This window comes from Ovis aries, chromosome 24 (assembly GCF_016772045.2).
Source record: "Ovis aries strain OAR_USU_Benz2616 breed Rambouillet chromosome 24, ARS-UI_Ramb_v3.0, whole genome shotgun sequence".
NCBI classification, from domain to species: domain Eukaryota; kingdom Metazoa; phylum Chordata; class Mammalia; order Artiodactyla; family Bovidae; genus Ovis; species Ovis aries.
Window position 1 is genome coordinate 33,244,580 of NC_056077.1, and position 103,454 is coordinate 33,348,033.

Sequence of the window (103,454 nt, forward strand, 5' to 3'; positions counted from 1 at the left end):
TCACTAACACAGGCGGCGGAAGGCTTGCTCCTTAGATGGTTCCTGGGCTCCACATGAGCAAGGCAGGGTGACCCCAGACATTTTTAAACAAGCCTGTGGTGCTGAAACTAGGGCCCATCTGAGCACTGCAGGTAAGGCCATTTGCTAAGGCGGTCACCTTGCCAGGAGAGGCTGTACCGAGAGACCCCCGACTGTGGGTAAGCAGAGTCAACGGGTGTGTGAAAACCTCCAGGAGACACAGTGAGTTAATAAAACAGCTTCTTCCACCTCCATGCTCTTCTGCTCACAGACACAGCTTCAACTGAGAGTCAACATTTCTTAAAGGAACCTGTAAGCTGTTCAGAGGCAGGATGGAACCAGATGGCATCTTAATACCTAAGTCAGCAGGAGGAGGATGCCACAGATTCTGAGCTGTGGTCCACAATGCAGAGACTCATACATTTTTAGCTGTAAGAAACTTAAAAAATCCCCAAACATACGTGTATGCATAGATACAGGATTTTCATACTGGAGATATATATACTTATACTGCGTAGGAAAGTCCATCTCCTTCCAAGTCTGTGCGCCCAGAAAATTTCTGTTGAAGGGTTATGTGTACAAGTGTAATCCCTTTGAAAAAGCAGCCTCTGGATGACTATGAATTCCCGGTGATGGGCATGGGAAGTGTGGGTGGTGGCAGCCAGATGGGGCACACCGGAAAGTAACCCCAGGGGTCTACTGGAGCAGCTGACTCCCCCGGGTGGCCGGCTGCTAAGTTTGTCAACAAATCGGTTTGGCTTTCCTTGAGGTCACACGGGTAAGGGTCACGGAGAGGCAGAAGGTGATGTGGAGAGACAGAAAGGACCTGGAGCCAGAGTTTTATGTGGGAGGGGCTCATGGACAGGCTCCATCCTGGGAGGGATTGACCTCAAACATCGCATGCCGTTGGCAGGTCACGAACAGACAGGTGGGGGCTCCAGCCCCAGCTCAGACCAGAGACACACCGGTCTCAGACTCACCCCCGGCAGGGGTGTCCTGATGAGGCACGGACCCACTGGACAGCGGCGACATGACCTCACCTCACAATCCACCTACCGCCGAGCCGCCCCAGGTTTCCCAACAGTCATGAAAACACCTTAGAAAGAAATGAATTAGTGTGTGAAAGGCATGGATGGATTTTATTTATTACCCTATATCTACAATTTAATTTGAGGTAAAATATAAGCAACACATAAAAATGCCTATTTCTGCTACCATGTAATATAATTCTCCATTGTGAATATTGTGATAAAGCTAATGAAAACTCTATGCCATCACATACTCTAGCTTTTCGTATAGCTGGTATTTTACATCTCTTACTGTTGGTGAAATCTCAACACACGTAAGATTCTCCTACAAATGGCGCAGAATGTCAGAGGGTGCCTGGTCAACTGACTGACCCCTCACTGCCCACACTGGGCCTCAGTGTCACCGGTTCAACCGCAGAGTAATGAAGGCAACGAAACCCCCCCCTCCCTAAGTTCTGAGCCGAGCTGGGGTGGTGTTCCAAAGAATTCCACACCACGACTGGGCTCATGGCAGTGAGGCTCTAGTGTCGTTCAGCTCGCCCCAACACTCATACCTGACCTCAAACTTCTGGTACGCCATGCATTTTATTTGGATGAAAAGTAAATGTGGATGGAAGAGGTTCTCTGTGTTCCATCTATAAGCTACACGCGGAGATTACCGACCTCTTACTGGCTGTTAGCTGATCCTGATGGTTGTGTTTTAATGATGATAAAAAACATATGAACCATGATAGAGAGCTTAGGAAAAGGTTTAGTCAAATATACAGATACTAACTGTTCACTCAGTCATTAAGGAGAGCCGTGAACAAAAGGATCATTTAAATGATTTTCTCCAATAGAAAAACTAAAGAGCTGAACTATATCACAGGGGTTTTCTTCACTGCCGAAGCTGAGATGTTCCAGTAGGAGATATCTTCACTTGATTGAAAAACAAACACCATCGCTGAAGGCTCTGCTGAATATGTAAAAAATCTGATGAGCTCCACCCCTGTTATTTTCCCTGTCGTTTTTTCCAGCACTGCTGTAAAATCCTTATAATACATTCCCAAGGAAACCAGCCATTCCAAATCTACAGTCACTCTGCTCTTTAATTCAATTCACAGAACTGCTGAAAAAGTAGACATTTCTATCTAAAAGTAGAAAAAAAGGTTTGTATAGAAGGTATTTCTGTTATACAAGTATATTACACAGCCTGGGGCAGTAACAGGTCCGAAAAGCTCTTCTCACCCACTGATACTTTAAGCTAAAACAGGAGAGAAAACAGACAAGTGAGAAAACAGGTTAATCTGATTATAGGAATTTATGATTTTCACTAATATCACAACTTAATTACCACATCAGTCCACGGACTGGAGGTACATGGCCCATTCCATGATCAAAGAAGTCTCCATATAAAAAAAAACAGAGGGTCAGCTACAGGTGAGAGATAACTGTACCCTCTAACTATCATGAAAACAGTCAATGCTGGGGCTGAGTGAGGTTCAGCTCGACATGAACACCAAGTCTCACTGACTGATGGTCTAGGAACGCCCCTCCTGGAAAGGTTTAAGGTGTTTGGAATGACTGGATCAGGCCAAATCATACCAGGATACACAATGGTTGTGCAGCTCAGCCAGACTCTGCAAATACTGTTATAGGGATTAGGGGAGAGTCAGCCTGGTGACATTGACTCGCAGTGCATCCAATGGCAAGGACAAGAATTAACCTACAGATCAGAAACAAAACACTTTGGAGGCCAAGTGCTTTAACATCTTTGCCTGATAGACATGCATTGATCCAAGGAAACTCTCCATGCTTGAGCCCGCTAGCTCAGACCACCCAGTACGCTTACACTTGGTCCTCACGTGCCCCGAAGGTGGGCCCACCGTTTATGGCTGAAGCAGGGAAAACACTTCAGCTTACTGATATGCAGGGAGGCTCTCCCAGACACTACATGGTGTCCTGGACAGAGAAGCTGATTTACCCTGGGAAGGAAGAGTTCTACCACGTAGGGTCTGGTTCTTGCTTGATTTGGGAGTTTCCATCAGTCTCCTTTATTTCTATCAAGAAAAACAAAAGGGAACCGATTAACTGCACTATGAATACAGATTTACTTGATTATACAGCTACTCATACCAAACTGTTCATTACAACTTGACAGGATACTAAAACCAGTAGCAACTAGAGACTCTTCTCCAGCAGTCAAGTTCTGAATTTTGTTACTTAGATTTTCAAGGTCACAAACGCCTTATTAATTATGCATGTAAAGGACCCACACTAGCTGAATCTAGGTTACAAAGCATTCATTCAACAATTTCAGAATTCATTAAGGGTCATTTGGGGAAAATGGAAGAAAAGAACCTGAAAGTCATCTCTAAATACAATGCTTCTGGGCATAAACTACAAACCCACTTGACCCAGAAACCAAGGAACAAAACCACCACGTGTTTCCAGGTGAAGAGCTTCTAAACTACAATTAATTCTTTGTCTTTGGCACTTCAATTTTTGACAACCAGGCTACCCTTTTTACCTTCAGTTGCAGGAACCTCCAATTGGGTTGGCTCAGCTGATTCTGAAGAGAAACACACGAAGATTTTATTAATACACTAATCAAAAGTCGCCTTCAGTTATGTAAAAAGCCTAGAGGGAGGAAGCTCTCTAGACATACACAAAGCCCCCATCTAGGATGAAACAATAGCTACAAATTTGGGGAATTAAAAGCAGGGTTACTCAACTGGACTGTTAAAAATCTGCTTTCCTGAAAACCTGCTATCTTACACAATCAATAACAATCTTAACACAGGTCCAGCAGGAAAGTAGGAGGTTCTTTATGTCTTTTCCCCCTTCCTTCTGCAGGATCCCTTTTAATGAAAGTCTTTCATTACTTTCAGTGAATCACACAGCAGGCCTAAACAAACACTTGCTTCCAAGGAATTTCGAGCCAAAAGTCTGGCTTACAGCAACCATTAGAAATGAAGGGCATAAGGCACCAAGTTAAGACAACCTTCTCATCACACAACCACACTCAACGCCACTGGTCTCAGGTTCCTGAGCTTGAGCTTGAGCTTGACATGGGGAGGTGGAGCCAACGGCATGCGGTCCAGTTCTCAGTGATGACCTATGTGCGACCCACACAGGCTTTCAGACAAAGGAGTCAAAGAAACCAAATCTGCGTGTGCTCGAGTGTGTGCATACACGTGGACATGTGTGCTGTGGAATTAACTTTCCTTAGAGTTGGGTACACATTAGCACGTGAGGCCACACCATTGATGTGATCCGGTCTACTGCGTCAGCAGGAATATTTCCATGTTTCACCCTGCTTAATTTACCTTGGATCACTGGGCCTTCTGACTCATTCTGATCAACCAACTCTGAAAAGAAAGCAGATTCATTTAAGTAATAATGACACACTGCTACATTTGAAAAGCATTTTTGCACATTCTCTAACCTGATGCTCCAACTCTGCTATAAGAGACACTATTCTCCTTATGAGAAGGAAGGAACAAAGATTAGAAGTTGGGGTAGGTCCCATCCAAGTAACTAACTCACGGTAATTAACATAAAATTCTGTAAATTATTACCACACAAGGAAAAGAACAAAACTGAACACTTTACACATACGGGAGAGGGGCAAGGAGTCATAAAACACAATGTCTTTTGAAATTAAAAGTTACATAAGAGAGATGAATTGTAATCAAAAAAGTTTTCCAAAAAACAAGACAAAACAAAAACCCCACACCGTATCATGGGGTTGGACGTTTAAAGATCTCTGGTGTTAATTAAAGCTGAACGCCGAAGATAACTGAAAAATCTATGAAGCGAGATTTCTTTCATTCGTTACTGACACCCCCAGACACTGACACACTTGGCCAAGATGGAGGGAATAATAAAAACAGAATCTATTGAGAAAGAACTAGTGGCTTGGGGGGACAAGCAAACAAATACATTTTAGGATAAAATGAGACTCAAAACTGGGAAGCAGAAGAGACAAGACCAAATCCGTGACGCTAAAGGCAAGGCAGACAAAGAGCATCGACCGCGTGAAGCCCACGGGGCAGCGGGACAGGCCCAACAGCCGCGTGGCTCTCAGCTCAGGCGGGGAACCGACAACTCACAGGGCTCAGCTGCGCAGCGGTCACTGAAAACTCCTGAACACTTTCCCAGCAAATACAGAACAGAATGCTCAATATAGATGGATGTTAAAGAGCCGAGACGATACCAGCTGGAAAAATGACTAAAATGCTAATGGTGTATCAATTAAGGATAACTGTCACTTTGGAAAATTTTTAACAAGAAAGGTAATAGAAGAACATAAAACATATTAGCATACTTGTTTCACACCAAAAACACACACACAAAAAACCTGTTTAAAATGACAGGAATATCAGGGAACTGGAAAAACACTTACACTTGTTTGTGCAAGATTATCTGAGAGCCCAGTGACTGCCAGACACAATGCCTCAATATTAACAGAAGCCGCCAAATTACGTTAGAAGACTTGCCTTTTCTAGCCCGGTAATCAGAAAATAATAGTGACGGTAGTAACGGTGAAAACAGGAATAGATATAGATTGTGCTTACTGAACACATACTGTAGATCAGGAGTCAACAAGCCTCATCACAAAGAGGCAATGAGTAAATATTTTAGGCTTTGCAGGCTGCTCTGCTGTGATTTCTTGCTGTAATTTCTTAAGTCAGACATAAGCACATGGGCCCAGCAGTGCTGTATTAGAACTTCATATTCACACAGTAAGGAGCTTGCTAGGCACTGTGTTAGAGGCTTGACATACAATGTGTCATTTAAAATGCTCTAAAACGGCCAAAATGGGTGCAAGTATCATTTCTATTTGATTATACAAGTAAGTAAACCGATTTTAAAAAGCGAAGCAACTTGCCCAGTATCACATCCACAAAGTGACCCGTGGTGCTTTATACTGAGGGCTAAAACGACGACTCTGAATGATTACTGCTGGATTACGTCTCTAACTGTACACGCAGACCTGCATAAACCCACCCATCCCCTTTTCTCACATCCCAGAGAAGAAAAAAAAAAAAAAAGACATCCAGAAATACTCACGGTTATTAATCACAAGTCCTGGAAATGGTCTGAAGAGAGAACAGATGGTACAAGTGTATTTTTTACTCTACAAGAATTTACATGTATATTTTTACTCAACTAACATTTAGCCCATGTTACTTATGTGCTAGAAACACAAAAGCTGTGCACTATCATTTAATCTTCTACTTTGAAACCTACAGACAGGCAAGTAACCATTAAAAAACGCTACACCAAAGATAGTGGGGGGAAAATAGGAACAAAGTAAGGGAAATAGATGGAGTAATTTTAGTAAAATGAGAAAAGGCTTTGGGAGAGTACTGTATTGGCTATTTCTGAGTGTCGGTCCTAAGCAGACAGTGGGAATTGGACAATGAATGGGTATATCTAACCACAGCTAAGCTCTGGGGAGGAGGAAGAGTGAAGGGGAAGGAGGGGAAGGACGACCAGGCAGAGGAGCATGGAGACGTATTCATGACCACATGTGAATGAAACAACCAGTGGGAACTTGCTGTATGACTCAGGGAGCTCAGGGGCTCTGGGACAACCTAGAGGGGTGGGATGGGGGGTGCACGTGGGAGGGGACACATGTATACCTATGGCAGATCCATGCTGATGTATGGCAGAAACCAACCCCATACTGTAAAGCAACTATCCTTCAATTAAAAATGAATACACTGAAAAAAAAAACAACCACGACTATGTTTTCCACACACACACACACATACAAATAAATAAATAATAGGAAATTAGAGTAATTTTAGTGAAATGAGAAGAAGCTTTGGGAGGATAAGACATTAACTATTTCTGAGTGTTGGTCCTAAGCTGACAGCGGGAACCTGAAGTTTGGGGGAGGTGGAAGAGAAGCGGGAAGGGCCCTGGGAATTTCTACTTGGGTGATGGCAAAGGGGACGTGTGTGGCACTTACTGTGACAAGCACATATCCACAAATGGAATCTGCACAGTGCTGTGAGTGTGCAGGTGTGGCAACCATTCCTACTCTGTGGATAAGCAGCTCACACGCTTAAAGGGAACAACTACCATCTCACTGGACAGACAAGGAAACAGAAGTGGCTTAGCATTGGATCCTTGGTCTGACCTGAAGCCCAGGAAGATGCCTCACAGGCAAGGGCTGGCAACATTTTCCTGTACAGGGCCAGACATAAATATTTCCAGAGCACAGTGTCTCTGTTCCAGCTACTTAATTTTATCACTGCATTATGAAGGCAGCCACAGACAATATGTAAACAAGCAGGAGTGACTGGGTTTTAACAATACATAAAAATAATAACACGTGGCGGGCTGGAGCTGGTCCACAGGTCACGGTGTGCTAACAACACCTTGCCTTAAAACCAGAGAATGAAGAGTCAGCACAGGCACAAAAGAGCCTCACTGTAACTGAAGGACTGTATTAGTTCATTTCATCGCACAGTAAACTTACTACAGAGGATCGCATTTTGGACGATGACTCGGCCTCAGTCATCTGCAGGTTCATTCCTATGACCAAGCAAGTCACTCTCACGTACCTAATGACTGTGAATTTAATGAACTCAGCAGAATCTAAGATCCTTCTCATGGAGCTGATTTCCAGATAGCTGGGGGCTTTGAATGACACTCCGGGGGGCATGCCATCAACCACCACACAGCCAGGGTTAATTGTGATTTTCCTGTAGGGAACCTTCACGGGGAAACCCATCCCAATGGCTTCACCTATAGTGAGACAAATGGCATAAAAGCAGAGTCCACCTTAGTGAGGGTTTACAGAAGCACAGATGACAACTACCTGAGCATAATTCAGTTTTAAGATCTAACTGAGTCCTGGCTTATTGCAAGCTGTATTAGGCAAATGCCTGCATCCATGCTCAGTCATGTCTGACTCTTTGCAACCCTACGGACTATAGGAGTCACCAGGCTCCTCTGTTCATGGGATTTCCCAGGCAAGAATATTGAAGTGGGCGGCCATTTCCACCTCCAGGGGATCTTCCCAACCCGGAAATGGAATCTGCGTCTCCTGATTGGCAGGCAGATGCTGAGACACCTGGAAAGCCATGCACAAATGCAAAGCTTACCAAATTTCCGACTGAAGAGGTCATTAACTTGCTCTCTTAGCTGTCGAGCTTTTTCAACCTTTGATAGTCTTTCATTATCATCGTCTGAAAAGGTTAAGAGAAAGCTGTAACTTAACAATGCCATTTTAAGACCAGACACATTTTTAGGTGCTCTATGTAATGTTATGTTATGGGAATGTTTTTTAAAAAAGCAATCAAGATTGAAATGATTTAACCAAACAATTTAATAACAGCGCTAAACTGAAAATGCAACAACATCATTCCAGTTATAAAGAGTTTTGTTTGCCGTTTCATAAAATTTTTTTAAACACACTAGGCATCTGGGTAGCATACAGGTTTTAGCTCATGTTGAATCTAGTAATTGCCAAGCACTGTTTATAGAGATAAACTGACATGGTGATGTATTTGGTCAATAATTTCTGCAGGGGCTAGGGGAACAACAAGCAATGTGCAGCATATTCAATCTCCATGAAGCCCGACCAAGCTGTAATTGAGGCAGAGAGACCATACCTGGAATTGTCACCTGAATGATGTTAAGGTCTTCAACACCTGACGCAGTAGTATTAACACTGGGTGATGAATTGATTTTTCCTGAAAACGGAAACCTCAGATTAAAGCACGCACAAAACGTACTTAAATCTTCCCTAACGCTTACAATACAGACTATAAAAGACCATATTTTAAGCCAGCTTTGTTCCTCATGACATGTTTTCTTGTTCTGTGACACTGGGCTTCCTGAAAGATGTTTTTCATTTTTTGTCTTCCTCATGCTGCTTTGAAGAGCATCAGACATGTAGAGATCTTTAAGTTACTAAAAAACTTAAAAACCATAAACTAGACACAACCCCAATTTTGAATGTACTTTCCAGGTTTTATTTCAACAGCTACTCTTGCAATAATGTTTAAAACTGCTGCTGCAAAGTAAGTCTCTGACAAAGTGTTTTCTGTAGCAAAATGCTTACTAGGAGGGCTCTTAGATGAGGAGGTGCTTTCCTTAATTGCAGTCTCAAACATTTCTGGCCTAAAAACAAGAGAAAAAGCATGTGTGTTAGTATTCCATAGTAAAACACTAAAAATTAAACAAGTAAGACACTGAAAAAGCTAGTAACTTTATATACATACACATTCTTAGCAGGAACAGAAATAACATGGATATCTAAAGGAACACACACAAAAAGACTAGCTGTCATTGTGATTTTAACATCCACCAAGCCCTATTTAGTTTAAATAGCTTCTTCCTATGGTTTCAGTATATCCTGGAAAGAGGCAATGCTAGACTTGAGAAGGAAACACAAGAGCCCCGCATGCAAGCAGCATGGAAATATAAAGACAGGCTGTGAAAAGTCAAGCACCAAGAGTCCAAGAGTCTGTCTCTCTTGGGTCTTCCCTGGAGGGACTGGTTAAGACTTCAATAACAGGCTTCCAATAAAGGAATGTAGGTTTGATCCCTGGGTAAGGAACTAAGATCCCACATGCCTCAGGGCAAGGCCAAAAAGTAAAAATTAAACAGTCTGTCTCTCTGAGGAAGCAGAGGCAGGGTCTTAGCCTCTAGAGACCTGGCTGAAAGTACAGAGGGTGGCCATTAATAAATAAATAAATCCTAAAATTCCTTTCAACTAATTTTGAACAATTCCTGGACACTGACACATATTTTATTAACTCCAGTTACTTTCATCTGCTTCAGCTGTGCTGGCATAATTCACAGATCCCAAGCAAACAGAAGAGAGATTTAAACTATTCTGTAAATTGGAGAAATAAAAAAGCTTTAGAACACTGAACCTCCACTTAAGGTTCCAGCCGTATCAACCAGTAAAAATATAGACTATAAGGAGATTTCGCAAAATCAAGTTGTCATCCCTCTGGTAAGTCTCAGCCCTCCTTCCCTCTTTTGACCACTTACAAAAATTTTTAAATATATATAAAAGTATAGCTCAAAGAGCTTCTGACTCTAGGGCCCCAAAGCTGAATCCACATGCCGTCTCCCAGAGTCAAACTGTACCAACTCAGGGGGCAAGCTCGTTTCATCTTATTTCCTTACTTTTTAATTATGAACTTAATTTTGGCTTTGTTTCTGAGTATCTTCTCCAGCCTTGGAATGCCAAAAGTAGACGGTCGTCGGAATGGCACACCCTCGGGTAAGCCTTCCACATAAAAGTCTTCTGGGAAAGACTCAAATAACGCAAACGGCACTTTCACAGCTTGTTTAAGGCCAAGAGCTTCACCTAAAAAAAAACAAAACACACTTATCGTTTCTCATATACATAATTTTTTGAAAAATTAAACCTTAAAAAAAAAAAGCATTCAAACTACATTTTGCAACTACTAAAACTATTCTTTAAAAGAATCACATGAATTTTAATTTTAGAAAAATGTCTTCAATTTCTTGAAGAAATGTGGGAAAAACAATCAAATTCATGCCTGCAAAGCCCACAAACATCTGATGATAAGTTAAATGTTGAACATTTTTACACTGATCACATTTTTCTGTTTTATAAAAAAGCTATCTCATATTTTAATAACAATAATACTTCAAAATAAACTTACCACATTTTTCATTGAAAAGATTTTCAACTTTCTGTTTTAGGTCTGTGATTTTGGCATTCCAGGCCTCTGCATGAAAAAGAAAAAAACGCAGAAAGGTTAGGAACTTCTTCATCTTTTATTGTGCATCTTTACTCAGCGCAAAATAAAAAAATACATAGGTTTTTAACACAGTCATGTCTTGGTAACTATTCTAATCCTGATGCATTATTTAACTGTTCTATTATATTACTGGGGTTCCCTGGTGGCTCAGATGGTAAAGAGTCTGTCTGCAATGCTGGAGACCCGGAAAGGTCCATGGACGGAGGAGCCTGATGGGCTACAGCCCATGGGGCCACAAACAGTCAGACGCAACTGAACAACTAACTTAGTATATTACTAATATGTCAGCTACAAATTAACGAAATAAACAAAGACCAAAATACCGCCCCCCCAACAATTATAGTATCTACTCTGCAGACACAGCTCTACCCTTTAGACGATCTGTATTTATCATCTTAAAAATCACCCTATGGAACCAGAAATAACGTTATCCCCATCTACAGCCAAGGAAACGGAGGCACAGAGAGGTTAAGCAGCTTGCTCAAGGTCATGGAATCATAAGTACTAGTGCCAGATTTGAACTCAATCTGGCTCTGTAGTCTTCGCATTTAAAAAACAGTGCAGCTACTAAAATACAGTATTTTACTAATTCCTTTTATTTGAAGTAATGAAATAAAGAAAAATGAAGTATATATTTACCAAAGGAAAACTCTCTCCCTCGAGGCTTGAAGGGAACATTAGAACCATTCGTCTGGGTAGGGGTTCGAACGGCTGAGGTTTGAGGATTGCTGTTATTAGGGCCTAAAGAAGAATAAAAAACAAAAACAAAAAACATAGTCAGCACACACAATCAAGCACCTGCTAGTGACTTCTGTACAACCTGCTCTTGAAGGCCAACCTGCGCTGGGAAAGTTGAGTCCAGTGAGGACATAAGCAGTCTGCAAAGGAAAAGGCCACTGCTGTGAGTTCTACAGACCTCTGTCCGTTTTTCTACTTCCATCCCTACAACGAGGCATTCCCCCCACCCCGAACGTATCTAGCTTTCTGGCTGGTATGAGGAACTTTCAGTTCACTTCATGACTCATCACAGCCTTTTGAAGACACTGCTCACTTATGTTTGCCTTTAGGTTTTTCTGTTAGCCTCTGAACATAAACACAACTTTAGATACAAGTCTATCATCTACACTGTGAAGCTCTCCTTTGGATTCTCTAGCTATTTGTGACATATCTTTTCTTTGAATTCTAAGAAAAACACAGAAACAATGCTATGGGTTCTGAGTTGTCTCCCACTAAAAGCCTGACTATGGCCTCAGAATTCAATAAAATATGAAGACTCAACATTCTAATCTTTAATTACTTCAAGCTAATGAATAAAACCAAAGCTTTTTTAAATGGCATAGTGATAAAAGCAAGGTATTTCTGGAGAAGCTTGATCTCTCCACCCCATCACCCTGAAGGCAGGTCAAAAGAGCTTTTCATTAACCCACCACTGTCCTTGTACATGAATACTCAGAGTGGCATTACTCATAAATAGCCAAAAAGCAGTACAACCCAGATGTCCATCAGGTGACGAATAAATAAACAAAATGCGGTACACATCCACACAATGGAATATTGCTCAGCAATAAAAAGGAACAGACACGCATCAGGATGGATATTATCTAAAAGCAGAAAATAACAAGTAGTGGCGAGGCTGAGGAGAAATTTCCTCTACTTGAAACTGTTGATTAAAAACATTAGAACTCTAGACTTACCACAGGTTAGCTTTCCACACCTGAAACAAGTTTTGTGAAGGCCCGTTTCCCTAAAAATGTCAACACTAGAGTGAAGAGGCAACAGCTGTAATCAGTGAACTGGACTGTGGACAGAAACGGGCCGCAGAGCAATCTCACCTTCCACAGTGACCTCAATTTCAGGAACTTTCGAATTACTCCCGGGGCTTCGTGGCCTTTTCGGGGACTGCAAAGCTGTAAAGTAAGCATATACCATTTCTTTTGGATATTGTAAAAAATCCATAAGGAAGTGCTCTATAAAAGCAGAGTACTGAAATTGAGTTTGGCTCTTTTCACAGAAACCTGAAGAGTTAAACTGATGGTGTAATACTCCACATGAGTCTCAACAAAGCTGTGGACACATGAATGAAAGATGACTGCAATATGAAACTGCCAATGAAATGTTTACTTTGGGGGGGGACAGGCATTAAATATCTTAAAAAGCTCAAAAACAAATCAAAAGCCACCCCCCACACAAATTTCTGCCACACCAAAGTGTCATAAAGGTATACATAATCTCTTACCTTTAGTGTTAATTTTACTAGCCATTCCAGGAGGCAAGTAGGAAATAACTAGTTCAGGTCTAGAGAGAAAACCAAGAAATGTTACAGTGGCCAGTATAATATCGGTCTTCATAGCTAGTAAAACTTGTGATGACCAATTTTTTAATGAAGGTGACCACAAAATAACTCTGTAAGGCAAAAATAATCTCTATCATTGTGCACACAAAAAAATTCACTTTTCCTTCCCACAGCTAGCTGCTAAAAGATTTTAGGAAGAGTAAATGACTTCTTTCATGATAGCTCAGCTGGTAAAGAATATGCCTGTAATGCAGGAGACCCCAGTGTGATTCCTGGGTTGGGAAGATCCCCTAGAGGAGGGAAAGGCTACTCACTCCAGTGTTCTGGCCTGGAGAATTCCATGGACTGTACAGTCCATGGTGTGGCAAAGGGTCGGACACGACTGAGCAACGTTCACTTTCATGAAAATGAATACTAACAGGTTTAGTTTCTTCAGCTCCTGAAATTCTGGAGACATATAAACGAGAAACTTGACTGTTGAAATTCAGTTGCCCATAAGATTAACCAGGAATAAAAGAGCACATTAAAAATCAGCACTTTCTTTCTTTCTTCAAGTATCTATGGATAAGATTCTTACAGCATCATAGCATCTCTCAGCAAATGTCAGGACCACCACTGTGGGGCAAGTACAGCTCTCCTTGTACATATGAAGAAAATCAAGGGGGGAAAAAAATCAGTTCAGTTCAGTTCAATTCAGTCGCTCAGTCATGTCTGACTCTTTGCGACCCCATGAATCGCAGCACGCCAGGCCTCCCTGTCCATCACCAACTCCGGAGTTCACTCAGATTCACATCCATCGAGTCAGTGATGCCGCCCAACAATCTCATCCTCGGTTCTCCCCTTCTCCTCCTGCCCCCAATCCCTCCCAGCATCAGAGTCTTTTCCAATGAGTCAACTCTTCGCATGAGGTGGCCAAAGTACTGGAGCTTCAGCTTCAGCATCATTCCTTCCAAAGAAATCCCAGGGCTGATCTCCTTCAGAATGCACTGGTTGGATCTCCTTGCAGCCCAAGGGACTCTCAAGAGTCTTCTCCAACACCACAGTTCAAACGCATTAATTCTTCGGCGCTCAGCCTTCTTCACAGCCCAACTCTCACATCCTTACATGACTACTGGAAAAACGATAGCCTTGACTAGACAGACCTTAGTCGGCAAAGTAATGTCTCTGCTTTTGAATATGCTATCTAGGTTGATCACAGCTTTCCTTCCAAGGAGTAAGCGTCTTTTTATTTCATGGCTGGAGTCACCATCTGCAGTGATTTTGGAGCCCCCAAAAATAAAGTCTGACACTGTTTCCCCAACTATTTCCCATGAAGTGATGGGACTGGATGCCATGATCTTCATTTTCTGAATGTTGAGCTTTAAGCCAACTTTTTCACTCTCCTCTTTCACTTTCATCAAGAGGCTTTTAGTTCCTCTTCACTTTCTGCCATAAGGGTGGTGTCATCTGCATATCTGAGGTTATTAAAAAAAAATCAAGTGCAGGCTAAAGAACAGCCGCAACAGGCAAGGTGAGGTCCCAGGCTCATGCTGCACTTTCTATCATGGACCTCAAAAGCTTAGCCATAACCTGAAGTTAGAGAAGATTTTCATCAGAAATACAACTTAATTGCCTAAATTCCAGAAAGGATTGCAATGGCCAAGAGAACTTACTTTTTAACAACAAACTTGATTTTATTACTTCCACGGACAATCCTTTCCAGTCTTGGAATTCCAAACCAGGTAGGGCTTCGAAAGGGAATTCCTTCTGGCAAGCCTTCTACATAAAGGAACTCGGGGTTTGATTCAAACACCGGGTATGGTACTTTTACCGCCTCTGTGAGTCCAAGAGCTTGAGCTGAAAGTGCAAGAGAACATAACTTAGGAAAGGTAAAATTTTATAGACAATCTTTACTTTTGTCTGACAGCAGTCTCTCTTTATGATTTTATTATACGCATTTTTTTAAACTGTGATACAATGAACATATAACAGTATGTTAGTTTCAAGTGCATGGCCTAATGCCTTGCTATTTGCATATATTCTCAAGTGATCAGCACAGTAAGTGTAGCTGACATCTGTGCATGCTCAAACACATTGGGCCAAAGTTCCCAACAATCCAGCAATTTCCACTTAACATTGTAGGCATCTTACTTAGTACATTGGGGAAAACTGAAGAACAAGCCTAAAAAAACAAAAGGAACCTTTTAACACTTCAAAGGACAGGACCATTAACTATCCCCACAGGACAATCAAAACTGTCTCTGTGCTCTGGGAGGAAATGAACTACAGCCATATGGCAAGTACCTAGCCCTTGAACCCAGCATCTTGTTTAAAAGATAAGAGGGAATTCTTTGGTGGTCCAGAGGCTTTCGCTGCTGAGGGCCTGGGTTTGACCCCTGGTCAAGGAACTAAGATCCCACATGCCGAAGGTAAGCGGTGCACAAGAAGATGCACCTGAGCAGACTGGTCAAGTGTACTGAAGGTTCCTGATCCAGGACACAAACGTTAACACCAGATATTAAGACAATGATGGCAATGTCCTGGGAATACTGGGATCACTCTACTCCTTCCTTCCTTCTCCACGAGACATACCCAATCAACTGAAACACTTGCTGAGCCTTGTCAGAATCCTCAAGACAGCATTCCAGGAAACCATTGTCAACAAATCTACGTTGAAACAGATGATCAAACCCATGTGTCACATGGTGTCAGCCAGGTTACAGGTACAGACAGTGGGTCTGAGGTCCCTCCCAAGACCTCCCACACTCTCCCGCTCTGATACACGAGAAATCGGGAGTCCAGGGGACAGAAGGTTAACTCGCTAGGTTTAAGCAGCCAATGTCAGAGCAGAAAGAAAGTCAAACCCAGTTTCTGAGACCTTCCCTCTTTAGGTCCTGAACTGCTAAAATGTTCATTCAGAACACTGCCTTTCCTTAACATTTTAAAACTAAGACTATGTTTTACTTACCAAATTTCAAATTAAAAATCTCTTCCACTTGCTTCCGTAGCTTGGTAATTCTGACATTCCAATCTTCTTTGACTAGAAAGCAAAAATCAATCTAATTAACCATGTCCCTTATGGGTGCTGACACAAAATCAGATTGGATGCTCTTCTTTCCAGTGATGCCATTTTTTAAAACCTGAGATATAATCAGCATATTACACTGTAACAGTTTCAGGTGTATAGCCAGGGACACTCTTCATACAACTTCTCTTAAGAGCAAAAGCTTCTGTTCATAAGGAAAAGAATGATTTCCTGCACTTGTCAAGAAGTTCAGGAAGATAGAGTTTCAACTTAAGTGCACAATGTAGATAAAGAAGAACCTGTTCAGAAGCATTTAGAATGAATAGTTTTTAAACACTCCTCCTTGGAGGTACATCGAAGAACCCTCTCAGGAGTAGGAGGACCACCTGTATAAGGACCCAGGCCTCCAGTACCAGGCTCAACTAGAGGAGCTTCAATTGTATTCGCTTTTCTAAACTGGCATTCCTTGTTTTATTGAACACATGTATGCCTACAGATTTACACAAAGGAAAACTTCACTCATCACAGCAAGAAATGAATGATAAAGTGATTAGGGAGGTGTCACTGAGCACTATTTACACCTGATTTCCTTACCCTTTATTTGTAAGACAACCATATCCCTTTAAATACAACATAAAAATAAAGAAAAAATAAGCTATTAGAAAAGACAGGTAGGGTTATCACTTGGACAGACTATCGGGGCTTGTTTGGTGGAGGTGAGGATGCAGAGGATAGAGGTGATCTTGGGGACCGTGGAGGATGCTTGGAGGTGTTGGATGAGGGAGGAGGGTGAGACAGAGTTAATTTAGAGAAAAGGGCAGAGAGTGCACGAGTCGTCCCAGGAGCAGAAGTCAGCCCTGTCTGTGGGTGAGGCGGCAGGAAACGTTGGAGAAGTTCTAAAAATACTGCTCAAGGTTGGGAGCCTCAGAAACTCCTTCTTTTCCTTTACTTTTACCAAGAAAGTACTTTAAAACCTTTTCTTTAAAACAAAACCTAGCATCTCAAGGGTTTAATACGGTAACTCAGCCATTCAACTAGACAAAGTCAGTCTGGTATAAAGCAAGTAAGAATACTACTATACCAGTCAGCAGAGCCTGCCTTCTCCAAGGTCAAGGGCATCTGACAACTCGTCGCTCCCCTTCTGCCTCACCCTGCACTTCCTTCTCTGGTATTTCTATGCTAATACAAACAGATCTCTGCACCATTCCACACAGGAACCAACTGCCTTCTCTCTCTTCCCCTGCAAGGCTCATTTACCTGGCTAGGTCCACAGCTTTCTCGCACGAGACCTCTCCCTTTTCCCAGACTGAGAACCAAGTGCCTGGCCACGTGTTTCAGCATGCAACTGTTACCTAAGAGTCAGGCAGGTGTCTCTGACGGCAACGACTAACACAATGCTTCTGGCAGGTACTCAAGGACTGGAATTAGCCTGGCAGGACTAACACCCAGGGCACGGGCAGACCAAATACCACTTTGTAGGAATGAAGAAGGACAAGCTTTGATTCTTTCCAAGGTCTACGAATGGCCAAAGGCCAAGTTCTGTTAATGACTGGGAGAATGGAGTGTCTTCAGATACAAGGCCTGTAACTGTCTGTGCCAGAAAACAGCAGATCAAGTGCTGCTAAAACTGTTACTGAATCCTCAGAGTAACGTCTATGCTGCCTACAGACTGTTCCAGTGATACATGTTTAACACCCTCAGTTCACAGTCACTATGAGAAATGCTCCTAATAAAATCAGGCATCACAATAATCACAAGCTTGAACTTGAGGTCTGTCTTCAGAAATGAAGACACACACATAGAGTTCCATCACATTCAGACTAACGCATACCACAGCTCTACCTTTGGGAATATTTTTGCTTGCATTACATTGCTTAGTAAAGTCTCTGTCACATCCAGTCTCCAATCTGTCACCGATATCTTGTTTCTTTGCCTAAGTCAAATGCATTCTGAAGAGCTTGCTGGACTGAGGAAGCTGCATTCAACCCAAGAAATTAAGCATCACCTCTTCTCCCCGGCAGAATTCTGGGCACAGGATGGCCTGTTTCCCAGTATAGTTTTTTTCCAAATACTTCTCATGCTATGATGAACACAAAAAGATTATACCATCTGTTTAACATACTGATGACTTTCACCAATTGCACCCAGGTACCTAAAACTCAAGAATCAGTACTCCAGTACAGACAAATAACCCACTTCGGACAGCAGTTCACCTTAGCATTTACGAGAATGATTAACTGCAAAAACAAAAGCAAGAAAAAGAAGGAATGGGAAAAGATTTAACAACAAAAACTCAGAAGAACCCATTATTGGTTCTTAGCAACATAAGTTCCTAAGGTTGCAAAACCTACAGAACCTAATATGCAGACCTACACGTTATGGTCATTTTATCTGACATTATGGAATGGAAAAGAAAAACATCAGAAAGAAAGAAAGGCACAGTTATACACCTCAGATAAAGAAAACAAAACCATTCTGATAACTGAGACAGAGACTTTTAAAGCTCTTTTCTGTCGGGCAGGATGTCAGCACAGCTGCTGCAATCCCAGTATCTGTCATTTTAAAACCAAGGTCCTCGTGAAAAGATGAAGGTCTAAATCTCGTGGTCTGGCCCATTAGGCACGTGTGGGCAGTTGTGCGCTTGAAATGTGGCCACCTGAACTGGGATGTGCTGGAGTATACAATATACACCAGAGACTGAAACAAAGGATGTAAATGAGTGAAATGAAAAGCGTAAACCAATGTACCATGTACAAACTCTGCATGACATACAGGGCTTGCATTTGTGACGCGTTCTATTTCTACTGAACACCATGGGTCTAAATTCAAGCTCAAGTTTGTCCCAAACTGCTAGGTTCATCTTGATAAAACAAGGAGTGCCTGTGTTGATCTTTCATGAAACATTTTTTTTGAGTGGAAGGGAGAAAAGAACAATCCTATGGCATTAAAAGTTTAATGAAAGCTTAGAAACTATTTGATTTACAAGCTTTTAAAAAGGATCTCACAACTTTCTTACCTGGTGTATTCGTTCTGGGCTGAGTAACTTCAGTAGTGCTGTGCGTCAGAAGCTCTGGTCTGTAAAAATACAGTTGGTATCAGGATGAGAGCATGTGAGACCGCCTTTACTTCACATATGGTTCACTCTACCTTCATTTGCAGTGAATAAAATATCATCTTGGTGACTTTAGATTATTTTGAAAATAGCAATTTATAAAGATTCAGGTGGGACCACCTCTACGTCCTCAAAGGCATTTTAGGCTAACTTGCGGCGAAACAGCTGTGTTTGGCCCCATCCCAGGTCAACCTCGGGCTTCTGCCCTTCAGATGGGCTAGACAACACCACAGGGAGGTGCATCTGGTGTTGTCACCCTGAGGCTTGTCCCAACAAACAGATCCACAAACGCGCAACCCCAGTCAGCAAGCAAAGTCTACCTCAAGGACAGTTCTTTTGTATTAAATGGGCCTTCCACTCCCATACTCTGCCCTCAAATTACCCATTCTGCTACCTTCCCAACTCAAGCCAGACCGACCCTTTTAAGAGCCAGTTCAAATTGTTTTAAGAGGAATCAGTGTCAAAACCTCTTCAACCCTTCACTGACTGTATAGGACACAAAGCTAGGCTTCCTCCCCAAGGCCATCTCAGTGTATCAAGCCCTCAAGGGCATCACTCCCTCCCACACAGACTGTATGGTTATCTGAATATGCAAGGCCACCTGACACCTCCCTGCCCTGACCTACTTAGGCTATTTCCTTCATTTGAACCCCCTTTCTTGCATCCTCTGGGCACAAATGAACCCTCTGCATGCTGCCCTGGCCCTCTTTCCCAAAGCTGGCGCTTTTCGGTATCGATCGATGAAACAAGCCTCCCAAGGACGGAGTTTCTGTTGGACCCAATTTGGTATATCTGGTACCTGGTACTACAGAGACACCTGCTTGAAAACCGAATCTAAATGTAATACCTCAGTTTTAAATACGGGGAGCAAAGTCCAACTGGGAGGGGGGAAAGCCCATTTATATGAAATTAACTTTTCTTAAAGACAACATTAAACATGTTTCTGTAAATTATAATCCTACCTTTTGATAACAAATTTAATTCGATTGCCCACTTGAATAATTTTTTCCAGCCTTGGGATCCCATACCACGAGGGACTTCTAAAAGGAATGTTTTCTGGCAGTCCTTCCACGTAGAGGTCGTTAGGGTGTGCTTCAAATTTCTGGTAAGGTACAGCCTTAGCTTCGGTGCTCCCTAAGGCTTCAGCTTTATGAAAGAAAAGCAATTCAGAAGACTGGAGACTAAATTTTCATTGAAATTATATTTTTTTAAAAAATCCATAATAAAGGACAGGTCAACTTTTTGAAAAGCATCTTTAAAATAACCTTAACGATCACTGAGTACAAAAACAGGAACATGGGAATGTCTCTTACTATTCTGTTTCTGAATAGGCGCAGCACTGAAACTTTAAAATGTAAAAATGTAATTACTAATTCAACTTTAAAGCCACATCCAAACAGAGGTGTAACAAGGAAGAATCAATTCACAAACTACCGGCACTTACAGGTGCCCCTCGCATTCTGTGTGTCACATTCAAACCTTTCATAGTCTGGCGGGTGGAAACAGGAGTGCCTTCCCGAAGCATCTGCACTTCTCTGACTCTCACTCTGACCTTCCTCTCAAACCCAAACGCCTTCTGCCTTAACTCCTTCCTTTCATCAGTACCAAACCGGAACGGCTCTACTATATTGTAGGGTCCCGACAGTCTAAGTAAGGAGCGTGTATTTGTGTTCTTGTTTGTTTTTTTTTAAATATTTGTTCATTTATTTGGCTGCACCAGGTCTTAGCTGCGGCATGTGGGATCTCGTTCCCTGACCAGGGATCAAATTTGGGACCCCGGCATTGGGAGCTGAGAGTCTTAACCACTGGACCAGCAGGGAAGTCCTGGGAGTGTGTATTTGAAAACCCAAATACAATGTAATTTAGAGCAGAGCTGTTTAAAGAAATATTACCTCTGAAAACATGGTAAAGGCTTTCACACTCACATCTGGGAGTAATATTTATTATAGTTACTCTGCTAAATATAACAATAAAGGACACAAACTTAATTCTAAAACAACTTCCTATAAAATAAAAAAGAACCAAATTGTTGGAGCTAAGAAACAGCACAAGTTACAGAAAGGGGGAAGGTCAAGCGCTTTAGCATTCATCTCATCATGAACAAAGTCTCCTCTGTATTTAGTAACCTTTCTGTCCCCCTAGTCATTCTGCTTAATTTTGCTTAATTTTTTCCTGAACACTGAACACTTTCTAGCATACTACATTACTCACTTGTTGCTTTGCTATGCATACCACCCTAATCTATAAACGAATCCTTGGGGAGGGGGGAAGCATTCACGGTCTTCTGTGGGGCTGAGTTCTCAGCACCAGACACACAGGGGTTCATAGGTGCCGATCTGCAGTGTAACTTTCAGGACTTGGGTTCGATATGATGGACAGTCTTAAGTTTTCCTCTTTCCTTGCCAGGAGCCTTGAAGAAAGCACCAATTCCGCTGGTGTCTCTCTCTCTCTGAAGTTGAAGTACAGGCCAGGAGCAGAATTTTATTGTTTGTAATTTAACAATATATAAAGTCTTATCTATTTTTAAAATTTTTAATTGGAGGATAACTGCTTTACAATGTTGCGTTGGTTTCTGCCCTACAGCAACTCAACTCAGCCTTCAGTATAAATATATCCACTCCCTCTGAAACCTCCTTCCTCCCCCGCCATCTCACACAAACTCTTTATCTATTTTCTTAGCTCTGTATTTCCTACTGGCCCATTTTTCTTTCTGTGACTATACTACCACACGCACAGCTTTCTTCTTCCATGAGGGAAAAGTCAGCTTACTAGCAAGCACCAATGCTCTACTAGGATTGGCTGTTTCTTACAGACCAGGTTCGATTTCTAGAACTAAACGTCCTAGAGGCTAAAGTTTAAGGCCGTTCATGTAGATGCCCATTATCTATGCCAACTAGTTATGAATTAGGACAATACCATGGTGGCATCTCTAATGATAACGTTCACAATCTTCTTTCGCTAAACGGCTCGGAAATATAGTGATTTTTAAAGCGTAGATTCTTCACTGTTCCTAAGCTGATTTCTGACCAGATGCACACAGAGGTAAATCTTCATTAAGCTACCCAAATATTCATGTTGGGCAATCACGGATATGAGGGGGAAAGACTTAAATTCTGACTTTTCCTCAAGGTATTAAGAGTCTCAGGGAGCTAAACCATGTAAGTAAAACTGAAGTACACGGATTCTGAAAACAGCAAACAATTAAATGGACTAAGTTTGTAGTTGCCACTGGAACTACTCCTAAAAGCTGGTTTCCTGAGTCTATAGAAGCCAGAGCCATAAGCCACTCTCGGAAACCAGGGGAGGAGCAAGAATCTGCACCCAGGAGACTTCAACTTTTTGTGTAAAACTCACATGGTTTCTTTCACAAAACTGAGAAAAGCCCCGTGTCCTCGTGATTCTCTGTGGCACTCCTGGGCTTCCTTTGATCTTTGCAGTGTTATAATTCAGTGAGGCCCCAAGTATACTATATGACTGAAAGGCTCAGTAATTTCTCAGTAGTTTTTAATGACACTGGTCCATTCACTATCTGTTGGTCATCTGCTCAGGCACCAAGCACTGTTCTAGGAACAGCCGAGACACACAGGATGTGGGCTGTTGTACAAACTGTATTATAGTGGAAGGAAAAAGGCAGCCATTAGTCCTTTAAAAAAAATTTAAGCATGATGACATAGGGTGTGCTTCGTGGTTTATGTCAGATGAGCAGCCGGTGAAGACCGCTCCAAAGAAGACACATGTACACCGAGATCAAGGGCAGGCACCACACCTCTGCGGGAAGAGCATTCCAGAAACAAGAGTGCTGACAGTGCAGCGGTCCGAGGAGGGCACGGCCTGACAAAAGCAAAGAACAAGCAGGTGGTCCTTACAGCTGCCACCGAGTGAGCGAGCAGGAAGGCAGGCCGGCCGGGATCAGGGGCTGCGGGACTCACTCGCAGCACAGAGGGAGGCCCCGGAGCACAAACAGTGACAAGCTCCACTGTAAGTTTTCAGTGAGACTGAAAGCTGGCTGCTTTGGGAACGGCTTTGACTACAGGGAGACAGCAGTGACAAGAGAAAGACACCGATCTGCACTATGTTGCCCATGTCGAGTCAGCAGGAGGCCTTGTGGAAATGAAGAAACCAAGCGTGACTGCAGGGGGATTGGCCTGGACGCCCGGGGGAGGGTGGTGGCTCTGGGAGGACAGGAAAGGGACGGGCTGCAGGGGGAGTCAAGGACTCGCCTCGGGATGCGTGGAGCTGGAAGAGCTGCCAACCAGCCATTCAGGGCTAGAAACCTGAACGTGAAAGTCACTATTCAATACGGACGATACACCATTTTTAAGGTAGACAGAGTGAGACCAACTGCGGAGAAAGCACAGCCAGAGGGCTGAGGACTGAGCTGTGGAGTAGCATCCAACGTGAAAAGACTGAACTTAAGGCGCAGGCTGAGGAGAGAACGAAGAGGACAGCCAGTGAGACAGAAAGAAATGCAGTGCCAGTAACGTTTCAAACTTTCCATAAGAATAGTTGAAAACGCTTAAGTAAGAAAGTGACAAAAGCTGTCATGATGATAAACCAAAGCTGAGTACTGTAACTGTTTGGAGATACGAAGCCCAGCAAGCACTGCAGACACCGCCTGCCTCCAGGACAGGGCGCCTCCGGCAGCCAAACACACTCCACTGGGCCACACTGCTACAAGGACTCCCTGTCTGCGAGCCGCTCAGTGCAGAAAAGCCTGTCCGTAGTATCAGTAACCTAGTCAAGAGGACACGGGGGTTCATCACAATGTTCTCTCCCGCTCCGCACAGGTTTAAAACTTTTCACAATATATGTTCAAAAAGCAAACAGTAAAAGCTGGAGATGGGCTATCCACGGTATCTACTTTCTTAAAAAGCAAAATTTGGAAAAATTATTCTGTTAATACTTTAGCTAGGGAGGAAATTAGACTTACCAAATTTTTTACAGAAAAGCTGATCTACCATCTTTCGTAACTTAGTGATTCTGGCATACCACTCTTCCTTGACTGTAAGAGTAACATACACAAATGCTTTAGTTTGACGACAGTAATAAAATTACTAAATATCATGAAATAGATTATTAAGTAGGCAGTATTGTTTTCCTGTTCTAAAATTACCTCTAAGATTTCATAATGTGTTTATTAAAACAGTGCTGACACTGAATGAAAAGTGTAAAAACTCACTAAACAATGACAAAATGAAAGTGTATAATTTAATAGTACTATTGCACAGGTACCATAACATGTCGTCATTAAAGCCAGGAGAGAGAGTCCATTTCACTAAAGAACAGCTAGCAGGCAGTTTCTGTTACAGTACGTTTGGGGCTATGATAATGCGGGCAATCCTTTTATTATACCAACTGTAAGTGATAAAATTTTCATTTTATGTCCCCACCCAATGTCCTCCACTACAGAGCAAAAGCAACTAGGAGAACAAATCATGACTATATTTCCTTCAAAACACATTTAACCAACAAGTGATGATGCTCGTGGCTTTCTGTGCTAAGTCTTTAAGTTGTGGGTATCAAAATGGATGATCATTCAACTGATTAATCTCGACTAGCATAATAAACTGTTCAACACATTATGCCAGAGAAATTTCTCATCTCAATGGAGAACAGAGGATCGTCCTTTTATAGTCTACCCAGAAATGTGATGTTTACATTTATTTATAATGAGTTATTAAGAAGAAAAGGAGATTATTATTCTCGAGAATCTAGAACAATATTCCTTGTATATCATGTTCTGATTTAACATACAATTTGACATTAGACTGGAGACCTACCTCCTGAAGCTGGTTTATCAAGCTGTAAGTCTTCACGTGTTGAATTCAAAAGTTCATGCCTGAAAGGTGAGAAAAATTACTAAATATTTACCCCATCAATATTCAGCAAAAGTAGTAACTACTAGCACTTATATAATAATTCAGTTTTCAAGGCCAGATTTCAAAAGATAGCCTGGACTCCTGAGCATAATTAAATCCTAAGATATTTAAGACAACTTGGTAACTGCAAGTTGTTTCATAGTGGTCTTCATGGAACATATGTGCTCAAACACACACACACACACACATACACAGTTAACTTGGCAAATCAAAGGTATTTTACAAAAGCAGAACACCAAAAGAATCAAACTACAAAATTTTAAATGAGATTCTTCAATTTCAGTTTAAATTCAAAATAACCTTACTTTAACTTATCTATAATCTAGCTATAAAAATCCTAAATAAACTTCAAAACTAACTGAACTAAATGTATTTCAGGATACACATGCTTTAAAAATTTTCCAAATACATAAATACTCCAAAGAATTTGCACAATCTGACTTATGTATCAGTATTTTATTGTAATATCCTCAAGTAACAGAGCAGGGGAAGGAGAGTGGGATCACAGAGAAGCATGACAATTATTAACTGTAATCTCAGAAATGCTGGAAACTAATACAGGATTAAGGTAATGGAGGAGCTGTGAAATAAAACATTTGCTGAAGTATAGAATCACCCCTCTCAATAAACAAATAGTATATGTGTATCAAGACTAACCACATTTAACATCTGGGGAAAGGGTTACTAAGTATTTTCCAAACGTGGAAGATGGCTTCCAATAAATGAGGATATCAAAAGGACTTGAACAGAACATGCAAGGCATAAGTATCTTGTGACGAACTTGCACAAAGATTTAAATACCAAATATATAGTTTTATATGCTTTAATATTAGCAACAAGCAAAATCTACACACTGATCTGCATATTTTCCTTAGTTATTAAAGAAACTTGAAGCTTCTAACAAATTAAAAACCAAGCACTGTAAGAAAATGACAGTATAAGAGTTCTGAAAACTATGTGAATTGAATCGCCAGTCTATGTCTGACGCAGGATGCAGCATGCTTGGGGCTGGTGCATGGGGATGACCCAGAAAGATGTTATGGGGAGGGAGGTGGGAGGGGGGTTCATGTTTGGGAATGCATGTAAGAATTAAAGATTTTAAAATTAAAAAAAAAAAAAAAAAAGAGTTCTGAAAACTATATGCTTCTTAATATCTCAATGTGTGTGTGTGGGGGGGGGGGTGCGGGGGCAAGGTTGTTTACGATTCCTGCCTAGGACTAGTGTCAGGGTTTTACAACAAGCCCTTTTTGTTTACCATTCAGTTTCATGAGAGACTATGAAATATTTACTTCCTCCTTCTCATTGCCATAATCCCTCATCTGTTTAAAAAAAGGAAAAAAAAGGCGTGGGCAATCAGGTAAACTGCTGGGCTATACTGGACATATCGTGCTGGACTGCCATTATTATCATCCTTTAGAGCTTGTTCCCCATGCCCAGAAGCCTCAAATTTTAATAAGCACTGGAATCACTGGGGGCCCGCATCACAGACAGGCTGGATGCAGTAGGTCTGGGCAGGATCTGCGATTCAGTGTCTCTCATAGCTTGTGGGTGATGCTGATGCTGCTAGTCTGCGTGGCTGCCTACTGCGTGGTCCCGTGTAAGCAGAGTCACACTCGACAACACTTGACTGATCATGGGAAAATGGAGGCCAAAATCTTTAAACTATCATTTGTTTGAAAGCAGAGTATCTGTTAGTAACAAGCTTCTCTGTAGAAGATAGCTCACCTATTAACTAAGGGGTCTCTTGGGTCTTTTTCATCCTTCGTTAAACTCTGTTGTTCCCTTATTTAAAACCAATGCAGAAGGAAGTCTGCTTGGTTATACTCATTGGTTAAGGTGTTTGTTAATGTTTCCACTTTCTCAACCAGAATAAAGAAAATCAACATTTCTGCAAATGACTATCCTGCTGCTGTTACTGACCTTACTATTTATAGCCCTAAGTCAGGAAAAAATTAAATCAGTTATAATATGTACATAACTCAAAGACATCCATATTAGGACTTAACAATCAAAGTCATGTATAAGTGAACCTCCTCCCACCCCCGCTGAAAAGTGAGGACTACAAAATAAATCCATCGTGGTGTTCTCGTTCCCAGGCCTGCGCCTGACTGAGGAATGAGCATTTGACACAAACTGAACTAAGGAGAAGTCGGGTTTTCCTGCTCTCAGAGAAACACAGGCAGCTGGTGCCTCCCCTCAGTAGAGGTGTCTGGCTGTGATTCCTGGACCTGCTACATCCAGACTCAGAACTAGTCTAAGGAAGCTATCAGTGTACGGAAGGAAGAATCTGGAGAGAAGCAGAAGCAGAGCCTCACTGTTCTAATCTTCCTATCTCCCAGCTCGGTGAGATAAGACGCTTACTGACAATATCAGTCCAACCTGAAGGAGGGTTTCTGTTATTTACTGCTGGAGACATCCCAACTGCTACCCAACCTCTTTTATGCTGGAATCTCTGATTTCATACATGTTTGTCTGGCTATAGAACTGAAGGTTCAACTCATTTTCACATAGAACTTGGAAAGAATGACTGAACAGTTATATCTGTTACCTCTCAAACAAAGGATATGACATCAGTATAATTTTCACTCCTTACTGTGACATGGTTTTGTTCTCTGGAACCTAGTACTTTCTGGCTTTATCCTTAGGGCACTGAAACTTCATGCAATGTGACTAGGCATATATCTTTGTTTTCTTCTCATTTATCCTGCTCCACACATTTTTTTAGGCCTGGAAAATAAATGCTATGTGTTTTTGACACTGTCCTTCTCTTTTCACGTTAAGTTGGATGTCACATGCGTTTGAGCAAACTCCAGATGGATAGTGGACAGGGAAACCTGGTGAGCTGTAGACCACGGGGTCACAAAAAGTCGGACACGACTTACTGACGCGACAACAAGCAGATGTCACTGGATAAGGACTCACTAGTCTTCCTCATGTCTCATGCACATAATCGTCTTTATGATTTATAATACTAACAAATCTTAGTGCAGCATTTATATTTAATAATTTCCAAAGACAATTCGTCTCCAGGGGCTCCCATTTACAAATGCATCTAATACTCGCTTCATGTAGCTAAGAGAAAGCTTCCATACATCTACATTTGCTGAATATAGTGGTAAGTGTTCTGATAGTTTTTTAAATCTTTTATTGTAATCTTAATAAAATTTTAGTTGGTAGAAAATATGGAAATGTGTTATGTGGTTGCCATTTTTTAATGGAAGCAGATACACTTCCAAATGCTACACATACTTAAAAAAAAAAACACCTTCTTGCTACAACCCTTATGTCAGTACTAAAGAACTTATAGCATTCAGCTACTTTCTTTCTTTTCATTCTTCTATTGTTTATTTCTACAACCTACTTTATTTCCACATATGTTTTTTTTAAATTCAGACCTAAAAAATAAGACAGTCATACTTCAGTATTTTTTTTAGTATACTTAGCAAAAAACTGGAAAAGAAAATACTGGTTGTATGCCAGTCAGGTTTGGACAGGGGTTCATATTCCAAAAGCCAACTATGTCAAAACTTACACAGACACACTGAAAAGCAGAAAATAAAACAACAACTTACTTTAAATATAGCCCCTAGTGGCTAGTGGGCTTCCCTGGTGGCTCAGACGGTAAAAGCATCTGCCTACAATGCGGGAGACCTGGGTTCGATCCCTGGGATGGGAAGAGCCGCTCGAGAAGGAAATGGCAACCCATTCCAGTATTCTTGCCTGGAAAATCTCATGGACGGAGGAGCCTGGCAGGCTACAGTCCATGGGGTCGCAAAGAGTTGGACACGACTGAGCGACTTCACTTCACTTCAGTGGCTAGTGAATATTTGTCAACAATATAAAAAGATGCAATAACCAAGGTCAAAGAAAAAGTTTGAGAGTCTTACTTCTTAATCACAAAACGAATCCTTTCCTTTGCAAGTAATATCCTCTCAAGGCGAGGGATTCCATAAGTAGATGGCCTTCTAAAGGGGATTCCTTCCGGAAGTCCTTCTACATAAAGATCTTCCACGTGGGACTGGAAAAGAGGGTACGGGATCGTCACAGGACCTTTGGCTTTTATAGCTTGAGCTTTAAGGGTAAAAAGAGAAAGGAAAAAATTATGAAATGACAAGGATTCAGCACAGATAGCAGAAAAGACTAATAATCGAATACACAGATATTACTCGGTAATTTTTATAACTATTTTAAAATTTCATTTATTATCAAGGCATCAAAAGAAAAACAGCACAAAAGAACTGAAAGGAAAAGAATACCAAAGATATCAGTACTTTACTTAACCCCAACTGCAAGGATATATTAACAATGTATTATCTTGAAATACTAGAGGCAGACCTTCCTTTGAAATTTTAACCACAAATGAATCCAGAAAAATATACTAGTAAATATCAGCTAGTACAAACAGCATATAATGAAGAAGTAATATTTTTAAAATATGCTTTTGTAAAAAGGATTTTTTAGTAAAATAACTGAAGAAGAACATTTCTCCGAAATGCAGAAATTCTAAGATTTGTGTATCCAAGAGCAAAATAATACAACAGGTGCAAAAAGCCAAAAGGATGGGAAGTGTTACAAATCAAAGATAATGAACAGACATTGATACCTTTATTAAACTACAAAGAGTCAGTTTGTCTAAATAATAATGGACATGTAAATGCAATTGGGTGTTACATAGTACATACAAGGTTCTTAGTGTGACAATGGAACTCAGATTAGGAGAACACCTTCCTCTCACTGAACTCAGCACTTTTCAGTGAGAAGTTCTGAGAGGTGACATGACACGATGGCTTGGACACCAGAGCTTTAAAATGCTTTGCATCAAAGTCTACAACAAATATATATAAACAAACTCTCAAATATGCAAGCTAAAAGTTAAAAGGAAATATTAGTTGACAATTAAATAAAGGAAACGCTTGTAAAGCTTTGCTCTAACCTAGAAACAAAACTTCTAAGATTTGGATAGACACCATCCACGGCCTTCTCAGGGACAGATTAAAAAAGGAAGGCACAACACTGGCAGAATGGGACTTGCTCCTGTCAGATGAACAGTCCAATGTTAATAAAAGCTCGAGAACAAAATATCACAAGAATTATTGAGTTTAAGACTTACCATACTTTCTTTCAAACAATTCTTCAACTTGTTTACGTAGATCAGTAATTCGAGCATTCCATTTCTCTGAAAATTTACAGAACAAGTTAAAACTCAATAATAAATCTCTGCTTGGGGCACTAAGATGCTTTTAACATGGCCCAACATCTCAAGACTTATTTTCTATATAATATATTCTAATTTGGAACAAACTGTCCATATAATTTTACTGCTTTCCTAAGAACAGTTTTTTTTTTTAATGGTACTTAGAATTAGTCCAATAAAGATTGGAGTTAGGGGTGTTTAAAGTTTATTTTCAAAATCCTTCTTACTGAGTACTTTTAAAAAAAAAAAATCATAAATTCTGTAAAGCAGGTGGGCAGAAAAGACCCATACGATTAAACACTACAAAGTGAGGCAAAAATGAGAGTCTCCAAGGCTGTACAGGAAACCTCCCAACACGTGTCAGAGTTGTATGGAAATAAGAGTTTATGCATAGCTGTAACTCATAATAGCGTGCTAAAAAACACATGCAAACTCAGCATGGGTGTGGCGCACTGCATGCGCGCTCAGCCGTGTCTGACTCTTCGTGACCCCATGGACTATAGCCCACCAGGCGCCTCTGTCCATAGAATTGTCCACAAAAGAATACTGGAGTGGGTAGCCATTTCCTTCTCCAGGAGATCTTCCCGACCCAGGGATTGAATCCATATCACTGGCATTTCCTGCATTGGCAGGTGGATTCTTTACCACTAGCGCCACCTAGGAAGCCCAGTAATTATGACTAAAGACTAAAGACAAGTTAAAATATATTAAAGCGCTTTTTTAAAAAATGTATACAGGTAATTGTTCTATCTATTCAAAATAAGGATCACAAACCCAATTTGCCACTAATATTTCACTTAGTCCCTTCAAATGGATACATTGTCTCCACTGGGATTTGATTAGATTAGAAGCTAGTAGTTACACTTATACCAAAATTCTATCTGGGGCTTCCCTGGTGGCCCATTCGTTGAGAATCCACCTGCCAACGCAGGGGATGTGGCTTTGATCCCTGATCCAGAAACTAAGATCCCATATGCTGCAGGGCAACTGACCCCGTGAGCCACAACTACTGAAGCCCACCAGACCCCTAGAGCCTGTGCAAGGTAACAAGAGAAGCCCATGCATTGCAACCAAGTCCCACCACAGCCAAAAGAAAACCAATCTTTAAAAAAATTATATCTGAAATTAAAAAGTGATCTAAATCTCAGACAGATAACTGAATTACTAAGTCAGTAACAGTGACTGTTAAGCCTGCCCATTCTTTTTCTTTTTTGGTGGCTGTACCATGGCTTGTGGGCTCTTAGTTCCCCGACCCAGGACTATAAACCTGGGCCCAGGCAGTGAAAGTGGTCCTAACTACTGGATCACCAGTGACTTTCCCTAACCTTCCCAGTTCTAATTAACAACGGGAGACACCACACTGAACCGGGACCTTACCGAAGTTGAACTCCCGCACTTTCCGTTTGCCGGCATTCGCAGGTTCTGTGACGGGTGGCTGGGGAGGCTCACTGCTCTTTGGTCTCTTGGCAGGTGGAGGATAGTCATCATCTTGAAAAAGAAAACCATCATCACTGGAGGGACAGGCAAAAGGAATGACAGCCACTGCCTGTAAAGGTCTCAACGTCGGAAAGACGTGGGGGATTGAAGTACGACTGGAACGTCAGTGGTTCATTTCTGTACTGCCATTTCAGCATCACTTTTCCCAGTCACATTTCCAGCTTTCCTACCCTTCTGGGAGCTGATCAAGTGAATCATCCTCATTTTCCTTTGTCTTCTTTTTTCAATTTGCTTGAAATTAGTTTGAATTAAGTCATTAGAAATTTCCTTTTCACCTAACTCCTCTCAGAGGGCTGTCAAGAATTATACTGTATTTTAAGTCTTGCATAAAAAAGGTTTCAATGGAGACAGCTAAGGAAACCATACAAATATGTAAGAAAGGGGGAAGAATATGTAGCTTGAATGGAAAAATATTTAAACTTACACAATATTCAAGCACATAAAGCAGGCTAAATAACTAACTGTACAGATAACTTTCAATAAACAAAACTAAAAGAAATAAGATTACATTATTTGTGAAACAAGCATTGTTGATTCATCTGATACAATACCTATGTATGGCGATCATATACTTAAGCACAGAATATAGACCACCCAAGAAACCTGTAGTAAGATTTCTTTGTAGCTGTGACTACAACTCAACTCTGCTATGATGCTTCAGTATATCTGGTGCTAGAATTAAGGACATTGGATCAAGTAAGAAAAGCTGTCACTGTCATATTCTTCTGATCCCTGGAAAATATCGTTGGCACATGACTAAGATTTCTATTCAAACACCATCTGTAAATTATTGAAAATATCATTTTAAGAAATCTACACTTAAAATAAACATGGAATGAAGAAGATAATAATTATTGAGTTAAAGGAAACAGCAGTAACAAAGAGATACCATAAGATACAATAAATTACCCTTTTCAGGATAATTTTCATTCTAATTTTATTGCTAAACAAACAGGATCACAGAATGTTACACGACTTAACTATGTTATGAGATCATGGATATAATTCTTTAAGCTATTAAAGAATAACTAATAACTAATAGATAAGCTCTCAAAGAATAACATGAAATCCAAATTTAGCCTCATACGCCATGTTGCCTTGCACAGCAATGGGTGACTTTTATATACTCTGCATATTAATCAAGGGAATCTATGAATAAGCCTAAAATACTTAAATGTCATTCCTCTCATAGCATCAGAGGACAGGGCACACTGATTCTCCTGTTCCCTGACTGTGGGTTCCTCCTTTATAGGCTAATAGGGACTGGTGCCACAAACCCTGTGGATACCAAAATCCACGGATTCTGACGTCACTATAAAATTAGCATATTATTCACACATAACCTATGCACATCCTCCCTTATACTTCATATCATCTCTACATTACTTATAATACCTAAGACAATGTAAGTGCTGGACAGACAGCTCCCTGGCACCTGGCTAATTCAAATTTTGTTTTTTAGAACTTGCTAAAAAAATTGTTCCCGAATACTCTTCATCCATAGTTGGTTAAAGCTTGGAGATATGGAGGGCCAACTAAAACGTCAACAGATTTCTAAAAACCTGAAATCATTTACTGACCATTCAAACCAACAGGAGAAAAAAGTATTGTGTCACTGGGGCCAGATAAAGTCATATTAGGACTTATTTACATGCTGGTAAATCTGGAAAAGGAAATGGCAACCCACTCCAGTATTCTTTCCTGAAAAATCCCAAGGATGGAGGACCTGTAAGGCTACAGTCCATGGGGTCACAAAGAGCTGGACACAACTGAGCAACTAAGCACAGCACAGGCGCTGGTAAATGTAAACGCACTACTCTAACGGGCACTGTTTCAGACAAAAGCTATCCCATAAACAACGTACGACACTATAAAAACTCTCAAGTGCTAAATTCCACTGTAGAAAAGCAAATTCAGAAAAAAAAAATCTGTAGTAAAGAACAATTTTAAAATGACAAACTACCAGTAAAACAAAAACTTGACTATGAAGAATCCTGGGCTCATAAGTTAGTATAAGGATTAAAACTAGTCAAAAGATTCCATAATAGGTTTGAAACTAATTATTTAATGCCCCAAGTAGATGTATTTTGGAAAACATATTAGGTATCTCTAATGTTTGGCTTCTGAAAACAGACAGACAAAATCCTTCTTTTCCAAGTTCCAAACAGATTTTTAGAAGCCAAAGAATATTTTTAGGCTAGTCTGCGAAGGATAAAGTGAAATATACTTATCTGACCTATGGATACTATTCAAGCATTTTAACTGTATTCAGTGTATTCCTTTATGAACATTAAGCAATGATAGTTAAAACAAAACAATTTTCCTTACAGGCTAATATAGCCTAAATATTTCTATAAATTGTAATTTAAAATGATTATTAATTAGATAAAATAAAAACTGATAGAGTATAAAATAAATGAAGAAACTGTAGCTTATGATGGTAACAAAATTCATCCAACTGTAATCTGAGAAGTTTGAAACTGAGGTGAAGGGGAAAGGGCAAGAGAGCTTTGCTTTTCTTTAGTGTCCAACAACCACATTTCTTCAATCAGATTAACTTACTTTAAAACAAAAGGATTTAACGGTATAAATATATTTTATAAAAATAACCTCCTTGACCATAACTAGAAAAAAGACACATCTAGGAGAGTGCTTTTTAACAAGTTAGCAAATGATTTAACAAAGACTGTAAAACATTAAAAAGCGTTTATCTCTCGAGACAATAATGAAGTCAATCTATTAAATGTGAACAGGTGAAGTTATTTGTGATAATAAAATACCACAACATAAATTCTATTAAAAGACTAACCCATTTCATATACTCACTATGTAATTATAAAGTGTTTTAATTTATATGAAATATGGAATTACGTCAAGAAGAGCTATGAACTCAAACACACCTATTTTTTTTCTCCACTACTGCAGCAAAACACTCTGATTCTGGGAAAGCATGAGGAAACGTTACTCTTGACCTCACAATTCATTTCACAGAGGATTAAAATTATTTCTTTGTCGCAGAAATCTGTCTGCCTCTAACAATCAGTTTAGCAGGGAGCACTGTTTTCTAATTATCATGGCGCTTCCACATTATAAACAATCACATTTGTATTTAAAAAAAAAAAAAAAAAAACCCACGCATCTCTGGATGCTTCAGATTTAAGCCCAAACTAAAAATGTTTATATCTTCAAAACTAGAAGCTTATAAAATGAATTTCAAGGTATTTTAGCATGCAAAAGCTGCAGATGAGTGAAGACTATGCTATGCCGCAGCGCTAAAAACAAGCCTCCCACCCCATGAAGAAAGGGCAGGGATAGTCCCCAAGTCAAAATTTCTATCGAGAAAAACCTGGTTTTCCTTTTTGCAACATACTACTTACAGATATGCCCATAAATAACACAGAAATCAGAGCTCAAATGTGTTACTGAATTTATCTAATTATTGATGAATGCATTAACATACAAGAACTTTTTTTATACTTATTTTTTCAACAAGATCAAATTGGTCATTTTATCAAATAATCTGACACCTATTCAAACTCAAAGAAATGAAAGAACTCAGGTACTCTCTCCCCTGAAATTACTTGGAGCTATTAATTACCCTCCACGTTTCAAATTAATAAATGGCATTTTTCACCCACGGATCCAGGTCCTAACGCCTCAAAAAGTCCAATTTTTATATAATAATTAGATGTCAACTAAGTGATTTGTTAGCAACTGTAAAATTAAAAACAAAATATTCAAATGATAACATACTCAATTATATAGATTCTACAAACTCTCTAGTAACATTTATAAGAATAATTAAATAACAACCAATCAAAACAATTGCTCTATCTTCAGAAACACCCAGAATTCAATCACTCCTTGTTGCCACTGTCACCAGGCAATTCTAAAGCATCTCCCTGAGTAACTGTAACCGCTTTGCTTCCGTTATCACCTGCTCTCTCAGTCTTTACAGCGGCCCTGTTTCTTCAAAAAGAAAGGATTTACTACTTCCTTGTTCGACACCCTCCAATGGACTTTCCTATCTTGTTCATTCCAAAATCTTTAACACTTATTCCAGCCTTCAGTACATACAAGGGGTCTGATATTTGTGGACTGATAAATGAACGTTTGAATAGCACAATCCTGAAAATTATGTGCGACAGTCAAATTTTTCTAAATTTCACAAAAAAAGAAGGATACCATCAGAGGATGAAATCCACTACTGAAACCCTAAAACAGTGTTATCCAAAGAGTAGTCCATGTGTATATATATGAGGTGTTATGAACTGCATTCCTATGTGTAAATATTTATGTAATTAATTTATTTCCTGAAGAAAACCTTAAATTTCAAGGAGTTTTACTTAAGACATGAAATTTTAAAAATTGTAAAAAAAAGACATGAAACCCTTTCAATCTATTTAAAAGCAATCTGAAGACAAATAATAATAATCAGGGGGTTATGCCTCAGCCAAATAAACACATGTGAACGGCTCAAGTTGGGGAAAAATGTTTGAAAGCGAACTGCATATAAGGTAACTCTTTTAAAGCAAAATACTTTCCATTTTAAGCTCATTCATGACAGCCAGACTTCAGATAATTCTGGGGCAAGATTTTCTCTGCCCTTATCAAACACATGCCTAAGCCAAAGTCCTGACAACAGTCTGATTTTACCCAAAAATGAAGTCATGGTGTTTATGAAATCAAGGCAGGCATAGCCACATAACTCTAAGGGCCGTTTCCCAAACCGAGGTCACAGAGGTTCCACATGTGCACCACTGACTTCAATAACACATGGATCACCAAAAAGGGAAGGGAAGCCTAGCACGCTGCAGTTCATGGGGTTGCGAAGAGTCAGACTAACTGAGACTGAACAACAACAAATGAAGAGCAGATCTCCGCTCAGGGGACTGTTTCTTGCAGGATAACATGTCTGCATCAGTCTCAATCAGACCCTTCATAACACAGTCACATAATGGCAAATAAAGATACCAAGGTTAATGTGGAAAATCTTACAAAGCTCACTTGAAGACTAAGTTTCTTTTTTCTTTTCTATAAACTTTTTGGAAAATGCAGGAATATACAATAGGAGAAAACGAAAGTCACCACCATGCAAGCAGGATTATCTTATTTCTTTTCAAGTACAAGGATTTTCCTAAAGAAAACTAACACAGTCCTCTAGGCACACTTCTCCTTTTAAAGATGCCTTATTCGGGAAAGGAGGCTCCTACCCCCCACCCCACTACTAAGCGTATTACATACACTAGAGGTCTTTTTTCAGATCTCTTATATGTTTTAAAAGTTACCATTTCAATGTATATTTTTCTAATATTAGAATGTATCGAAATTTAACTTTCTAACCATGGATATTTTTCTAGTTTCTACCATCTATACTCATCTTTCTAGAAAAAAAAATACAATGTACTTATCAAAAAGATGTGGATGTGAGTTCTCATTTGACCTTCCTTGTTAGTATCACAGACTTAAAATTTATCTTCCATAATATACGGATAACAATTTATTAACAATTTAATTAGAGTTGGTATATAGCTTGTTTGTGAGCATATATCCCATGGAAAATGTTACTAGGAAAAGTAATTACTTTACACAGACCTGGTATTTCTCTGGTCTTCTGAACATAAAGCAGCAGCCTCAATAGCAATATTCTACTATTGGAAAATATGGATGATAAATCAACATTTTGGTACTATGTCTTAGTTTAAAAGAAATGGGATTTATCATTCCCTTCAAAGAATGAAAACTGAAAAGACTGACACACGTTTCAGGTTTGTAAGCTATTGATTTCTTAATTATTTTGATATCCCTTTAAAGGTTTACACTATGGAAAGCAAGTGTTTATTTTCTAAGCAATTCTAATATAGCCTTTATGGGTTTCAAGGTTTAAGATAAATCAGTGTGGTTCCTAGTCCTATTTTAAAGGTTTATGCTAATAATTTTTTATGCTAAAAATTTTATAAAATATTTATTTGCCTGCGCCAGATCTTAGTTGCAGCATGTCGGATCTAGTTCCCTGACCTGGGATTGAACTCGGGTCTACTGCATTGAGAGTGCTCAGTCTTAGCCACTGGACCAACAGGGGAGTCCCTATGCTAATAATTTTAATCATCATCTGCTTTTCTTATCTCTACAGGAAGGGAAAGGTTCTGAGTATTTATAATATCTAGATTTTAACTTATAATTTTAATTTATAATATCTAGATATTATATAATCTAGATTTTCTTCTCACAGTTGAGCTTCTAATTTAAAGTCAATTATTAAGGACTTCCCTGGCGGTCCAGGGGTTAAAACTTCACACTTCCTCTGCAGCAGTGGGGAGGAGGGCGCTGATTCAATCCCTGGTCAGGGAACTAAGATCCTACAAACTGCCTGGTGTGGCCAATGAATAAACGAATGAATGACTAAATGAATAAATTAAATTATTAAATGCTAGACTAGAAACAATTCAAAACAATTTTAGGTTAGTAAAATTATGCTAATGATAAAATGTGTATATTAAATTAACTGAGATGTCAACATGCAAAGTAGGAGAAAATTTCTGATACTGGGCGAAAGCTACCAATCAGCTTATATGAAGACAAACATTTTCAGTAGTCTGAAATAGCCAAACACCATAAATAACCAGTGGACACCAGGAAAAGACAGGTTATTATAAACAAAGAAGAAAAGGAGAGACAGAGATGGCAAACCAAGACAGGTTACGAAGCAGCTAAAAAAAAATAGTGAAGTACCAAGATGTAAAGTTATGAGAAAAACACTATGGGAAATGTGATATATGTGTATTTCACTTGCTCATTATAAAGCTGTACACTGAAAACACCTATTAATTTTTGCCAAACTAAATGTATGTGTACATATCTAACTTATTTTTAGATGTCACAATAAAGTGACATCCACCACTGAGTAGAGAGACACTGGAGCAGGGCGGGGGTTAAGATTTTTGCTTTAGAAAAGAATTACTTTGAGGAGAAAAAAAAACTCATAGGAGTCATGTGAGATAACTTAAAAGGAAAAAAATCAATACACTTAATAATTATGAAATATAAGGCATGCTCCTGTTATTAATTAGCTGAATCTTTAAATAATGCAGGACACACTGGCTCATCTGAATTCATGTGCTATCTCTGAAGAAGAAACTCGGTCTGAAGCAACTTGATATAGATTAGTTTAGAATATTTTTATAGCTGCTGCTTCAAAAGTTTTGAAGGACACATTATATGTTAGCATTTTAAGGGGAAAACTTGCTTTAGAAATTGAACTATCAATACTTTCTCCTCCACTTCACTAAGGCTGACAACCGGGGTCCCAGTACTAAGTAAGGCTCCTATGCCACAGCTCAGTAATAGGTTATAAATCAATTTCTGTGTGCACCCGGTCTGGTCATAGTTTTCTCTTTTTAAAAATTCTCTGTTTCCCAATGGTAGAAAGTACCAGTATATAGCCTGGTCCACCACTCATCTTCACAGCTGACTTTTGCTGTCTAAAACTCCCAAAGCATTGGGTATGCTGTGGGATGTGGTTACTTTAGTCACACATACACATATATGCTTCCATTTTTTTTTTTCCCACAAGTTTCCTTTAAAAAAATGAATGAAATGCATACTTGGCAATGTGAATGTGACAAATAATTCTTATGACCAGAAGTACACTTTTGGAATCAAGGCTTTTAGGTAACTAACCTTCAATAGTCACCTCAACTTCGGGGTCCTCACTTGTTTCTGAAGGGACATGTTGAGTAGAATCTTGAAAAAAATAAAATTCTAAAATGACATTCATTATAAAGCACTTTCTATTATGTTCCAACATTTTACGGATTTGATATTCCAAAAGCAGCCTACCATAAAATTTTACTGTCATTTGAATTCACCTCATACTTGTTAAATGAAAATCTCTGACCCTTTTAAACAGGGAGAAGAGAAAACAGAAAGTAGAGAAACTCTGGAAAACTATTAGACAATACCAAGTTACCTGCATTAAAGGACTCAAACTTTTTAGAGGAGTAAGATTATAATGAAGTTAAAATTATTTTCCTGCTGTAACTAGAAGGTGCTAGGATATAAACAAAGGCTTTATTATGTAAAAAAAAAAAAAAAGCTATTTCTCCTCTTCTTTCAGAAATACCAGGAGTGGCTTATATTGTTAAATAAAACCACGTTTTTGCGGTGGGAACCTTCATATCAAAACAGTGACTACTATAACAAATACAGACAGGAGGACTGTATCACCTGACTAACTTTGCATGTAACGTACTTTATAAAATTAAATATTTGTGTTACTACATAAAACAAATGTACATCAGAATGTTAGTGTTGGAAGCTCAGCTAGAGAGTATCTTTATCAACTCTCCTTTCATTTTGCAAAGGTTGAGAGATTAATTGATTTGCCAAAGATTATGTTCACTTGTTAGTAGAAGAATAAAGACTAGAACCTAACTTCAACTCTATTAACACTGCAATATGACAATAAAAATTTCCTCAAAAATAAAGTGATTCAAAGCCTAATATCTAAATCACATTGCCCAGTGAACACCAGTATGATTCATCTTGTAATCAGGTTATTTCCTTGTTGTAAATACTGCCTATCTAAAACAGGATTTTGTTACAGAGGAAATATCTAATTACCTCCACACAGTAAAAGAAAGCAAACCAAAAAAAAAATTCACCAACACCATCATCTATTAAAAAAATTCAACAAGAAATTTAAAATATTATTTTAAATGAGTATCTCAGTATTTCTGTAAGAAATGTATTCCACTGAAGTGAAGTGAAGTCGCTCAGTCGTGTCCGACTCTTTGCGACCCCATGGACTGTAGCCTACAAGCCTTCTCCGTCCATGGGATTTTCCAGGCAAGAGTACCGGAGTGGAGTGCCTTTCCCTTCTCCAGGGGATCTTCCTGACCCAGGGATCGAACACAGGTCTCCCGCAATGCGGGCAGATGCTTTACCCTCTGAGCCACCCAGGAGGCCCATTAGAATACTCCAATTCTAAATCTGAATTTAGAAAGATCAGTCAACTTTCCAAAGACCTTTGGAACTCCCGCCACTCAAAGAGGGTAAAATATCAAATTATGGATTTAAAAAAAAATAAAAAAGCAAATATAAAGAATAAAAAGGTACAGAATAGACTCCTTTTTTAGTCTTAAAAAAATTAGGCTTGACATGACCAGCTTATATGAGAAATAATAATTCCAAAATAAGATCCAGTTGCCTTACCACTTATTTTCCTTGGGAGAAACCTACAAAAATTCTTTTGGAACTATCTTAACAGTTTACAAATTAGGAAGCCATTCTTCATGATAACGGTTTAACTCAAGATTCCAATAACTTAAAAAGCTGTAGCTGAATATTCATTCAATCCTACAATCAAAGGAGGATGGCTGGTTAACAAAGCAGTTCCACGGGGTGGCTGTAGGTATAAGAATGAGCAGCTAGATCATCTCTCTTTTAGTAATCTTATGTAGACGACATTACCCTAATATGAACAGAGCCAGTAATAATTTAAATTTTAAATATTAAAACCATTCTTTCCAAATATGGCATAAGATGACCAAGAAAAAACGGGCAACGTTTTGCATCATGAAGAATTTTACTTACCACTTAAATTTTAGTCCCCACATGCTTTATTATTCAATACAGTAAAAGAGGGATAACATCTTTAGGGCTAAAAGAAAACACCCGTTAGCTAAGAAGGTACACCATAACAATCATTTTATTTCCAAATAAGGCTTTAAGGATAGTATTCCCTGTAGTACAGAACAACACAATATAAATACAGCAAAGTAAAAATTCCCAAATCTAACCTTCTGCTGGTACTTCCATTTCTGTTCCTTCATTGCCCTCTGAAGAATGATGGCTTCCTAAAAAGAAGATAAGCCCATATAATAAACCAATAAAGACTGACGCTGGGAGAAGAGAAACTAGGTAACAATGCAAATAAAAACACAAATACAAGCTGATTCTTTTAACTTCTTAGCAGTTAATTCAAACAGTATTATCTAATTCAGAAAAACATGTTAACACTTCTGTATGAAAACTCAAAGAATTATTTTAAAATGCAAACATGTAGAGTAGACCTAAGTAGGTTTGGGGATTTAATATTAGTTACTACACGATATAATTACTGATTGATATTCGAATTTGAGAACTAGAATAATATGTTTCAGAGTGCCAAGCTCATCTGCCATTGATGCACTTACACAAAAACACACATCAGAGTCAGTTCTGTCTTTGCTCGTAACACTCTATCAAGTCGAGAAACACAAGTTCAGGTTTGGCTGTGAAACGTTTCCTGCTTTCCATTTGTACTATAGTGGAAGCTATGGAAACTAAATCCCCATTATTTAATCAAAGTTGCACTTAAAGGAAATGCAGAAGTTAAAACTTAAGATACTACCTTTAGTCTCAAAAGCATTTTAATTCAGGTAATATAATCTGCCTGCTTCTACAAACTGGAACATAAAGCAATGTATCAGGTTAGGCATTCAACAGTGAACAGGCTCATCCTACTGGAGAAACTTTACTCATAAACAGGAAAGAAGTCATCTAAAACCCAAGAGAGCCAATTAGGTTAAGTGCCCAAACTTCCCCGGACTATTGATCCTCTGTCCTTAAATGTCTGAGGTACTAACATCGAGAAGATTGAAAATCACTGCATTCGTGTAGAAATTAAAATGTATTACCCATAGGGAAGAATGAAGCAAGGGGGCAGGAGGAAACATCAGGTCTATTTTGTCATCCACTGATAACTAAATTAAGAAACTATACTAAAGGTAACCCCCACCCCCGGACACAGGTTTTATACACTTTTATCTTGATTTTTAAAGAGCACTGACTACAGTTTAAAAAAACTGTCATTCAGTGCCTAGCACCTCCAAATTTAAAGTACCATGCTAAGACCAAAAATTTAGGGTTTTCCATGTCTAATTTTATGGCGCTCTAATTATCTTGGGATTCTTTTCCATTTATTTTATGTTCTGAAAACTCACCTGAGCTCAAAACAACAGGTAAATCTATAAATCTATAGCCAAGAATTATTCTTAACTCCTTAAATTATGCTTTCTCAACACACGGCTCCCCTCTACCCATTAAACATTAACATTTGAATTTATGGAGCACTGGATTCTTTGACTGTAATGCCAAAGAAAACAAAAATGTGAGGTCAAAACAAGGAGAGATAATGGAGAAAGGACCAGTACTTAAAAAGGGAAGGCTGGCTAAGAATAACTAAGGTGATATTCCATCAGGTCATAACACCATAATAGTCCATGTAAAGGATGATTCTGTGCGTACTTTTTGTTCTCTCCAAATGTAATTCAAGCAATTACATTTATATTAAAAGTAGAGCTAAAGAAAAGACATCTTGGGACTTTCCTGGCGGTCCAGTGGTTAATACTCTGTGCTCCCAATGCGTGGGTTCAATCCTGGTGGGGGAACTAGGACCCCACATGCTGCTAAGTGCAGTCAAAGAAGAAAAAAGAATGAAATCTAATGCACTCAAAGCCGGAATAAGCAGAGGTGAAGTAAAGCCATCACAAACAGCCTATGGTCATCAAGGGAGGGAACACTACACAGAAATTCCCCAAAAGACATTCAATCAATAAAATTAGGGATTTACAAATGATATCTTACAATCTTTCTAAACATTAAGTATCAACATGACCTTACTGATATTTACATTACTAACTATACAATATAAGCCTTATTTCTGACTATTCTGATATAAGGTATAAATGTGTACTTTACCTTAAATATGAAAGTGTGTCATGTACCCATTTCGAGATTCATTACTAGATTCACAAAAGGGAAAATTGGTTTTCAAAAATTGTTGCTTGTGAAGTTCATTTATGTTTCAAAAAAAAAAAAAGGCCAATACATTTCCTTTTCCATTTAGAAAAGTAATAATACAGATATAAATACAAAAACACAGTCTGTCCAGTATAAAGAAACATTACATAAGAACATTATGTGGGAAAATGGAAGTGAAAAAGTTATACCTTGCAAAGACTTCGAAAGGGGGAGTTTGTCATCAACATCATCAGTTTCAGAAGGGCCTGCTTTGGGACACAAAGATAACACTTCAAAACGAATCCCAAAAATAGATTTTGGGTCACTTCAGCAAACAAATTTGGGTGAGAGATATGGAATACTACAGCCTTTTCATGGGTTAAAAAAAAAGCGAAAAAAAAAAAAAAGACTGACAAATGAACGGTGTCAATTTATGGTCTTAGTGAATGGGAAAAGTGTACTCAGATAAAGCCATATACAGATAGTCAAAAGAAATTTTGAAAATGTCTAGATATGAATTGAATGGGAATGAAATGTCTAAAACGGTGGATATGGGTCATGTTCGTGACAGCAAACTGTAACTTTTACTTCATATAGGTTACAAGCACAGATATATCTTACAAGGTGCATTTGTTTCTTCCTTGACAAATATTTGTCTTAATGCTTTGCCATACTAAAGAAAAATGCAGAATCAAATTGTTATACCTTCCTTAGAATCTCTAAAATCATGCAATTAACCTATCAATAAGCTTGAAACTCCACTGAAATAGAAGTATGACAATTATTAATTCAAAAATCCTTTCTCTACAGATCCATAAAAATTTAATAACATGATTTTCCCCAATAATTAATATACAATGTATTTTGTCTTAATTAAACCTTCACAGACTGCTATAGATACTGACAACACACTTGCATGTATTATGCTTTTAGTGACAGTAATAGATTTAAAAGAGAACACAACAGTGTGTTCTCAACATCTACTTAACATAAACATGTTCATATCTGAAATAAATACAAACCACTTCACTTTCTCTGAATATTTTTTGGAAAACATCCGAAGACTTTTTAAAGGCTTTGCAAATGCATGAGGAATTTCATGAAGAGGCACAAAAGTATACATTATAAGTGAAGGATATAGCATAGAAAATAATTTCACAGGAAACAGAAAAATTATTTATATTTCGAGTCTCAATGAAAGACCTGACTTCAAATGCCAGATTCACTGCTTCCTAGTCACGTAATCGAGGTTTAAAATATACAGAAAAAATGTATTGTATGATAGCAAAATATATTGACTTCATAATACTGCTGTCGCTGCTCTTCCACAAGTCTAGCTTATATATCATTATCAATATTGTTCTGCTCTAAATTATTTAATAAGGTCCTCTTTAAGCCAAAGTATATTTCTTAGGATTCCCATGGTATAGGATTTCTATTTTAAATAACATGTTTATTATTGATTTCTAATTAATTACAATATTTTCTGGCAATTTCTCAAGGCTATCCATAAGCAATTATAAAGTTTATTTTTTGTAAAAGTTCCATATTTTGTAAATAAACATTTATTTGCTGGGTATGGAATTCTGGATATACATGAACTGGCTTATGTTCATCAACTGCAGAGTTCAAATACTCTACTTTATAAGCATCGTCATTTGTTAAAATCTCCCATATGACTGTATTCACAAATTTATCAACTACATCAAATTGAATCAATTTTTTACTTTGACTTTTGAGGCTACATTTTTAGGTAATAAAAGTTAATGATTATTCTATCAACTTAGTAATTTATTAGTATATTGATTACATAGTCTTCCTCTTTGTACTTATGTTTTTCTTTTTTTGGCCTCAAATTGTTATTACTAAACTTGGTTTCTTTTGGTTAATATTTGCCCAGCTACCTTCACATATCACTATACTATCAAATTATGTTAATTTTAGGCACGTTTTAATAGCACATGACTTGGACTTTCTTTGTCATTAAATGAGTCACACACGCACCCTCACAACTTGAGGAGTGTCTACCCGTTTTTGCAGACAAATCACGCTTTCCCAGTGCTCACATCTGAGCCATCTTAGAAGGAGACTGATAGGTACATAGAGACGTGTCCAAGTCTATTTTAGAATTCCAAAAGTTTCACAGAAAACATGAATGGTTTTAAAGTACAAGAATGAACAAATCAACTGTAGTCTAATCACATATGTAACTACTGCGATGACAGTATTACATCAGTACGTGGGACTTCCCTGGTAGTCCAGTGGGAATCTGCCTGCCCGTGCAGGGGACCCGGGTTCGATCCCTGGTCCAGGAAGATCCCACTCGGCGCGGGGCAACTAAGCCTGTGTGCCACAACTACTGAGCCCGTGTGCCTAGAGCCGGTGCTACGCAACAAGAGGAGCCACAGCAATGAGAAGCCAGCACGCTGCAAGTCTGTGCTCTCCGTAACTAGAGCAAGCCTGCGTGCAGCAGTCAAGACCTAGTGCAGCCAAAAACAAATAAAGGAAATAAGCCAGTCATTAAAAAAGGACAAATACTAAGGAAAAAAAAAAGAAAAACACCCACAACCTGTTCCTGACAAAAATAGGTACATCTCAAAAACCTGTACTGATACAGGAGAACACATAAAACACATATAGAGAATGATGCCATTTGTGCCAAAGTTAAAACCTGAGAAAAAACATAAAATATTATGTGTATGCCTGGATACACATCCAAAGATGTTCTGTGGAACTGTATACTCATTTAAAGTATAAAATCATTATCAGAGGGGGCAAACCTCAATTTCAGTAAAGTGGTTAACTCAGAGAAAAAAACGGGAATAGGAAGGGCCTAAAGAAGGGTGTCAATAATACAGCCAACGTGTTACCTCATGTGAGATTCTGTAAACCTGGGAACATGTACATTATGTTTGTGGGTTTAAAAAAATTTTTAAAGCATTTTAGAATACAGTAGGCCATCTGAATCTGTGCATTCAGCACCTGCAGATTCAACCAAGCACAGATCAAAAATATTTGGAACAGAAAATCTCCAGAAAGTTCCAGAATGCAAAATGCAAAATGCGCATGCTGGCAGTTACTAAGATAACATTTACATTGTGTTAGATATTTCAGTAATATAGAGATGATTTAAATAAAGAATACGGGAGGATGTCTGTAGGTTACATGCAAATACTACACCATTTTATAAAAGGGACTTGATCATCTGTGGATTTTGATACTGGAGGGGGTTGAGGGGGTGACTCTGGAACCCATTCTCGTGGGTACTGACTATACAACACAGCAGTGCAAATAAACGATCTGTAAGTACAATCAACAGCATGTCTCACAAATTACATGTTTTACAGAAGAGGCCTGATACATGCTGATGGATTCTATTTACATAAACTACAAAAACAGACAAAACTAACTTAGGTTGTTACCATTCGGGACACTGGTAACAGGGCTGGAAAGGGGGCTGCCAGGAAAGGAGCCAAGGGAAAGGGAGCCTCCAGCATGCTGACCCCTGAAGCATGAGGCCAGAGACAGACAGAGGCAGGTGAAGATTTCAGTACTTTTGTGGTGGACAGAACAAGAGGGGAGAAATGCCAGAAAGAATAGAGCAGACCTGAATGATCATTTGTTAAGCAGCCTTAACAGATCTAAAATAGCTAAAATTATACAAAGAATGTTCTCCAACTGTAATGGAAATATAACTAAAAATCAGTAACAGAAAGCTATCTCACAACTGCACAAGTATCTGAAGAGACTACACTTTCCATGTAAACCGAAGGACAAAGAGGAAATCATAAGGAAAACTAGAAAATGTTTTGAACTGAATGAAAAGAACTATTAATACTAATATGTCTAAGTTTATAGGGTGCAGTTAAACTAATGCTTAAGAGGTAAATTTACAGCATTAAGTACTTACACTGGAAATTATCTGAATGATTTAAGATCCCATGTTAGGACACATAAAACTAAATTAAAATTAAAGCAACAAAAAAAAAAGACAAGAGCAAAAAAAGAAAAAAAAATACTGAAATTTTGCAAAAGCTAGATGTTTGAGTAAAAAAGAAACAAAAAACAGAAACAGTTCCAGAGCAAGAACCAATTATAGTAAATAGTAACAATGAAAAACATTAAACACTTAGATACAAATCTTATAAAAAATATGTGTAAGAAATATATGCTGAAAACCAAGCACTGATGAATCCCAGAAGAGCTAAACAGACAACATTCACATTATCATGCTCGTGCATCAGAAGACTCAATATTAAGATATTAAACCAAATTTAGTCTATAGATTCAGCATAATCTCCACCAAAATGCCCAAGGGCTTTTATAAACTGTAGTCCTCAAGACAATAACAATTTTGGAAAAAGGTGGAAACAGAAATATCTATGTAACAGGATACGCTTGAGAAAACTGACAATGTAACAGAATATTCTGAGATGTAAAAGTATTACAAAAAAAAAACAATAGCCTTTTCAACAAAAGGTGCTGGAAAAACTAGATATTCGTATGTATAAGTTTGAACTTGGAATTCTGCACATTATATAAAAATTAGGTCTAAACCAATCATACACTTAAATGTAGAACTATTGAAATGCTTATAAAACACATAAAATCTCTGTAAATTAAGATTTTTTTTTTTAGGTATGGTACTTAAGCACAATTCATACAAGGGAAAAAATTCCCCACTAAGTTGGACATCGTCAAATTAACCTATTTGCAAATCCCATCACAAAGGACTTTTATTCAGACTATACAAAGAACTGCAAAAAATACCAAAACTGCATGGACTGTATCTCTCAGGCTAGACGAAAATCAATAGTCTGGCTCCCACCTTCTTCAACTGCACTTGATCTTTTCAGCAATCTTTTCTTCTACAAATATCAGATTTCCACTCCCATTACTCAAGCATTACCTTAAATCACTCATACTCCCTGTTTTAAAGGGGGAAAAAAATCTTATATAATCCTGTCTAGTAACAGCAAAGCTAAAAAGACAATGCCACAGATAAAGGCAGAATTTTATTTTAAAAAATTAAATATAATGTGCTAAAAAAGATTTTATTAAACAGTGTTTATTAAGTATGTTAGCAAGATACCAAAAACTGCTAAACGGCTAAATATTTTCCAAAATTTTAACTTTTCAATTAAAAACCCTTAGATTTATCTAAACCTTTTAGCCATGTGATTACTACCATCATGGCAATAAAACAATCAAACCTGACATAAAAATTATGAAATTCACTAGGAGACAACTTAATATATGTACATAGATTTAATATATATGTATACATGATTACAAAGTAAATTAAATCTATCCCTAGCTTTTACAATACTCCAGAACTGATAAAAACTTATTATTTTAAATGAACTAAACCTACTAGAGAAATGCAAATTAAAACCAAAAAGAGGTATCACAAGACACCCGATAAAGTGGCGAAAAATAATGCGGACCACACCCGTGTTAACGAGGACACGGAGCCCCAGGAACTACTGTCCCCACTGATGTAAACGCACAGCAGTGAAAGCACAGTAGCTTAAATACCTACCACAGATCTCAGCTACTCCAGTTCTGGGAAATCTACTCCAGAGAAATGAACGCTATTTCCAAACACATGTTCATAGCAACTTTATTTTTAATAGCCCCGAACTAGAAACAACCAAAATGTCCATCAACAGACGGAGGGATAAATGGTGGTACCGATGAACAATGGCATAACATTCAGCAACAAGATGGAATTAGCTATCGACATAGGCAACAATGTGCATGAATTTCAAAACAATTACACGAAATTTGAAAGTCACAGCTCCCCACCCCAAGAAAACAGTACATACTTTATGATGATTCCATTTATATAAATTTCTTAAAGCTGCAAACTAAAATAAAATGACAGAAAACAAATCAGCCATTGGCTGGGGAGAGCTGTGAATTACAAAGAGGCTCAAGGAAATTTGAGGGTTATGGACACTTCATTATCTTGAGTGCAGTGAAGACTAATATTTTTGGGTTTATGGGTATACATAAAACCAAACAGATCTTATACTTTAAATGTTTAATGTACTTTATGCATCTATGACAATTAAACTTACCATAAACTAGAGATGTTCTTCTAAACTAAAATCCATCAATGCAGAAAAGCAAACTGCATTGTGAAATTATGACCTTTAATTCCTTCTTGATTATCACTCAAGAAAAGATACAGAATAAAATGATAAATACCTAAAACTTAATAATGTCTGATCTTTTACAGATTTTTAAAATAATAAAAATGTGAAGTTATTTTTGTTCTACAAATAGATATTAAAGGTTTAGAAGACCTTTTATGCCTTGCAAATAACTCTGAAAAGTAAAATTGAATTCTATCTTAAGCTACAACTTTTACTTTCCTTTTAAAGAATATTAATGATTAAACATTTCCCCTGTAGACTGACTTTGAGTGCCCCATTTTGAAATCAATTTTATTCCACTGAGGAATTACAAGTACACCTGCTAGTCAAGGACCAAAGGACCAATCAATAAAACAATATCCAAGAAATTTAGGCAATTAACAAATTTTAATTATAACCACCAATAATTTCTAGAAAGAAAAACTTTATTAAATAGTACTACCTTGAATGTTATATTGATAGTAATCAGGATCTTCAGATTCTTCCTTCACTGTCACAGCTGCCATTTCCAGAGAAATGCCTATAAAAGTAAATTAAATTATAAATTATACTTTGAGGCATTCAGATTGTATAGGGAAGTCCCCTGTGCTCTGCTACTAATGCAAAATAATGCATTCAATTCATATTTTAAAGGTTTTCAAAAGACAAATGTTTGCAAGGTGTCATGGGGACAAAAATAACCTAAAACCCAACTAAGACAAAGTTTTAACCACCCTACTAACATTCTGGGATTATTTAATGCTAAATCTGTCTTCCAACAAGTTATCTTTGCAATTAAAGAAAATTAGTCACACTGCTTTCAGAGTTTAAAATATTTTTATAAGTCAATGAAAATCACCTGTAAACATCAATTTTAATGACCCAATATTCCAGAGTAAAGATGGCATACTTCTTAATGATTTTAATAATGAGATATATTGATTTTTTTCCCTCCTAACATGTCCCTTTATTAATAAAAGGTAACAAATCATACCTTTTAGCATAACACTTTGCCCACAATGAGGATAAATGATTTGAAGTAGACCTTTGTGGCCAGATATAAATGAGTGTATCTTGTACAATTCCATGTAGAGGAAAGTAAAAATTAGAGAAAAGAAACCTATGTTGTTAAAACTCAGGTAATGTCAATTATACCTCAAAAAAGCTGAAGAAAATTAAAATGCATAAGCCTTAGGTTAAAAAATCACATTCAAGCAAACAGCTGACTTTCAGAGATGAGTAATGAGAGGGGAGAAGGAGAGCCCCTTCTTGGGGTGTCGTTAATATTCTGTATCCCAGTGAGTGTTAGGTCACAGGCAATTTTATTCATTGGCCATATAGACACTTATATTTGGCATATAATATACTTCAATTTTATTAAAAGTTTTAAAGAAGATTCTTAACAAATTATTTAGTGAGTTCTTAATAAAAGGTATTTTCCCCACGTATTCAAAAACAAAGTGTAAGGCAGTTCTTAATAAAAGGTATTTTCCCCATGTATTCAAAAACAAAGTGTAAGGCAGAAAAAAATAAACCTATTAAAAAAAAACAACCCTTTATAAATAAACCACTATGTGTACTATTAATCTACAATTAAGATGGTTAAAAAATTCAAAAAATATGATTTTTCTCAAGTCAGCAAGTCTATTTTCGGATCCAAACTATTCAGGAGACAAATACATAAATAAAGGGGAGAAGATTTACAAAATGGTGATTTCAGCACAATAAACTAAAAACTAAACCGAGATTTCCTGTGACGTGAAAGAAAAGAGGGAAAGAAAAAAAGCTTCTGTGAAACAAACTGTGTAACAAACTCAAATATTTATTCCCAATAAGGAGAACTCAACGCTGCCTTTCTTGCAGACCCCTCTAAAAATAACATACATAAAAATTCTCATTCATTCCATCTCTCTTTCTCTCTTACACTTATACTTCTCCTAACCCCAACAATCCATTTCAAATACCATTAGATTGCTCTGACCAAGACATGCAGCTGCATCAGGGAGTTTCAATGGCCCACAGCAGGCTGGCAGAAGGACACTATTTATTTATTTGAGGGGGCAGAAGAAACTGAGCAACAGGCCTGGGAGATGGAGGAAAACGGGGGTCACTCATGAGCGGTGACAGCCCAGCGAAAGTGTCAAAGGGCCAGCAAGACAAAGAAGTTAGCAATGAAACCTGCATGAAATGAAATACGTAAACATGCTAAACAAGGTTCCCACCACTCTCAGAAAATTCTCCAGGACAGGAAGGAAACAGAAAAACACCCCGGGGTGTCCAAGAGTGGAACTGAAGACATGGACATGAAAAAATCATAGATGGAGATGGATAAACATACGTATATAAGTACAAATACACATAAACAGATACTCCAGCTTCGCCTACTGAGAAGCAATGATATTCCAACTGCAGCAACATCTAGCACCAACACATCATTTCTTAGCAAAAGAAAAGGGAGTGAGGGAAAAAGAAGACAGACAAGAAAACACTAGAATTGCAATGAAACAAAAAAGAAGGGCAGTAACAAGCATTGGTCAAGCGATGGAAACCCAAACCCTCACACACTGTTGCTAAGAACATAAAATAATACAGTCACTAAGGAAAACAATTCATCAGTAGCTTAAAAAGTGAAGCAAAGACCCACAATTCACTCCTCTGAATCTACTAAAAAAAAAGTAATGAAGACACATCTCCGCACAGACACATATACAGATTTTCATACTGTTATTCAAAACAACCAAAACTGGCAAGAACTCAAATGTCCAATAAATGGTGAATGGATTAAAGTAGTATATCCCATACAATGGAACAATATCCAAGTATGAACTATTTATATATGCTACAAGGTTTTAGAAGATAAGCCTCAAATCATGAACAAGCAGCAGTAATATTAATAAATAATTAACATTATTTATTAATGTCATCTTTCAGAATAAATTTGTTCTACTTCACATCAAAGCAGTAAGTAATGAGTCCAAATACAAGCTTATAAACTAAGGGAACGTCTTCTTTACTTACATTTCACAACTGATTCTAAAAGCACTGGTACATACCAGAATCTTCTGAGGGTTCTGTTTTTACTTTGACGGGGCCACAGCTGAAAGGAAAAGAAACCCTGATGAAGCTCAGCACGATGAGGGCCACTTACACACAGCACTCAAATGCCCGGATCTCACAGGGTGAACTCAACTCACCTGACCCAGAAACTGCAATAGTGACTCACTTTAAAATTCACATATTTATTTCCTGCATCAATGACTTGTCAACTGAATCTAGAAATCTAATTCCAATCAACATTTTGGGAGGGAACAGTAAAATAAAACAACATAGTCTTACTAGAAGGCCTTCCTATTCACAATGTGGTCACCAGGCTAATCACACCAGCTTCATTCAGGTTAACTACTGCCACTCATAACTACTAAGTCAAAAAGTGCATTTTCACAGGCCCTCCAAAGGATTCAAATGCAGGCCTTTTTAATATTCTAATACATCTATAACCTAAACACTAAAACTTGCTGAAGTGTGGAGGTTCATTAGTACTAATGAAATATGCTTTACCTTCCACTTGGAGATAGCATTGACCTTTCAGCATCTGTAACCATCACACGACCACCTAGGTACAAAGAAAATATTAAGATTTAGATTTTTCCAACACTAATATAAAATATGACTATGCTTCCAAAGGTCCTAACTACAGAATGAACAGGGGAAAGGGAGTTCACAGCTCAAGGTCATTCTAATGAGTATTGCTGTTAGTTTGAAAGAGTGTCTTTTTAGCCCCTCAACCCTCCACAAACCTCCCATTAATGAGAAAGCTCCTATTTTTATCAGTGAAACAAGTATACCAATATACTATTACTGAATAAGACAATAGTAATATATAAAGGAAGTCAGATTTCTATTAGGAGAAGATCTGGGGACTTCCCTGGTGGTTCAAGGGGTAAGACTCTGCACTTTGACTACAATGGGCACAGGTTCAGTCCCTGGTTGGGGAACCAAGATCCACCATGAGTCCATCTCTGACTCAGAAGAACTGGACAATGACTGCTAACAGGTACAAGGTCCTTCTTAAGGTGATGAGACAGTGTGATAGCTGTACATCTTGGAGACACACTGCAACCCACTGGCTTATACACCACAGAAGGCTGAATTCTATGTTTGCAAAAATTAAAAAAAAGGAAGAGCGAGCAAGACTGGCTCCATCAAATGCTGACAAAGATGCAGAACAACTACAGTTCACACACTGCTGGTGGGAACATGAACCACACCACCACACTGAAAGCCACTTTGGCAGTGTCTTAAAAAGGCAAATATATAACTAGCTACCGTTACGGTCTCACCATTCCCTTTGTCTACCCAAGAGACATGAAAACAATGTCCACATAAAAATTTGCACTCAAATATCATAGTGGCTTTCTTTATAAAAGCCAAGAAATAGAAACCCACGTGCATAGGCAAGTGAATCAGTAAACAAATTGGGAGTATCTGTACCGTGGAATACTAGTCAGTAATAAAAAAATAGTATCTGTTGATACACGAAACGCAGAAAAATCGCAAAGCAAGAAGCCAGACAAACAAAAAAGAGTACATACTCTAATATTCCATTTCCATAAAAAAATATAGGAAATCTCCGCTGACAACATGAGTGAGAGTCTGGGGACAAGGCAGAGAGGAGGAGAGGAATTACAATGGGGGGTGAGGAAGCATGGCGGTGAGAGAGGTTTCATTATCCTGATTGCAGTGACAGTTTTCACGGCATATACATGTGTCAAAGCTCAGCAAACTGTATACTTTGAATATGTGGAGTTTACTGTATGTCAATCCTATCTCAATAAGCCTGTTAAAAGTTTTTACACTAGAAAATGCAATCCCATTATAATTGCAACTTTTCAATTACTTTGAAAGTCGGTATGGCAAAAGAGCTGAGCCATACAAAGCCACCCACCTGGACAACTCTTTATTTTAAACACTCTATAGAAATATTGTTTAACTAACCACTAGGACTCAATGTTTCAGAACATGTTTCTAGAATCACAGACTTCATAAAATACAAATGGCAAACTACAGCTAATCTGCAATACATCAGGGCAAAAAAATACAATCAAGAAAAAATGAATTTTAACTTAAACATGAAAACCAAGTCTATACTTTCTCAATCTCAAAAAGGACACATACAAAAACCTACAGCTAACTCAACAGTGAAAGCTCGAATGGCTTCCACATAGTATGGAGAACGAGGTGACATTTGCTACAGCCACGTCCTACTCAATGCTGCACTGAACATTCTTGCCAGAACAAGACTAAGAAATACAAAACATTCAGACTGTGAAGTCAACTGTCTTGATTTACATACAATACAATTCCCTCTGTAGAAAGTCCAGAAATAAACAAGGTCAACTAACCAACTGCCAAAAAGTCGTTCCATATACCATATGGAGTGTATACTTGAGATGGGTGAACTTTATTTATGACATGTCAATGATACCCCAATAAAGCTTCTAAAAAATTAACCTTTTCATCGTAGTGAGAACAACAGAGGTTATCGATCAGAAAACAATATATGCTTGGGTATCCATATATTATCTTGTCCTTTCACGTTTACATTGCTTAGAAGTTGCCAATAACAGTGATTATTTTCTTTTACAAGTCTCAAAGGGGTGTTGCTACTGCTAAGTCACTTCAGTCGTGTCCGACTCTGTGCGACCCCATAGACGGCAGCCCACCAGGCTCCCCCGTCCCTGGGATTCTCCAGGCAAGAACACTGGAGTGGGTTGCCATTTCCTTCTGCAATGCATGAAAGTGAAAAGGGAAAGTGAAGTCGCTCAGTCGTGTCTGACCCTTCACGACCCCATGGACTGCAGCCTACCAGGCTCCTCCGCCCATGGGATTTTCCAGGCAAGAGTACTGGAGTGGGGTGCCACTGCCTTCTCAAAGGGGTGCTAGTCTTTTAAATACCCCTTTTCCCTTCAAAAGGAATGTCTGGACTTCCCAGAAGGAAGTCTTGTTGAAAACCTGTTCATTTTTCAACGGCCCATCTTAATTCCCTCTTCCTCGTAAACTCCTTCCTGGGCTTCCTCCCTGGAACCTCCACTAACCGTTCCTCCAGTGGGTACACCGTGCTCCTCCTGTGGTGACCCCACCCTTAGACCACCCGCATTGGACACCTTTATTGCTTACACGTGGCTGTGCATTCCCTCCCCACCCAATCCTGTGTTCCATCTCTCTGTGCCCGCTCAGTGGACACTATGCAAACTAAATCCCTCATAATTCTGGGGTATGAGGGCAGATCCTTACACCCTGCAAACACAAAGCCTTGAATACATCATCAAGCAAGCGGCCGAGCTGAAAACAATAAGTCTCCGGTTTTTCAGCTCAATACTTTTCACTGGTTTATATAAACATTGTACCACTCCACTCCAAAATGTCTTACATCATATTCGCAAAGAAAATAAAGGAGACATCATTACAATGTATTAAATTTTTGACACAACAGGTTTAGTAATTGGTCCTGTTATAATGTAAGCATAGCAATCACTTACCTAGGTGCTTCTTTGGCTCTAGGAAAGGTCTGCAGTAAAACAGAACAAAATATTACATGTAAACACAAAAAGTTATCAAAAAGCATAAATTTAAATGGCTTCTATAGTAAATAATCATAAAAACAATAACTTAAGGTGAAGAATTATTCAACTTTATTTGAAAAAGCTATTGAGGGCAAGGGAGAAAGTACTTCACCTTTTAATGATAAATGAAATCCCTGCTTTGTTCTCCAAAATCCACTTCAGGGTTGCGAGATCATAGTTTTCAGGGTGTTTGAAAGCTACTCCTTCTGGAAGCCCCTGCACCACCACGGCCGACTGATCTCGGAGCATCTTTTCATATGGAACAGGCACCACTGTTGACTTGCCTAAAGCTTTCCCTGAGGTTAAGAGATAGGGAAAAGGCAGAAAGACAGTCATCATTAAGTGGTAAAATTTGAAAAACTTAACCATGATCAGTTATCACAGTTCAATAAATGGCATTAGTAGGTTTTTTGGGGTTGTTTTTTTTTTTTGCCATGTTGCTTGCAGAATCTCAGTTTCCCAATCAAGGATTGAATCCAGGCCACATCAGTGAAAAAAACCCAAAACCCTAACCACTAGGCCACCAGGGAACTCCCCCGCATTCATGCTTTTCAGTTCAGTTCAGTCGCTCAGTCGTGTCCGACTCTTTGCGACCCCATGAGTTGCAGTGCGCCAGGCCTCCCTGTCCATCATCAACTCCCGGAGTTCACTCAAACTCACGTCCATCGAGTCGGTGATGCCATCCAGCCATCTCATCCTCTGTCGTCCCCTCCTCCTCATGTCCCCAATCCCTCCCAGGATCAGAGTCTTTTCCAGTGAGTCAACTCTTCGCATGAGGTGGCCAAAGTACTGGAGTTTCAGCTTCAGTATCATTCCTTCCAGAGAACACCCAGGACTGATCTCCTTTAGAATGGACTGGTTGGATCTCCTTGCAGTCCAAGGGACTCTCAAGAGTCTTCTCCAACACCACAGTTCAAAAGCATCAATTCTTCGGCACTCAGCTTTCTTCACAGTCCAACTCTTATATCCATACATGACTACTGGAAAACCAGAGCCTTGACTACACGGACCTTTGTTGGCAAAGTAATGTCTCTGCTTTTGAACATGCTATCTAGGTTGGTCATAACTTTCCTTCCAAGAAGTAAGCGTCTTTTAATTTCATGGCTATAATCACCAGTATTTGATTTCAAAACTACTTTCTAATACTAGAGAGCCCTATTCCTATGTTAGCAGTGGTCTAAACCTGAAACGAATTCAAAAAGCCAAAATGGAAAGTATATATTGATAAAATACACACATAAAATTCACACAAAAGGCAAGGTGCAATGGCCCACTGTGGTATAATACAATCTTTTCATATACAATTCAGCCTCAGCACATGGAACCCTGACAAATCCTACTGTTACCATAAAAAAACAAGCAATTTCAGGCTAATATTCTCGTTGAAAACTTATTAGATAAACACACCCTACATTCACAAGCGAACGTATCCTCTCGGCTGTCTGTGGGTATCAGACAGGCAGGCCCACACATGCTGGAAACTTCGGTCCCCAGAGTTGAGTTTTACCTCCAACTTCACAGTGTACCCTTTATCCTCCCCCTTTCCTCTTTCCCTAAAAACAGCTGTTTATTGCATAACTAGACTAACGAAAGGTGCTTTTTTCCCAGGGACTTGCTGAGATCAGCACACTTGTCAAAAATAAACAGGACTCTTCAGGCCATTATGCTGTATCACTGCAGGTTCTCTGGTGGGGGATGTGGACAGTGGTGAAGTTAAGCATTTGTAGAAGAGGAAAGGGGTAGACAGGGAATCTCTGCACCCTCCTCTTTAATTTTGCTGTGAACCTAAAACTACATTAAAAAACAAAACCAAAAAAAAACTCTAACAGCTAAAGAAAGGTCATTCATAATGTTAACGCAATATCTGGGAATCAACTCATTCAATTGTGAAAGTGTGTTACGTGATTGTTAAGTCAATTACTTAATCTGCCCTTTAGAAAAGTCAACTATATAACATATTTTTTTAAACAATTCAAGTGTATAACCCTACCATAGCAAAAGCAGAAGTAGTCCTCAACTGTTTTTCTGAGTGTTTCAATCTCCACAGCATCGACACTCATCCGATTCGCCTGGGCTGTAGATTTCATTTTATGCATCTCTGCAGCCTTTTCTTCTTCTTCAACACCTGTAAAATATTAATGCTATAAAAGGTCCATATCCATTATCTTAATATCTGATTTTTGCTAAGAATATTTTTTTCTAAATGCTAACACTTATGATTTGACACAAAGGAAAAAGAGGAGGAGGAACTTTAAGAATAAGAACCTAAAAGACAAATGACTTGAATGGAAATTATAAGAAACACAGATCATCTCGGAAACAAAAGCAGCTATAGGTGACAATTCTGCCAAGTAAAAATTAGGTACTAGTAATTTTAAAATGAAAAGATACCTTAGAGTAACTACAAATTTAATATGGGAAGATTATCACCACAAAATCATTCTTGTTGCCAAGTCTAACACAAAAGCTTCTATAGACACTTGACGTATGGCTACTTAGCACTTGAAATGTGCACAGTCCAAATTAAGACGTGTTGTACATTTACAATATAGCCTGGATTTCAAAGATTTAGTGCCAAAAATTGTATGCAAAATACCCCATTAATAATTTTTTTGAAGAAGGAAATGGCAACCCGCTCCAGTATTCTTGTCTGGGAAATCCCATGGAGAGAGGAGCCTGGCAAGCTACAGTCCATGGGATTGCAAAGAGTCAGACTCAACTTAGCAACTAAACCACCACCCATCCTTCAAGGTACTAGACATTTTTACATTCACCTATTCATTTTAAAATCGTCTAGGAGATAACAAAGTTCATCTTCCTAATGACTTCCAAGGTTTCTACAGTGATTAACAAGATTTGGATTAAACAAATCAGTGGTGGGGGAAAAAAAATCAAATAAAACAGAATTGCTTAGTATGCTTTCTGAAGGACTGAGTGTCTGTTATACAAGAAAATAACATATGATGGTGATAATGACCTTTGAGATTTTTTTTAGAGATTTCATTTGCAAGGGGTTTAATTCTCAGAATGCCACCATCAAAATTGAAGCTCACAGAGAATGTAAAAACAGAAAGCAAATAGGTCTAAGAATATCCTGGCATCAATTATTTGTATTTAGTGAAAAATGTAAACCTTCAGTGTATCTCTCAAATGACCTAGTGCTGCTCACAGAAGGTGCTGACACTTAAGTTTGATGTGCTGTGCCCCTGGTTCTGGATGTCCCTTGTTAAAGCCAGGAAATAAGATGGAAAAATATATCCGGGTAGAAATGTCACTGTTGATTTGCGAGCTATAAATGTTCACCTTTTAAAAATAATTTAAAAGTATAAACAAATGATTAATATGTAAGTTGATATAGAGGCAAAAAAGCAAAAAAAAAAAAAAACCATATGAGCCATCCTGTATTTTGGATGTTGCTTTAATAAAGGATTTGCACAGGTGTACAAAAGAATAATCTTCATATTGATTATATATATTGAATGATGTTTTAGATGTCAGGTTAAAATATATGCACTAAGACAAATGATACGTTCTCCTTACTTTTTATTAGAAAAATTTTAATTACCTAAGTGATTCACCTTATTTTATTTCCATAGGATACTGTCTTTCAAAACCCTGGAATAGAACTCTAAGAATTTCTAAACTGACTCATAAACCCATTGATTTGGTTTCGGAAGACAATTGATCTTATCTGCAGAACAATTTATAGGAAACAAGTATCAGGTACTTAAGCATTATATACCAAAAGATTATTCTCTGTGGCATCAACATTTTGGTAATAAAAAAACGTATGAATACTAACAGGCAGGGACTATAATTTGCAACTGAGGACAATTCCCCCAATGCTTAGTTCTAACCACTGAAGAAGCCCATTAGCAAAGCATACAGGGAATAGGGATGTACACACAGCTGCCAGTGGGATTACAGTATTCATGGGACAGACGGCAACTGACACACACATAATCAAAGCAACATTATTAGTACAAATTCAAATAGACAAACATAACCAGAGTCTTAAAAATTCTCAAAATGGTAAGAAATAATGAGGGAAAAAATTTAAATAGATTACTACCATGAAGCTTAAAAGATAATGGGGAGGGGAGGCAGATAAAGTGGAGGGGAGAGACGTTTTTTAAAAAACACAATTGAGAATTGAAATTAATGACTTGAGAATGAACTTTTATTCACCTATTATCTGCCTTAATGTATCACGAATTAGATCTGACTTGATAATGGAAACTTAAGTTTGGATCTTAAAGACAAAAGCTATGGACAGTGTTAGGTTAGACACAGATATGAACACTGTCATACTGTGGGAGGGTCTAGGTTTTAACACCCTACAGTAAATTTCTCTAATGCATTTGTTCCAATATCAAATAAACACATTACCTGGATGAGCTTCTGACTGGAGGATCACAAACCTCACTGAGAACAGAGGATAAGATGACTCCACTGAGGGGTCAGGAAGACCTGTGGAACCTTCTTCATGCTTACCCAAACCTAATGCAGAGGTGAACTTTTTCCCCCCAATACATCAAACATCTATCAGGACAAGACTTTCTTATCTGAATTAAGAAATTTTCATCACTCTGACATTTCTCTGCCTTCTAAGGTGTTTCACTAAGCCAGAGTCAAGCAAGGAGCACAGTACAATAAAGAGTGGTGAGTTTCCTTAAGCTCTTCAGTATTTCCCCTTATATGTTACCATGTCAGTGATTTCCTTTGAGCATTCTGAAATGTCACCATGGACTCCAGAAAAGTCTTTTTTGGGTATAAATCTCATTCACCTTTAGAAGCGAAAATAATGAGTTCTCCATAAATATAAACATTTATGGAATATGGAAGACCAAAAAACAATACTTACAGTATTTTACAAAATCTTTCTGAAAGTCCTTTCTAGTGTTGACAAAAGCACGTCCTCTCTCGGTTCCAACAACAAACACATCTGTTTCATACACTGCGATGCACGCCACTTCCGCCTTGGACTTGGCCAGTTCTTTACACTAAAATACACAAATAGAAAATCTTATGTTACACACAGACGTTTAAAAGCACTCTTTCAGCTGGATGAATAAAAAAATCTTATCACATGACCAGCCTTAATGCCTCATCTAGAAAAAGGTAAAGTTTCTAGTTTCTGGCCTTAAGTTATCCTATCTAGAAGAGAGTTCCCATTTTTTTAAAGAGACCATTATTTCTAAATTGTTTATAACGTTGATTTTTAAGGATTCACAGAATTTTTATGAAAAAAGGGCAGAAATCCTTTGTAACCTATTATAACTCAAAAACCCAAGAGACAGACTCAGATGTGCACACAGGCTGGCTGTCGAGCATTCCCAGTGATAGCAACCTTGTGAGGTGAGGGGCAGCCGGATTCTGCAGAGCAAGAACCGACAGCTGCTGCGGAGGCAGTGCAGGCACTCGGGAGTTGGTTCCGGCCTCCCCCAAGGCAGGGGAGACCCTGGGCAAGGGAGCCCCTGACACAGAGAGGCCAGCAGTCCTACAGGGGATAGGGGCCCAAGAGCCACACTACAACTTCCATCACAAATGCCCCCCTCCACAAGTATCTCCATATGTATACACCACTGGAAACCCATTCAGAAAGGTACACTTCTACTGAGTACATTCCTAAGAGACTAAATATTCTTTAAAATCTTTACAAAAGAGTATACAGCCTTCCATTTTGTGGATAAACAATAATTCATTTAGTGCAATCTTTATAGAAAATGTTGCTGATTCAAATTATCAGTCTGAAACACAACACTGAAAAAATCATCTGGGAACAAAATAGTTATGTGTACCTTGACTGACTTTCTTAAAAGACAGTCAGAGACATGAAACCACAGTCCAAAACCTCTCAAAGTAAAAACTTTTAAGGTCCTCAAAACCTACTGAAAATTGCTTTCTAAGAAGGGTCATCAGTTGACACTCCCATCTGTACTTCTAGAAGGGCTAACTCTCAGTATCCTAGGAAAAATTACTGTGCAACTTTCCCAGAACCATTTTTAAAAGTATAAACCATTATTATACTTTAGTATAATCAATAATCCAGGGAATTCCCTGGCGGGCCAGTGGTTAAGGCTCCGTGCTCTCACTTGCTGGGGCCCAAGTTCAATTCCTGGCTGGGGACTTATCCCACAAGCCACAAGGCATGGCAAAAAAAACAAACACAAAACAAAAAAAACCCAATAATCCAATGAGTAGCATAAAAATCAAAGAGGATTAAAGAATATGGAACTTTAGACAGTTTTCTGTAAATCAGCTTATCTTTCATGCTATATTAGTGTTTCTCTATAAGGCATAGAAAAGTTGTTTATGGAATTAAATACAAATTTACATACATTTTCTCCTGGTTTTTTAATCTTAATATGACTATCTTGAAGTTTTTACTCATCTAGAATTTAACTTAACACACGATTAAGACTTTCTTCCACCAAATAGCCTATGTTCTCAGTATCACTTGTTGAAAACTATAGCTTCCTCTGGTTGTTTTTGAAATTACCACCCTCTAATTTCTTAAATGGGAATTACTTGCATACTATCGCTTTAAAATGGTATCTGGAATAAATCATTTTATACCTACTTTCATGATCAAAAAGCTTCTGAGCTGTGATAAAAGCCACAGCAGAGAAATTGTGACCTTGAGGTGAGCCAACAATCTTCTCAGCATAACGAACACTGCTGTACTGAGGCTGTGTTATATTACATTTCTGTGAGATGGACCCTGGCTGCTCACCTATAAGGAACTATTATTTACGTACCTTGTGATAAATGAGGGTGCATTCTTGCTTCACTATCCATTCTTAGTTGGACAACCCTGTCACCAAACGCAGCGTTTATGAAACAGCAAAGCAAGATTCACGTACTGTCTAAGGATTTAGATCAAAGAAACCTATGGGCCAAAGGAAGAGGGATGAAGCCAACCTATATCCTACCACACTTCACAGTACACAACTGGGAAGAGGAGAGACCTTCACTCCTGCTGGTGAGGAGGAAATAAACACTGCCAAAGGCGAGGAAACTATGAAGACAGTCTGAGGAAGAGAATGGGTCCTGTGCAACACTATGTCATCCTACGTAAAGTTTAGTATTAAAGAAAATGACTTAATATCAACAGAGTAGATTTAATCTCTAAATTATTTAACATGACAGCCACACATGTTGACTGATTTTAAGACCAAAAGTGAGAAATAAGTGACATTCAGAGAGAAATAGTACATATGGTCACTAACCACTCTAAAATTGCTTTCTTGAAGGAGATAATTTTTTTAATTCCCATGTAGTAGAAAGAGGGTGGAAAAAATGCCCTAATGGAAAAATAAGAGATTCTACTAGTATTCTGCTATATATATATGTATGTATTATATTATATATATATAATACTTAAAGACAGTAAATACACTGCCTCCTCCTGCTTAGAATATATAATTTCACTGTGTCAGAAAATACCTAAGTCTGATAGTTTTTGAATCTATGAACTCATACATATTCATAAAAACATGATAAGCAAACTATAGTACTATGATAGTAATACAGAAATGCAACAAAATACTTAATTATTTTGCAATTATGTATAAATAAGTTTTTTTTTTTTAAATAAAGTTACACTACAGATTTGGTAAAGGCCATCGAATTCAGAAAATTGTTAATGCAAAGCACAATATAATAAAGAATAGATGTAAAATAGTGAATATGCTCTTAAGGCCCCAAATTGTGGTAATGTTCTTTACACCGATACGGTAAGACACCAGCAACACACTACAATATATAAACTGACTCAGACTAACTTTAAATATCACACTCAAATTCAAAGTTAAGGCTTGCAAAACAAGGGATTGCCTAAGATATTAGGAGGTAGAAAACTGAAATGTAAAAAATTACACATTCAGGTTAAGTTAAGAACATTCTGAAACATGGTATGCAATAATATTTGATTTGAAAAGCTTAAATCCCATTAAATATTATTCAAGCAAAAAATGTGTATATACTACAAAAAAAAAAAAAAGACAGAGTGTATGTTTTCCAAAAACCAATCAATCGCATTTTCACAAGCCCAGTGTTACCCAACTGGAAGCTTTACACAACTGCAGAGCCAGCTCACCATGGACTCAAGAGCAGACATGAGGAACGTCACCACCATCCTGCTCTCCGAGGACTCCTCGTCTTCGACAGGCAGGGTAGACACTGCTACTTGGGCCATGATCCCTAGGAAAGAGAAGCATTAAGGAAGTGAGTGCTAGAAACTCAGTGTCCTGCTCAACATATGTTTAGAGCTGGAAGGGTTCTCCATGAGTTGCCTAAGAACCAACGAGAATGAGAAGTCATGTCTGACTCCTTGGGACCCTATGGACTGTAGCCTACCAGGCTCCTCCATCCATGGCATTTTCCAGGCAAGATCTAGAGGATCTTCCTGATCCAGGGATTGAACCTGGGTCTCTTGCACTGTAGGCAGATGCTTTATCATCTGAGCCACAGTTTTCTTGCTATAGAGAAAAAGTAGGAGACTCAAAAACCAAGTATTCTAGGGACTTGCCTGCTGGTCTAGTAGCTAAGACCCCATCTTCCAACGCAGGGGGTGTGGGTTTCATCCCTGCTTGGGGAATTAAGATTCTGCATGTCACAAGATGTAGCCAAAAATAAATAAATAAAATTTATTTATTTAAAACAGTATTCTATTTGCCCCAAACTGCTATTATCCTATAAGATACAGAACCTATCCCCTAATTTTCCATCTAGTTTTATTTCCATAAAATTAGGTCAGCATCACCTTCCAAATGGGCTTCCCTGGTAGCTCAGATGGTAAAGCACCTGCCTACAATGTGGGAGACCCGGGTTCGGTCCCTGGGTCGGGAAGACCCCCTGGAGAAGGAAATGACAACCCCCTCCAGGACTCTTGCCTGGAAAATCCCATGGACTGAGGAGCCTGGTAGGCTACAGTCCATGAGGTCACTAAGAGTCGGACATGACTGAGCAACTTCACTTCACTTCACTTCATTACCTTCCAAAATAAATTTAGATGTCACCCAGAACTAGTTAAAATGTTTCCCAATGACAGAAAGAGGTAGTGCACTTCACAATCCACGAATTTTATATCACAGTTCAACACACACCACCTCCCTTTCTCCTGATGGCCCTGATTACAGAAAAGTGGATGAAGCAGACAGGGTAAGGCACGGGATTTCTTTCTTTGGGGCTTCCCTGGTGGCTCAGAGGTTAAAGCGTCTGCCTGCAACGCGGGAGACCTGGGTTCAATCCCTGTGTCGGGAAGATCCCCTGGCGAAGGAAATGGCAACCCACTCCAGTATTCTTGCCTAGAGAATCCCATGGGCGGAGGAGCCTGGTGGGCTACAGTTCACGGGGTCCCAAAGAATCGGACACAGACTGAGTGATTTCACTTTCACTTTTTACTAAGAAGGAAACAGGCTGCAGGACAAGTAACATCTACGATTCCTTTATAACACTTTTGCTCTAGAAAACTTCAGTGCCAGCAAAGAGGCTCAGCTGAATTCCAAGCACTATAAAAACGCAACACATAAACCATGCAGTAGGAAGTGCGGGCAAGCATGTGGAGAAACAGGAGCCCCTGCGCTACCCGGAGGGTAAAATGGCGCATCCATTGTGGAAAACAGTTCGGTATTCCTCTAAAAAATTACCCAGAATTACCGTGATGCAGCAATTCCACTTCTGGGTATATGCTCAAGAGAACTGAAAGCAGGGATGCGAACAGATATTTGCACACTCACGTTCACAGCAGCATCATTCACAAGATCCAAAAGCTGGAACCCCAAGGGTCCACCGTCAGACGAATGAACAAACAAAACATCGTGCATCCATAAAATGGAATGTAACTCAGCCTTAAAAAGGCAGAAGTCCTGATACATGCTGTAATAGAGATGAACCTTAAAAATATTATTACTCTAAGTGAAATAATCCAGACACAAACGGACAAATGTGTGATCCACTCAAAAGAGACTACCTATCTGACTAAGAGACAGGAAGCAGAATGCTAGTTCCCAGGGACTAGAAAAGAGAGCACTGAGAAGTTATCATTCAATGCATACAGAGTCTAAGTTTGGAGATGGACAGTGACGGCGGTCCCACAACACTGAATGTAACTAATGCCAGGGGAATTTTAAATCATTAAAATGTTCAATTTTAGATATTAATATATATAATAAAAAATTTAAAAGGCAAACATACATCATATAAAGACATTCTTAAGAAGCCAAAATCTAAAGCAAATTTTAAAAAATTATAATACTAAAAGAACTGCTTTCCTATAAATAGCATGCAAATTAGATGCTTATTAAAAACTATCCCTTTCAATTCAGTTAATTCTAGGTTTTAGCAAGACACCAAATAATGAAATGAAATTAATGAGAGGATAACTGAAAAATTAAGGACCAACAGTAATTCTATAAAACAAGTACATATATATAAATTAATTTACTAAAGACACCTGGGTATTTCTTAACTATTGTTGTTATTCAGTTGCTAAGTTGCGTCTGGCTCTGTGTGACCCCATGGACTGTAGCCCACCTGGCTCCTCTTTCCGTGGAAGTTTCCAGGCAAGAATACTGGAGTGGGTTGCCATTTCCTTCTCTAGAGGATCTTCCTGACCCAGGGATCAAACACGAGTCTCTCGTGTCTCCTGTATCGGCAGGTGGATTCTTTACCACTGTGCCACCTGGGAAGCCCTAAGTTATATGTAAATTTACTTAAATCAAAATGGACAAGGCATACTGTTTTTCTATAATCACTTTCATTTAGAATATATTAATACTATCATTATTTCTGAAAGTTCATAGCATGTTAATAATCTCACTTTTCCTTTAATTCTCTAGCAAGAGAAAAAAAGATGTGTTCTCATGTTACAAATGCAATAATTTCTCAAGGTCATAGTCATCCTCAGAGCCAGAATATAACATTAGAACAATTTCCTGCCTATTGGGGCTTCCACCTCTCACCTTCAATTGCCACAGATATGCTATGATATCCATCACATTCAAAGTTTAAGAACTGGGAAGGACGCCATCCTAACAGCCTGTGGGCAAGCCACAGGAGGTGAGCGCTCCCGCTCCATTCTCAGAACTTCCCGGGACCATCTCAGTACTCTGACGGGAAGAGCCCTGGAGGCGGCGGAGTCCTGTTGGGCTCCATGGGGAAGGCCGATTCTGTCTGGGGCTTTCTGCTCTCTAGAAGTGGCTGCATCTGGATCACTTCCCTGAGCGCCCTTACCAACACAGCGCGTGGGACATTCCCTGCACCCCTACCCCGTGACTGCGTCCGCTCCTCCGGCCTTTGCCAGGAAGAAACTGTCATCGCCCCGCCGCATTAGCGGTGACCACACACCAGGCAGGGTGGTGACATGAGCTTCCAGAGCACGAGGCCTGACGGGCGGGCCCTCCCAGAGCCAGGAGCAGGAAAGCCAGGCTGGGGGCGCCCCAGACCACCAACCAGCTCCGAGACCCCGGTGGGCTGCCCGCAGCTGCCTCCTCTCTGATCAGAGACACCCAACCACTCACCTCCTAGGAAGGGTCTTTTCACCTCTCACCCTATACAGTCAGTTTAAAATAAGAGCAAGACAGACCAAAAAGAAATAAACATTTATTAAACATAGCTATCATGTTTTATTAGTCATCTTTTACATATTCACAACAACCCTGGGAGAGAGGAAGGGTAAGAGCAAAACAAAGTATCCGGGGAGCCTAGGAAAAAAAGAACTTTGAAGGGTATAGCACCTCACAGAAAGGAAACAGGCACTCTTTTTCTGGTTTAATTTAAACAGGGATGTGTGTGGCTGTGTGTTAAACAGGGAGGCTGTGTTTGTGTGTCTCTCTTGTGTGTCTGTGTCTGTCTCGTGTGTCTAGAAATGAGCAACAACGAAAAATCCCCAGGATATGATCAGTCATATCAAAACTCAGAAGGCTCCCAAAGAAAGAGACTATGAAACAAAATAATTTCAAGTAACTAAAATGGGACAGCGAGTTCTCTGGAACAAAAAGGGAAATGACCAAAACGACTGTGTCCTCCATGTAAGAATAAATACAAAAATGGCGGATGGCTTTTAATCTTTTTAAACAGAGAAGAAAAAATGCACTGAAACAATTCAGAATGTGAGCAGTGTGCAGAGTTTAGATTTCCTTTTATTCAGTATGTTTATCATTCACTGGGCATCTTGACTAAGGACTGTCATCCTTTGGTTGTGGCAAATTCTCTGCTATTATTTCCTCGGGGCGTCCCTGGTGGCTCAGATGGTAAAGATCTCCTGCAGTGCAGGAGACCTGCGTTCAAACCCAGGGTTGGGAAGACCTCCTGGAGAAGGAAATGGCAACCCATTCCAGTATTCTTGCCTGGAGAATCCCATGGACAGAGGAGCCTGGCGGGCTACAGTCCATGGGGTTGCAGAGTCGGATAGAACACACACACACACACTTTCCTCAGGTATTGGTTCTGTCCCATTTTCTGTCTCCTATCCCACACTGAAGCTCAGATTAACTGTATGTTAATCCTTAAATCTCTTACTCTCTTCTGTATGTTTCTCATTTATCCTCCCTGAACTAAACTCTGGTCATCTGACTTACCTTCCATTTCACTCATTTTTTCCTTCACTTGTACTTATTCTGTTAAAACTACCCATCAGGATTTTTACTTTGTTTATAATTTTCATTTATACAATTTGTTCGCTGCTATGTCACATTTAAAATTTTCTTCACCCCAAAGATTTTCAAGCTTGACATATTTCTTTAAACATAGTAGGGGGAGTTGTTTCATAGTCTAGGATAATTCAAAATCTCAAGTCTTTGCAGTTGTATTTCTGATTGTTCTCATAGTTCTACCTTCAAATGTATGGTCCTTGTTCCCGTGTGTACCTGCCTGTCTTTTACTGTCTGCTGGTCATTTTACATCAAAACCTTGATGTAAACAAGAGACCTGGTGTCTGGGAACAGTACCTGCCTGGGAGATCACCATAATCCAAGGATTCACCTTCCTCGGATCTCCTAGATGTTAACCCAGACCACAGACAGGGATACAAGCTGGCTTATTTCTTAATCAGTCTTATTCAATCGGGGGTCGCCAGTTATGGAGGGGAATGGTGACTCTGACCTCTGAATTTTGTGCAGATTCTGTGCTTTGGTTTCAGCCTCTTCAACCCACAAGGTTTTCAAAACTCAAGGTCATATGGTGAAACCGGCAGACGCCCTCAGAGCAAAAGAGATTTCCACTTATACTATTAGTTCCCTTAAAAAAGAATTTTTTTTGGCCCACTGTGCAGCTATGGGGCCTTAAGTTTCCCGACCAGGGATCACACCCTTGCCGCCTGAAGTGGAAGGGAGGCATGATAACCACTGGGTCCCCTGGGAAGTCCCCCATCCTCCCGTTAATATTAGCTTTCTTATAACAGCTCTTCAAAATTCCTACCAACTTTTTGGTAGTTTTACAAAAGTTTTTCTTTATAATTCTAGAGCATTCTTAGTAGTCGCACCAACTCTGGGAACCATATCTAATTTACAATAGTTTTTATCTTCAAGAATAATTTATGAATTAGCCAGAACTATTATTAAACTGCAAGGTTACCCAATTCAAAGCACCACAAGTAAACAAAGGAAATTTTCTTGTTTTATTCAGCCTAAAGGTGGCACTGACTCCATACAAAGCCAGTCAAGGAACACAAGAGACATCATTAGACTTCTATTCCCTCCCAGCAGACCTTATTTCTCCTTAAGAAGATGAGTTTTTTCCTAAGACAAAGAAGACAGCCATGCATATATCTTTAAAGTTTGACCACACACCTATTCTGTGATCCCTGTACCTTCTTGCTACCTTCTGCACAGGTCTGGGGATTTGCATCCCAAGCCCCCTTAGCTGGCTAGTCAGAACAAGACTACCCGGGATGCACTGTGACTGGCAGTCCAGCCGGAACTGCATGGAATAGGAAGAGAAGGGAAGCAGTTATTCAAAAGGCAAAGCAGGACACTGTCATCAGAGAAAGGGCTTGATAAAAGTGCTCAGAGACACAAAAATCATGGCTACCAGAGTCCGTTCCACCTTCTTTCCCGTGTTTTCAATTTCCTTACTTCTTCAACTCCAAATGTTTGTTAACTTCATCTTTTGTTTCCCTGATTTGATTTTAATTCTCCTTTATGAGTTTCAAAACTGAACTTAATTGGCCTATTGCTGTTTCATCTTTTTATCTTTTAGCCTGTCAGCTATTGTTTAAGAGAAGCAACGCCTTCTTTCATGTCTCTGAAAAGGGACTCTGGCCAGCCTGTAAAGTCTTCTTGGGTTCCTCATTGGATCCCTTTCAGGTATTAGGTTTGTTTGTGTCCTCACTGTACTGATCTCTTCTACCTCAAAATTAGCCAATAATTAATTCCATGTAAGTGCTTTGGTTTTTTATGGCTTGTTTTTGCTGTAACCAGTGTGCCTGCTACTTATTTATTTATGGCCACTCGCTCCGCACAGCCTGCAGTATCTCAGTTCCCCAAGCAGGCAGGGATGGAACCCACGGGCCTTGCAATGGAAGCATGGGGTCTGAACCTCTGGGCCACCAGTGAAGTCCCCCATGGAAGTGTTTTCATTTGACCACACTTCCAATTTTAATTTATTGATCTTTGCCATTAATGCTGAGCAGCACAATAATAAAGAGATTTTATAGAGAGTCAAACAGAGCTCTATAACATTTTGACTAAGGCCATCATCACTCTAATGAAAAAACCGAGACTCTAAGATTTCTGATTGTGTTGATTTCTAAAGTTTTGCTAAAATTTAGAATTAAGTAACTACTTCTTCAAATTAAGCTTCAGGTCAGATTGTTAAATCAGTGGGGGGAGAGGGGTCATAACTCTGATCTTGCGTTTTTTTAATTATGTCTTCTTTTTTGTGATGTTATAGTTATTTTCAACGAGCATTTTCCCATTTCAATCTTAAAGCTTACAATCTTAGATCAAGAAGAAAATTCAAGATATTTTAGTGCAACCTCTTTGTTCCATTATATTAGAAATGAGAAACCCAACCCACCAAGATTAGCTGCCTGGATAAAGTCATAGAAACAGCTAATTTTATAACCAGGGACTAGAACTGTATCTCCAAATTCTAACTTTCATGCACAAAAATAATCCAAGAAAGGCAGGTTAAAAGGTGATTAGAACTGTACTACTAGGCAATCTTTCTAAGGCAGCAAATTAACTGGCACTTAGAAGCAAACTGAAGCAAAAGTATAATATCCTTTTTGTCCAAAAGACAAACACTAGAGGAGAAGGCAATGGCAGCCCACTCCAGTACTCTTGCTTGGAAAATCCCATGGACAGAGGAGCCTGATGGGCTGCAGCTCATGGGGTCAAGAAGAGTTGGACACAACTGAGCGACTTCACGTTTGCTTTTCACTTTCATGCACTGGAGAAGGAAATGGCAACCCACTCCAGTGTTCTTGCCTGGAGAATCCCAGGGACGGCGGAGCCTGGTGGGCTGCCGTCTATGGGGTCGCACAGAGTCAGACACGACTGAAGCGACTTAGCAGCAGAGGGACACTGAAGGGTACATATGAACATACAACAGCACTTTCTGAAAAAAACAAAGAATGTTGTTCAAAGAAATAAATATGGACTATTTGCAGACCGACTGTCTAGCCGAGGGCGTAACTTTACGTCACGAAACTCTGCTGACAGGCACGGTCAGGCACACACATCACCAGTAACAATGCAAACAGCCATGAGTCGTTTAAGCAACACTTTATTTTAGTAAAATCCCAAAACCAAGACCCATGGTCAGCTAGAAAGAAATGGGTTTGCATTCAGCCAGGCACCAGGCTCAACGTTTTCTTCTCAAAAATTTCATTTTCAGTTTTCTATAGTCAGTTTAAGTTCTGTTATTTTTACTTATTATAGGCAACTAAGAGCCACACTGTACATTTAGCAAAGCATGGTGAAATAAACTTTACGACTACAAAAACCAGTAAGTTTCCCAACTCACTGTTTTATTTCTAGAGCCATAATTACTAAACCGCAGATACCTGGACCAATTAAAACTGAGAAAACATTAAAAATCAATTAACATACTTACCCCTAGGATATTGGCCATGGAAGGCTACAGACAATATTTAGGACAGATAATACGGTATTCAATTCTGCAATAAAACAGGCTTAAGAGTTTAAAAAAAGGGGGGGGGGGAATACTTTAATTAACCAGGAAAGTATTCCACCGAAACTTAATTTTTCGACCCGCACTCCAACAAAATGCAGCGTGGCTTTCCTGTGCTGTGGTTGCTTCCACAGTACCAGCATTGAAGATGAGCTATCTCTTCCTTGGTTTTTTGGTTGTTGCTTGGTAGCCTCAGCAGGTGAAGGATCTGCCTGCAATGCAGACACTCCAGTTTGTTTCTTGGGTCAGGAAGATTCCCCCGGAGAAGGGATAAGCTACCCACTCCAGTATTCTTGGGCTTCCCTGGTGGCTCAGAATCTGCCTGCAGTGCGTTCGGTCCCTGGGTCGGGAAGATCCCCTAGAGGAGGCACGGCACCCTACTCCAGTATTCTTGCCTGGAGAATTCCATGGACAAAGGAGCCTGGCGGGCTATAATCCACAGGGTCACAAAGTGTCAGACACAGCTGAGTGACTAACCACACACACACACACATCTTTGTTAGTTGTCTCCATTATTTGAGATCTGGTCTCAGGTTATTTTTTGTTTATAAGGTTAGCTAAGTCTCAAATTTACCAATTCACTTAATTTTACTAACAGCCATGAAAGTCAGATTTCAAAAAAATTGTGACTAAAGGCATCATTACAGTCTTAACTACACTCATCTTCAGCAAGAAATGTAAAATAACTTTCAGTATCACTTAATTCTAAGAACAGTAAAATGGAATTTCAAACTTTTATAAAATTCTGATTTTATGAAAGTAATTTTTTTTAATCAAGAGAACTAAGAAAAAGCTAAAATTCATCATCTAAGATACTATATATTTTCTTTAGATGGTACCTAAAATAAAAGGCAAGGACCTAATAGCTGAATCAGCTGATTTTATCCTAAACAAGATTCAGTTCCACTAAAATTAGTATAGGTTATCATGTAATATTACATACTGGCAATCTATTAATCTGCCTAAAAATTTCCACCTCTGAAACTTGTATTTAATAGCTCTGTGTTCTAGCTACAATATCCTAAAAGCTAAAGTTTTTTTTAGGAGAGAAAACTTACTCATCCCTAAAACTAAACTCATACATTTAGTGAAATCACTGTGGGTTGTGAACAAAGATTTTATAAATATCTTAAATTTTTTTAAGCATAGTACCATTTGTTCTGGTCTTCCCAGCTGGCTCAGCAGTAAAGAACCAACTTGGCAATGCAGGAGATGCAGGTTCAATCCCTAGGCCCTGAAGATCCCCTGGAGGAGAAAATGGCAACCCTCTCCAGTATTCTTGACTGAGAAACCCCATGGACAGAGGAGCTTGGCGGGCTACAGTCCATGGGGTCGCAAAGAGTCAGACACGACTGAGCATGCACCAACCATGTGTTCTAATTATGTCCACTGAGCAGTTTCTAAAGAAAATGTATTTATAGTAATTCATTGACTCCATTAGTTTAACTTCTGAAAGATCCCAAGAAGCTAACATAGTATCTTGACATGTTTATTGTGACAGCTGCCAGACATATTTTACAAAGCAGACCTTTTCTAACATAAGACTAGTTGATAACTTAGAAAGTAAATTGCCCACAATCACAGAATTATTATATTATTAGTCTCATCCATATCTGACTGTTCTTAATTCCCAAGTTCTTTTAAACTACACTATACACTGTACACTATAACCCAATTTTTAACATTTTTCAAAATCCACTACCCACAATATTTAAATTTCATTGTTTTCAAGGACTTAGGTTAAGGCCTCTACATGAGGTTTTTAGGTTCAAGCACTAAATGTCACCCCTAAAAAAGTTTAGAATTCTCAGCCTAAATTTTTAAAATTCCCAGCATTCCGCAATGCTAAAAAGACAAGAGATATTTTCATTATCCCTAAGTACTGCCTCACAAAACACTTACTAGGCAAAGCAAAATATAGCATACATCATCTACCATCTTAACCAAGTGTTCAAAGTAACTCCAGTCACAGGACAAATATACATCGCGCCCACCCAGCAAAACCCAAGAACACTGTGATGCTCCTGTCCAAAACGCACTGGACAAACCAGAGCTGACAGTCATGTTATGAAATGCCCTTCAAAACCGTCAAGGGCATGAACATCAAAGACAGAGGAACCGCTCTACAGTGAAGTATATTATAGAGATGGGACAACTGGATGAAAAGTGTGATATTGGGGATTCCCTAGTGGTTCAGAGGTTAGGACGCTGAGCTTTTATTGCCGAGGCCACAGTTCAATCCCTGGACGGAGAACTCAGTGCGCTGCTGGACTAGGCCTTTTGCTACATACAGGGGTGTTTGGCAAAACATGAACGGGCTTGCAGGATGAAGGGTATGTGGGAAATTTTTGTTTGTTTGCTCTTCTTATAATTATTTTGTTTAAAGTAATTAAATATTAAAATAATTTTTAAAATATTAATTAAAACATAGCCACTAATTAAAATTCCTCCTACTTTTACCTGACTTCAAAGGGGTTCTAACTTTTTTGCTTTCGCAGTCACAAGTGGAGTATTAGAACTGGGAGAGTGAAGGATGTTACACTGTGATTACTGATTAGAATTTGTCCCGATTAGCTAAATTAAATTGGATTTTTTTTTTTTTTTTGCTTCTTGCATTTGAAGGAAGGAGTAGTTAGAATTTCATGTCAAAGGTATAAACATGCACACAACTTTATCTAAAGATTGTCAGAAAAAACTTCTCGTACAGACTATGTATCAATCAAATGGTGTACCAGGGTCTTTTAGTTTCAACAGTACTGTGTTTGGGTTTGGGGCCAGGTCCTCCATCCAGTTCAGCACAGTCAGAACTCATGACACACTGGTTAATTCAAGATGGATCAAGGCTCATTTTTAAGTCAATGCTTTTAAGTTTCTATAGTAGGCTACGTTTACATTTTAAGATGTGTTAAGTTGCTTTGGTTGCGTCCGACTCTGTGACCCTATGGACTGTAGCCTGCCAGGCTCCTCTATCCATGGGATTTTCCAGGTAAGAATACTGGAGTGGGTAGCCACTTCCTCCTCCAGGGGATCTTCCCGACCCACGGATGGAACTCAAATCTCGTCTCCTTCATCGGCAGGCAGGTTCTTTAGCACTAGCGTAAATTCTTATTTCTGCAGAAATAAAGTTTGTAATTTTATCAGTAAACATCAAGCAATCTCTCAAGACAAAATAAAATATATTGCAAAGGTTAGGATTTGAAATGATCTCCAAGTGTTTACTTTCATACTTAAAACATTATACCCTCTCCACCCTATTTCCAAAAAACTGTTGAGATAGCTAACAAAAACAGTCAAATTTTTCCCTTTTTTAAAAAGCCAGGGGGGACTTCTCGGATGATCCAGTGGTTAAGAACCTGCCTTTCTATGCAGGGGACAGGGGTTCGAGCCCTGGTCAGAAAACTAAGATCCCTTATACCTCGGGGCAACTAAGACCCTTTGCAGCCAAATGAATACATAAAATATTTAGAAATAAAAAAGCCAGGGGACTTCCCTGGTGGTCCAGTTGTTAAAGACTCCAAGCAAGAGGTCTGTTTGATCCCTGCTCGGGGAACAGATTCCACAGGCCTCACGATGCAGTCAAATAAGTAAAATAATAAAAACTAGGGGAAAAAAAAAAAAAAACACAACAGGTGAAGGAAAGAATGATAAAATAATTAAATGAAGCCAGAGAAAGTTGATCTTTCCCAATAGTGGATCACAAGTTCAATACTGAGTTTCACAGTATCCAGAACAGTCTTTGTAAAACAAACACAGACCTTATCAACTATTCAGGAAAATCCACAACTTTCCTCAGCACTAGTTTGAAATTTTTCACACATGTATAAAGTATATTTTTATACTCATAGTCCAGAGTTTTTTGAAAGTAGCAGCTTTCTCTACCAATACACAAAGAATATATTCCTTTTACTTTACTTCAAGTTTAAAAAACATTTGGTTTACTTGTTAAACTGGCTCACTTGTCTTTTTCTAACTTTGTATGAATTGGAGGAGGAAATAAAAATCAAGTAACTGGCCTAAAAGCGCCATCTTTTCTTTTTAGTGTATTGTCCACAGAAAGCAGGCAACAGAGCCAAGCAATTATGAACGGCAGCTTTGTAATCAGGCCAAAATTCTGAATTAAAGGCCTAGCTCCAATATTAGATATGGCTGGCTGTGGGATTCTTTAATCCCAAATCTCCTAGTCTGGAAAGGGCAATAAATATGTCAACTTAACTCACAAGGTTCCTATCAGAATCTGTCAAGTACCTGACAGAATGCTAAACATAAGCATTCCATAAACTGAATAAGCACTTAATTGTAAATTTAATTAAATCACTTATTTCTAAAATACACACATATGGGGACTTGCCCAGACTCTGCGCTTCCACTGCAGTGGTGGGCCTGGGTTTGATTCCTAGTGGGGAAACTAAGATTCCACACAGCAAACTAAGATCTCTGCACCAAAGCCAAATAAAACAAATCAAACAGTCAAATCCCTAGAGACAGAAAGTAAAACGGTGAGTGCAGGGGCTGCAAGAAAGAGGGAATGGGTTAATGGGCAACTTCAGTTTAGGAAGATGAAAAAGTCCTGGAGCTGGACTTTATGAAGGCTGCTCAACCCTGTGACTGTACACACTGCCCTTAACACTGCTTTGTGGTATGTATATTTTACCACAATTTTTAAAAAAATCACTATAAGGAACTATCAGAAAGAAAGAGGTTTTCATGGTGGAAATGGCCAACGCAAATTCTTCACAAAGGGACAAACTCATTTCTCAGCGGTTTTCTCTGCTATTTAGAGATCTGTTCAGATCCACCTAAATTCTGCCCCAAGGAAATCGATAAAAAGAAAAAGCAACGATCCAGCAATTCCACTAAGCATACACACAAAAAGCCTGAAAACAGTGAAGACTCAAAATACTTGTACAGCAATGTTCATGTTGCAACACTGTAACGTCCAAAAGGTAGAAACAATCTAAATGTCCATCAACAGAGGAGCAGAAAACAAAATTCGGTGTATCATGCAATGCAGTATCATCCAGCCATTTTACAAAAAGGAATGACATTCTGGTACATACGACCCAGATGAACCCTGAGAATACTACTCCAAGTGAAACAGCCAGACACAAAAGGACAAGTGCTGCAGGATTCTACCTACATGAACTATCTAAAATAAGCAGATTCAGAGACTGAAAGTAAATTAAGAGATTTCCAGGAACTCCAGGGAAGAAGGAAAGGGAAGTTATCATTTAATGGCCTTCTATCTGGGGCAATGAAAAAGATTTTAGAAATAGTGGTGATGGTTATACAATGCTGTGATTGTAATTAAAGGCACTGAATTTAAAAGGCTTAAAAATGCTTTAAATGGAAAAACAGAAAAAGAACAGGAGAAAAGTGGGAAGCAAACAAATTTCCCTGAACACCTTTAGGCACTTTTCAAACTAATTCCAGTATACAGGGGGCACTTTACACGCTGTCATCCTCCTTTGTCAAATTATCATTTCAATAAAGTAAGTGGTTTAAAGACTGAGGCCAAATACTTTTTAATTTTAGTGCAGTTCCACTATCTCATTTTAAGTAAATTTTGGTCTGAAAATTCAATCGAGACAAAACTCTGTTCACATTTATGTTATAGTCAATACTAAGAGCTTTTTCTAAATATATCGAATTCTTAATAATGAACAAGATATAAGCAGTTTTCTCAGGTATCATTTAATTGTCCATTTCTAGTGAAAACACTAAGGTGAGTGAGACCTGACCACAATTAAGACAGCTAAACTTTTCTTACCTTCTTTAATTGCCCAATAAAAACAAAGAAATACCAATTGCCCTTCAACACATTTATGAGTTTCTATCTCAAATATAACGACTCCCCGGGGCAGGGGTGGGGTGGGGGGAAGATACTGCTTTGAAGACTTGTGTGATAGCTGAAGAAAATTGGTGGAGGGATTCTGTGTTGGGTAACCAGTTCTAAAGGCTATTTTCCAGTTTTAAGTTTACTAATTACAAGGCAGACATTAATCTCCATTATAGAAATTCACATTATAGATAGCTGTCTACTAACCAGGGCTCATTTTAACCAGATACCCCAAATAGGACCAAGCACTTGACTACACTCTGATTCTACAATTATACCAGAATACAATCACATACAGGTTTCCCTGGTGCCTCAGATGAGAAAAAATCTGCCTGCAATCCAGGAGACCGGGGTTCAATCCCTGGGTCGGGAAGAGGCGCTGGAGATGGACATGGCAACCCACTCCACAATTCTCACCTACGAATTCCCATGCACAATCACAGATAGTACTTTAAGCTGAGGAATGGGTGATGTATTTCCTTTGCCATCCTACAAAGACAAAAACACTTTGTCAGAGGAGGAAAATCCCCGAAGAACAATTCTTGCCCTCACAGAATTTACATTCTCCAGAGTCTATGGAGATTAACCCTGTAATCAGTATAACAAGGATTGTATCACATGCAGTTTTTATTTCCTTAGGAAATTCAATTTCTGTAAAGTATTAAACATAGTATTTAATTTTAATTCATTCAATCTTCAGAACAACCCTAAAAGAGAAACAGTTTCTATTATCATCATCCTTTTAATACAAAGGGAACACAGGGAAACTGGGATACAAAGAGGCGAAAGGGAATTGTGCAAGGTGACACAGATGGAGTAATTTCAGAATCCACGTCAACAGGCACCCACTAAGCCATACGGTGGACAGGCAGGCCTGGCGGGCTGTGATTCGTGGGGTCACAAAGAGTCGGACACGACTGAGCAACCGAACTGAACTGAACTGAATGAAGCCATACTCTGTCTCGATCAGCCATAAATTCGTTTTGCCTCTGAAGTTACACTTTTTAAATAAGCGAATTCTTTTAAAGTCCTCCATAATTTTTCAACTTACAACCAAGGAACATGAGTCAATCTGCCATCAACTCTGACAATCCCTATGCAACTTTTTCTTACTTTCCCACTAGGTCAAAGTGGGAAAAAGCGGAGTAGTGACAGAAACAGGCATGGAGTATGAAGGCGAGGATTGCAGAAACAGAGGAAAAAAAAGAAAAATGGGAAAACTGCATGTGGGAGCATTCCAGTGAAGGAAAGCCAAGAAAGAAGAAAACGCTAAAGGAAGAAAAAGAAAGAGTAGAAAGAGAATAATATTAAGATGCGTTCAGTACTTCTGACTTATACACCTGATTTTTTCCAGTATTATGTACACACATTCTCTCAAATACTGATTCTTGGTTCTACTACCCCCACACAAGTAGCCTCAGCTACACATTGGTTAATCGAGTATTGTTCTTCATATTGGGGTTTCCCCGGTGGCTCAGCTGGTAAAGAATCTGCCCGCAATGCGGGAGACCTGGGTTCGATCCCTGCGTGGGGGAAGATCCCCTGGAGAAGGGAAAGGCTACCCACTCCAGTATTCTGGCCTGGAGAATTCCATGGACTCTAGAGTCCATGGGGTCGCAAAGTGTCCAACACAACTGAACGACTTTCACTTCACATTCTTCACACTGCCATACTGCCACTTAAGCTCACTGATTACAAGGAAACCCAACTCTACAATTGTGATGAACAACTCATTAATTACATTTCCTACCTTCTTTTAGTAACAATGAATAAGCTTAACTCAAATAAGTGGAGACAACTTTTGAAGAAAACAGGTACCAATGTAAGGACCTTTAGTAAACTATTAAAAAAATTCTTGGTAATTATCTTTCAGGTGTGTGCGTGTGTATTCAGCTCTGTCTGCCTCTTTGCGACCCCATGACTGTAGCCCACCAGGCTCCTCTGTCCATGGGCTTTTCCTGGCAAGAATACTGGAGTAGGTAGGTTGCCATTTCCTTCTCCAGAGGATCTTCCCGACCTAGGGGCTGAATCAAGTTTGTCTCAGGCATTAGCAGTTGAATTCTTTACCTCCAGGCCACCTGGGAAGCCCGTATCTTTCAGGTAGATTACCTCTAATACATTTCAGGAAAAGTGAAATATTAATACTATTCTCAAAGAGAATTAAATCTCAAACAATTCTTCAAAAAAATGCTTCCCCTTAAACATACATAAAAATCACTTGATCAGCATCTGTTTAAGCCACTAAGACAATTTCATGTTAGTTACACCACAGCAGTTATGTGAAGAGACTGCAATATTTGAAAAATTCATATTTTCAAAGAAGAATGAAACATGATAGAATTTAATTAGGTAGAATGCAAGGTAAATAGCTGGTCACCAGTAATAACAGAAAAGGTGAGGTGTTTGGAAATTTTTCAGTCTTTTGATTTACTTGAGCAGAGACCTTGTCTTTTATATTTTATGTTTTGGAACACACCATCGATCTAAGGATCATCCAAATAAAATGATAGAACATTACTAGAAACTAATCCCACTACCCTTATCTAATTTAAGATTACTTACTTTTCCAAAACAGAAATCCATTATACTAAAAATTAAAATCGTTCTCACCAAGACTTGTGCCCCAAGACAATGAAGGCCAAAGCCTATGCTTCAATGACAAAGTCTTTTAGTCACTTTCTTAAAAGTTAGTCAAATCATTGGTGCTTGGAAATGGGGGTGGGGGGAAAGAGTTGGGGAGTTCCAGCTGCTCTACCTGCCAAGTTAAACAAAAATTCTTAACTCCCTGTTTGCCAAGTAAGCTACAGTAAGCAGTCTGAATTACTTTGATTCTTTAAGACCTCGTTTTAAAGTAAGGAAAAGCATGCACCTAGAACAAACTCCCCTCACAACTTAATTTCATACCAGAGTGAATAGTTCTCACAGAGTTCTTCCTCAGAGCAGCAGCCCTTAGCATCAGTAGCGAATTAGACAGAAATGCAAATTCTCCGGGCCATCCCAGACGTGCAGCATCAGAACTTCTGGGGTGGGGCCCAGCAATTGTGTTTTAACAAGTCCCGCAGGGGATGCTTGGATTCTGAGAACCAATGGCCTAAGGGCTAAGAGTCATAAAGGCATAAAGGTTCAAGGTTTACTGGCTTGGTGACCAACAGGTAATCACCCAGCTTCTCTAGACTTGTTTCTCAGTGGAATTAGGGGGTTGTTATGAATATTAAATAAGAAAACCACGTTAAGTTTCTAAGAGCGATGCCCGACATATAAAAACATTACTCAAGCACTAGCTGTCGCTACTAATATGAGCTTTGACGGTTGTAGACTGGAAGGGGGATAAAGACAAAGACAGAAAAGGCTTAATCCCTACCTCTCCAGGAGTTTAACTTAGTGACCAGGTCAAGGCACGTGTACACAAAGCAGAACCAACCAAACTCCAAGAGGAAATAGAGGGGCAAACGAGCTGACCGTAAGAAGAAGCAACAAATTCTGACCCAAAATTTTAAGAGAAGGCTTTAAAGAAGTGACTGCATATGAGCAGTAAGAGTTTCACGGCCTCAAGGGAAGAAAAAGTCATTCCAGCCTACAGGTGTGAGCCAAGATCACAAGAAGCAGGCCAAACACAAAGTGCACGGTAGCAGATTGCAGTGGCTGGAAAACGGACCAGGAAAAAATATGCTGTAGGACATAAAATCGGTCACCCCAAATCCCGGGGCTTAGCTGGGGGTGGGGGGAGGGATTCGAGGCGTGGGTAAGAACCGGGCGGAGGCACTCTAATGCACACGCTCGTCTGTAAACTAAGTTCCCCTTTTGTTTTCTGAGCACCCAGAGACCATTTATACGCACAGCGGCCCATCAGGCCATTGTCTGCAGCAAAGTTGAACGCAAGAAGCTGAGAAGCGTGCCCGGAGCCCCGCATTCAGGAGTGGGCGCTACTCCAACTAGAGCCGACGTCTGAACATTCTCAGACACCAACAAGCGCAAAACCATGAACACTTAAAAAAAAACCGCTTTATTAAAAGGCAAAATTTGGATAAGCACAAAGTCGGGAGTAACGCTTTTTTTTTGGGGGGGGGGGGGTTGTCTTCTCTGAATCCCCTCTGGATACTGGCCGAATCCCGATGGCTTATTTTCCCAAGCTTGCAGGCTGAGGTTTTCCTTCCGGTCATTGTGCTTATTTCCCCCAAAGAGCAAGGCCCCGCGGGGGCAGGCGCGCCGGCCCGGCCCCGGGACAAAGCCCACTCCCGGGCTCCACCTGGGCGCGGGCAGGGGCGGGGAGGGGCGGCGCTCCGCGGCCCGCCCGCCGGCCGCAGTTACTAGGCAGCGCGGCACCGCCCACCCCCGCCGCCCGCCGGCCAATCCGGCGCGTCTGCTGCCCGGGCGCACGAGCCCCGGAGACACCAGTCCGAGCGCGACCCCACGGCTGGGGCCTGGCACCAAGCGCGCACCCGCACCGCCCGAGCGGGCCAATCAGCGGGCCGGGCATGCGCAGCCCGCAGGCTCGCTCGCGCGCGGGGCCCTCACGCGTGAGGCGCCCCCCCCTCCGCCGCCACACGCCGCGCCGGTGCGCGCGCCCCTCCCCCACGCAGCCAGGCGCGCGCGTCAACTGTCGTCCCCCGCGACCGCGTCTGCTCCTGCCCCACCCCCAACGCCGGCGGCCCGGGGCTGGTGGGGGGCGGGGTGGGCCCCCCAACACGGCCGCCGACGGTCCCCAGATCCCCCCGCTGTCCGTGCAGCGCCCCCCACGGAGGGAGGGGGCGAGTCTCAAAATAAAAGCCCCGCTCGAGATGGCAACCGGGGCCGGGGTTGGGGGGGCGAGCGGGGATGAGGCGACGGGGACTCACCCGAGTGCAGCCGCCTCCAGGCAGCGCCGGGGCCGGGGGGGCGCCGAAGGGAAGCGAATGTGGGCCGCGCGCGCGCGAGCTGTGGCCGCGGCGGAGCAGCCTGGGGTTGAGACGGGCTGGCGAGCGGGCAGGAGGTGAGAGGGCGAGGGGGCCCGAGCGTCTCGGCCGAGCTCCTGTCACCGCCGCATGGCCGCCCTTGGCAGGGCCTCGCTCAGCGCCTAGATCCTCTCACAGGGGAACCGAGGGATAGGCCGGGGTAACCGCTGCAGGCGGGCGGCCACGGCTAGAGAGCGCGTGCGGGTAAGCGGGGGGGCGATCGGTGGCCCCTTTTCTCTGCTCTCCGAGCTTCTCTCTCTCACCCTCCTCCTCCTCTTTTTTTTTTTTTTTTTTTTTGTTCCTAGAAGGCGCGCTGCGCGTGCGCACCCGCAGCACCGCCCAGCGGGAGTTGTAGTCTCCTATTTGTCCCCACCAACGCGACGGCGAGGGACGCTGGACTACGACTCCCAGGAAGCCTCGCGCCGACCAGCCCGGAGCCAGAGGACGCGGCGAGCTCGGCGCCCGGCCCTCTCGGGCAAGGACTGTCAATGGAGGCGCGGGTGGTGGGAGCGAGGAACATGGCTGCACCTGGGGCCTCCGCGGCTGCCCGAGTGGGGGAGGGGAGCGGGGACGCAGGGATGAAAATCCAGGCCGAGTCGGCTCCCTTGCCAGGCTTCAGCCGGCCGCAGCCACGGTCCCGTGGCTCGCGCTCACTCTTGCATCCGAGATTCCCTGCAAATTGAGAGGCTGGAATACAGCAAAAGCCGGGGAGCCCCAGGCCGGCCTGCCGCCTTCCCTGCTCCGCTAAGGGACTTCCTCCGCCCTGCACCACCCTCCGGGACACAAAGAACTCCTGTTAGTTTTTAAAGCTTGCCTCGAGAGACTCTTGCCGCAACTTCGGACTGGGCGAAGGAAGGGCACCATTCTGTTTTTATTTACGCCTCCACCTCCAGGCTTTGCTCACTTTTCACTCGACGTGTAGAAGGAAACTTAAGACGGAAAAGCCATGGAGGGCGAGCAGAAAACGTGATTTGCAGCCCGTTTTGTTCTGTCAACCGCTAAGCAATTTTCCTCAAACCCCACCCCCCCGGTGTTTGGTTGTGTTTTTTTTTTTTTTTTTTTGGCATCTCAACTTTCATTAGCTCGCGAATTTCGAAAATGATATTACTGTTCACCCCAAGTTAGAAGTTTAAAAAACTCGAGGCCATAAATTTTAGATGTTTATGTAAAAACAAAACCGGGTGATTATGTGATGTTTCTCCCTGCCGGAGATTGGGGCCACGCCGGCCATCCTCCCCCCACCCCCTCCTCCTCGGTAGGTGGCGACCACGGCGCTTTTTCCAGCCTTTGTCGCTCGCAAGAAAACTTTCCGAGCAGCTAGTCTTTTGATGTAGGGCCAAGACCTTTCCTTTGAATTTGGGTTCGCAGATTAGCCTTCCCCATCTTCTTCCGTAGACCGCACCCATAAAGCCTCATCTAGAATGTCCATGTTGGATTTCTTTTTAAACAGATGGAGAATTTAAAGATCCCTGCGAAGCAATCTGATTCCAGAAGACGTCTACATTTTCCCGATTTCCCCTGCAATCTTTTACTGTCATTTTGTCCTCGATTAATTCAATTAAGACTTTTTCTTTGTCAAGTTTCTGCACAGTGTTTAGTTTTTCATAAGAACAATTTTCTTTTTGCAGTCTTTCTTCATTAACATTTTGAAATATTTAAACTCCATCTTCCCAATACCAAGTACAACTGACATACTTAGGGATAAACATTAACTCTTGAGAAGCCTAAAATTCAGCTGGTAATAGCAACCACCCCAGGAGCTGCAAACTCAGCTGCTGTGAGCATCAGCTGAGGATGTTTTATGGAGGGATAGGAACCCTGAGGGCTTACCTGGTGGGTCAGAGGGCATAGAATCCTCCTGCAATGCAAGGGGGTCCAGGGTTTAATCCCTGGTTCGGGAAGATCCCCGGAGAAGGGAATGGCTACCCACTCCTATATTCCTGCCTGGAGAATTCCATGGACAGAAAAGTCTGGTGAGCTTCAGTTCATGGGATTGCAAGGAGTCCAACACGACTGAGGGACTAACACAACTTTTTTTTTTTTTTGGTCTTGAACGGATTATTCGGAATACTGAGAAGTTGAAGACAGTGATGGGAGGATGCACTGGGTGTGGTGGAGTAATGGAGGAGCTTTGGAAGGGTGTTAGGAAGTAAGATGAGTTCATTTAGTCACGATTACCCTTGTCATTGGAGAAGGCAATGGCAACCCACTCCAGTACTCTTGCCTGGAAATCCCAGGGGCAGAGGAGCCTGGTGGGCTGCAGTCCATGGGGTCACTAAAAGTAGGAAACCACTGACTGACTTCACTTTCACTTTTCACTTTCATGCATTGGAGAAGGAAATGGTAACCCACTCCAGTGTTCTTGCATGCAGAATCCCAGGGAGGGCAGAGCCTGGTGGGCTGCCGTCTATGGGGTCACACAGAGTCGGACACAACTGAAGCGACTTAGCAGCAGCAGCACCCTTGTCATTAAAAACTTATGTGGGAGATAGCCCCCCCTTTTCTGAAGTTAACAGTTCTGTGTGAAATTTTGCTGCTACTTCATGAACAACTCCAGCTTCCTTGAGGTTGAGGTTGAACTATCGAACTGGTCTTAAAACTTTAGGTGGCTTTGAATTGCCTCTGGACAGAAAGCTGGCCCGTTGGGGACAATGAACAATGTATAGAAGTCAACCTTTTTTCCCCGTGTACTGCTATTGGCAGGTTTAACCCTCAGATTGATACTTACAGTCGTAAATATCATACATGTTCAGTCTTAAGACCCGGCTCACCTTGGCTGTTACTGGTGCACTTGCTGTTGGTTAACCAGTTTTTCCCTCACCTCATTGGTACAAGTGCTATGTTAATGGTGATCAGAATTACATGCCACTTGAGATACCAACTCAGCACAGCCAGCTGTTTTCCAACACAAGATTACACTGCTTGGGTTGAGCAACAAATGAAAAATACAAAAACAAAATTGATTTGTATATTTCAGAATGATTTCTTATGGAATCCTCCTTTGTTCAAATAACACTCAACTTTTGTTTAGAATCACATTCAACATAACACGATGTGTGTACCAAGACTGAGACTGCAGTCTGACTGCACCATGCGGCACGTTGGATCTTAGTTCCCCACCCAGAGATCAAACCTGTACCGCCTCCAGTGTAAGCTCAGAGTCCTAACCACTGAACTGCCAGGGAATTACCAGCTGGCAGAATCTTGCAGGTTATTTCAAATTATTTCATATACATCTCTTTTTATGTTTAACCCACCATATGTAGTCCTGCAGGTGAGTGTCCAAAAACAGGACACTCCATTCTATTGCATACAGTAGCCCCTCCTTATCTATGAGGATAGTACTGAATTCTCTATATACTATCTTTTTTTCCTGTATGTACACACCTATAATAAAGTTCTTTGTTTTGGGGGTGTTTTTTGGCCATGCATGAGGATCTTATTTCCCTGGCCAGTGGTTGAACCCAAGTTCCCTGCAGTGGAAGCACAGAATCTTAACCATTGGACCACCAGGTTAGTCCCTTATAGCAAAGTTTAATTTATAAATTATGCAGAGTGAGAGATTAATGGGCTTTCCAGGTGGCGCAGTGGTAAAGAATCCACCTACCAATGCAGGAGATGCAGGTTCAATCCCTGGCTTGGAAAGACACCCTGGAAAAGGAAGTGGCAACCCATTCCAGTATTCTTGCCTGGAAAATCCACGGACAGAGGAGCCTGGTGGGCTACAGTCCAGGGGATCGCAGAGAGTCGGACACAATTGAGCGAACATACACAAGAGGTTAATAATAACTAAGAACAATATAACAATATGTATTGCAATAAAAGTTACGTGAATGTGGTGTCTCTCTCTAAATATCTTATTACACTATACTCACCCTTCTTATGATGAGGTGAGCTTCCAGGTATCACCAGAGCTAATCTGTTCTTCCGCGTTTTACGCCTTGGTGCCTCCTTTGCACTTTTATGAATAAAGGTTCTATTGGACATCTTCTTCCGGAAGAGCCCAGTTTCATCACAGTTGAAGACTCTCTTTGGATAACATCCTTTCTCCTTAATCAACTTCTTCACCTCCGCTGGAAACAGGGCAGCAGCTGCTTCCTCAGGAGGCACAGCCTGTCCAGTAATCTTTATATTTTTCAGTCCAAACCTATTCCTGAATCTGTACAGCCATCCCTTACTGGCAGTGAAGGGCTTGGTGTCACTCGTTTCAAGGGCTCCCTGGCTGAAGTCCTCATACAGGGTCAGTGCTTTCTGACGCAACACGTTGCTGTCAATAGGAACACGCTTTCTGTTCATGTCTTCCACCCACAAATCTAAAGCCTCTTCCATCTTAACTATGCACTCATCACGGACTGTGGCTGTAACTTTTGCAGTTCGGGGCGCAACAGCAAAACTAGCACGAATTTCTTTTTCCTTCTTCATAATTTCACGGATAGAAGATTCGTTCTTACCGTAGATCTTAGCAACCTCAGCATAAGATTTTTTTTCTTTCCTTACTAAGTCAAGAACTTTCACTTTTTCAATCAAAGGAAGCACTTTACGGCTTCTCTTTGGCATATCTGAACCACCAGCATCACTACTCTTGCGCTTTGGAGCCATTATTAAGTAAAATAAGGGTTAACTTGAGCACAAGCCCTGCTGATACCTCAGCAGTAGATCTGATAACCCAGGCAGCTACCAAGAGACTACCGGGCAGGATACGCTGGACAAAGAGATGATTCATGACCCTGGGCAGGACGGAGCAGGCGGGTGTGAAATTTAAAACTTATGAATTGTTTATTTCTGGAATTTTCCATCTGCAGCCAGCCCTCCATATCCGCGGGTTCTGCATCTGCGGATTCAACAAACCGTGGATGGAAAATATTCCAAAACAAACAAACAAAAAAATGCCAGAAACTTTCAAAAAAGCAGAACTTGCCTTTGCTGGGTGGGTGCCCAGCAACGATTTCCATAGCATTTACATTGTATTTACAATGATTTACATAGCATTTATACTGTATTAGGTATTATAAATCCAGAGATCATTAAAAGTACAAGGGAGGGTGTGTGTACGCCGTATGTGAATCCTACAGCCATTTTATATAAGGGACTTAAGCTTCTGCAGATTTTGGCACCTGGGGGTTTTGGGAAGGTGAGGGGGGTGGGCATCCCTGGAACCAATCACCCTTCTAGACCAAGGGATAGCTGTAATGTTTTCCAAATGCCTGTAACTGAAACCGTGGAAAGTGAAACCGCAGATAAGGGCGGGGAGGGGGGAGGGGGGGCTGCTGTCTGTGGGAGACAAAAGCCAAGTCAGAGGAGATTCAGAGATTCAGCCAGGCTAGAGATAGAACTAAACCGAGTGTGAGCTCTTTCACCAACTTAAATGCATCTTCACACAATCTCCAAGCACACACAGCCTTGTTAACTGCTTTTAAATAGCAAGTCACATGGCAATGTTGGAATGCCTTCACTAGTCCTGAAAAATCATCACCATCTTGGATTTTTAATACTGGTGTCAGGAATCTGCTTTCTCCATTATCACAGGACCCATCCCCCTATCAGCCACCTTTATGACAGAAATGCGCCTCCACCACTTGGTCAGGGTCACTGTGACTGAGTTTTTGTTTGATTTCTTTCTTTTTTTTTTTTTTGGTTTGTTTGCACAGCTTGCAGGATTTTAGCTCCCACACCAGAGACAGAACCCAAGCCCTGTCAGTGAAAGCTCCAAGTCCTAACCACTGGACTGCCAGGAAATTTCCTAGTGCTCCTTTTAAAAAGATGTTTGGTTGGAATCCAAACTGAATAATTAATCTTTTTGTGACCCTGTCCTATATTTTATATTGCCCCAAACCGTAACTCTAGCAAAAGCTGAGACACTCTTGACATAACCCATTTTTCAAAGTAGATTCCATCTTTTGATGAACATTAAACAGAGGTCTTTTTCCCTATAACTCTGCTTGATGCGGGACCAATAAATTTCAGGTCCAGTTTCTTGGGTGTTCTTTATGGTATCAGTTCAGTTTAGTCGCTCAGTCGAATCTGACTCTTTGCAACCCCACGGATTGAGCATACCAGGCTTCACTGTCCATCACCAACTCCCGGAGCTTGCTGAAACTCATGTCCATTGAGTCAGTGATGCCACCCAACCATCTAGTACTTTTAGAGAGAATGGGATGAAAAATATATATCTTGATTAAAATAATAGTTTGAGCTTTTAGATCTGGGTTTAGTTAGGAATTGCATGCCTTGTCCAGATCACATGGGTAGGGCCAAAATGACATCTTTAGCTTTTGCCTGGGTATCTGCCCTCTAACAGATAAATCCTTTGTTATTATAAGGATGCTTTTTTAAGGACTGTTTATAAAACACTATTTGTGAACAGCTTTTTGTTTGGACCATTTGAATATTACAACTGTGGAAACAGTATCTTTGACAGAACTCTTCCAAAGGTGGAAAAATAAATAAACCCGTTATGATTTATTCATAATAATTAATAATGTAGATGTGACCAAATAGACCTTCTAGCTCTTGCTATGCCTTTTTGTGCAAACATCTGGCCTGTGCTGTGAATCTAATATTCATGTAACACCAACTGAAATAAACAGTTTTATGTGTTGGTTTGGTGGTGAGGTGGTAAAGAATCTGCCTGCAACATAAGAGACCTAGGTTTGATCCCTGGGTTGAGAAGATATCCTGGAGAAGGGAACAGCAACCTACTCCAGTATTCTGGCCTGGAGAATTCCATGGAGAGATCTTGGCAGGTTACAGTCCATGGGGTTGCACAGAGTCAGACACGACTAAATGCCTTTCCCTTTCACTTACTTAGCTGGATTTAGATGAATGTTGGGTTTCCCTGGTGGCTCAGATGGTAAAGAATCTGCCTACAAAGCAGAAGACTTAAGTTCCAGAAGACCCCCTGGAGGAGGATCCAGAATTCTTCCCTGGAGAATCCTATGGAGAGAGAAGCCTGCCAGACTACACTCTATGGGGTCACACAGAGTTGTTCACGACTGAAGCAACTTAGCATGCATGCATGCAGATGAGTGTTATCTTCTATTTAGTTATTATGTGACTTTTGCTGTAATTGTTGTGTAACTTCTTTTTTAAAACATAAAATCACTATATTTTCCCTGCCCCCCTCAAGGATTTGGGGGAATCAGGCAATATGTAAATGAAAATACTTTATAAAATCTTAGTTAAGTGTTCTATAAATATTAAGTGGTATAATTTAGCATTCAAAGCAGTATTTTTAAATATCTTAAGAACAAAATGTCCATGTTTCTTTTGTAACTACTTAAGGATTTTTTTAATGCTTTTTATTCTAAGATTTAGGAAAATTTATTGACAGATACTTACACTTATCATTAGATATGAGGAACACGAATTTGAGCAAAATCTGAGAGATAGCAAAGGACAGGGAAGCCTGGCATGCTGCAGTCCATGGGGTTACAAAGGGTTAGACACAACTGAGTGATTGAACAACAACACTTATTCAATTCAGTGAACCTGTAATCATATCTGACGGATCAGGTGATGTAACTAATGAAATAACTGGTATTATAAGCAGCACTTCCTTTTAGAATACTATCTCTGCCAGGAAGATTGTACTCAGAAACCTGTGAGTAAAAAATCCAATCAAATAAGTTATTTCTAAATAAAATGTATAATTGATAGCCTTGCAACGTATCATTTGTAAAATCAGTGTTGGATTCAATATTGAGAAAAAAATAGCCCCATTCTTTCCTTTTTCTATTTTTGTCTCAAATATCAGCTTCACATCTGGGTGCTTGATTCTTATCTTTGCATTTACCGGGCCTCTTTTTCTCGTGAATCAAAGCAATCTTTTTAACCCCCTCCTGAACCTGTGTTTATTATAATTAGGGCAAATACAATGGGTAAGTTTTCGTCTAAGAATAAAGGGAGTTCTGAGGAAGGAAATGGCAACCTACTCCAGTATTCTTGCCTGGAAAATCCTATGGACAAAGCAGACTAGTGGGCTTCAGTCCATGGGGTCGCGAGAGTCAGGCACGGCTTAGCGACTAAACCGCCACCAAAGGGAGTTCTTCCCTGATGGACTAGTAGCTAAGACTCCCAACTCGGAGGCCCCAAATTCAATCCTTGGTCAGGGAACTAAGATCCCACAAACCACAACTGAGAGTTTCCATGCCATGACTAAAGATCCCAGATGGAGCTACTAAGACTGAAGATCCCATGTGCTGCAATAAGACCCCACACAGCCAAATAAATAAAATAAAAATAAAAAAATATTAAAAGTAATCAAGAGTCAAAGGAAATTTATTAGCGGGGAAAGAAGAAGCCAAAAATGATACTGTTCAAATGTGAAGTTAGCCCATCATCAGTGGGTCAAGTACTGCTTTAAGCTGTTTCCCCAGCAATGGAATGGCACACCAACCATTGTCTCTCTTTCCCCAGAATCTAAGGAGAGAGGTTAGCCAGGCTTTGGGTTGTACCTGGGGTTTTTGACTTCCATTTTTTCCAGCAGACTGTGCAGTTCAATCCCAAATGAACTCAGACCGATCCCAAAGTGAGCAACAGCAAAGAGGCTGAGCACTGATTAAATTCTGGAAAGACTGAGACAAGGTTTCCGTCCTTCAGAAATGTATAATAAGGGGAAATACTCACTGAGCGTTCCCTCCATGCCACATGCTGTGCTCAGCACTTGAGATTACCTGATTACACTGACAACTACCCCCTGTGGTAGGTGCTTAGAACTTCCTCATATGCTAAAAAAGGCTCAGAAAGGTTAAATTACTTGGTTAATGATATACAGATGGCAAAATCCAGATTCTAAGCTAAATCAGCATGTCTCCAAGTCTGGATTCTCCACTATTGATGTCTTTGCAGGCTAAGAGTCATCTCAGCTGGGCTGATGTGATAAACGAATCAAATGCAAGGTACACTCAGATAAACACACTGAGACAGTACGAGATGGCTGGTGATAAAGCGAGCACCTTTATTTCATTTTTGGCTGCTCCTATACGCCGGCCATGCGGGAGCTTAGTTCCCTGACCGGGGATTGAACCCTGGGCCACTGCAGTGGAAGCTCAGAGTCTTAATCACTGGACTGGCAGGGAAGCCCTGAAAGCAGGCAATTTTAAATGGAAGAGGTAGCGTTTGCAATGAATATTAAAAGATGCGTGGAGAGGGAAATGGCAACCCACTCCAGTATTCTTATCTGGGAAAGCCCATGCACAGAGGAGCCTGGCGGGCTGCAGTCCATGGAGTTATATGACTGAGGATGCATGCATGAGGGTGGAGGGAGATAGGTTGGTAGCAATAAACTGGTAGAACTGAAAAAAAAAAAAAAGATGGCTACTTTCCTGGCAGTCTAGTGGCTCCACCCTCCCAATGCAGGGAGTAGGGGGTTCGATCTCTGGTCAGGGAACTAAGATCCCACATGAAGCAACTAAGAGTTCCCGTGCTGCAACTAAAGATTCTGCATGCCACAACAAAGACCTGGTACAGCCAGATAAATAAATACTTTAAAAAAACAATAATTAAAATAAACACATATATCTCAAAAAAAGAATTTAAAAAAATAATAACAATTTTTTTTAATTGAGAAGAAACTCTCTTAGGTTTCTGTGAAATAAAATCCATGCTTTACGGCAAAACAAGAAAAATGTAAACAGAAAAACTCTTCTCTCCCTTCCTCCTTCTCTGACCTCCTCTCTCTGCCCCCCCCCACCCCGCGCATCTGTTGTATCTGCATTTTGCATCGACCACGCCTCCCGAATCCCCAACATGCTCAACCACAAAAAGCAACCTTCTGTCAGCATCAATAAGACAACTCCTTAAAAGATATCGTTCCTGAGGGATGGGTGGGAGTTTGGCTTAGTAGCTGCAAACTATTACATCAATACATAGGATGGCTAAACACCAAGGTCCTACTGTATAGCACAGGGAACTATATTCAATATCCTGTGATAAACCAGAATGGAAAAGAACATGAAAAAGGATGTACCTAAATGTATAATGAAATCACTCTGCTGTACAGCAGAAATTAACACATTACAAATCAACTATGCTTTAATAAAATCGGTTTTAAAAATCATACATCATTTGATGTACATTAATGAAATGTGCCAGAAAACTTCCTTAACTGTGCCTTGACTTCTAACAGGCAGACAGATCTCAGAGTTTTCTGAGATGCTCTTCCTGGGTTATAATCCTCAAATTTGGTTCGAATAAGTTTTCCATTTCTTTCTTAGATTGACTGCTTAAGTTTTCATTGACACTTCCCATACCTCTCATCAGAGGCATCCTGGGGGGTGGGGCAGGCAGGGAAACCTATAGTGGTATATTTGTTGTTGTTATTCAGCTGCTAAGGCATGTCCAACTCTTTTGCGACCCCATGGACTGTAGCCTGCCAGGTTCCTCTGTCCATGGGATTTCCCAAGCAAGAATACCAGAGAGGGTTGCCATTTCCTCCTCCAGGGGATCTTCCTGACCCAGGGATCAAACCTATATCTCCCGCGTCTCCTGCATTCCAGGCGGATTCTTTACCCTCTGAGCCATCAAGGAAGCCCGCATGGAATACTATTCATTCTTTAAAAAGGAGAGTCTGCAGCATGCAACAACATGGATGAAACTTGAGAACATTATGCTAAGTGAAATCAGCCAGTCACAGAAAGACAAATTCAGCTCTTTCACTAATGTGAGATATCTAAAATAGTGAGACTCGTGGAGTCAGAGAGTAGAAGGGTGGTTGTCAGGGGCTGAGGAAAAGGAGAAATGGGCAGATAGTAATCAGCAGGGATACAGTTCATTAAGCAAGGCGAACAGGTTCTAGAATTCTGCTGTAAATTACCTGTAGCCAACTAGAATATGCACTTGAAACTTTAACAGCACAGCTCTCACGTCACAAATTCTTACCACAATAAAAACTTTAAATGATTTTTTAAATATAAAAGAAAAATATCCACGCACCTAAAATTTTGATCCATATTGTGTATTATTGTGTTTACTCCCCAGATAGCACCATTATACATACGCAGTGTGAAAATACCCATTTCCGCCACATCTGCCCACACTCAGTGAAAAGTAAAGATTTTTTAGTGGTTCTAATGTGCACATTGTGAACGAAGTTGGGCATCTTTTCATATTTTTACTATCCATTTGCAATTATGTTTTTGCAAACTAATCATTTGCATTTCACAATTAGGTCCTTTGGTCTCTTTTTTTCCCCTTTATTTCTTGCATGAGTGCTTTATTTATTTTTAATTGAGGTACGGTTGATTCACAACCTTGTGTTAGTTTCAGGCATACAGCAAAGTGGTTCAAATATAGACATTATATAGATATATAAATAAAATGTCTATTATTTTTCAAATTCTTTTCCCTTATAGGTTTTACAAAATATAGAGTTCCCCTGTGCCATAGGGAATTGTTCCCTGTCCTTGTTAATTATCTATTTTATACACAATATTGTATATATATTCATTCCAAACTCCTAATTTATCCCTCCCCCTTCCTTAACTACTTTTCTAAATGAAAGCAAATTTTGTGTTTAAGAGGTTACAAATATTTCCTCAGTTTGTTTTTGTGACCTTTTTTTGTGTGTTGCTGTTGTACTGAGAAGTTTCATTTTTACGTGGTCCGAGTTATCCATTTTTCCCCCATGTCTTTGGTGTTAACCAACGGTAAGAAAATTCTCGCCCACACCAAGAGAGAAGAGAGAGAAAGAGGGGTGAGGGGAGGGAGAGAGCTGCCTGTATACACAAACACCCACATATTCTCCCCACAGCAAGATCTCTGTATTTCTATCTATCATCTTCATCCTCCTTTGCTTGGCCTGCCTGGGGCTTTCCAGTTCACCGCCCCATTTAAGGCTCTTCCTCTGGGTCCCCGCGGGTCCAGGTGGGGCGCGCGGACCGTCCTCGCCTGGGACCGCTTCCTGGGCTCCCAGACCCCGAAGGCTTCACTTCCCTCGCAGCCCCGGACCATCGTTTTCCAGGCGCGCGGCCGAGGAGACCTGCTGTTCCCCTCCGCTAGCACCACCGGCTGACCGGCTTCATCGGTGGCCCGCAGCGCGCTGAATCCGAGCATCCGTGCCAATCCCGGAAGCACGTGGCCGAAGGAACTGTTTCCTAGGGTACTTCGGTCCTGAATGCGGAGGCGGAAGAAAGGGCCGAGGGTACCGCTAAACCGTGCCGCAATCTCTCCGGCCGCTGCCAATCAGCGGGGAAATCCCCAGCCTGGCAGGGATTTCCCTTTCCGTACAGTTTGCAGGCAGAACATAAATAGCTTAGAACAAAAGCGCCTTTGGTCCATCACACGTTTCTGCTCCTCATTATAAACTGTGACTAGGTGAATAAGTATTCTGGCTTTTCTAGTTCAGTCTGCGCGAGCTTGTTTAGCGTGGGTTCGCCTCCTTAATCCTCATCCGAATCCTGTTCACAGACAAACAGCATCATTACCTAAACAGTGAGAAAGATTTCCCTTTGACATGTCCTTTCAGTCTTTATAAGTAGCTGAAGAGTAAGTTTCAGTTTAATATGGATTTCAGTTTTGTTTTATTGTAGTAAAATAGATATGTATAACATAAAATCTACCATTGAAATCATTTTAAGTGTACAATTCAGTGGTATTACATGCATTCCTCATGTTGTATAACCATCACCCTATTTCCAGAACTTTTGTCATCATCCCAAAAAGCTCCTAGTAAACTCTATTCTGTCTCTTTGACTTTGCTTATTGTATTTTTCTATATATTTATTTTTACTTATTTATTTGGTGGCACTGGGTCTTAGTTGCAGCTTGTGGGATCGAGTTCCCCATCCAGGGATCAAACCTGGGCTCTCTGCATCGGGAACACACTATCATAGCCACTAGGCCACCAGAAAAGTCACTGGACTTGCCTACTTTGGATACCTCTTCAGAGTGGAATCATACAACACTTGTCCTTCTGTGACTGGCTTCAATCAACGTATTTTTAAGATTACATGTTATATGCATCAGAAATCCATCCTTTTTATGGCTGAATAATATTCCATTGTATGTATATACTGTGTTTGCTGTATCTATTCATCGGCTAGATCGTTGCCATCTATTGTAATGCTCAAAATTCTCCAAGCCAGGCTTCAGCAATACGTGAACTGTGAACTCCCTGATGTTCAAGCTGGATTTAGAAAAGGCAGAAGAACCAGAGATCAAATTGCCAACACCCTTTGGATCATCGAAAAAACAAGAGAGTTCCAGAAAAGCATCTATTTCTGCTTTATTGACTATGCCAAAGCCTTAGACTGTGTGGATCACAATAAACTGTGGAAAATTCTGAAAGAGATGGAAATACCAGACCACCTGACCTGCTTCCTGAGAAACCTATATGCAGGTCAGGAAGCAACAGTTAGAACTGGACATGGAACAACAGACTGGTTCCAAATAGGAAAAGGAGTACGTCAAGGCTGTATATTGTCACCCTGCTTATTTAACTTCTATGCAGAGTACATCATGAGAAACGCTGGGCTGGAAGAAACACAAGCTGGAATCAAGATTGCCAGAGAAATATCAATAACCTCAGATATGCAGATGACACCACCCTTATGGCAGAATGTGAAGAGGAACTAAAGAGCCTCTTGATGAAAGTGAAAAAGGAGAGTGAAAAAGTTGGCTTAAAGCTCAACATTCAGAAAACTAAGATCATGGTGTCTGGTCCCATCACTTCATGGCAAATAGATGGGGAAACTGTGGAAACAGTGTCAGACTTTATTTTGGGGGCTACAAAATCACTGAAGATGGTGACTGCAGCCATGAAATTAAAAGGCGCTTACTCCTTGGAAGAAAAGTTATGACCAACCTAGAGAGCATATTCAAAAGCAGAGACATTACTTTGCCAACAAAAGTCCATCTAGTCAAGGCTATGGTCTTTCCAGTAGTCATGTATGGATGTGAGGGGTGGACTATAAAGAAAGCTGAATGCTGAAGAATTGATGCTTTTGAACTGTGGTGTTGGAGAAGACTCTTGAGAGTCCCTTGGACTGCAAGGAGAGCCAACCAATCCATCCTAAAGGAGATCAGTCCTGAGTGTTCATTGGAAGGACTGATGTTGAAGCTGTAACTCCAATACTTCGGCCACCTGATGCAAAGAGCTAACTCATTTGAAAAGACCCTGATGCTGGGAAAGATTGAAGGTGGAAGGAGAAGGGGATGACAGAGGATGAGATGGTTGAATGGCATTACCAGCTCAATGGACATGCATTTGGGTAAGCTCCAGAAGTTGGTAATGCACAGGGAGGACTGGTGTGATGCAGTCCATGGGGCTGCAAAGAGTCAGACATGACTGAGCGACTGAACTGAACTGAACTGAACTGATTGGCTATGGGCTGCAGTCCATGGGGTTACATGACTGAGCATGTGTGCATGAGGGTGGAGGGAGATGGGTTAGTAGTAATAAACTGGTAGAACTAAAAGAACAATAATAATGCTGCTATGGACATTCATGTGCAAGTATCTGTTTGAGTCCTTTTTTTCATTTTTTTTTAGACATAAACCTATAAGAGGAATTGTCCAGTCATATAGTACTTCTGTTTAACTTTATGAGGAATCATCAAACTGTTTTCCATAGAGACTGCCCCATTTTACATTCCCACTTAACAATAATTGGAGGGTTCCAATTTTTCCACATCCACGCTACCACTTGCAGTTTTCTTTTTTTATTAGTGTGTATGTCTGTGTTTGTCAGCTTTTACTACTAGTTATACTAGTGGGTGTGGGGGCTTCTCAGGTGGCACAGTGGTAAAGAATCTGCCAAACAGGAGACATGGGTTCAATCTCTGAGTTGGGCAGATCCCCTGGAGGAGGAAATGGCAACCCTCTCCAGTATTCCTGCCTAGGAAATCCCATGGACAGAGGAGCCTGGCAGGGTACAGTCCATGGGATCACAAACAGTTGGACACGACTTAGCAACTAAACAAAAACAAATACACTAAGTCACCACCACCACCAGTGATTATGAAGTGGTATCTCGTTGTGCTTGTTTAGATTTGTATTTCCCTAATGATGAATGAAGTTGTGCATCTTTTTAAGTGCTTATTGGCCATTTTTTAATCACTGGAGAAATTGAGTCCTTGGTCGATTTTTTTTATTATTATTTATTTACTTTTAGCTGCGCTGGGTCTTCACTGCTGCTTGGGGCTTTCTCTGGTTGTGGTGAATGGGGGCTATTCTTCATTGCAGTACCCAGGCTTCTCATTGTGTGGCTTCTCTTGTTGCAGAGCACGGGCTCGAGACTCTTGGGCCTCAGCAGCTGCGGCACATGGGCTCAGCCATGGTGTAGGGCTTGGTTGCTCCATGGCCTGCGGGATCTTCCCGGACCAGGGATCAAAGCGATGTCTCCTGCACTGGCAGGCGGATTCTTATCCACCATACCACCAGGGCAGTCCAGGCCATTTTTCAATGAGGCTGTCTGTTTTGTCCTTGAGGTGTGGTAGTAGTTCTTTATATATTCTGGATATCCGTCTCTCATCAGATTTATTTATGCAAATATTTTCTCCCATTCTGTGTGTTGCCTCTTCACTCTTTTTTTAAAAAAAGTTTTTATTGGGATATAGTTGATTTACAATGTTGTGTTAGTTTCCAGTACGCAGCACAGTGAAGCAGTTATACATATATGTACTCCTTTTCAGATTCTTTTCTCATACGGGTCATTACACTGTATTGAGCAGAGTTCCTTGTGCTGTACAGCAAGTTTTTAATAGTCACCTATTTTATATTGGTTTGGTCAAAAGTTCGTTCAAGTTCCATAACATCTTACTGGAAAACCAAAACGAACTTTTTGGCCAGCACAATATATAGTAGTGTGTATATTCCACTCCCAACATCCCAACTTATTCCTTTGCCCTCTTCAATAATGAAATAACATGTACTTTGATGCACAAAATTTTAATTTTGATGAAGTCTAATTCACCTACTTATTTACTTGCCAGTGCTTTTGGTATCATATTTAAGAAACCATTGCTAAATTTCAGGCCATGAAGATATTCCCGTTTTCTTGGAACACTGTCATAGTTTTAGCTCTTACATTTAGGTCTGATCCATCATGAGTTAATTTTTGTATGTGGTTCAGGGTAAAGGTCTAATTTCATTCTTATGCATATGGATATTTAGTTTCCAGTTTCCCAGCACCATTCATTTTTCAAAAAGACTGCCTTTTCCCTATGGAATAGCCTTGGGTTTATTTCTGGGCTTTCTCTTCTATTCTGTTCCATTGGTCTAAATGTCTGTCTTGCCATTGTCACTGCTTTGATTACTGTGGCTTTGTAATAAGGTCTGAAACTCAGAAGTGTGTACCCTTCAACTTTTCTTCGTTGACCAGTTTCTGATTTCCAGAGAAAAGCCGAAACCAGAAATAAATAAAAATCATAAAAAATTAGTGAATGGAGTCATGACGTGCACATACTGCTTTGTATTCTTTTTCTCTCTCAATATTGTGAGATTCATCCACGTTGTTCTAAGCAGCAATTCTTTGTTTCATCATAGCTTGATGATAGGTGTTTTTTGCTGTTTGTTTTGCTTTTCTGGCCATGCCTCATGGCACTTGGGATCTTAGTTCCCTGACCTGGGATCAAACTGGTGCCCCCTGCAGTGGGAGCTTGGAGTCTTAACCCCTGGACCACCGAGGAAGTCCAAATAGGTTTAATTCTTATAAAAACATAAAGCAAAATATTGGTACTAATTTCTAAATTGCATTGTTCTGGGTGGGACCATGTATTAAGAGTAAAACAGCTCAGTTTTTTCTGTTTCACCAATGAATTGGAAAGCAAGAGAAAACAAGTAACACTCAGCCCCAAATTAAAGGTTAACTTTGTTTTCAAGTAAAGTGAAATGATCTCTGAGCTATTTCCTGACATATTGCAGACAGACATAGGAAATGAAAGATATTTTGTTTTCTTTAGAACTCAGACTAAGAAAGTCCACTCTCTCAAAATCAAGTTTCAGCAAATGAAATGGACAAAAACTTCTTCATAACAAAATATCTGCACATTTACTATATTTCAATGTTGTTCAAGGCCCCAGAAAAGCCCTTAAATGAATGAACTGATAGGAAAAGTTATGTTTGGCCCTTTACATGTGTGATAGCCACATATTCCAAATTCAGATTCTAGCAAAAATGCAAACAGTGCCGGCATAAACCTAGTTAATAAACCAACCAGATTTTCTTCTAATACAATACAAAACACAGCTGTGACTGTAAGCCTACTAAAGAACTGCAAATCCATTAGTCCAAGCAATCCCTCAGATCCATAGCTGGCTGCATTTGAGAGGGAGTGTGCAAAGGTCCTCTGGTTTAGGTTCCTCCAGGGTGGGGGTTGGGAGAGTCCGGAAGAAATGGGGCACAGCTGTATATATAGGTGCATGCTGGCGCAGAAAGCAAAAGGGGGAAAGGTAGCTTGTATTCATTCACTCACTCAGTGTTTCCATCCAGTATACATTTCCACTCTTCGTGAACTTTTCTCCTCTATGAACTTCATTTTTTTAAAATGCCTATTTATTTATTTTTGGCTGCATCAGGTCTTAATTGTGGTGTACAGGATCTTTGATCTTTCATTGTGGCGTGTGGGCTTAGTTGACCTGAGGCATGTGGGATCTAAGTTCCCTGACTAGGAATTGAACTGGTGTCCCCTGTGTTGGAAGGCAGATTGTTAACCACTGGACCACCAGGTAAGTCCCTCTATGAGCTTCATTTATTGTCCCACCCTCTGGGCTTCCCTGGTGTCTCAAAATCCACCTGTGATGCAGGAGACCTGGGTTCAATCCCTGGGTTGGTAAGATTCTCTGGGGAAAGGCAAGGCAACCCACTCCAGTATTCTTGCCTGAGAAATTCCCATGAACAGTGGAACCTGGTGGGCTATAGTCCATATGGTCATACAGAGTTGGACATGACTGAGCGACTAAGCACAGCTGGGTTTAGGATGACAATGCCTCAGCACACAGTAGGCCTTTGGTGTTTGTTGACTGACTGAATGAAGCTAAAGCTCAGGCTCTGAAACCTTAGACTTAACTCCACCACACCTTGCCTCTGAGATATTCAGCATCCTTGCCTAAACTCTCTGAGCTACATGTCCTCATCTGCATGTTGGGGAGAATGCCATCTATTTCTTAGGGAGACTGTGAGAACTTATTTAGTTCTGCCATATTGCCTATATCTTTGCAACCCCATGGACTGTTGCCCACCAGACTCCTCTGTCCATGGAAGTTTCCAGGCAAGAATACTGGAGCGGGTTGCCATTTCCTACTCCAGGGAAACTTTCTAACCCAGGGATCAAAACCGAGTCTCTTGTGTCTCCTGCAGTGGCAGGCAGACTCTTTACCACTGTGCCACCTGGGAAGTCCTCCATATTGACTACTGAATGCTTTGGAGGATGCAAGGAGAAATACGGCCCCGTCCTCAGGAAGTCTACAGACTGGTGGGAGCACAGAGTCATAAACAGGTCATCACACAGTATGACTAACGCACTGTCAGGAGGCCCAAAAGAGGAAGAGAAGGGAAGGGACTCTTGAGTTAGGCTTTGAAGGACGCATGGAAGTTTCTAGCAAAGAAGATGAAGGGTGGAGGATATTAAAGGCAATGTGAAAGTGTTAGTTGCTCAGTTGTGCCCAACTCTTTGCAACCCCGTGGACTGTAGGGGTTCTCTGTCCCCAGGATTCTCTAGGCAAGAATACTGGAGTGGGTTGCCATGTCCTTCTCCAGGGGATCTCCCCGACCCAGGGATTGAACCCAGGTTTCCCAAATTGCAGGTGGATTCTTTACCACTGAGCCACCTGGGAAGGCAAAGAGAAGAGCATGTCAAAGGTACTGAAGTGTCAAGGTGCACAGCTCACAGAAGGGGTTGCAAACAGTCAGTGCCAGCTGGGACTCGGGGCCAGGAACAGACCAGGCTGCAGAGGGACTCACATCTGATGACAATGGGCCTTCTGTGCCGCCTAAGAAGTGTGTGCTGGACATGCTAGTCAGGATGCCTGTCATTCCAGCTGCTACTTCCAGGCGAAATTGTGCCACCCACTCAGGGAAACCGGACTAAGCCGCTTTAAACGAACAACAAAACCTTCATTCAAGTATTTTATTTACATGGAATAAAATGATTCCTTTTTGTGTGTTTAGTTAAAGGAGTTTTGACAAATGTGTTTACCCTTGTAATCCCCTGCCACCATCAACATAAAGCACGTTTCTATCACCCTAAAAAAATCCCCTCCCGCCCCCCTGCATGCATTGATCCTCTCCCCTGAACTCCAGGCCCAGCCTCACCTGATCTGCTTTCTGCCACTAGTGTGCCTCTTCCAGAATTTCATAGAAATTTATATTTATTTTTGTTGCAACAGTGGAATCTATTTCCCTGACCAGGGCTCGAACCCCGGGCCCCTTGCATTGGAAGCATGGAGTCTTAGCCACTGGACCAGTAGGGAAGTCCCCGCTATGTAGTTTTTGTGTCAGACTTATTCCCTTCACTCAGTCAAATGTTTTGGAGATGAATTCACACTATTGTAGGTATTAGTAATCTGTTCCTCTTTACCGCTGGATACTAATCCTTTGTACAAATGTACCACTCACTGTTCATCCATGATGAACCTTTGGATGGTCTCTAGTTTGGGGTTATTATGGACAAAGCTGGATGTTCCTGTGTAAGCCTTTGTGTGGACATATTTTCACTTCTCTTGGATTAATAGCTGGAGGTAGAACTGTTGGGTGTTGAGGAAAATGCGTGTTTAACTTTTAAGAAGGTGCAGAACTGTGAGAGAAGAGGAAGGAAGTGGTGGGGGAGAGGGGCAGAGAGATGAGAGAGCAGAGAGGGACTTTCCTCCTGGCCCAGAGGTTAAGACTCTGCAGGGCACGTGGGTTCAATCCCTGGTTGGGGAACAAAAAAAAAGAGAGAGAGGGAGAAAGAGTGAGCTTCCCTCAGGCCAGTGGGGGAATTAAGTTAGAATGCGATCCTTTGAGGGAGGGAGGCATCTGCAGGGCGGCCCCACAGCGCTCATTCACCTACGCTCATCTGTGTCCCGGCCGCACCATCGTGGCTGCCGCAGCATCCCAAGGAAGCCAGGCCTCCTCCCAATCCATAAAAACGCACGGAATATTACATGGAACCCTAGGCGCCCCCATGGAAGAGCCCCGGGCAGGTGCAACCAGGAGTCCCTGGAAGCCGGAGGCCGAGTGCAGATTGGGGGCGGAGCCAGTCTAGAGCCCCGGGATCAAGGCCTCGGAAAGCAGGCAAGGTGGGACATGGCGGG

General features: G+C 40.3%; 1 protein-coding gene across 21 annotated transcripts; it reads right to left on the reverse strand.

Moving 5' to 3' along the window:
* Nucleotides 1-1,130: 1,130 nt before the first annotated feature.
* On the reverse strand, nt 1,131-87,434 carry GTF2I (general transcription factor IIi). 21 transcript variants are annotated; one of them, XM_060405601.1, is made up of 36 exons: nt 83,130-83,483; nt 78,712-78,783; nt 64,420-64,523; nt 61,183-61,321; nt 58,309-58,443; nt 56,431-56,614; nt 56,235-56,263; nt 53,254-53,308; nt 52,749-52,792; nt 50,159-50,236; nt 43,765-43,824; nt 41,572-41,628; nt 39,452-39,514; nt 31,652-31,762; nt 30,191-30,256; nt 28,968-29,151; nt 24,982-25,040; nt 24,132-24,203; nt 20,164-20,347; nt 19,106-19,164; nt 16,033-16,104; nt 14,738-14,921; nt 13,029-13,087; nt 12,625-12,699; nt 11,432-11,533; nt 10,694-10,759; nt 10,188-10,371; nt 9,112-9,170; nt 8,660-8,740; nt 8,150-8,233; nt 7,607-7,790; nt 6,102-6,130; nt 4,355-4,396; nt 3,556-3,597; nt 3,010-3,085; nt 1,131-2,289 (listed from the first exon to the last, which is right to left on the reverse strand). In XM_060405601.1, the coding sequence occupies exons 3-35, from the start codon at nt 64,516-64,518 to the stop codon at nt 3,027-3,029; spliced, it is 3,000 nt and encodes a 999-aa protein (XP_060261584.1). In that variant the 5' UTR covers nt 64,519-64,523; nt 78,712-78,783; nt 83,130-83,483; the 3' UTR covers nt 1,131-2,289; nt 3,010-3,026. The 21 variants fall into 21 exon arrangements, 16 of the variants coding, with proteins under 16 accessions (XP_060261584.1, XP_042096287.1, XP_042096286.1 ...); XR_009598287.1 differs by lacking the exons at nt 78,712-78,783; nt 83,130-83,483 and adding an exon at nt 87,101-87,434 and having other exon boundaries at nt 2,380-3,085; XM_042240353.1 differs by lacking the exons at nt 78,712-78,783; nt 83,130-83,483 and adding an exon at nt 87,101-87,434 and having other exon boundaries at nt 43,765-43,821.
* Nucleotides 87,435-103,454: the final 16,020 nt, after the last annotated feature.

What these genes read in the sequence shown, in the direction of transcription:
- GTF2I (XM_042240352.1), bottom strand. Translation starts at nt 87,212, where the DNA reads ATGTCCAATAGAACCTTTATTCATAAAAGTGCAAAGGAGGCACCAAGG. An exon ending in AGAACCCTCAGAAGATTCTG is followed by an intron (nt 50,237 to 52,748) that starts GTATGTACCAGT and finishes TTACTTTTATAG; the next exon opens with GCATTTCTCTGGAAATGGCA. An exon ending in AGGGAGAGAGTTTTCCTTTG is followed by an intron (nt 10,760 to 11,431) that starts GTAAATATATAC and finishes TTTTTCATGCAG; the next exon opens with AGGCCTGGAATGCCAAAATC.